Source organism: Oncorhynchus keta, chromosome 12 (assembly GCF_023373465.1).
Source record: "Oncorhynchus keta strain PuntledgeMale-10-30-2019 chromosome 12, Oket_V2, whole genome shotgun sequence".
Taxonomy (NCBI): Eukaryota; Metazoa; Chordata; class Actinopteri; order Salmoniformes; family Salmonidae; genus Oncorhynchus; species Oncorhynchus keta.
The window spans coordinates 37507402-37624289 of record NC_068432.1 but is presented as its reverse complement, the minus strand read 5'-3'; the positions used below and the strand labels follow the sequence as shown (position 1 = coordinate 37624289).

Here is a 116888-nt window from a genome sequence, read left to right as displayed (position 1 = left end):
GGGCAGGCAGGTAAGGTAGGAGAGGGTAGGTTAGGTAAGTAGTGGGCAGGCAGGTAAGGTAGGAGAGGGTAGGTTAGGTAAGTAGTGGGCAGGCAGGTAAGGTAGGAGAGGGTAGGTTAGGTAAGTAGTGGGCAGGCAGGTAAGGTAGGAGAGGGTAGGTTAGGTAAGTAGTGGGCAGGCAGGTAAGGTAGGAGAGGGTAGGTTAGGTAAGTAGTGGGCAGGCAGGTAAGGTAGGAGAGGGTAGGTTAGGTAAGTAGTGGGCAGGCAGGTAAGGTAGTAGAAGGTAGGTTAGGTAAGTAGGTAGGAGAAGGTAGGTTAGGTAAGTAGTGGGCAGGCAGGTAAGGTAGGAGAGAATGCTTTGAAATTTACTTTCTTTGCTTTGGTTCTGTTACAGCCCCTTTTCCCCAAATTTACCTTGTGAAGGAATAAATTATCTGCTTTTGTCATCCTTACTCACACCTACAATCCCATAGCTTTTTCACTCCACGGAGAGTTGAATTCTAGCAGGGTGTTGTGTTCCCTCTTCCTAGAGGCGTACGTAACATCATCATCAGTTCTCTTCTGGGTCTGGTTGGATTCTGGAGGCAGAGTCACAAAGTCAGTCAACTGGCCAAAATGACTCAGCACAACACAATGGAAACAAGATCAGTGGACAAGTATGCCACTGGGCATAGACATCAATTCAATGTCGATTCCATGTTGGTTCACTGTAATTTATTTGAAATGATGTGGAAACAATGTTGATTCAACCACTGTGTGCCCAGTGGGATTCAACTGTGAAAGTTACTCAAGGAAATAATTAATAGTAGGATATAAACAAAGACCTGGGTTTTGTGAAAGGGAAGGTGTGCTGTTTCTATGCTCTGAAGCAAGTACAGTGTGTCTCTAGAGCCTTATGTGCATTTTACTGGAAGGGACGGGCTCATGGTAATGGCTGGTGTGGAATGGTATCAAATACATCAAACATGGTTTCCATGGGTTTGATTCCATTCCATTAGCTCTGTTCTGGCCATTACTATGAGTCGTCCTCCCCTCAGCAGCCTCCTGTGATGTACTTCAATGCCAGTAGTGGTATTCTCAAATATCGTCCGGCTTTCACACGACTCTCCTCTGATTATCAGAGTCCGGCACTCACATGGCTTCTGGTGGTCGCGGGGGCAGGCTAGGGGCCATGGGGTGAGAGTGCAGGGGTGGGGCCATATGGTTACTGGAGTGAGAGGCAGGGGTTGGGGGAACAGATCCCTTCTTTAACCCAGCAGGACCTTCAGTGGAGACAATACAGGCCTTTAGATGACCTCCTCACGCATACAGTGAAGAAGGAAATTGCATGAACATGTTTATTTTCAAATCAGCTGTATATAGTGATTGAATACAAGCATGTTTCTACACCCGCAATAACATCTGCAAAACTGGTATGTGACAAATACAAATGATTTTATTTGAATCAAGTCTCAGTCCAACTTGTTCTGTGGAAGTTATTCTGTAGTTGAAAGGGAGAATAGCAGAGTTTGAGATGACCCTTGTACTCTTGGATACCTGGTTACTGAATATGTTGATTTTCAACCTGCATGTAGGCAACAATCATTACTCAAATCGATAAATAGTGTCTGTAACAGCTTTGGCCTACATTCTCACCAGGGGGAGTGTGGAATTCACATTGGATTCTTCTCTCTGCTGACTAACAGCAATGCATGCAAACCATGCTGAAATCTGTCTTTAGTCAAAACCATATCCCCATGTGGATCCAAACCAGAAACCTTTCACTTGAATATGTGCCAGTTTAAAGATGAACTTCCCAGTTAGGGTGTAAACATCAGCTGTAGAAAGGAGGAAGAAAAAAGAAAAACTAGAGGGAACTTATTTAGGGGAAGCATTCATTTCTGCATCTTTGGTTTTACATTTTGATATTAAATTACAGCACAGCTGTGTGTTTAACTTCACTTATTCTTTATGTAACAGGGCTTATATAAAGCAACGCACTGTGCTGTAAAGCAAATTCAACAGCTCTAATCTGTCTCTCAGTTGTCAGATTTTGGCCTCTTGTGACTTATTAGTTATGTTTGAGATAGAACACTTACCATCGGTACAAGCCTCTATGCCCTTCTTGAACTTTTCCAAGTTGAACCTAGGAGGCCGACTGGGTTTGGCTGAGCCAGTCCCAAATGCCAGGATATTGGGCAGGGGGTTGTTGGCACCTTAATTGTGAAGAATGGGCTTATGGTAATGACTAGAGTGGAATTAGTGGCATGGTATCAAATACATCAAAAACATTGTTTCCAGATGTTTGATGCCATTCCATTTGCTCCGTTCAGGACGTTATTATGAGCCGTTCTCCACAATTAAAGGTGCCTACAACATCCTGTGGTACAGTGGAATTCTAACCTTGAGAGAACTTTCCAACAATGCAATGATAATAATAACATAGATAATAACTTAGATAACATAGATAACATTTAAAAAAATAAGTCTGAATAAAAACTATACAAGAACAACGATGAGAGTTAAAGAAACATGAGAATGCAAGTATATGTAGGTCAGTGCCAGTGCCTGTACTCAATTTACAGGGATACTGGAGTGGTCTAGGTTCTCCCCTCAGCACCCTCCTGTTCACTGTACTGTTTTACACCTGTTGTATCCTGTGCACATGGCAAATAAACTTTGAAAGTTGGAGCTAGTTATACAGTAGCTAATAAAGATACAGTACCATTTACTTCTCAGGGTCCCAACTCACGATGATATGATTGCAAGTCTGGTACTCACCATAGTGGGTACAGTCAGCGCCCAGGGTATCTATCTAGTCTGTACGTGGGCTGGTGGCCCTTGGGTAGAGGAGTGTCTTTGTTTGTGCATGTGAATGAGTTCCTCTGTGTGTACTGAATGTGTGTGTGTGTGTGTGTGTGTGTGTGTGTGTGTGTGTGTGTGTGTGTGTGTGTGTGTGTGTGTGTGTGTGTGTGTGTGTGTGTGTGTGTGTGTGTGTGTGTGTGTGTGTGTGTGTGTGTGTGTGTGTGTTTCATCATAGCGCTTCATGGTTTTTGCCAATGCACTTGAAGAAACTTTCAAAGTTCTTGACATTTTCCGGATTGACTGACCTTCATGTCTGAAAGTAATGATGGACTGTTGTTTCCCTGCTTATTTGAGCTGTTCTCACCATAATATTATAATATGGACTTGGTATTTTATCAAATAGGGCTATCTTCTGTATACCCCCTACCTTATCACAAAACTACTGATTGGCTCAAACGCATTAAGAAGGAAAGAAATTCCACAAATGATCTTTTAACAAGCACACCTGTTAATTGAAATGCATTGCAGGTGACTACCTCATGAAGCTGGTTGAGAGAATACCAACAGTGTGCAAAGATGTCAAGGCAAAGCGTGGCTATTTGAAGAATCTCAAATGGAAAATATATGTATATTTGTTTAACAATTTTTTGGTTACTACATGATTCCATATGTGCTATTTCATAATTGTGATGTCTTCACTATTATTTACAATGTAGAAAATAGTACAAATAAAGAAAAACCCTTGAATGAGTAGATGTTCTTAAACTTTTGACTGGTAGTGTACTTCATGGACTAGTATACAAAACCCTGTAATACAATTGACTGTATTATGTGACAAGAGGATCAGAGACACAAAGACAGAAAGTCCACTGGCCAATGCAGTCAAACCTTAGGGCTCGCCAATATGTGAATGAAGGGTTGATGTTGTTGTTGTCATTGTTCTAAGAGACTGTGGAAATTAAATGAAAAGTGTCTGGATGAATGCTGTGTGAAATTTTAGATAGTACCTAGCCAAGATCTTTAATGAAATAGATTGATCTGAAATTAACAACTGATTTGTCCAAACTGAAATAATGGAAAGATGAAGGTCTGTCTTTGACAGTTATTACTGCAAATTTTTCCCGGCGTGCTGTAACTTTCTTTTTTACTATGTGCTGCACCTAGTTATCAGCGTCCATTTCAAAGCTGCTGAACACATGCTTTTTTCTCTCCACAAATCCTACTTTAATTGCTCCCAGCATAGCTGAAAAACAACAGCCCAAAATCCAGGTCAAATACTGTACAACCACATTTCTTAGACCCATCTTATTCCTATTATATGTTTACTGATGTAGGATCTTAATTTGAGCCAGTTTGCTACAGCAGGAAAATAATCCCGACGCAACAGGGTTATAACTAATGGACATTTTTGTAGGGGTTGATACATTTTTCACAAGGGAAAGTCAAGTCTGAAAGTGGAAATTACAAAAATCAGAAGCCTTTTTAATCCTTGAATACATTATACGTTTTGCATTTCCTGCATTGCAGAAAAGTTCACCTACAACAGGGTGATTAAATTAAGATCTTACATCTGTAGGCCACGATGAAACACAGATTACTATTAGCTTACAGCTAATGACCTGACCTTCTGTCGTCAAACCAATTCCTATCCTACTACCTAGATATTAGTCTATAACAAACTGTAAGATTTGTAGTTATTTTCCATGACAATGTAGACATGTGTGATTGATGTGGCCAAATAGGGGAGTTGTTGAAGCACACTTTCAGGCATAGTTTTTCATTACTTTCTTTTTTACAGCTTTCCACGTCTGTAATTTTGAAAGAAACAGATGTCAACATCACAATTATAAAAACAAACCTTTTTTTAATTTCAAGAAACATTAAGTATTTGAAGAGTTTATTTCCAAAACGTTACATCCATCAATTTTTTACATTTGTGTTTTTTTGATTGATACCATAATGTGTGTAAAATTTTGTTCTCTGATTTTTATTTTTTGTTAGATTATTTTATTGGGGGGTAAAACAGTATATGTCCATTGTTTAGCTGGAATGGAAAGTTTGTATCCTGTATATCTGACTGTGATATGTGGTTGTCTCACCTAGCTATTTTAAGATGAATGCACTAACTGTAAGTCACTCTGGATAAGAACATCTGCTAAATGACTAAAATGTCAAATGTAAATGTTTTCCATACAGATCTCATATTACTGTAGTGAATTATACATTTAAAAATGTCATATAAATATATAATTTGTACTGTTCTTTATTACAAATGTAGTTATTTGTAACATTTCACTGTGTAAAACCTGTGTATTTCTCTGAGAGTGAGACCGGTATATATATATTATTTGCCTCTGAAAGCATCAAAAGATAGATTTTAAAGAAATACATGTTTGTTATTGAACAATCCCATGTCATGATTTGATATTACATTAAACAATAAAAGCTAATTTACCAACATTTCTGAAAATGGATATACAGCGTTTTGGAATGCAACTCTTCAATTGTAGATCATTTTATGTAATGTCGGCCATTTCTAACTACAAATGCCACGCCTCTGATAAATGTTTGCAAAAACATTTAAAATAAAAAGCCTTTCATGGTTCAATCTGTTATTGTGTCAAACTTTTACCCACAACCATTCATTTGAGCTGGCTGCCATGGGGTCTTTGAGGCCTTTGGGCTGTTTACTGTCCTTTACTCCTCTGACCTGTGGTAATCTGCTTCCTCATTATAACCTTGGTAACTACCGCCAGTGTCCTCAGGGCAGCGAATACCTAAAGTCCTCTGCAGCTTCTCTTCTTGCTGCCGCAGCTCCATGGAGTCCACCAGGTCATAGATGTTGGCCAGAGACCACATGGGCGAGGGGAACCAGGCTTTCACGTCCCCGTCCTTCCCCACCACCAGCATACTGAAGTACTCCCGGTTGATCTTCAGCTGGTCCTGGAGACCAGTGACCACGTCCCGTGACAAAGGCTCGTTCTCCGTTTGGCTCTTTCCTGTCAAGGATAAAGGAAAGGTGTTTGTCATGCTATTTCCCCATTATTGCCATCACCATTTGACTGTTAATAAATCAAATCATAGTTGATTGGTCACGTACAAAGATTTGCAGCTGTTATAGCAGGTGCAGCTAAATGCTTATGCTACTAGCTCCAACAGTGAAGGAGAACGTCTATCAAATACAATACAAATAATAAATCAACCGAAACAAGAAATCAAGAAATGACAGAACTGGTCAAATTATCAATCCAGAGTCTGAGTATGAATTAGTGTGGGACATGACAGAAGAACATACTTCCCTACCAAATAAAAAGGCAGTAACTGCTCATAGCGTTGAACTGAAAAAAAAAGAAGCTTTTATTTACCCTGGTTTCACAGTAACTTTATGCAATTACTGCTAGCATAAACCAACATTTCTCCAGAACACAATACAATAGAGGCGGGATACTTGTCCACATGATTAAGCATGTATTTAATGTAGAAAAAATGACATTAACTCATTTTCGACCAAATGAGCAGTTACTGTCTTTTTGCTTGGAAGGGGAGCATAGACAGATTGTTTTTCTGTAGCATATCTCTTGGAAAAGGTCTGTGTATAGGAATGGTTAGATCATTCAAAGGGAGTTGGATTCCATTTCCTGCCCAACAACACAGAATGCATGACATGTTGACATTACCTGTTGACAGTCAGTACACAGTATCATCTTTAGAGAAAACAACTCACCATTGAGTGGAAACAGTTCCACAGTGCCTGAGGCGGTTGGTCCTGTTCCGATCAACTTCAACAAGGCAAAATGACGGACGCCTGTTGGAAAGACCAACAATGAAATGTAAGAATTTAGTCATTATTCTTCCATTACTTGTGACTGAGTACTATTGTGATAATAGCATAATGTTGCTGAGGTTAACCCACAATAACTTTTAGACTAGTCTGGTTGGAGATGTTTAACAGGGAGCCTAATACTAACCCATGGGACAGGCCTGTCCTCTCAGCCCCTGGAGCTGCTGTTGGAAGGAGTAGTCGTCCTCAGATGGAGTAGAGATGATCAGCAGTCTCCTTTTAGACATGAACCTGGTAGGGATAAATGGCTCTAGTATTATCTGTACGCTACACTTGAAGCATCATTATCTGTGCACTGCATTATAAAGCACTATAACCACTTCATTTACATTTGAGTTCATAATTTAATGCAGAACAATTAGAGTTAAGTGCCTTGCTCAAGGGAACATCGACAGATTTGTCACCTAGTCGGTAAGGGTATATGAACCAACAACCTTTTGTTTATTGGCCCAACACTCTTAACAACTAGGCTACATGCTGCCAAGTACTACAATGCTTTTTTGCAGCTTTAAAGTTTTTAAGTACTATGGTGTCATTACAGATACTGTGTAGTCTTAATCACATACCTCAACAATGCCCCGCCCTGTTCTTGGGATTTGGAGCAGGTCAGTGGAGTTTTTCTCTCTCTTTCCATTTCAGATCGTCGCGATGGAAAGGTGTCAACATATTCCATCAACGCAGATGAGGGTGGAGGTACATCAAATACTTTCTAAAAGGGATATAAATAATTAGGATACAAATACCACATACTGCATTTATAATTGGCACGTTAAGTACAAGAAAAATATATACACTTTTCTGAGGAAAGTGATCTGTGTTATCAAATAATCACTGGCAAGATAGAGATTATGCTTACATTGGGTTTCAGGTCATAGTCAGTCATAGTCATAGAGAAAACCTTAGAGGACATCCCATACTGCTTCATCAGTTGAGAGATGAGATCTGGGTCAGTGAACTTCTCTGGTAGTGAGGTGAATGGCGTCTCAGAATCTGGAATATAGAAATGAAGTTTTACTGTATGAAAGCCCAAAGAGGAACCTGATTTTTTGTTGAAGACATGATCTGCAACTTTGGCGGCTGCCAAGTATTTTTGAAACCTCCCACTTTGGGCTGAATGTGTCTATGTGTAGTTCATATATACATAATCTATGAGCACTATTACTGTCTTACCTCAACTATCTACGAAATCCCTAGTTTGAAAGCGACTTTTTTCTGGAAGCTGTGCTACGCCTTTTCCCCTACATTTTCCCCCACATGGGCCAACCCCCTAGAAATTCAAGTTCTAGTCAATGAGCTTCAGCCCCTCGCCATTTGAGTGACAGCTAGAAATATGCTCACACAGCAGAGCGAGAAAGAGAGAGCAATGAAATGGTGCACATATAGATATCTGCACATATGTGATGCATTATGCAATTTTCGGGTTCCACTTTTGGCTTGTGAGGGCTACTTTCAGAACTACTGGCTAAAAAGTATTTTTTAAAGTACAGGATAATCTCTTTAAGACAATAATGACACTATAGTTCTGAAGAGAATATGATATAGGATCAATGTAGGATCTATCTAAGGGAAATGGAGTCAGTAGACACAGACACACACATAGTAGTACCAAGTTGGTAGTGGTGCAGGATGAGGGTAGTGTCAGGCCCTGAGCTCAGGATGGTTGCCATAGTAACTTTTCTCAGGGCAAGGTCACAGAAATGAAGCTTGTTCTCCTCCCTCTGCTGGACATACTGAGGTGTGCTGGCACTGGGCGTGGCTATCACCTGTATCACAAATGGATGAACACATCTATCACAAACAAACAAATGATTTGATATACTTATAAGAGACCTATAAAAGCACGTACCATAAGTCTTTTCTTCCCCTTCAAATGCTCTACAAAGTCCATCAGTGCTTTCTTATTGTTCTCATTCACTTCTCTGTGGTTTTTCTTCACTCTCCCTCTCCCTTTCCCTTTCTTCCCATCTTTCTTTCCCTTGCCTTTTTTGGGGGAGTTGTTTTTCTCCAAGGATTCTTCTCCCCCACCAACGTTCTCTGGTTTATTATCTCTAGAGTTGGCTACAGTCTTTCTTTCTCTTTTCTCTACAGTAGAAGGATATGTGCTTATTTCTGTAAAAACATTTCCATTTTTCTTTTGGTTGTCCTTTCCCACAGCTTTGGAGTTTGCCTTCCCTGTGATGAATACTTGTGTTCCTTTTGAATCAGTGGTCGTCTTTCGAATGATGAACCTGGAGCGACCGCTGAGAATGTCCTGAATTTTGCTCTTCAGTGCAGCCTTCTTGGCCACAGTATTCCTCTGGGTGACAGAGGTAACGTTTCCCTGCATATGGGGACTGAACACCTTCTTTTTCACAGGAATCTTTTTCTTCATCAGCCTCTTCTTGGTGATTTTACATTTCAGAGGGGAGCCCTTCCTGGTGAGTTTTTCCAGCTTGCGCAAGGGGAACTGATCAATGACCTCTAGGATGGCCTCCACACGGACAGGGTAGGGGAACCGCTCACTCACCCTAAGGTTCTTCTTCATGACTAGCATGGCGAAGCCTTGATCCCCCAGCTCAAGGTAATGCAGCAGCTTGGTGACCATGTCTGAGTCAATGCTCTCCATGGTGGCCTCTCCTTGGAAGGTGGTCTTCTGGATCCTGCCTTCCATCATGGCATTCTGGATGATGGTGACGATGAAGGTGTCCCTCTCAGCCAGGCGACAGTTCAGCCCCTCCTGCTCCATGTCCTGAATCTGTTTCTCCATCATGCGGAGGTAGTTGTCACTGTGCGACGGGGCCGTGATTACCCACAAACGCTTCTTACCTGCAAAATCAGCCAGGAATTCCTGTTCTGGGTCAAGGACTGTCCTGGTCTCATGGTCTCCCTCTCCGCCATGATCATCCTCCGGAGCCAGGAGACCAGCAGGTTCTTTATACTGAGGTCTGGTCTTATGTCTTCCCTTCCCTGGCTGTGAGGCAGAAACCCCTAGGCTGTGACTACACAGAGACATAAGGACAAGCAGAGCACAGAGCAACCTCGACATCCTTGGTGGGGTGGTGGTCACTTTATAATCCACAGGGAAACTGCCTTGAAGCAGACGCAGCGCACAGCTGAAGTGATGATGTCTCTTCCAAGCAGATTGGCTTGACTGGGGATAAGGAGGAATACTCCACGGCTCCTGGTTCACATTATACTCCAACGTTGTTACAGGAAACTCCTGGAATTTTTTCAACTTCAAAGCATTACTCTCTTAAGCAGCATGCTTGGTGGGAGCTCCTCCTCAGACTGAGACTGCCTTCAATGTGTTCGATGCTGAGCTATAGAATAACAGAGTGGAGGAGAAGAAAGGGTGAGAGCGGAGGGGTACTGAAACCTGAGCTTTTACAAATTCCAACATAAAAACAGTGCAGGAACATAAACAAGCATTTATCTGTATTGTACATCTAAATTAAACACAGGATATATTTATTGAAATTAGAACATTAAATGTAAACATGCAGTGCACAGTAACACATACTTTCTTCCATTGTCGTGAACAAACATACTTGGGATCGTATTGCGATCCAGAGACGTTTGAGAGACAGACACGAGGCTTGTTTGGTCCTTCATGCCTTAAAGGCTGACACATCTGGGGCCCATTATTACACAATACACCCCACAGTGCCTGGACTCCATGAGTGGACAAGATCCCAGCACAGCAGACCCAAGCTGGGGGAGAGAGAATGCTATGAATAGAATATGATTCACATTATTGCTGAGATTTAGAGAATGGCTTTATTTGACAGTTTTGATCCCAGCATCTGACAGATATTCAAGTGCGGACTTTATAGGTGATAAATAGCAACAGGTAGCTTAATCCCATGTTTTCGTCTTGATCTATGTTTTTAAAGGTAAACTTGCTCTTTAATGTATTGTTTTTACTAATTCACCATCCCACTCACCATCCCACATGAGGTTTGAGGTTTGACACTCACACCACACACTAAAGCAGTTGTTTTCCAGATTATAGCTGGCAAAATCCTTTCCGTGCTCAATCTTTACAGGGGTGCTATCACTTCTACTTCACTGATGTTGAATTGGCTGGACTTTCAGATGTTGTATGTCAGTTTTAAGATCTGCTTTTTCCTCCTGAAAGAAAGAGAGACAGAGTAAGATCATCTGTTCAATGACATTCATGACCTCACATTCTTAGACAAAAGGGTTCCAAAACGGTTCTTCGACTGTCCATCTGTCCAGGAAAAACTTTTTTGGTTCCAGGTAGAACCATTTTTAGTTCCATGTGGAGGCCTCTTTGTAATTTCCACTTTGAAATTTCAGTCATGATTTTTCCTTATGGAAAATGTATTACCCTCTACATTAATTATAATCTGCATAATAATTCACATTTCCTGCTGCATAATAATTCACCTTCAGTAATGAATGTGTACATGTGTTTCATACTCATCTACCCATGGAGATTGAACCCACAACTCTGGCATTACAAGCATCATGCTCTACCAATTGATACTCCCTTGGTAGAGATGAGATTCAGCAACACCCATCTCTACCTTCGTTTGCTCCTCAATTCATGCACCTTGGTTGGAAAGTGAGGTAGCGGCAATGATCCCTTTGCATTGTATACTCCTTTGGGACACTTGGTGTAGGACAGAACAGGTCTGGAGTATGTCTTCACAGACATCTTATTTCGCACATTGCACCATGGAAATTAAGACTCCATGATAACATGGAGGATAGAAATCAGCCGAAAAGAGGAAGATGTCAGAATCTTGTGAAATGAGAGTAAGCACGCATCCTCTCAGTAACAGGGATATAGCACGTTAACTATTTTCACAATGTAAGAACACTGTACTGTATATAGCCATAACATGACATTTGAAATGTCTCCATTCCTTTGGAACTTTTGTGACTGCAATGTTTGCGGTTAATTTTTATTGTTTATTTCACTTTTGTTAATTATCTATTTCACTTGATTTGGCAATGTCAACATATGTTTCCCATTCCAATAAAGCCATTTGAATTGAATTCAATTGATATAGAGACAGACAGGTAATAATATAGGAGGTAATGAATACTAAGTTTGCATGAAAACACTTGTGCCCCTGGTACTGACGGAGAAAATAAAAATATAAGAGTATGTTTTGCATATTTTGTTCCTGATTTGAATCAATGATAAGAGCCAAGACAATTAAAGGCAGAATCCTTATAAAGTTGTAATCGCTAAAAGCCCTGGTCACCGCACATTCCTACAGTAATAAAGAGCCAGATAGTTAGAAACACATGATGAAACATCTCTCCACTATAAGAGATGATAAATAAAAACCAAAGATGCATACAGTAGTATTAATATAATCTTTGATGTGAGGCTCCTAGCTTTGTGTCAACCCCAGTCATGCTGAGTTTGACTATAGGCTATTTTAACTTCAAAGAAGCAGTAACTATCAGGTAATGTGTTATTATCTGTTTACACACTTATTTATACACACCCATTTTTCCAGTCATTACCTTATTGGGGAATTTGAAATTGTTGCACCAGACTTATGTCTGACCAACAACCAGTGTTGGGTAGCAGTGAAGTACGTAATAGTAATTTAAGTACATTTTGCAGTAGCTTGGTGGAAAGTTGAACTAAATTAAAATCTTGAGAGTGTTTTCAGTAGTTAATTCAAAAAAGTTTCTGCCATTTAGCAGTGTAGCAAACTACTGGAGCTACACACTACTTTTTCTGTTAAAAAAAAGAAAAATAATATGGGTGAAGTAGGCAAGAACTCCCTTTGTTTTTTGGGATTAGACCGGCCGAATTCTCACTTTAAACTTAGTTTTTGTGTTTAATATGCTAGATTACAGATTCTGTTAACATCTGACTCCAGAGTGATCTGATCCTTGAATTTGTAGTCTATGACATTTCATATTTAGATATGATAATTTATCATGAAGCAATTTAGAAAAAGTAACTGTCACGTCTGGTGCTTGTGGGCGCCAGGCTGCCCTGCATCACGCACCCCTGCCATCTATTACGCACACCTGCCTTCCCTTGTCATGCACATCAGCGATATTGGACTCACTCATCACCTGTTTATTTCCTCCCCTATATTTGTCAGATCCACAGCTGTGTTCCCTGCTGCTGCATTAATTGTTTTTTGTGTGTATAACTCGTTTGCTGACGCTGTTCCTGTCTTGTTCCATGTCCATTCTATATTAAATGATTGACTCCCCATACCTGCTTCGTCTCTCCAGTGTCATCCCATGTGACAGTAACTTACAAAAAACTCCTAGAGGAATCCTGCAGGAATTTGACCCTTTGTGAAGGAATTGTGCAGGTGTATGACTTGTCCTACAGACATTTTGAAAATCCTGCACAACCAAGTACATTCCTGCAGCCATCCTGCAGGACCAAAACCTGCAGATTATGGCAATTATTTTAGGACCAAGTACATTCCTGCAGGAATCATGCAGGACCGAAACCTTCAGGATTTTGATATTCGTGCAAGATATGACAATTCCTGCAGGACAAAGAACATACCTTCAGGAATCCAGCAAGATCAAAACTTGCAGGATGCTGAAATTCCTGTAGGATACAGCAATTTCAATTTAACTACAGGATTTGACATACTGAGAAAAGAGAATTTTGAAATGGAGTGCAATATCATACATTTAAACTCAGTGGATGTGAGAAAGGAAAGAAATGACAATCAATCAAATTTCAATCAATCAAGTTTATTTATAAAGCACTTTTTACATCAGATGTCACAAAGTGCTATACAGAAACCCAGACTAAAACCCCAAACAGCAAGCCATGCAGATGTAGAAGCACGGTGGCTAGGAAAAACTCCCTAGAAAGGCAGGAACCTAGGAAAAAACGTAGCGAGGAACCAGGCTGTGAGGGGAGGCCAGTCCTCTTCTGGTTGTGCCGGGTGGAGATTATAACAGTACATGGCCATTAAGGCCAGATGGCTCCTCAAGATGTTCAAACGTTCATAGATCACCAGTAAGGTCATTCAGAGGTCAAGACAGCAGGTGCGGTAGAGCAAGAGAGAGAGTCAAAAACAGCAGGTCCAGGACAAGGTAGCACGTCCGGTGAACAGGTCAGGGTTCCATAGCCGCAGGCAGAACAGTTGAAACTGGAGCAGCAGTATGACCAGGTGAACTGGGGATAGCCAGGAGTCATCAGGTCAGGTAGGCCTGAGGCTTGGTCCTAGAGCTCAGCCAACACCTCATTTGGCCGCCTTTCGTTCCAGTACTCTGCTGCCTGTGACTGGAACGAATTGCAAAAATCGCTGAAGTTGGAGACTTTTATCTCCCTCACGAACTTCAAACATCAGCTATCCGAGCAGCTAACCGATCGCTGCAGCTGTACATAGCCTATAGGTAAATAGCTCACCCATTTTCACCTACCTCATTCCCATACTGTTTTTATACTGTTTTTATTTATTTACTTTTCTGCTCTTTTGCACACCAATATCTCTACCTGTACATGCCCATCTGATCATTTATCACTCCAGTGTTAATCTGCAAAAATTGTATTATTCGCCTACCTCCTCATGCCTTTTGCACACATTGTATATAGACTGCCCATTTTTTCTACTGTGTTATTGACTTGCTAATTGTTTACTCTGTGTTGTCTGTTCACACTGCTATGCTTTATCTTGGCCAGGTCGCAGTTGCAAATGAGAACTTGTTCTCAACTAGCCTACCTGGTTAAATAAAGGTGAATAAAAAAATAAAATAAAAAAAAGATCCTCCGGGAGGGGAGGAAGGGAGAGAGAGAATTAGAGGGAGCATACTTAAATTCACATAGGACACCAGATAAGACAGGAGAATTACACCAGATATAACAGACTGACCCTAGCCCCCCAGCACATAAAAAATTGCAGCATAAATACTGGATAATGTCTACATGTAATAGATATAGTGTATGCTACTTTTATTTAATAGATACCAAAACAATTGATAACGGTTCAGTAGGCCCACTGTTCAGTCAATGTACTTATTTGAATTTATTAGGCATCCCCCTTAGCTGCTTCCAAGGCAGCAGTTATTCTTCTTGGGGTCCAAACACATTAAGGCACTTACATTACACATAACAACAAAGTACATTATTACATATCTACAATACAAAATGTATAATACCACCATACAACAATATTACTGTCACGTCTTGGTCTTAGTATTTTGTGTTTTCTTTATATATTTGGTGAGGCCAGGGTGTGGTATGGGTTATTGTGGTGTGTTTTTTGTCTTGGGGTTTTGTGGGGCGTCGACGGAGTCTATGGCTGCCTGAGGCGGTTCTCAATCAGAGTCAGGTGATTCTCGTTGTCTCTGATTGGGAACCATATTTAGGCAGCCATATTCTGTGAGTGTTTTTGTGGGTGATTGTTCATGTCTCTGTGTAGTTGTTCACCAGACAGGCTGTATACGTTTTCTCGTTCCGTTTGTTGTTTTTGTATATTATAAGTTATTTCATGTCTCGTTCACCTTTATTAAAGAACATGAGTAACCACCACGCTGCATTTTGGTCCGCTTCTCCTTCAACAGACGAATGCCGTTACAATTACAATGTATGTGTGTGTAGAGTGAGTATGCTAGTGTTTATGGGTGTATGCCTGTGTTTGTACCTCTGTGTGTGTCCATTCACAGTCACCACTGTTCCATAAGGTGTAGTCAGAGTTATACTTAAACAACACCTTTAATAATAAAAGCTTTGCAATAGCCTTTTGACTTAATGAACCATTGAAAGTGACTACAGAAAAATACAAAGATCTTTTATAGCCAATATACAATCCTCTCAAATAACATGACGAACCACAGATCTTAGGAACTGTTCATAAAGGAATAATTTTTCTTGAGAAAGGAGTATCCCGTAGCCAGATAACATTCTCTATTAATTCAAACGAAAACATTCGTTTTAATATACATCAATGTATATGTATGCTAAATTGAACATACCCTTAGATACAATTATCCTGGTATCATTACTATCTAAATGTTTTTTTTTCCTCTGTCGCAAATATAGTACATTTCTCAGCGTAAGGAATAAGTGATATTTAATCCCAGGAATTTAATAAAATGTTGTTTGAGACGTGTTCTCCCATGGCTCCTTTAACATACATACTTTAGGTTACTTCCCTCCGTCCCGGAAGAAAGAAACCTACTCAAACACATCAGATAATACAATGTTTAATTAAGTTAAATCAACACCTAAAATAAACAATAAACAGTAAACAAATAAACAAACCCATAACCCATTTCCACCAATCTAATCATTTCAACTTGTTGCATAAATTTAGTAAAAACTATCCTGATTCTTAACAAATCTAAAATCTTTCAAAAGTAGGCGCTGTCTCATCAGCGTAAAAATCAAAACTAACTTTTTTTTCCACTCATATCTACAATGTTTGCATTGGTCAATACTGTTCAGCTCGTACATTAATGATCTTCCTTCTGTCTGTACAGGGTCTGAAGTTCCAATGTATGCTGATGATGCAGTGATAAATGCATGCAAATAACAAACAACAACCTACACAAGAACTCACTACTGTAATGGTTCAGATGACAAAGTTGCACAGAGACTCATGTTTGCATCTCAATTTTAAAAAACAGTCTGCATGTTCCTCACAAAGAAAACAACTGATGCCCCTGAGACAGATGTCTATGTATCAGGGGAAAAGCTCCAGGTGGTATCGGAGTTTAAGTACCACGGCATCATAATTGATTCCAACCTCTCTTTTAAAAAGCAAATGAAAAAAAAAACTCTAAATAACCAAATTTAACCTAGCTAATTTCCAAAACATATGAAATTGTTTTGACTACAGAGGTAACAAAACTATATTTCAAATGTATGATACCCCCACTTAACATACTACTTGACTAGTTTGGCCCAAGCTTGCTGTTCAACATTAAAACCCATTCAGTCTGTCTGCAAACAGGCTCTCAAAGTACTTGATAGGAAACCCAATAGGTATAGAAAGCATAAGCTCCTGAGTTGCAAAAAGTCTTATGCAATATACTGACTATCTTGTATTGAAGATTCTAAATGTCCAGGCTCCCCCTCCACTCAGTACTTTTGTTAAACAGATAACCCAAATCTTATGGCAACAAATCCACAAGATCCACCATGAGAGATGACTGTATAGTTCCCTTAAGGAAAAGCACCTTTAGTCAATCTGCTTTCAGTGTGAGAGCTTCCCATGTCTGGAACACCCTGCCATTAGACACACACAACTGTGATTAATATGCACTGTCCCTGTAAAAATACAAATAAACTCAAACTGCAATCCACTTCAATTACATGACATTGTTCCACGTAATGGAAACAGATTATAATGTTAGAATACATTAACTTCCTGTTCAAATTCACTGGTGTTACCTCAACAATCAAACCAAAAATCAATAACTAGAAACCATCACAAAACTTTTACGATTCAACTATTCAGACCTGAATCACTTTCAGCCCAACATAACCCAACGCACACAACCCTCTTATTTTTTTTACCAGTGGGTAAAAACATAACCCCCTACTCAAACAACATTCTGCCTTACCTCTATGGTAAGATTAAAACCAAACTTTACAACTGTCTCTTCTCTTTCGGCTTCACACTTATGAAATGTTCAAGACTTTAAAAACAACATGTAAAGCGCCAAATGTATTCATTAGATTTAGGTAACTGAATCAAGGAAGAGACAGTTATTTAAATATGACTCCTATTTTTAATATGTTATTTAATATGTTATTTAGGCAACAGACGTATCACATCAAACTCGCCTCGCTATTTAAATTGAATGAATTCGTCTTTCAATTTGAACCAAACAAGCTATTAAAACTTTCAGTTTATATCTTAAACAAACACTAGCGACCGTATCTTTCCAGGCAAAACATACCAATAGTTGAATTACAATCAGAAACTCAGATTTTAGTCAGTGCATTGGCTGGGAACCGAAGTCAGGCTTCCTGTTTGGCAGGCAAGAATTCTACCACTACACCAGCGATGCTATTTGAATGACTAAGACTCCCCGCAAATAAACCAACTTTACAATTGTCTAATCGTATAATCAGACACGTACAACCGAGACAATTCCCAGAAAATAGCCCTAATTTAAAGGTCCAAGCGTTACTCCGGTGATGATTCTAACATGCCAAATGAATAGATTAGCAGTCAAAGAGTAAAATCGACATTCATTGACGAGGAAACAGATCTTGCGCATTTGAATAAAAGTAGATTGTTTTCTCATGCAATTTATTTCAATTACATTACTAAATAACATTAATCACGCAATGATAATTAGTTTGATGGATACCCTAGGCTTTGTACGACATTATAAATTGCGTTGAGATTCAATCTTCTCGCTAACTTTATGGAAAACGGTTTATTCAATAAATTCCGCAACTCCTCTCATACTGGGAAGAAAAAATAAAACATTTTCAGACCTTAAGGGCAGTTTTATTTCAAATGTTGTTCCCAGACGGAAATAATCCAATAAGCATTTATAGTTACATCGTTACAGTAAATTAACCAAAAGTGTACACACTCCGATCAGTTTCTAGAGCACAATTGCCCAGATTTTGTAGACAGTTTAATAGTGCTTAAAACCTCATCTTTATCAAATTATCCATTAAAGATACCAAAACCTACATACGTCTACGAAGGGGTGGTTTAAATTGTATCGAAATTATATTCTCAGCATGACTTTCATCGATATCACTAAGTAATCGATTATACACACATACAATTTATCATGTTTTCATATATTCACAGAATCCATATAAAACGTAAGAAATTCTTAGGTAATCACACATAACTTTAAGGATGACCCACACAGGATTGGTCAGATGTTCACACAGAACATAATTAAAAGGTTACCCACAAAGAGTCAACCTACCGGGCACAGGATTTCACACCCTGTCTATATGTACAGGGAAACCCATAATGTAATCAAAATATTACCTAGTGGTCACAAAACAAAATACTCACACATAGTAACCCAGGGCATACCTGGCTAGCACATTTAAAATAATTGGAATTCACCACCTCTGAGGGTCACTTAGACAGTCACACAGACACTTTCATAACGAGGTCCTTCTTCCAATAGGGCTTCACAAGTACTGTGTTTCACACAGAACACACAGCCACCCTGGCCCCACACCTCCACAGACCGCACCATTCCCCACTGTGATCAATTCAGTGTCAGGACGGCTCTAGGTCGCCCGCAACCGACCAACGATAGGTGTCTGAGTCGATTGACTCTCAGATCATCCCCCACTGATTCGGCCCTGCTTACGCCTCCAAGGTGCCCTCCTCACAAAGGAATACACACTCAGAGCCTACGTAACAGAGGCTCATCTAAAAACTCGACTTCAAGTGTGGTTCGCTCACCTCTTTCTTAAAAAAACTAAGTTTGAGATGTGGTATCCACTAAGTTCGAGATGTGGTATCCACTCGGCTCGCTGCCTCTCAGATCAAAGGTGGGTCCATCTGCTTCGTTCCCGAAGTGTTGTTTCCTTGAGATCCCAAGTTTGAGGGATCCCTCATGCACGATTTGCCCAGATCTTCAGGAGCGGTCACCGAGTGAAGATTCACATCCCATCCTCATCGCCAAATGTGGTGGCATTTTTCTGTTTTACCAAATGAGGAGAGTTACAAACTACACACCAGTCAGAGTTATGTAAACAACATATTTTATAATAATAAGCTTTGCAATAGCGCATCATTGAAAGTCAAAAAGGCTCTCTCTAACCATTGAAAGTGACTACAGAAAAATACAAAGATCTTTTATAGCCAAGATACACCCCTCTCAACTTACATGACGAACCACAGATCTTAGAAAATTTTTGAGAAAGGAGTATCCCTTAACCTGATAACATTCACTATTATTTATCGTTGAGTTTGGTCCCTCGGACGAGGTTCTAATCTCGTTCTTGGTACTTCATAGTACAAAACCATTACCTCATCCAATCTGGAATGCTCTTTAGGTTTTATCACCCAAAGACATCGTAAATCTCCTCTGTCAGTGCTCTCATAGAGGCCCATCCTCAGTGGAAGGCACACACAATACTCTATTCTGTAGAATAAAAAAACAATTACAATGCAATACAAACATTATAACATAATCAATTTTCCATGACAGTGTTCGTAGAGAGTGAACATTTCCACTATTTGTCCTGGTACACCTTTGTCACGAACCGGCTCAAAGCCCGTAACAAAAGTGAGACAACGTGGAGATAAGGAGTAATAAAATATATATTTATTAAATAAGTAACTAAGTATAATATACAATGGTGTCTGTAATCAGTAGTCAGTAGTGTAAGTGAGTGTTTTGCATGAATGTGATAATGCAGGGTGTTGAAAGGTTCCAAAGCAAACAACCAAAAAACCACCAAGAAAAACAACCAAATCTATAAAGGTGTCTGCATGGAGAGAGTCTCCTCCATGAATGGTGAAGTGGTGTATTTATCCTGGGAGTCACCGGGCCCAGGTGTTTCCCATGTAGCTGATGACCCTCCCAACTCCGCCCACCAGCATCCTAATTAGGAAATAACAGAAAGAATACGGCAGACAGAGTGAGAGGGTCGTCACACCTTGAGTGCAGTGAAGGCTTATAGCAATGGCTGGAATGGAGTCAATGGAGTGGAATCAACCACATGGAAACCACCACGTCTTTGATGTGTTTGATACCATTCCATTGACGCCATTCTAGCCATTATCATTAAGATGGTGCTGGAGAAGAAGGCTGACGTTTTATGTGTTCCAATCCAATTGTGTTTTTTTGTTAATTTCTTTGCCTTGTTTGCAACTTATTTTTTTACTTATTTTGTACAAAATGTTGCTCCTATCATCTCTTATGACTGAAAATAACTTCTGGACATCAGAACTGCGATTAATCACCACGAACTGGCAGAATCCTTTTTTCCTTTAACGAGTCTGACGAGCACGACGTAAATGACATTCTGCTTTCCCGGAACAGACCCAGATCCCTGACATTTGTGTGAAGAAAAGGTGGAGAGAAAGGTGCCGGAGGGTGAGCTGCCTTCTGAGAATTCGTAGGCTATCAAATAAACCCCCTCTGCCTTCCATTCTGGTAGCAAATATGCCCTTTTTGGAGAATAAAATCGACGAGCTATGCTGAAGATTAAACTACCAACTGGACATTAAAAACTGTAACATCTTATGCTTCACAGAGTTGTGGCTGAACGACGACATTATCAACATACAGCTGGCTGGTTATACACTCTATTGGCAGGATAGAACAGTGGCGTCTGGTAAGACATGGGTGGTGGACTATGTATTTTTGTAAATAATAGCTGGTGCACGATATTTAAGTCTCGAGGTTTTGCTTGCCTGAGGTAGAGTATCTCATGATAAGCTGTAGACCACACTATCTACCTAGAGAGTTTTCATTTGTATTTTTCGGAGCTGTCTACATACCACCACAGACTGAGGCTGGCACTAAGACCACACTCAATGAGCTGTATTCCGCCATAAGTAAACAGGAAAACACTCACCCAGAGGCTGCACTCTGAGTGGCCGGGGACTTTAATGCAGGGAAACTTAAATCGGTCTTACCAAATTTCTATCAGCATGTTAAATGTGCAACCAGAAGGAAAACAACTCTGGACCACCTCTACTCCACACACAGAGACGCATACAAAGCTCTCCCTCGCCCTCCATCTGGCAAATCTGACCATAATTCTATCCTCCTGATTCCTGCTAAAAACAAAAAATTAAACAGGAAGCACCAGTGACTCAATCAATAAAAAAGTGGTCAGATGAAGCAGATGCTTGTAGTATATGTAATCTATATCTGTTTATATGAGTTACTATGCTGTTACTAAGCAGTAATCTATTACGGCAGTGTTACGTTACTACACCTAATAGGAAATGCACATGCACACTATTGGGCCCAGGGGCTGTAGAGCACGAGAGGTTTTGACTAAACAAAACTAACTGTACTCCCGGCTCCTGCCTGGTCATTTCTCCACAACACAAGTATTACAGCGGCGACGAGATCATTAAGCTTCTTAAACATACCTTGCTTGAAGGGAAGAATGTTGCGTGAATAATGGAACTCAAAATGATTTTGTAAATTGTCAGTTATTTATGCATTTTTTACGCAGTAGAAAAGGCTAAGCACTGCTAGTTTAGAGCTGCCAAGTAGCAAGCCTATTGGAGTCCAGACTAGTGTCACTGCCCTCTGGTGATTCAATTAAAAACTGTCATTGAACCCATTGAAATTAGGCAATCTCAATGGAGAAATATTGTTTAAAAAAAGGAAGAAGAAACTTAACACAGTGTGTACATTATTACAAATGAGTGCAGTGAATTAAGTAATTGCAGAAACTTCTGAAATGAAGAAAGTGAAGAATTACATGAAAATTCTGAAAATTAAGGAATACAAGGAATGAGGATACTGAACAATTAATTGTGAAAATGGCAACCATTGGCCGAGTACCAGAGTTTGAGGCTACAAAATGCTGCAAATTAAATCAAAGATGAAAGGAAAGCAGACTTATTTCTCAGTGTTTTGGGTCCAACTGAGTATGGATTGCTGAAAGGCCGCATTGAACCAATAAAAGTAGTGGAGTTGACTGAAAAGCTTTCAAGGGATTTCAAGCATAAGCCAATTCTCATTGCAGAACATTTAAGATTTTACCAACGTCACCAGAGTCAAAGGGAAACTGTGGATGACTACATCCTTGCTTTAAAAAGGCTGGCAAGTACATGTGAGTTTGCATGATTTCTGGATGACGCTCTCCGAGACAAGTTTGTATGTGGTCTCACAGGTTAAGCATGTCACAGAAGGCTTCTGTCAGGATTTGGCCAGGGTTGTTCCGGTTTTTGGTCACTAGATGCCCCCATTGTGCCTTTTGACCTTTTGTTTTCCCTTGATCCCCATTATTATTTGCACCTGTGCCTCGTTTCCCCTGATTGTATTTAAACCCTTTGTTTTCCTCAGTTCTTTGCTCTGTGTTTGTATGTTAGCACCCAGCCCTAGTACTCTGTGAACTCTTGTTGATCCTGGTGGACTCTCTTGTGGAATTCTGTTTTTTGTTCTTGTTTGTTTGTTTTTGAGTATCTTTTGAGGCTTTTTGTGCTATACCTTCCACCTTGTGGATTTACCTTTTTTGTCTTGGAGGATTACCTTTGTTCTTGTGGAATTCCTTTTGAGGTTGTGGAGTTACATGTTTTCCTGAAGAACTTCACTTTTTACTTCATTAAATACAACGTCTCAAGTACTGCTGTGTCTGCCTCATCTTCTGGGTTCTGCCGACTATTCGTGGCTCAGTTGGTTAAGTGACTGTTTCTCACTCCGGAGACCCGGGTTCGCAACCGGGTCCTGACAGCTTCTGTCAGAGAAGGACCTTTAAGAAAGCCTGTGATATCGTATTTGGACTCGAGCTTGCCCACAGGGATACTATTGAGCTATTGGGACATGCAGAACGTCAGAAAGGTGTTCACAAGGTCAGTGATGCACGTGGTGGAAAAGGCTCACAAATGTCACACTTTTCTCAGTCCCGTCCTCAAGGTTACACAAGAACAAAGCAGCCCACATCACAAAGGTCTACGTAAGGGTTGTGGAACTGGTGGCAGTGAAGTCAGATGCAGTAGAGCAGAAATAGGTAATAGCCGGAGCAGTTTAATTTCAAAACCAACGGCAATAAAAAAATGACCTGAATGGGTAAAAAACCCGATGCGCCCCAGTAACATACTGCACAAGCACTTACAAACAAACAATTCCACACAAGGACATGGGGGGGGGGGACAAAGGGTTAAATACGCAACACTTAATGAAGAAAATGGAAACCTGGTGTGTAGGAAAACAAGACAAAACAAATGGAAAATGAAAAGTGGGTAGACAATGGCTAGAAGACCGGTGACGCCGACCGCCGAACACCGCCCGTACAAGGAGAGGAAACAACTTCGGTGGAAGAAGTGACAGTACCCCCTCCCCCCCTTGACGTGCGGCTCCAGCAGCATGCCGACACTGGCCTTGGGGACGACCCGGAGGGAGAGGTGCAGGGCGATCTGGACGGAGACGGTGGAACTCCCGCAGCATTGAAGGGTCCAACACGTCCTCCACCGGAACCCAGCATCTCTCCTCCGGACCGTACCCCTCCCAGTCCACAAGGTACTGAAGGACCCTCGCCCGACGCCTCGAATCCAGTATGGATCGAACGGAGTACGCCGGGGCCCCCTCGACGTCCAGAGGGGGCGGAGGAACCTCCCGCACCGGCCAGCACCGGCCTGAGGAGAGACACATGGAACGAGGGGTTAATTCGGTAATCCGGGGAAGTTGTAACCTGTAAAATCGCGGACCCAGCTTCTGGCAGGGCAGGCGGAGGGGCAGGTTTCGGGTCAAGAGCCAGACCCGGTCCCCCGGTGCAAACACCGGGGCCTCACTGGGGTGACAGTCTGCGCTGGCTTTCTGGCTCAGAACAGCGCGCTGAAGGTGAACATGGGTGGCATCCCATGTTTCCTTCACGCGCCGAAAACAGTCGTCCACCGCAGGAGCCTCGGTCTGACTGATGCCAAGGAGCCAGAACCGGCTGATACCCCAGTATGCACTGGAAGGGGCAGAGGTTAGTGGAGGAGTGGCGGAGCGAGTTCTGGGCCATCTCTGCTCAGGGCACGAACGTTGCCCACTCCCCTCGGCCGGTCCTGGCAATAAGACCTCAGAAACCTACCCACATCCTGGTTTACTCTCTCCACCTGCCCGTTACTCTCGGGGTGAAAACCCGAGGTAAGGCTGATCGAGACCCCCAGACGTTCCATGGACGCCCTCCAGACCCTCGAAGTGAACTGGGGACCCCGATCAGACACTATGCCCTCAGGCACCCCGTAGTGCCAGAAGATGTATGTAAACAAGGCCTCCGCAGTCTGTAGGGAGACCGGGCAGCGGGAGGAGACGGCAGGACTTAGAGAAACGATCCACAACGACCAGGATTGTGGTGTTTCCCTGTGATGGGGGAAGATCGGTCAGGAAATCGATCGACAGGTGTGATCATGGCCGCTGTGGAACGGGTAAGGGGTGTAGCTTACCTCTGGGCAGGTGTCTAGGAGCCTTACAATGGGCGCACACCGAGCAGGAGAAAACATAAACCCCCACGCCCTTAGCCAAAGTGGGCCACCAGTACTTCCCACTCAGACAGTGCACCCTTTGACTGATGCCTGGATGACCAGAGGAGGGTGACGTGTGGGCCGGTCACGAACAGTAGACGGAACGTACAGACGCCCAGCGGGACACTGGAGGGGAGCGGGATCTGCACGTAGCGCCTGCTCAATGTCCGCGTCCAGCTCCAACACTACCGGCGCCACCAGGCAGGAGGCCGGGAGTATGAGAGTGGGATCCATGGGCCGCTCCTCTGTGTCATACAGCCGGGACAGTGCGTCTGCCTTCGCGTTCTGGGAACCTGGTCTGTAAGAAAGGGTGAAAACAAAACAGGTGAAAAACATGGCCCACCTTGCCTGGCGAGGGTTCAGTCTCTTGGATGTACTCCAGATTGCGGTGGTCAGTCCAGATGAGAAAAGGGTGTTTAGCCCACTCAAACCAATGTCTCCACGCCTTCAAAGCCTTGACAACAGCCAACAGCTCCCGTTCCCCCACGTCATAGTTTCGCTCCGCCGGGCTGAGCTTCCTCGAGAAGAACGCCCAGGGGCGGAGCTTCGGTGGCGTACGGCTCCTATCCCAGCCTCGGACTCGTCCACCTCCACTATGACTGCAAAAGAGGGATCCGGATGGGCCAGCACAGGAGCCGAGGTAAACAGAGCCCTTAGGTGACCAAAAGCCCTGTCCGCCTCAGCCAACCACCGCAAACAAACCACTGCACCTCCTTTACTGTGGTGGGAGTCGGCCAATTACGCACGGCTGAGATGCGGTCACTCTCCATCTCCACATCTCCCTGAGGTGGAAATGCGGTACCATAGGAATGAGACAAACTTTTCTCAGCCTTGGCGTACAGGTCATGCTCCAACAGTCGACCAAGCACCTTGCGCAACAGGGACACATGATCGGTGCGTGTAGCGGAGTATATCAGAATGTCATCAATATACACCACTACACCCTGCCCGTGCAGGTCCCTGAAAATCTCATCTACAAAGGCATACTTTGTATAAGAATACTTATATTCTTATGCTTTACAGAATTTGGGCTCTGATATCTTTTCCTCTAGTTGATTTTTGACTGACAAGTTCATGAAAACTGATCCACTCTTCACAAGAGATGGCATATCCCCAGGGAGTCAACCACATTATGTGCAGTTGTTACGTTCCCCAGTTTATGTGTTGTAGTTTGTGTATTTGCATGTGTTTATTTCAGGAAATGGCTTCCTGAAATCCCTCAAGCAGCTGATTGGTCGACTCTATGGCTAATTGGAGAGCTGACCCCGCCCCCTCGTCAAGACACAGCTGTCTCCAATTACCCATTCATTCTGAAGCTATATAAATGCCAGTGTTCTGTTCAGGAGGGAGAGATTTGCTGGGAGGTCATTGCAGATATTTTGCTAGAGATTTGCTGGGAGGTCATTGCAGGGATTTTGCTGGAGGTAGATTTTGCTGGAGGTAGATTTTGCTAGAGGTAGATTTTGCTGGAGGTAGATTTTGCTAGAGGTAGATTTTGCTAGAGGTAGATTTTGCTAGAGGTAGATTTTGCTAGAGGTAGATTTTGCTAGAGGTAGATTTTGCTAGAGTTTTGCTGGGAGGTCATTGCAGAGATTTTGCTAGAGATTTTGCTGGGAGTTCATTGCTGAGAGTTGGTATGTTTTGTGAGTTTGTTGCTCAGATAGAGCTTATTTGATGTCCTTTGCTTCTTAGTTTGTGAAAATTGTTTAATATTCGGTTTCATTTGTTCCCAGGGGGGAAGGGGAAGGCACCTAGGGAGTGCTTAGGCAAGAGGCCCGCGGGCATACATATACCCGTAGCATATTCGCTGTCTAGGCACACTAGGTAAGACCTGGGCGGACCACCCCCTGTATTTTGGTTAGGGCACCAGGTGGTGCTAAATTAGGTAAGTAGTGGGTAGGCAGGTAAGATAGGAGAGGGGGGGCTTTGAGATTTACTTTCTTTGCTTTGGTTCCGTCCAGCCCCTTTTCCCCATATTACCGTGTAAATGAATAAAGTCCTTGTAAACGGTACCACATTCTGTCTGTTGTCATCCTTACTCGCACCTACAGTCCATACCTTTTTCACTTCACGGAGAGTTTAGTTGTAGCAGGGTGTTGTGTTCCCTCTTCATAGAGGTGTGCGTAACAGCAGTGATCGGGCATGCCACAACACCTGAGCTTTGTATTGTTGTCACAATGAGGCTATTTGCATGGTTTGGACCATTGTGTTGTGCTTTTTTTTCAATTTCAGCATAGAGAGAAAGATAATATCAATATTTAATAAAAGTAAAAAATAAGTTGTCTTCGGTGTTCTTTTGTATCATGTTTAATTGCATATAATTACATAGGTCAATCATTACCCATGTGACTGAGTTAACAACCTATTGGTAATACAACTTAATGGCCTTAAATCCAAGCCACTGTGCTTCTACACCTGCATTGCTTGCTGTTTGGGGTTTTAGGCTGGGTTTATAAAGGCCATCTTACAGGTGATGTAAGATGGTCTTTATAAATGATTTTGATTGTTGTTAAACATCGTCATCAATCAAGTTTGTTGCTGTTCCAAGATGACCCCTTTCATTGATGTAGATTTATTACAGTAAGTACTTTTCTGGTAAGTGACCTAACTGTTACTTGTTATTTCCTTTGTCACAATCCCTCATGACACACACACACACACACACACACACACACACACACACACACACACACACACACACACACACAGAGAGAGCATTTCTTCTGTTATATCCCATGAACTCCTATGACCCTCATCTCTCTCCTCTCCTCCCCAGGTATGACCGAGCCTATGAACAACAGTGAGACTCACAGGTTCGCAGCACTGGACACACTTGCAGGCGAAGGTAACAAAATACACTGTTTCAGCTGTTATACTGACATTTTCTGTTTGTGTGTATCAGATCAATGCTGTTGAGTTTGTGAGTGACTGATTGACTGTACAATCTGATTTATTGTACATGGGAGGAATCCATAACATTGCTCTGGGATCCGAAAGGAGTATGTCGGTTTCAAGGTCCCAGCTTTGAGAGAAGAAGCCATGTCAGTCACATGCAGAACAAAAATTAATAATGAGTAATGTAAATCATGTTTATATGACTTGTTTGCGTAGCAGTATATAAGGACCGAAAGGGAACACCTTTATTAGAGTTTTCATCAAGCTTGGATTGAGTTTGTGAACCTCTCCGGCCGTGATAATAAAGATGGATTAATTTACATTGAGTTTGAGTCATTAGTGGTGCAGTTCTATAACAACTGTTAAAACGGAGCCAAACATTCACACACAGTTTCTGCTGTTACATAATAATATAATAATAATATATGCCATTTAGCAGACGCTCTGCCCCTCTTATCTATCTCCTCTCCAACAACAGTGAGACTGACTAACAGAGAATGCAGCACTGGACAGCCATGCAGGTGATTTTCCTAGGAATCATCTTTTATACAACCCTGGAGCTGAAATGGACAATCAAAATCATCCTTTGTTGCTCCATTGAATAATACAATTGAAATTGAATATTATATATTGTGCTTTCTGTCCATTATTTTGAAAATGTGTTGTCTTACATGTGTTGTCTTACAGTACAGTTCTCTATGAAGGATGATGAGGGGACCCTGCAGGTTGTCCTACAGGAAAATGGCCCTGAAAAGCTTGTGGAATTATAATCAGGAATCTTACCTACAGCATATCCCACAAGATTTTGGGGCCATTTTGCTGTAGGACAATTCCTGCAGGAGTCCTGTATGTAGTTCTTCAGGAAACAATCCTGCAGGATTTATTTTAGGACTATCTGCAGGATTCATGCATGATTTTTCTCCTGAAGGGCTACCTTTAGGATTCCTGCTGGACCCTGCAGGATTCCTGCAGAAGTGGCCCACAAAATCCTTTGAGATATTTGTTTTCCTGCAGGATTTGTATTTCTGCATTCTGGATTCCAATATGACTTTTTTTTTGTAAGAGATTTAACAAGTGACATCAATCAAGGGATCATAGCTTTCACCTGAATACACCTGGTCAGTCTATGTCATGGAAAGATCAGGTGTCCTTAATGTTTTGTATTTCATGTCTCCCATTCAAATTGTAATTATCCACTGTTGCAGCCTCCACATGGGTAAATGACTGGCCCAGTTTGGAGGGCTTGGCCTACTTAAAAGTGTCCAACAGTACCATCTGCTGTAGACATTAACATCTTACGCCAAACATCCAGACGTCAGAAATACCAACGTCTATATTTTGTATTATTTTTTTAATTACTCACTCTCAAGATAAGAAAAGCCACATCTTATTTCATGTTATATGTTTATGCAACCATGATTTAATTTCTACATTATGTTCCCAATATGATCAAAAGATAAACCCACAATTCAACGTTTTATTATTGAGCACCACTTTGACAAATAAGTATGGAGTAAATCCTTCTATTGTTCATTATGGTGACCACCTCAAAAACGCTTAAATGTCTATTCAAAATTATCTATTTCAATACCCTGGTAGGTAATATGCTGTACTGTTGTTGACTGTATGAAGTGGGCGGTTCTGTCCAATTCATGTAATTTCTTCCGGTTGGAAAGAATTTTCGGCTGTGCTGTGGTTCACAAAATCAAGACAGTCTGCAAAGGTCAGTTGTGTTATTTAAACAAAGCGTATTTATTTTTTAGACCTGTTGGTTTATTTATTTTTTACACACAAACAGCTGTGTTGTGGAAAGTGAAAGCCTCGATGGCCTCCAGTTTGATGCAAAAAAGCTTAGTTTTTGTTTGTTAGCATTTAGCTAGTTTTGCTGCCGAGTCCTTTCATTCAATAAAAAAAGGGAAGTGATGTTCGGCATCTAAATCCGTTCTGAACAGATGGCTTGCTATCTGTCCAGCTAATGCACAGTATTTTGAGGCGAAAACTACAAATGTCATGCATTTTTACACAGCAAATAATCAGTATATGCTAACTATCATAACCCAAATGGCAAATTGGTGCTGTTGCAATGAATGAATGAATGAATTTGATTCTTTTCGTCATTCGCTTTTGTTGGCTCGTGAGATTGCTATGCACGTATGTTTGCATAATTATATTGGTAATATAAACAAATGCCGATTTAACGTATATGTCATAACACTTAAATTCACATCAAAAGCGACATAGGTAGTTAACGTTAAACCAAAGATATCTGGCTGGACTAGCTAGCTAGATAGCTGAACAACAATGGTCAGTAGACGGTTTTGGTTTATTAAGCCTGCCAGGCGAATCATATTGCTGACGTGGTATGTATTTCGGTAGCTAGCTAACGTTAGTTTTTAAATTAAGCCCGGTAATGTTGGTATTCTGAAGAAATGAGGTCACACACAAGTTGAAGTTTACAGTGTGGAAAGGAAACCCACTGTTTCTATGAAATCTGCTTGATCAGCATATAGTGCAATAAATTCAAGTTTAATCTGCAGGTAGCATGTCTGCCTTCATTCAGTAGCTAACTAGCTATGTCAGGACAGAATTTGTAGCATTAGCAAATGCATTCCTCCTTCTAGCACTGAAACTGGTTGGTAAACTAGGCCTAATTAATTGTAAGCCTATACAGTAAACGCACTCTCTCAAGTTCATGGTTTCACAATATCTGACATTTACAGTGCATTCTGAAAGTATTCAGACCCCTTCAATTTTGTAACATTGTTACAGCCTTATTCTAAAATTGATTAAGTAAAACATTTTCCTCAATCTGCACACAATACCCCATAATGACAAAGTGAAAAAAGTTTTTTTCGAATTAAAAAAAGTGTGTATCTATCTACCTTATAGTATTCAGACTCTTTGCTATGGGACTCGAAATTGAGCTCAACTGCATCCTGTTTCCATTGATCATCCTTGAGATGTTTCTACAACTTGATTAGTCCACCTGTGGTAAATTAAATTGATTGGACATAATTTGGAAAGGCACACACCTGTCTATATAAGGTTCCACAGTTGACAGTGCATGTCAGAGCAAAAACCAAGCCATGAAGTTGAAGGAATTGTCTGTAGACCTCTGAGACAGGGTTATGTCGAGGCAGAGATCTGGGGTAGGGTACCCAAACAGTTCTGCAGCATTGAAGGTCTCTAGGAACATAGTGGCCTCAATCATTCTTAAATGGAAGAAGTTTTGAACCACCAAGACTTCCTAGAACTGGCCGCCCGGCCAAACTGAGCAGTCGGGGAGAAGAGCCTTGGTCAAAAGGTTATCAAGAACCCGATGGTCACTCTGACAGAGCTCTAGAGTTCCTTTGTGGAGATGGGAGAACCTTCCAGAAGGACAACTGTCTCTGCAGCACTCCACCTATCAGGCCTTTATGGTCGTGGCCTGATGGAAGCCACTCCTCAGTAAAAGCCACATATGACTGTCCGTTTGCAGTTTGCCAAAATGCACCTAAAGACTCTCAGACCATGAGAAACAAAATTCTCTGGTCTGATGTAACCAAGATTGAAAACTCTGGCCTGAATGCCAAGCGTCACGTCTGGATTAAACCTGGCGCCATCCCTACGGTGAAGCATGGTGGTGGCAGCATCCTGCTGTGGGGATGTTTGTCAGCGGCAGGGACAGGGAGACTAGTCAGGATCGAGTTAAAGATGAACAGAGAAAGAGAAACTTTCCAAATACGGGTGTGCCAAGCTTGTAGCGTCATACCCAAGAAGACTTGATGCTGCCACGGGTGCTTCAACAAAGTACAGAGTAAAGTGTCTGATTACTCCATAATTCATTAAAAATAAATGTAAAAAATAACACATTCTAAACCTGTTTTTGCTTTGTCATTATGGGGCATTGTGTATAGATTGAGGGAAAAAATAAAGTTTTATTAATTTTAGAATAAGGCTTTAATGTAACTGGAAAAAGTCAAGGGGACTGAATACTTTCTGAAAGCACTGTATATAGGATAGAAAGGCACTAAATATCTGGGATCATTATTTTGAATGCTCAAACAACTCTTGCTGAACTGACCTTGTTTTCTGTAATGGTGTACTATCTAATCGATACTGCCTGGAACCCCCTAGGGCCTGAACCACACCAGAGTCTTCCAGTCAAGAGGTTCACTCTGGTAACAGCTCTTATCTCGACACATCAGGCCTCTGAAGTGACTAAGCCAAACATATTACACACATCTACACCGGGTCACCGGACGTTTGTGGACATTATATTTGGAGTGTCCTTGACTGCCTTTCCCCCCCCTTACTTTACAGCTGGATCCCTGTCAATATGAAAGCCTATTACTAGTTGAACTGATATGCTGAAAACAGTTAAACGGGGATATTTGTGACGCTAGCAATGATTTACTTGCAGTATAAGGACAAATATTTTCCTGTTGCTGCATGATTTTAGGTTAAATGGGCATGTCTGTGTATAGCACACTGGGGCACATTCTTATTGTATTAACTACAGAGTTGTGTGTAAAGATAGACCAGCTGAGGCAGTGGTATAGGGGCTTTTGTTTAGGAACAGAGTTGGGCATGCCACGATAGGTCAGTCGGTTTCTCTACTGTTCACAGTTCACTCTCACAGTCTTGCCCCCCTCTTCTCTTTCCCTTGTTGTGGTGTGTGTGTGTTTATAGGAGGAGGTCGATCCGGCTGCACTGCTCCTCCTTGTGTGTCTGCGATGGCGTCGAGCCTTCTGCGTGTGGTGGCTACCAGCTGCTCTGCTCCACTGTTCAGTGGGGTGGCCTGTGTTTCGCTGCAGGCTTGTGCCCGGTCAGTGAAGGCGCCATGCCTGCGCTTCTTCAGGACTCAGCAAGCTCTCAACCGCTGCGCCAGTCCAGGTAACTAGCATAACTACTCTCCCTCCGACAGCACCCAGCACTATGCTACAGTAACCCAGGTAACAGCTTGAGCACAATAGCAATTTCAATGCACATACACACCAATGTAAAACACAGGATTGCCTTCTCTTATGCTTAGTTGATCGTTGATCAAAATGTTATCCATAGATTTTGGACAAACATGTAGCCTATCATCCACAGTCGCCTGCTTACTCAGACAATGGCTGTCTTGGTAGTTGTCCGGAGAGGAAGCATGGCAGGGGCCATTTCTTTTGCCACCTCTTTTTTTGCTTTTGTTGCAACCAACCAAGGTCATATTATAGATACTACAGCGTACACTCACAGGTCTTCCTCTTCCCACCCCCTTCTCTCTTGACTGTGCGGACAGCAAAACCTGCAATTAGAGTCAGAAATGTGATGGGGTGTGTGTCTGTATAGCCAGAATTTGCTGGCTGTTTGCATGTTCCAGCTACTCCACACATTTATTGTTAACAACCTATAGTTTTGGCAAGTCGGTTAGGACATCTACTTTGTGCATGACACAAGTAACTTTTCCAACAATTTTTTTATAGACAGTGAATTTTTAGTGAAATAACATATCACAATTCCAGTGGGTCAGAAGTTTCCATACACTAAGTTGACTGCCGTTAGACAGCTTGGAATATTCCAGAAAATTATGTCATGGCTTTAGAAGCTTCGGATAGGCTAATTGACATCATTTGAGTCAATTGGAGGTTTACCTGTGGATGTATTGCAAGGCATACCTTCAAATTCTGTGTTTCTTTGCTAGACATCATGTGAAAATCAAAAGAAATCAGCCAAGATGTCAGAAAAAAAATGTTGGACCTCCACAAGTCTGATTAATCTTTGGAAGTAATTTCCAAAGGCCTGAAGGTACCACGTTCATCTGTACAAATAATAGTACGCAAGTATATACACCATGGGACCATGCAGCCGTCATATCTCTCAGGAAGTTCTGTCTCCTAGAGATGAACGTACATTGGTGCGAAAAGTGAAAATCAATCCCAGAACAACAGCAAAGGACCTTGTGAAGATGCTGGAGGAAACCGGTACAAAAGTATCTATATCCACAGTAAAACCAGTCCTATATAGATATAGGCTCCAAAACTGCCATTAAAAAGCCAGACTGCACATGGAGACAAAGATCGTACTTTTTGGAGAAATGTCCTCTGGTCTGATGAAACAAAAATATAACTGTTTGGCCATAATGACCATCGTTATGTTTGAAGGAAAAAGGGGGATGCTTGCAAGCTGAAGAACCACATCCCAACCGTGAAGCATGGGGGTGGCAGCTAAAGGTTGACCGATTTTATGATTTTTCAACGCCGATACCGATTATTGGAGAACCCAAAAAAAGCAGATTTCCGATTAATCGGCCGATAAAAAAAAAAAATGTTTTTAAAATCTATTTGTAATAATGACAATTACAACAATACTGAATGAACACTTATTTTAACTTATTATAATACTTCAATAAAATCAATTTAGCCTCAAATAAATAATGAAACATGTTCAATTTGGTTTAAATAATGCAAAAACAAAGTGTTGGAGAAGAAAATAAAAGTGCAATATGTGCTATGTAAGAAAGCTAACGTTTCAGTTCCTTGCTCAGAACATGAGAACATATGAAATCTGGTGGTTCCTTTTAACATGAGTCTTCAATATTCCCAGGGAAGAGGATGTAGTTATTATAGGAATTATAGGACTATTTCTCTCTATACGATTTGTATTTCATATACCTTTGACTATTGGATGTGCTTATTGGCACTTTAGTATTGCCAGTGTAACAGCATAGCTTCCGTCCCTCTCCTCGCTCCTCCTACCTGGGCTCGAACCAGGAACACATCGACAACAGCCACCCTCGAAGCAGCGTTACCCATGCAGAGCAAGGGGAACAACTACTCCAAGTATCAGAGCGAGTGACGTTTGAAACGCTATTTGCGCGCACCCCGGTTACATCGGTTACACCAGCCTCATCTCGGGAGTTGATAGGCTTGAAGTCATAAACAGCGCAATGCTTGAAGCACAGCGAAGAGCTGTTGGCAAAACGCACGAAAGTGCTGTTTGAATGAATGCGTACGAGCTGGTGCCTACCATCGCTCAGTCAGACTGCTCTATCAAATCATAGACTTAATTATAACATAATAACACACAAAAATACGAGCCTTGGGTCATTAATATGGTCAAATCCGGAAACTATCATTTCGAAAACAAAACGTTTATTTATTTCAGTGAAATACGGAACTGTTCAGTATTTTATCTATTTAGTCTAAATATTCCTGTTACATTGTACAACCTTCAATGTTATGTCATAATTACATAAAATCCTGGCAAATTAGTTCGCAACGAGCCAGGCTGCCCAAACTGTTGCATATACCCTGGTTCTGCGTGCACTGAATGCAAGACAAGTGACACAATTTCACCTGATTAATATTGCCTGCTAACCTGGATTTCTTTTAGCTAAATATACAGGTTTAAAAATATGTACTTCTGTGTATTGATGTTAATGGTTGGGTACACGTTGGAGCAACGACAGTCCTCTTTTGCGAATGCGCACGCCATCGATTATTATGCAACGCAGGACACACTAGATAAAACTATTAATATCGTCAACCATGTGTAGTTAACTAGTAATTATGATTGATTTGTTTTTTATAAGATAAGTTTAATGCTAGCTAGCAACTTACCGTGGCTTCTTACTGCATTCGCGTAACAGGCTCCTCGTGGAGTGCAATGAGAGGCAGGTGGTTAGAGTGTTGGACTAGTTAACTGTATAAGGTTGCAAGATTGAATCCCGGAGCTGACAAGGTAAAAATCTGTCGTTCTACCCCTGAACAGGCAGTTAACCCACTGTTCCTAGGCCGTCATTGAACATAAGAATGTTTTCTTAACTGACTTTCCTAGTTAAATAAAGGTGTAAAAAATAAATCGGCCAAAAATACCGATTTCCAATTGTTATGAAAACTTCAAATCGGCCCTAATTAATCGGCCATTCCAATGAACCGGTCAACCTCTAGTGGCAGCATCATGTTGTGGGGGTGCTTTGCAGCAGGAGGGACTGGTGCACTTCACAAAATAGATGGCATCATGAAGAAAATTACTTGCATATATTGAAGCAACATCTCAAGACATCAGTCAGGAAGTTAAAGCTTGGTAGCAAATGGGTCTTCCAAATGGTCAATGACCCCAAGCATACTTCCAAAGTTGTGGAAAAATGGCTTAAGGACAACAAAGGCTACTCAAAGCGTTTGACCCAAGTTAAACAATTTGAAGGCAATGCTACCAAATCTTAATTGAGTGTATGTAAACTTCTGACCCACTGGGAATGTGATGAAAGAAATAAAAGCTGAAATATATAATTCTCTACTATTATTCTGGCATTTCACATTCTTAAAATAAAGTGGTGATCTTAACTGGCCTAAGATGGGGGATTTTTACTAGGATTAAATGTCAGGAATTGTGAAACTGTGTTTAAATGTATTTGGCTAAGGTGTATGTAAACTTCCGACTTCAACTGTTCAATGGGTCTTTCTCCATTCTGATTGTTTTCTACTGTTCAATTCAACTTCAGCCTAAAATAATTTCCTGCATTTCATCAATTTCTTCATTTCCTACACTCATTTGAGATAATTTCAAAAATGTCATGTAGGGCTACTTGGGTGAACTGTCTGAATCATGGAAATATGTTTATTCTAATTCTATTGTTAGACTATAAATAATAGTGGGCACTTTGAATACTGTGTTATTTGACATGACAACTAGTGAAAATGCCAGGGAGGAGTTATTGTGACAGGGTTGGAACCAAAGTGATGGTCAGTGTTTCCTAGAGGACCATATAATCTTTGGCTACATTAAATGTTTCTTCATGTAGCCAACATATTCATGCTTAGCCTATTCCTCTTTGATTTAGAAGATACTGTTGCTCAAACAACATGCTGATTTCGGCCTACACCAACACTGGTATTAGCTAGCTACGTTTGCCCTGACTCAGTACATTTATTAGCTCGCTAGCTAACTAGCGATTCTCCTTAGCTAATGTACCTTATTTACTTAAGTATTCAGACCCTTTGCTATGGTATTTTATATTGAGTTAAGGTGCATCCTGTTAACATTGCAATTATTTGGAAGGGCAAACACCTGTTGAAATAAGGTCCCACAGTCTACGGTGCATGTCAGAGCAATAAACCAGCCATGAGGTTGAAGGAATTGTCCGTAGAGCTACGAGACAGGATTGTGTCGGCACAGATCTGGGGAAGGGTACCAACAAATGTCTGCAGCATTGAAGGTCCCAAAGGACACAGTGGCCTCCATCATTCTTAACCGGAAGAATCACCAAGACTCGTCCTAGAGCGGGCTGCTCTGCTAAACTGAGCAATCAGGGGAGAAGGGCCTCACTCTGACAGAGCTCCATAGTTACTTTGTTGAAATGGGTGAACCAGAAGGACAACTATCTCTGCAGCACCCCACCAATCAGGCCTTTATGGTAGAGTTGCCAGACGGAAGCCACTCCTCAGTAAAAGGCACATGACAGCCCACTTGGAGTTTGCATAAAGGCATCTAAAGGACTCAGACCATGAGATACAAGATTCTCTGGTCTGATGATATCAAAATTCAACTCTTTGGCCTGAATGCCAAGCGTCATGTCTGGAGGAGACCTGGCACCATCCCTACGGTGAAGCGTGGTGGCAGTATCATGCTGTGGGGATGTTTTTCAGCGTCAGGGACTGGGAGGCTAATCCTGATAGATGTATGGAGAGGTCCTTGATGAAAACCTGCTTCAGAGCACTCAGGACGTCAGACTGGGGAAAAGGTTCACCTCCCAACAGTACAACGACCCTAAGCACACAGCCGGGACAAGTCTCAATGTTCTTGAGTTTCCCAGCCAGAGCCCGGACTTTAACCCGATCGAACATCTCTAGAGATACCTGAAAATAGCTGCGCAGCGACGCTCCCCATCCAACCTAACAGAGCTTGAAACGATCTGTAGAGAAGAATGAGAGAAACTCCCCAAATACAGGTGTGCCAAGATTGTAGCATCATACCCAAGAAGACTTGAGGCTCTACCTGCTGCCAAAGGTGCTTCAACAAAGTACTGAGTAAAGGGTCTGAATACTTATGTAAATGTGATATTTCAGTTTTGATTTTAAAATAAATACATTTTCTAACATTTCTAAAATCCTGTTTTTGCTTTGTCATTATGGGGTATTGATGGGGGGGATTTAATCAATTTTTAGGATAAGGTTGTAACGTAACAAAATGTGGAAAAAGTAAAGGGGTCTGAATACTTTCCGAAAGCACTGTAGCTACTAGAACTAACATGTTAGTAACTCGCTACAATCACATGGTACAGTGTAGTCAGAAAGCAGTTTAGCAGTTATACCGGCAGGCCCCGGTGGCAATAAATTAATAAAACCAAAAGCTTACCTTGCCTTGAAATAGTTCCAGTGTTGGACAGCCATAGCCACCTAGCTAACATAGCATCCCTCTTTGTTTGAGCCGGGTGTTTGAGTAGGCTAAACTAGCTAGTTGCATTCAGCTAGCAGAGTGAATACAACCAAATCTAGCTAGCCAGCTCTTGCCCTCTCGCTTTCAGTACTAGATTCATTTTCTGATCCTTTGATTGGATTGACATGTAAATTCATGCTGCAAGAGCTCTGATAGGTTGGAGGACATCCTCCGGAAGTTGTCATAGTTACTGTGTAAGTCTGTGGAACGTACCCAGAGGAGGACGTTCCACACCATGGTGCTACCCAACAGAGTGCTGTTGAGGCTACTGTAGACCTTCATTGCAAAACGGTGTGTTTGAATCAATTATTTGGTGACGTGAATGTATATAGTTTTATCTAAAAATGCAAACTTTTTAAAATGTTTCAATTTTTATCAAATTCACCTAGGATGGTCCTCTTCCTCTTTGGAGGAGTCTCCATTGCATGCCTTAGTGATCTTGTATGTGTAATTGTGCGCTGATGTGTTCGTTTGGTGTGGTTGTAGCTGTACTCTGCAAGTCTTTTTGAGACAGGCCTGTCATGATTGACGTTCTTGGCACTCTGACTGCTGGCAGATGCTTTTCCTGGCAGAGTATCAACTGAAGGGGCCAGGGCGTAGCAGCTATCTGAGAAGACACGTCTGCTAAACACATCTTTACATTGTTGTCTCCATAACTGTCGCTTTCACCTATTGGTGAACCACATCAGCCTTATATCTCTGCCTCATTAACCAGTAGCAGCACTGCTTATCTGATACTTCAATGTCTGATTGATATCTATACTGGAATGCACATTACTGCCAGCAAATCGTCATTTGCTTTCAGAATAACAATTAGAGCTAAAACTCCTGTTCTTGGGGTCAGTCTTGTGGTTCACTCTGCTCTGAGTCAGTATAGGGTGGTGACAGCCAGACATTCCAATGCTGTTTATCTATAGACCAAGAGTGGAAATTTCCGAAGGGGGCATGTGATCTTTCTTACAATGAAGGCAGTAGACACCGTCACAGTAAACTCACTCTTGGTAGAATTGACAAATTGTAGCCTATAAAAAGGTGAAAATGTGATTTTGACCAATGCCCAATGAAGAGTATTATATATATATTTTTGTCGTAAGCAATGGGTCTTTCTTCTTAAGTCATCTATTTATGTTTTGCACTGATAGTAGAATGCATCTACCAGTATCCAAACATGGCCACACAGTTCAGATGGTAGAGGAGGAAGCTTATGTCTTATAAGGAGGATTTGTCACAGACAGTTGAGTGGTTTATTGAACACAGAAGTCTCAAAGGTCTCCAAAGTAGTGTAAAATGTCCCTCTGATTAGCAGCGATTGTTGTAAACTACTGTGCATCATATATCCTACCCCTCCCAATTCCACCTCATTCATGAGTGCAGAGTAACTGATAGGGCAGGGAATTGCCAGGGACCTCACTATGCAATATTATCGCAATGCTTAGGTGCCGATACGATATGTATCACGATTCTAAATGTATTGCTATTCGATATACCAAACATTTCTCACCGTATGTCTGCTACAGAGGGACAAGATGGAGCCACGAGAACAAGTTTTTTTTATCAATCGTGGAAATAAAAGTGCTCAAAACATATTGGCTCACTAATTAAAAAGAAAAATGGACAACAAGCTGAGTTTTGGTGCGACCTTGTGAAAACTATACGATTCGATATATCATTAAATAATATCCCAATATGTAACTATGTAATCCCCCCATCACTAGTAGTAGATATTTAGTTTTAAATTGGTCAACTGTTTTATGAATGTTGAATGCTGTACATAATACGTTTTGAAACCCAAGGCTCCAACTTGATATCATCTTCAGCAAATTGGTAAATTTATTACAATACATGTCAACATATGAAAATGGCAGCACAGCTTCATAATGTGGTATTTCTAGTTTTCTGAATGCGGATGTTTTTAAGATTTACCTAGTTTTCTTCAACATATCTTTACAGGTTACTCTTTGCTGAATGAATAAAACTTACCTTAGAATTGTGTTACTGTTCTTCCAGGTATTCCCTATAAGCAGCTGACAGTGGGTGTACCGAAGGAGATCTTCCAGAATGAGCGTCGTGTGGCTCTGTCCCCGGCCGGAGTGCAGGCCCTTATCAAACAGGGCTTCAACGTGGTGGTGGAGTCTGGGGCAGGAGAGCCCTCCAAGTTCCCCGATCAACACTACATCCAGGCTGGAGCCACCATCAAAGATGTCAAAGATGTCCTGGCCTCTAATGTGCTGGTCAAGGTAAGGGAAGAGGCTGTGTAAGTGATGAAAATAGGGTGGATAGTCATTCAACCCTCTTTTGCTGCCATGGTAACCATTGTATCGCGCAAGGGATTTTTACATCAAACGTCTCTATTGCTTGTCTCTGTCTGTGTTTGTCTGTCTCACTCAGGTGCGTGCTCCCGTCTTCAACCCTGAGCTGGGAGCCCATGAGGTGGAGCTGATGAAGGAGGCAGCCACTCTGTTCAGCTTCATCTACCCGGCCCAGAACCCTGAGCTGATGGACATGCTGTCCCAGAGGAAGGCCACTGTGCTGGCCATGGACCAGGTGCCCCGCGTCACCATCGCACAGGGCTACGACGCTCTCAGCTCCATGGCTAACATTGCAGGGTGAAGACGGTATGGGTGGTGTGAGGGAGGGGAGGGTGGACTCCCAGAGCTGTGCCACTGGCCTTTTTCTTGCTAATGTGCTTTATTTGTGTAGCTTACAATTACAAATGGCTAAATGGTGAGATGATGCTGGAAGACTAGAGAGCCAAGTAAAAGCTGAATCTTCAAAGGTACAAATTTATGTCCAAGACAAGTATTTTGAAATGCAACTAGAATGAACGAGCCTGTGTCTGAGGCAGTTTGTTTTAATGAGGGAGGTTGTCATGTCAGTAAATGGAAAACATTTGTGTTGAATGCACTTCTCTTGGTCAGCTCACTACTGTGTCTGTACAGCTGCATCATCTTGTGTGTGTGTCTCTGTGTGTGTGGTCCACTTGGCAGAGTAAATTGCTTGTGATGTGTTTTGAGGCTGGGTAGACGGGTCTGACAGTATTTGTAATTGGCCATTTTTCTGTCTCTGTGTTTCCAGATACAAAGCTGTGGTGCTGGCAGCCAACAGCTTCGGGCGCTTCTTCACTGGACAGATCACTGCTGCTGGGAAGGTCCCACCTGCTAAGGTGCTGATCATTGGAGGAGGAGTAGCAGGCCTGGCTGCTGCTGGTACTGCCAGATCCATGGGTGCTATTGTCAGGGGCTTTGACACTCGGTGAGTGGGACCACCCAACCCTGGACATTCAGTTATTACTTTACCAATGAAATCACTGGGAGTCAGTCATTGGTTGGTTCATTATCACATTATAGAGCTGCCCCCATATTTGTTTTGAGATTTAATTAATAATTTTTTTTGTCACATGCTTCGTAAACAACAGGTGTGGACTAACAGTGAAATGCTTACTGATGGGTCCATCCCAATAAAGCACAGAGAAAAAGAAAGAAATAATAGGAAAATAATAACAGGAAGAATAAATCCACAATGAGTCACGATAACTTGGTTACATACACGCGGTACCAGGACCGAGTGCAGGGGTACATGTAGGGATAAAGTGAATAGGCAACAGGATAGATGATAAACAGTAACAGCAGAGTCAAAAGAGTTGCTATTTGAAGGGTCATTGCAGGTAGTCCGGGTAGCGATTTGGTTAACTATTTATGGCTTGGGGGTACAAGCTGTTTTTTTAAAAACCCTGATAAAATGTTACAAAGGATTTCTGACCAGATTCCTTCTCCTTTGCTTTTATTTCAACTAACTCACCCCAGATTGGCTGCTGTCTAAGTCTCTTTAGTGGATTTGAAAGTGTGATGTTGCTAATTCTCCAGTTGGTGGTAGTAGCTCCATTACATATGACAACTTGCAGCTCATTGTCTTTAGAAAACTGCAGATTGCTTCCACTTACTTTAAAGGGTGGAATAATGGGATAAAACGCTGTTCTTTACTGTTTTTACTCTCCAGATTCAAAGATTTGAATCTCCCCACCCTGACCATTGTGTAACATTGTTTACTACTTGGAGATTTTACAACAATCATAGACATAGCCTAAGATCCTGCAGTGATGCTTTTGAATGTATCAGGGTCTTTCATTAAGCACACCGTTCCTCTTGCCAGTGCCTTCCATGACATTCCCTGTGTTCCCTCCCCAGAGCGGCAGCCTTAGAGCAGTTCAAGTCTCTGGGAGCTGAGACTCTGGAGGTGGACATTAAGGAGGCTGGCGACGGTCAGGGCGGCTATGCCAAGGAGATGTCCAAGGAGTTCATCGAGGCTGAGATGAAGCTATTTGCTAAGCAGTGTCTGGAAGTAGACATCCTCATCAGCACGGCACTCATCCCTGGTTTGTACAGTGATCTAAGCAACCACACCTCACTACCCCCATCTATCCCCTCCCACAGGGAGATGCCCCCCACTACCCCCATGTTTATGTATTTTTTATTTCACCTTTATTTAACCAGGTAGGCTAGTTGAGAACAAGTTCTCATTTACAACTGCGACCTGGCCAAGATAAAGCAAAGCAGTGCGACACAAACAACAACAGTGTAGTTACACATGGAATAAACAAGCGTACAGTCAATAACACAATAGAATAAGGAAAGTCTATATACAGTGTGTGCAAATGGCGTGAGGAGGTAAGGCAATAAATAGGCCATAGTAGCAAAGTAACTACAGTTTAGCAAATTAGATGATGATGATCAAGTAGAAATACTGGTGTGCAAAAGAGCAGAAAAGTAAATAAAAACAATATGGGGATGAGGTAGGTCGATTGGATGGGCTATTTACAGATGGGCTATGTACAGCTGCAGTGATCTGTTAGCTGCTCAGATAGCTGATGTTTAAAGTTAGTGGAGGGAAATATAAGTCTCCAGCTTCAGCGATTTTTGCAATTCGTTCCAGACGTTGGGAGCAGAGAACTGGAAGGAAAGGCGGCCAAAGGAGGTGTTGGCTTTGGGGATGACCAGTGAGATATACCTGCTGGAACGCATGCTACGGTTGGGTGTTGTTATTGTGAGTTGAGATAGTGAGCTTTACCTAGCAAAGACTTATAGATGACCTGGAGCCAGTGGGTCTGGCAATGAATATGTAGCGAGGGCCAGCCAACTAGAGCATACAGGTCGCAGTGGTGGGTGGTATATGGGGTTTTGGTGACAAAACGGATGGCACTGTGATAGACTGCATTCAATGTGCGGAGTAGAGTGTTAGAGGCTAATTTGTAAATGACATCGCCAAAATCGAGGATCTGTAGGATAGTCAGTTTTACGAGGGTATGTTTGGCGTGAAGTGAAGGAGGCTTTGTTGCGAAATAGGAATCCAACTCTAGATTTAATTTTGGATGGGAGATGCTTAATGTGAGCCTGGAAGGAGAGTTTACAGCCTAGCCAGACACCTAGGTGTTTGTAGTTGTCCACATATTCTAAGTCAGAACCGTGCAGAGTAGTGATGCTGGTCGAAGAAGCATGCATTTAGTTTTACTAGCATTTAAGAGAATTTGAAAGCCACGGAAGGAGTGTTGTATGGCATTGAAGCTCGTTAACAGTGTCCAAAGAAGGGCCAGGTGTATACAGAATGGTGTCATCTGTGTAGAGGTGGATCAGGGAGTCACAATCAGCAAGAGCGACATTGTTGATATATACAGAGAAAAGAGTCGGCCTGAGAATTGAACCCTGTCATACCCCCATAGAGACTGCCAGAGGTCCGGACAACAGGCCCGCCGATTTGACTCACTGAACTCTGTCTGAGAAATAGTTGGTGAGCCAGTCGAGGCAGTCATTTGAGAAACCAAGGCTGTTGAGTCTGCCGATAAGAATACGGCGATTGACGGTCGAAAGCCTTTGCCAGGTCGATGAAGACTGCTACACAGTACAATCTTTTATCGATGGCGGTTATGATATCGTTTAGTACCTTGAGCGTGGCTGAGGTGCACAATTGACCAGCTCGGAAACCGGGTTGCACAGAGAAGGTATGGTGGGATTCGAAATTGTCAGTGATCTGTTTATTAACTTGGCTTTCGAAGACTTTAGAAAGGCAGATTAGATATAGGTCTATAACAGTTTGGGTCTAGTGTCACCCCCTTTGAAGAGGGGGATGACCGCGTCAGCTTTGCAATCTTTAGGGATCTCGGACGATACGAAGGAGAGGTTGAACAGACGGGTAATAGGGGTTTTAACAATGGTGGCGGATAATTTTAGAAAGCAAGGGTCCTGGTTGTCTAGCCCAGCTTATTTGTACGGGTCTAGGTTTTCCAGCTCTTTCAGAACATCTGGTTTTTGGTGAAGGAGAAGCTGGGGAGGCTTGGGCAAGTAGCTGTGGGGGGTGCGGAGCTTTTGGCCGGATTTAAAAAAATATATATATATATATTTTTAACCTTTTTATTTAACCAAGCAAGTCAGTTAAGAACAAATTCTTATTTTCGATGACGGCCTAGGAACAGTGGGTTAACTGCCTGTTCAGGGGCAGAACGACAGATTTGAACTTGCAACCTTCCGGTTACTAGTGCAACGCTCTAACCACGAGGCTACCCTGCCACCCCAGTTGGGGTAGCCAGGAGGAAAGCATGGCCAGATGTAGAGAAATGCTTATTGTGGATTTATCGGTGGTGACAGTGTTACCTAGCCTTAGTGCAGTGGGAGCTGCTAAGAGGTGCTCTTGTTTTCCATGGACTTTAGTGTCCCAAAACTTTTTGGCGTTTGAGCTACAGGATGTAAATTTCTGTTTGAAAAAGTTAACCTTTGCTTTCCTGATTGACTGTGTGTATTGGTTCCTGACTTCCCTGAACAGTTGCATATCACGGGGACTATTCGATGCTATTGCAGTCCGCCACAGGATGTTTTTGTGCTGGTCGAGGGCAGTCAGGTCTGGAGTGAACCAAGGGCTACATCTGTTCTCCCGCAGGGAGACGCCCCTCACTACCCCGATCTATCCCCTCCCTCAGGGAAACGTCCCTCACTACCCCCATCTCTTTGTCCTCTTAATCTACTGGCTTTACTTTCCCTTTACATCTTAAGCTGCACTGCAGTCCTCCTGGTCTGATCTGTTTGTGTTCTGGCCTACTCACACCATTGTCATCAAACAGTTTGTCTTCAGAGCAGGAGATCTGGCAACCAGGCTATTGTCACCCCTGATTTCACCCATTTGTTTTGTTCTACCTCAATCATGTATGAAATGCATGTATTGCTATGGTCAGCTCTCATCTGTCCAATCCTCTGAGACACTAAGCTGCTTTAAGGCTCCATCAGCTCAGTTACCTATTGTAGTTAAGGTAGTGTTTAGGTCCTATCCATCTGGTTAACTCTGCCCCTCAAGGCTGAGTTGATATTATTCCGTTCCTGTAGCAGCCTATAACAGACCACAGAGGCACCATATAGATATTGCTATGATCAAATCAAGCTTTGTAAACAGCTCATTTCAGACATGGAATGCAACTCAATGTGATAAAAAAAAAAACATGATACAAAAGAATAGCAATAAAAACTGAACGACTAAATAGCACACAAGGAAAAGCAAAACTCTACATTCTCATCCCTTGTTTACATTGGTTGACGGCTGTGATAAGATATGCAGCCGTACAGTGCCTTGCAAAAGTATTCAACCAACTTGGCGTTTTTCCTATTTTTGTTGCATTACAACCTGTAATTTAAATGGATTATTATTTGGCGGAGATTGGAGTATCTGTCCATAGGACCACTTTAAGCCGTACACTCCACAGAGCTGGGCTTAGGCCACAGAGCTGTGGCCAGAAAAAAAGTATTCCAGAGATTTGAGACTGGGACGGAGGTTCACCTTCCAGCAGGACAATGACCCAAAGCATACTGCTAAATCATCACTCGAGTGGTTTAAGGGGAAACATTTAAATGGCACGGAATGGCCTAGTCAGAGCCCAGACCTCAATCCAATTGAGAATCTGTGGTATGACTTAAATATTGATGTACACCAGCGGAAGCCATCCAACATGAAGGAGCCGGAGCAGTTTTGCCTTGAAGAATGGGCAAAAATCCCAGTGGCTAGATGTGCCAAGCTTATGGAAACATACCCCAAGAGACTTGCAGCTGTCGTTGCAAAATGTGGCTCTACAAAGTATTGGCTTTGGGGGGAGTGAATAATGCTCAAGTTTTCCGTTTTTTTTCTTTGTTTCACAAGAAAAAATATTTTTGCATCTTCAAAGTGGTAGGCATATTGTGTAAATCAAATGATACAAACTCCCCCCCCCCCAAAAAAAAATCAATTTTAATTCCAGGTTTTAAGGCAACAAAATAAGAAAAATGCCAAGGGGGGTGAATACTTTCGCACGCCACTATAGTTATCAAATCAAATCAAATGTATTTATATAGCCCTTCGTACATCAGCTGATATCTCAAAGTGCTGTACAGAAACCCAGCCTAAAACCCCAAACAGCAAGCAATGCAGGTGTAGAAGCACGGTGGCTAGGAAAAACTCCCTAGAAAGGCCAAAACCTAGGAAGAAACCTAGAGAGGAACCAGGCTATGTGTGGTGGCCAGTCCTCTTCTGGCTGTGCCAGGTGGAGATTATAACAGAACATGGCCAAGATGTTCAAATGTTCATAAATGACCAGCATGGTCGAATAATAACAAGGCAGAACAGTTGAAACTGGAGCAGCAGCATGGCCAGGTGGACTGGGGACAGCAAGGAGTCATCATGTCAGGTAGTCCTGGGGCATGGTCCTAGGGCTCAGGTCAGTTGAAACTGGAGCAGCAGCATGGCCAGGTGGACTGGGGACAGCAAGGAGTCATCATGTCAGGTAGTCCTGGGACATGGTCCTAGGGCTCAGGTCCTCCGAGAGAGAGAGAAAGAAAGAAGGAGAGAATTAGAGAACGCACACTTAGATTCACACAGGACACCGAATTAGGACAGGAGGGGTACTCCAGATATAACAAACTGACCCTAGCCCCCCGACACAAACTACTGCAGCATAAATACTGGAGGCTGAGACAGGAGGGGACAGGAGACACTGTGGCCCCATCCGAGGACACCCCCGGACAGGGCCAAACAGGAAGGATATAACCCCACCCACTTTGCCAAAGCACAGCCCCCACACCACTAGAGGGATATCCTGAGACAAGGCTGAGTATAGCCCACAAAGATCTCCGCCACGGCACAGCCCAAGTGGGGGCGCCAACACAGACAGGATGACCACAACAGTGAATCAACCCACTCAGGTGACGCACCCCCTGCAGGGACGGCATGAGAGAGCCCCAGTAAGCCAGTGACTCAGCCCCTGTAATAGGGTTAGAGGCAGAGAATCCCAGTGGAAAGAGGGGAACCGGCCAGGCAGAGACAGCAAGGGCGGTTCGTTGCTCCAGAGCCTTTCCGTTCACCCTCCCACTCCTGGGCCAGACTACACTCAATCATATGACCCACTGAAGAGATGAGTCTTCAGTAAAGACTTAAAGGTTGAGACCGAGTTTGCTTCTCTGACATGGGTAGGCAGACCGTTCCATAAAAATGGAGCTCTATAGGAGAAAGCCCTGCCTCCAGCTGGTTGCTTAGAAATTCTAGGGACAATTAGGAGGCCTGCGTCTTGTGACCGTAGCGTACGTGTAGGTATGTACGGCAGGACCAAATCAGAGAGATAGGTAGGAGCAAGCCCATGTAATGCTTTGTAGGTTAGCAGTAAAACCTTAAAATCAGCCCTTGCTTTGACAGGAAGCCAGTGTAGAGAGGCTAGCACTGGAGTAATATGATCAAATTTTTTGGTTCTAGTCAGGATTCTAGCAGCCGTATTTAGCACTAACTGAAGTTTATTTAGTGCTTTATCCGGGTAGCCGGAAAGTAGAGCATTGCAGTAGTCTAACCTAGAAGTGACAAAAGCATGGATTAATTTTTCTGCATCATTTTGGACAGAAAGTTTCTGATTTTTGCAATATTACGTAGATGGAAAAAAAGCTGTCCTCGAAATGGTCTTGATATGTTCTTCAAAAGAGAGATCAGGGTCTAGAGTAACGCCGAGGTCCTTCACAGTTTTATTTGAGACGACTGTACAACCATTAAGATTAATTGTCAGATTCAACAGAAGATCTCTTTGTTTCTTGGGACCTAGAACAAGCATCTCTGTTTTGTCCGAGTTTAATAGTAGAAAGTTTGCAGCCATCCACTTCCTTATGTCTGAAACACATGCTTCTAGCGAGGGCAATTTTGGGGCTTCACCATGTTTCATTGAAATGTACAGCTGTGTGTCATCCGCATAGCAGTGAAAGTTAACATTATGTTTTCGAATAACATCCCCAAGAGGTAAAATGTATAGTGAAAACAATAGTGGTTCAAAACGGAACCTTGAGGAACACCGAAATTTACAGTTGATTTGTCAGAGGACAAACCATTCACAGAGACAAACTGATATCTTTCCGACAGATAAGATCTGAACCAGGCCAGAACATGTCCGTGTAGACCAATTTGGGTTTCCAATCTCTCCAAAAGAATGTGGTGATCGATGGTATCAAAAGCAGCACTAAGGTCTAGGAGCACGAGGACAGATGCAGAGCCTCGGTCCGATGCCATTAAAATGTCATTTACCACCTTCACAAGTGCCGTCTCAGTGCTATGATGGGGTCTAAAACCAGACTGAAGCATTTCGTATACATTGTTTGTCTTCAGGAAAGCAGTGAGTTGCTGCGCAACAGCCTTCTCTAAAATGTTTGAGAGGAATGGAAGATTCGATATAGGCCGATAGTTTTTTATATTTTCTGGGTCAACGTTTGGCTTTTTCAAGAGAGGCTTTATTACTGCCACTTTTAGTGAGTTTGGTACACATCCAGTGGATAGAGCGCCATTTATTATGTTCAACATAGGAGGGCCAAGCACAGGAAGCAGCTCTTTCAGTAATTTAGTTGGAATAGGGTCCAGTATGCAGCTTGAAGGTTTAGAGGCCATGATTATTTTCATCATTGTGTCAAGAGATATAGTACTAAAACACTTGAGTGTCTCTCTTGATCCTAGGTCCTGGCAGAGTTGTGCAGACTCAGGACAACTGAGGTTTGGAGGAATACGCAGGTTTAAAGAGGAGTCCGTAATTTGCTTTCTAATAATCATAATCTTTTCCTCAAAGAAGTTCATGAATTTATCACTGCTAAAGTGAAAGTCATCCTCTCTTGGGGAGTGCTGCTTTTTAGTTAGCTTTGCGACAGTATCAAAAAGGAATTTCGGATTGTTCTTATTTTCCTCAATTAAGTTAGAAAAATAGGATGATCGAGCAGCAGTAAGGGCTCTTCGGTACTGCACGGTACCATCTTTCTAAGCTAGTCGGAAGACTTCCAGTTTGGTGTGGCGCCATTTCCGTTCCAATTTTCTGGAAGCTTGCTTCAGAGCTCGGGTATTTTCTGTGTAACAGGGAGCTAGTTTCTTATGAGAAATGTTTTTAGTTTTTAGGGGTGCAACTGCATCTAGGGTATTGCGCAAGATTAAATTGAGATCCTCAGTTAGGTGGTTAACTGATTTTTGTCCTCTGGCGTCCTTGGGTAGGCAGAGGGAGTCTGGAAGGGCATCAAGGAATCTTTGTGTTGTCTGTGAATTTATAGCACGAGCTTTGATGGTCCTTGGTTGGGGTCTGAGCAGATTATTTGTTGCAATTGCAAACGTAATAAAATGGTGGTCCGATAGTCCAGGATTATGAGGAAAAACATTAAGATCCACAACATTTATTCCATGGGACAAAACTAGGTCCAGCGTATGACTGTGACAGTGAGTGGGTCCAGAAACATGTTGGACAAAACCGATGAGTCGATGATGGCTCCGAAAGCCTTTTGGAGTGGGTCTGTGGACTTTTCCATGTGAATATTAAAGTCACCAAAGATTAGAATATTATCTGCTATGACTACAAGGTCCGATAGGAATTCAGGGAACTCAGTGAGAAACGCTGTATATGGCCCAGGAGGCCTGTAAACAGTAGCTATAAAAAGTGATTGAGTAGGCTGCATAGATTTCATGACTAGAAGCTCAAAAGATGAAAACGTCATTTTCTTTTGTAAATTGAAATTTGCTATCGTAAATGTTAGCAACACCTCCGCCTTTGCGGGATGCACGAGGGATTCTTTCAGTAATGACTGGAATGGAGGTGGTCTTTATCCTAGTGAGATTGCTAAGCCGAACACCGCCATGTTTAGTTTTGCCCAACCTAGGTCGAGGCACAGACACGGTCTCAATGGTGATAGCTGAGCTGACTACACTGACTGTGCTAGTGGCAGACTCCACTATGCTGGCAGGCTGGCTAACAGCCTGCTGCCTGGCCTGCACCCTATTTCATTGTGGAGCTAGAGGAGTTAGAGCCCTGTCTATGTTGGTAGATAAGATGAGAGCACCCCTCCAGCTAGGATGGAGTCCGTCACTCCTCAGCAGGCCAGGCTTGGTCCTGTTTGTGGGTGAGTCCCAGAAAGAGGGCCAATTATCTACAAATTCTATCTTTTGGGAGGGGCAGAAAACAGTTTTCAACCAGCGATTGAGTTGTGAGACTGCTGTAGAGCTCATCACTCCCCCTAACTGGGAGGGGGCCAGAGACAATTACTCGATGCCGACATCTTTCTAGCTGATATACACGCAGAAGCTATGTTGCGCTTGGTGATCTCTGACTGTTTCATCCTAACATCGTTGGTGCCGACGTGGATAACAATATCTCTATACTCTCTACACTCGCCAGTTTTAGCTTTAGCCAGCACCATCTTCAGATTAGCCTTAACGTTGGTAGCCCTGCCCCCTGGTAAACAGTGTATGATCGCTGGATGATTAGTTTTAAGTCTAATACTGCGGGTAATGGAGTCGCCAATGACTAGAGTTTTCAATTGGTCAGAGCTAATGGTGGGAAGCTTCGGCGTCTCAGACCCCGTAACGGGAGGAGTAGAGACCAGAGAAGACTCGGCCTCTGACTCCGACCCGCTGCTTAATGGGGAAAACCGGTTGAAAGTTTCTGTCTGCTGAATGAGCGACACCGGTTGAGCTTTCCTACAGCATTTCCTTCCAGAAACCGTGAGAAAGTTGTCCAGCTGCGGGGACTGTGCCAGGGGATTTATACTACTATCTGTACTTACTGGTGGCACAGACGCGGTTTCATCCTTTCCTACACTGAAATTACCCTTGCCTAACGATTGCGTCTGAAGCTGGGCTTGTAGCACAGCTATCCTCGCCGTAAGGCGAGTACAGCGACTACAAATAGTAGGCATCATGTTAATGTTACTACTTAGCTTTGGCTGTTGGAGGTCCTGACGAATCGTGTCCAGATAAAGCGTCCGGAGTGAAAAAGTTGAGGAAAAAATAAATAAATATATGAACGGTAATTAAAAAGTGAAAACCGTAAAGTTGTCAGGTAGCAAAATACGTTGGCAACAAAACGCACAGCAACTCGAAAAACAAGCCTGCAAGTTGTGAGGTTATGAATGACATTCTCCTCTCCACTGACTTCATGTGCCCTAGGGCATGTTGTCCTGTCCCCTATACTAATGCTACTGTCCTGTTGCTTGGAGAGACCGACTCCTTTTGTCTGGTTGACACCAGCCCACCCTAGCTTGATCAGTACTGATGTCTTCTGTTCTGACCAGTTCGACATGATTTTGAGAGTTTCTCTGTGTTCTCATGAGATCTGTTGACTTGAAAGCTAGTGTAAAGATCAGAAGAGACCTGAACATTGCCTAGAGTAAACCGAGAACAACAAACTGCAATTTGTTTATTTGCCAGGGTTAGATTCATTGTCATTTAAATCCATATTTGAAGACTTTATTGTACAGAAGGCTGAATAGAGGTCAGCTGCTGATAGAGCACCCTGTTGGTACTGCAGACAAGACCCCTTTGTCACCATGGTGATGTGTCCTGTCGCCAGGTCGCAAGGCTCCCATCCTGATCACCAAGGATATGGTGGAGAGCATGAAGGATGGCTCTGTGGTGGTGGACCTGGCTGCTGAGGCTGGAGGAAACATTGAGACCACGGTGCCTGGAGAACTGTCTGTACACAAGGTCAGATGGGCCTGTCCACAGTTGCTTATCATTATTACCTTCAATTTCATTATCACTGTTTTCCCTTGTGATGTTGTGGTGAACCGGCTCCTTATTGTCAGTCATTTTGTGTTTGGTTTCCCTAGCACTGAAATCATACCACCAGGTCACCTTGTTGCAGTATTGTAATTCAGTCCCATTTTAACCGGTCAAAGTGAGAGTGCACAATTTTGGTCTTCAATAAAATAATGGCTTATGTGATTTGTTCTTAGGGTGTGACCCACATTGGCTTCACCGACCTTCCCAGCCGCCTGCCCACCCAATCCAGCACCCTGTACTCAAACAACCTGACCAAACTCATCCGTGCCATCAGCCCTTCTACTGAGAACTTCAACTATGAGGTCAAGGAGAAGTTTAACTACGGAACCATGGACCATGTCATCAGAGGATCTGTTGTCATGCAGGTGAATCATCTGGGTTAAATGGGTTTGGTTTCCTTGGTTATCTGTTTTTAAATGTTAAATGTTAAATGTTAGATAAGACTGGTTAATTAGATAATGTTGACACTATACTCTAGTTCTACAGTTGACAAATTAAAATAGTCTTTGTTGGTTTGTTTGGTGATAATGAAGTGTTTTGATAGTGTTTGGTGAAAATTAAACTTTGATCTCAAATGTACATCCATGCATGGTTGACTTTTGTTTGTTTGGCGTTCTCTATGATTTCCACCTTTCTATCTGGTGCAGAATGGAACCAACCTCTTCCCAGCTCCTCTGCCCGATAACATCCCAGTGGCAGCCCCTCCCAAACCCAAGAGCAAGCAGGAGTTGGCTAAGGAGAAGGCTGCTGCCGTGTCCCCCTTCAAGGCTACCCTAACCACCGCTGGCATGTACACTGGAGGTGAGACACATCATTACTGACTGCCTAGACACTTCATTCATTTATACTTACAGTGCCTTTAGAAAGTATTCACACCCCTTGAATTGTTCCACATTTTGTTGTGTTACAGCCTGCATTTAAAATGGATTACATTGAGATGTTTTGGTCACTGGCCTACACACAACACCCAATAATGTCAAAGTGGGATTATGTTTTTCAAAATGTTTACAAATGAAAGGCTGATATGTCTTGAGTCAGTAACTATTCAATACCTTTGTTAGGGCAAGCCTAAATAAGTTCAGGAGTTAACATTTGCTTAACAAGTCACATAATAAGTTACATGGACTCAATAGTGTTGAACACATATTTTAGAATGACTACCTATTCTCTGTACCCCACACATACAATTATCTGTAAGGTCTCTGTCGTGCAGTGAATTTCAAACACAGATTCAACCACGAACATCAGGGAGGTTTACTAATGCCTCGCAAAGGGCACCTATTGGTAGATGGGTAAAAATAAAAAGCAGACATTGAATATCTGTTTGAGCATGTTGAAGTTATTAATTAAATTATGGATGGGGTATCAATATACCCAGTCACTACAAAGATGCAAGCATCCTTACTAACTTGGTTGCCGGAGAGGAAGGAAACAGCTTAGGGATTTAACCATTAGGCCAATGCAATGGTGACTTTAAAGCCGTTAGTTTAATGGCTGTGATAGTAAACTGTAGTTACTCCACAATACTAAGCTAACTGACAGAGTGAAAAGAAGGAAGCCTGTACAGAATACAAATATATTCCAAAACATGCATCCTGTTTGGCACTAAAGCCACTAAAGTAATACTGCAAAAATGTGGCAAAGCAATTTAACTTTTCATCCTGAATACAAAGTGTTATGTTTGGGGAAAATCCAATACAACACATTTACTGAGTTCCACACTCCATATTTAAGCATAGTGGTGGCTGCATCATGTTATGGATAAGGACTGCTTGTAATCATTAAGGTCTGGGGAGTTTTTCAGGATAAAAATAAACGTAATGGAGCAAAGAACAGGAAAGATGCTTTCCACCAGACACCGGGAGATTAATTCACCTTTAAAGCAGGACAATAACTTTAGCACAAGGCCAATTCTATACTGGAATTGCTTACCAAGACGACAGTGAATGTTCCTTAGTGGCCGAGTTACAGATTTGACTTAAATCTGCTTGAACATCTATGGCAAAACTTGAAAATGGTTGTCTAGCATTGATCAATAACCAATTTGACAGAGCTTGAAGAATTTTGAAAATAATAATGGGAAAATATTGTGCAATCCAAGGGTGCAAAGCTCTTAGAGACTTACCCAGAAAGACTCACAGCTGCCAACAATGTATTGACTCGGGGATGTGAATACTTACGTAAATTAAGTCAGTTGTTTACTTAATTATAATGTAAGGGGATTAAAATGGCTGACATCGCAGAAAGCAGAGGATGCAGAACAACCCTGGCTGTCAGGATAATGGCCCCTAAACTGAGCGGTGTCACGAGTCTCTCTGAGCTCCTATGGTGGTCTCGCTCTCCTCACAACGACCTGGGTTAACAGGACTATGGCGGGTGGGTTAAAAGCAGCCCGTTAATGTTTTATTACCACATTCATTACATTGTTACGTTCTCTACTAACACACGCACAAGTCTTTCTGCATATCTGACTTATGTGGGAAAGGTGAGCTGTGACCCCATTCTGAGAGCAGCAACAGTCGTGATCAGACATAAAAGCTACTCTGAACAGAAATGTTTCTATTGGTTACAGACAAGGCAGGCAGGAACTGTCGTCTCTGTTCTGTTCTAAAATCACATCAAAGAGATCCAGAGAACACGTCCTCCTTCCCCAACAGTCAGATAAATGAGCCACAAACTGTGTTTACACCCTGAGATTAACAAACGGGCACATTCATCTTCCTGTTCTTTCTTGAGTGAGTTTGCTCCGTATCTCCCTGCTGAAGCCAAGGAAGGTGCTGCTTGACCATCGTGATGTCCTGACCACCGGATCAGCCATGCGAGAAGCCAGAGAGGAGGAGATCCCCTTTGAAATTAGGATTGGTCACCTAATTAGAGCTCAACCTAACCTAACATGCCCCCTCCCTCCCTGTCTCTCAGCTCAAACCACCACCAGCAGCCCCTTAGTGCCAGGAAACTGGGACTAATAAAATGTGGGATGTCGAGCCCTCCCTCCGCCTGCTGTGTCTGTCTGAAGTAGTGCTGTAGCTGTTTCCCACAGACACTTGCTCTGGTAGTGGCGACTGGAGACAGCAGGCCTGTAAACCCCGTTCACACGTTCCTCCAAGCAGCTCGTTTTAGGTTGGCTGTGGTCGGCGCGTCGTGTACCACCACCATACTTGGGTTGCTGTCTAATTGCGCCTAGATAAATTGCTAACGGCAACGTCTGTCTCTTGTCCTCACTTAAGAAAATTAGTAGACATCAGAAAGAGTCAGCATTTCTACTCTATAATGTCTAGTGTGCCTCTTAGGACATGGCCTAATTCAATACCTTATGACGATCAATGATTATAATTGTATTTGTTTTGCATTTGAATTGGTAAAAAGCCCTTATCTATATTACATATGGACATTAGATATGTAGCATGGGTTAGTGTAAAGTTATTTATTAACCCTTTGCCCCTCTCAGGTCTTGGCACCATGTTAGGCCTGGGCCTAGCTGCGCCCAATGCAGCCTTCACTCAGATGGTGACCATCTTTGGCCTGGCTACCATTGTGGGCTACCACACGGTGTGGGGGGTGAGCCCAGCCCTTCACTCCCCACTCATGTCCGTCACCAACGCCATCTCTGGTGAGTGTTTATGAAGACTTCTATTAATGAAATGGACACAGTGCAAAGAAGATTACATTTTACATTTCGATTTTAGTAATTTAGCCAGAGCGACTTAGTTAGGGCATTCATCTTAAGATGGCTCGGTGGGACAACAACACATCTGTCATAGAACACATTTTTCCTCCAAGTAGCTATCAGCAAAGTCAGTGCTAGTAGAAAAGAAGTATAAATAAATATGCAAGTTGGGTGTGAGTGTTAGTTCACCAATGGCAAGACTAAACATAGGCAAGTCATTATTTTAGTATATTTAGTGATGTATTTATAGATATGAAGGGAGGTAAACCAACTGATAAAAATGCATATATGCCTATATTACGTCACTTGGGATTTGGCTTCAAATGAGAATAAATCCAGTTTTTAAACTCAGATGTTTTTAATTTGATTTACGTCCATAAAAAGCATGCTGTCCAGAGGAGATTCCCTTACAGACGTGGAGATTAAAATCTCCTTCTACCTCCACACCTGCAGGTCCTCTCTTCTCGGTGATGAGTAAGACCTGGAGGGAACAGGAAATGATTTAAAATGCTTCTACTCCAGAGTTGAGATCCGCTTCAAGCAACTAAAAGCATAGGTCTCAGGTTCCACTCTGAAATATAGGCTAATAGATTATAGTAGATTAATCTGTAATTGAATATTTCTTTGTCTGTGAATAAAATAGAAACAGATTATTAGGCTGATAAAATGGTAACTCAATGCTTTGATAATGCTGACAAGACATTTGATCATTACTCTGTTCTAGATGAAGAAGACATTAATTTGCGCACTGATGTCTGTGGCGTTATTCAGGGATGCATACTAGTCACCTTTCGGCGATATTCGCCGTTTTGAATCCAAAATGTGTGACCTACGTGATTCGTGTAGATCGGATGAGAAATTTTTTTGTGAGCAAATGAGTGATGTGCGTTTGGCGCAATACTAGCTGCTGTATCCAAGGCTCAGCCAATTGTTTACATAACAGAATGCAGCGCAGCACACGATTGAAGAAGAGACAACCAACTTACTAGTTACAGCATCAGCGAACACTCTGGAAAGGCAGCTTGCCAGTTAACGAAGAGGTAGCGTTAGGTGAGAAGCCTGACCATGGAGACAGGGGTGAGAAGGTGATGAAGAATACTTCATGAGCTGTAACGGAAAAACTACTGGCATTTGTAAAGTTTGAGGTGACGGAGAAAGTGTGGTGGAACAAATATTAGCATTGTTAAACTTCTTATGGATAGGCCCCTTTTTATTTTTATTTTATTTTTAAATTTCGCCGAAATGACATTCCCAAAATCTAACTACCTGTAGCTCAGGCTCTGAAGCATGGATATGCATATTCTTGGTACCATTTGAAAGGAAACACTGAGGTTTGTGGACATGTGAATTGAATGTAGGAGAATATAACAATAGATTTGATAGAAGAAAATACCAACCTGTCTTTTTCTACCACCATCTTTGAAATGCAAGAGAAAGGTCCCAGTTCTAGCCATCACTATGGATGTAATTATGATAGTGTCCACAGGATGGCAGGAGTGTATGTGCAAAGTTTCAGATGGATAACTTGAAAAATTAGTGAACAAGACTTTTAGTATGAAGTCCCCAGGTACATTTGTGCAAATCGTGAAGGAGACATCCATATTCCGTTTTTCTGCAAGAATATTGTCAAATCTGTATACTTGGACTTTGATTTAGCTTTCAACCAGTCTTCATAACTCTGAATATCCTTATTATTTACAAAATGAAAAGGCATGCTGTTGTACAAGGTTAGTAGCTACATTTGACTACTCCCGTAAAGCCCAGCTCATCTAGCTAGCGTTGTTTGACCCCGATTTGGTGCTTATTTGACAAAGATTCCGTCATTTGAGTGATGACCGCCCGCGTCATCGGCGTGCCATGGAGGCGTAGCTCTCTGACCAAATAAGTCTTGTTACCTTCTAGGTTCTCTGAGGAATAGATATGAACATGATTTGACTCGTTGAAACAAAGTTTTGGGTGAGATTTTCAGATTCCTTTCTTTGTAAATTGAATGAGTACAAAATCGGTCGTGCATGCTCTCTGGATCTTTTTAGGACATGAAAAAAGGATTTTATCTAAAAAAAACATGTATCTAACACTTCATGTTATCTCTGGACCCCTTTGGATGATAAATCAGAGCAAAATTTCAGAATGTAAGTACACATTTGACCTTCAGAGGTGGATTTATCAAACCTATCACGAAGAAAGTGTTTTGTTGTTAGGCGCTTTCAAACAATAGCATGGCATTTTTTCGCAGTAATAGCTAGCCAGAGAAATGTTGTGCAACATTAGCCAAATCTGATCAAATATTTGAGTTATTGATGTGAAAATTAGTCAGACAGCTAATGTTAGCTAGCTAATGTTAGCTAGCTAATGTTAGACAGCTAATGTTACAACATCAGATGAGCTAACATTAGTAACCTAACCACAACAAAAACAACATCTTTGGGCTACACTGCACATTATTACATTGTACACTTTCTGCCTGTGAACATCCGGTTCTACAATGTGCCAGCAAAAGTGAGAAAGAGGGAAGTGTGTTGTGTTCCTTACACCTCTATAGTGGCATCCAGTTCAGCCAGGCCCAGCTCCAGCCACACTTGATCCCTGAATCCACTTTTTTAACAAGCAACGCCTCATTTTCACCTAATTCATTCTGTAACTGAACCACATACGGTAGAGGAAAAACATTAGTTCGTAAGCTAGTTAACATTTCACACACATTGCCAGGGTCCAGTAAGAAACTAACGCGTTATAACTTGAGGAACGGTAAGGAGTCATATACCAGTTAATACTATAGCAAATTGTTGAACTTGACAGCAACACATGTTTTTTTACTCAGTGAAAGTTATTTTTGTGCACTTGTTCGATGTCTGTAGTGGCCACTATATAATAGTGCAAAAATAGAATGCCTGTTTGTTTCATTCTATTTCTACTTTAAGATGTTTTCCCCCCAAGTGCAATATTTATGTGTGTGGTCACAAGCTTTCTATTATGAAGGCTATCATGGCTAACTGCAATATTAGTGTATTGTTTTTCCTCAAGACTTGAGTGTCATTTTGCAGTAAATTCTAGGCTACAAATAACATTGGATTGCTTTCTTTATATGTTTTAGCTGTGAGTTAGGTTCACATGAAGCACTTATTTTACACAGAGACTGATCATGTAGATCCTATTCTTTGTTTAATTAGTTAACCTGCATTTCCCCCTAGCAGGAATTTCAGTGCAAGCCAAAAAATAAGTGTCACCTTTTTGGGCCTTCCCCAGTTTGCATCCCTGGTTATGAGTTGCCCCTTAACCTCTTTCTCACCCTCCACAACTACTTCATTAACATGTGTCCGTTCGCAGCATGTTGATTATTCTTGACAAGGGTTGAAATGACAAGCTGGCTGTGGTATCTGGTACTCCGTTAAGCATTTCCTCGTTCTTCCCTTCGGCGGTAGGACAGTCGGTCACGACCAGGGTCTGGGTCCAGGAACCAGGAAAGACTTGGTTGTTAATGAGCCCATGGTGGCCCGACATTAAAGCCCCCTTCATGTCGCCACAGATGCCAACTTCAGAGAAGGCGTGATGGCGGCATCCAATGTAGCAATTATCTCCCTGGACCTACTGCACAGTTCCTGTCGACTGCTTTATTATGCCACACTCTGCATGTTATTGCTGGGAATTACCAGGGATCTCACGATAAGATAGTATTTTAACATTTTTATTTCACCTTTTATTTAACCAGGTAGTCCAGTTGAACAAGTTCTCATTTACAACTGCGACCTGGCCAAGATAATGCAAAGCAGTGCGACCAAAAACAAAAACAGAATTACACATAAACAAACGTACAGTCAATAACACAATAGAAAAATCTATGTACAGTGTGTGCAAATGTAGGGAGGTAGGCAATAAATAGTCTATAGAGGCAAAATAATGACAATTTTGCATTAACACTGGAGTGATGTGTAGATGATGTGCAAGTAGAGATACTGAGGTGCAAAAGAGCAAGAGGTTAAGTAACAATATGGGGGTGAGGTAGTTGGATGTGCTATTTACAGATTGGCTGTGTACAGGTACAGTGATCGGAAGCTGCTCTGACAGCTGATGCTTAAAGTTAGAGTTAGATAAGGCTTCAGTGATTTGTGCAATCAATTCGTTCCAGTCATTGGCAGTAGAGAACTGGAAGGACATGCGGCCAAAGGAAGTTTTGGCTTTGGGGATGACCAGTGAAATATACCTGCTGGAGCGCGTGCTATGGGAGGGTGTTGCTATGGTCACTAGTGAGCTGAGATAAGGCGTGGCTTTACCTAGCAAAGACTTATAGATGAGCTGGAGCCAATGGGCTTGGTGATGAATATGAAGCGAGGGCCAGCCAACGAGAGCCTACAGGTCGCAGTGGTGGGTAGTATATGGGGCTTTGGTGACAAAATGGATGGCACTGTGATAGACTACTTCCAGTTTGCCGAGTAGAGTGTTGGAGGCTATTTTGTAAATGACATTGTCGAAGTCAAGGATCGGTAGGATAGTCAGTTTTACGAGGGTATGTTTGGCATGAGTGAATGAGGCTTTTTTGCGAAATAGGAAGCTGATTCTAGATTTAATTTTGGATTGGAGATGCTTAATGTGAGTCTGGAAGGGGAGATTACAGTCTAACCAGACACCGAGGTATTTGTAGTTGTTCACATATTCTAAGACAGAACCATCCAGAGTAGTGATGCTGGTCGGGCGGGAGGGTGCGGGCAGCAATCGGTTGAAGAGCATGCACTTAGTTTTACAAGCATTTAAAAGCAGTTGGAGGCCACAGAAGAAGTGTTGTATGGCATTGATTCTCACAATACTATATGTATTACTGCAATTGTATTGCGATTTGATGTTCCAAAGATATTGCTCACGGTGTCTGCCAGTGTTGTATTGCTCTAAACTGGTCAGTGAGAACTGGTAATTTCTTCCCGATACCAGCGGAGTAAAAAAATCATACAGTAATTATCAGCTTCCATTCAGTCAGTGCATAAAACCGCTGCGCCAGGCCAAATATATACACTCCTTTCATGAAACATCTTATCGCCTATTGAATCTTGGGCCTCCTACTTTACTCGTAACATTACTATAGCATTTCCTTGATTCCCTGGTAGGGAAGAGTGGGGGGGAATTGTTTGAAAGTTGCATGCTCACTATTAGTAAGGGGAGACCGGGAGGAATTGTAACTGTATTTATATTTATTATAGACTTGTTTTGTGCAGTGGTGAACTGTGGCTATTGGACCTAGGCCTTCAGTGGGGAAAACAATTTGTCCAACACATTGTAGCAAACAGAAACATAGCATCACTTAATGCCCCCTACTGAATCAAACAGCCCTGAGGCTGATTCGAGCTTCAGGCTGCCACTAACACAGAGAAAACACCCACACCGATAATGCTGCCAACAACTTCAATTGTACCGCTTACGCAACTTATAACGAACGCCCTCACTATCACCAACAGTGACACGTCAGAGGATGCTGAAAGGACAGTGACCTTAATACCAGCGCGCTCAATGTAGGAGAGTGCACTTTTAGTGAGACACATAGGGCTGCTAGAAAGACATCAGTCACACACAGCATGAGGTTTAAGGATAAGCAGTCATTCACTCACATAAAAGGCCAGTAGGTCCCAATCATAAGAATACAAAAATACAACCATTAGGCTAAGCATTTCCCAATCAAAATGGACAACTATTACTTCCCCTTGCAAAAAACATATTAATGTTCAGCACGCAAAGTAACCGGTGATCTAAAGTTTAATTTAAATGCAACAATGTTTCACACACAAGTTATTTTCAAAGAGATGGCAAACAACAGCAACCAAGCTGCAATAAATACAGTTTTCCTCATCAGACGATGATCATTTGAAACTGCAAACTAAGCTAAAACAAAAGCTAGCTAGACCGTGAGAACTACAGCTCACTATTGTGCAGTGACCTGTTGGCCTTGGAGAAGGCAGGAGGTTTTTGTAAAAACGGTGCCACCCATTACAAGTCAAAATGGGATTGGTTGATTCTGCTGTCACTCTAAAATTTGGCCCAAATACAGTTCAATGGCAGATGGCCTAGTCAATGGCTGATTTAGCTAGCTTGATTTATCTCCCCAGAGACCACCAAAACAAATCCTGATTTGGATATTTTTTTCTCCAGTGTTAGTTATCCCTTTCCAACAAAAACTGAAGGGATTAAAGCAGAACATCATTGAAATTATTATTATTATTATTGTATTATTTTATAAATCCTTAGGTCTTCCCTGATGGGCTAGAAGGCCCTTGTTGTTCCCCACTGTGTTTGGGTTAGTAACAACTTGTAAAGTGGCTCTATTTGCCCTCAGCATGCATTTTTTTCACCATTCTGAATGTCTAAAGAATCTATATGTTCTCCTGAAATATGAACACAGAAATACTGGACATTTTGAACTCTTATGGTGGTGACTTGACAATTACAATCATGGTCTTGAATTGGACTCGCAATTTTCTGGTCTTGACTCTGTCTCAGACTCCTCGTCCCCCTCTCAGTCTTGACTCTGACTCGATTCGGTCTTGGTCTTGAATCGGTTTAGGTGGTCTCAAACACAACACTGATGTCTGCTGCAGAGAGACGAGAGAGCATGAGAACTAGTTTTGATAAGTCGGGGAAATAAAAGTGCTGAAAACATGTTGGCTAACTATTTTAAAAAGGAGAACAAGCTATACGATGAAAAATATCAGAATTTTGGCACAGCCGACTACCGCTAGGTAAGCTACCTACATTAGGGATGACTAAAAGGAGTCAAATACGCTATATTGTCGAAAAAGAATATTGAAATATGTAGCTATGATTTTTTTCTTCCTCCCTTCACTACTACACACACACCATCCCCACCCTAGTCAGTCTCTATCCTAACACACTCTTGGGTGTGTTCCCCGCATATTTGGCATTACCTAAACAATGCCTTTTATTTTGGTCATGCAAAGAAGTGGAAACTTTGAAGCCATTGGAATTATTATTGTTGTGCCAAATTTAAAAAACTTAAAAGAGCCCGAGACGTTAGTGAAGCATAATGGAATTTGGAATTTCGTATTCTCATGAGGGAAAGAGAAGTGGGTGTCACTCCGTGTAGAGCATTGGGTTACTTTTGATAGGGAACCTTTGGTTTTGCCCAATGGCAGTTATGGCGCCATCCTCCAGTCTCTTGACAGTCTCTTTAATCTACCTGAAACTATTGACTCACAATTGGAAAAAATCTGTCCTTTCTGAAGTCTGCTCTAGGTGAGATGTTATGCACCTCCCATGGGACCTCATCTCTATTGTGTGTGGGTTTATGTGATCAACATAAATATCACTGGCTGACTATCTAAGAGCTGTCTTGATAAGTCAGCAGGAGGTAGGTGGTATTGGTGTCTATTTGGTCAGGTAGCCTATGTCTGTGATCTCAATGGCCTGATTATGACACCCCTTCCAAATGTAACCTCACATTGAGGGTGGAGTAAATCACCCTCTTTTTCGAGGGGGGGGGGACTTTAGGTGGGTATCTGATGGCATAAAGGTTTCAAAGTTCACCTTGTAGGCGACGTGTCTAGGATAGTGTGAGTGAACAGCATGTCTCGCTTTTTGAGTGTGTAAATAGGTTAGAAAATTCTAATTGCCTGCTGTATGCATTTCCTGTGACACTGAGGTAGTGTGCAATGCACCTTTTAATTCAATCCCTGGTCTGTCTGTCTGTGACTAATTGTTACTGTGTAGTTCCAGAAAGGGACAGTCAGGAAAATCTCACCCAGTCATACAGAAACACAAAACGCATGACTGTGAACCTGTTGCTCGGTCTGACGAACCTGTTGCTCGGTCTCTGACGAACCTGCTGGCTCGGTCTCTGACGAACTTGCTGGCTCGGTCTCTGACGAACCTGCTGGCTCGGTCTCTGACAAACCTGCTGGCTCGGTCTCTGACACAAAATTTCAGTTAATCGTTCAGCACTATCAGAGAGACAGACCCCAGAGCGCCTCCACCTCCTTGACAAATTAAAACAAAACAAACATGGACAACACATAATCATCTCTTCACTACAGTATAGCAGGCAGCATTTGTAAGTCAATATAGGGCTGATAGTGATCAGGATTCTCTCCGTGCTCTGACAATTTCCACATTAAGCTGTACAGCTGTGCTCTAATGTGTAAAACATACCTCTCTTCACAGCACTTCAAATGTTATTAAGCTGTTTTTGTCTGACAAGGCAATTGGGTACATACAGTTGAAGTCGGAATACACTTAGGTTGGAGTCATGAACTCGTTTTTCAACCATGCCACAAATTGCTTGTTAAACAACCTATAGTTTTGGCAAGTCAGTTAGGACATCTACTTTGTGCATGACACAAGTAATTATTCCAACAATTGTTTACAGACAGTGAATTATAATGTTTGTTAGATTATAAATAATCTATCACAATTCCAGTGGGTCAGAAGTTTACATAAACTAAGTTGACTGTGCCTTTAAACAGCTTTGAAAATTCCAGCAAATAATGTCATGGCTTTAGAAGCTTCTGATAGGCTAATTGACATAATTTGAGTCAATTGGAGGTGTACCTGTGGATGTATTTCAAGGCCTACCTTCAATCTCAGTGCCTCTTTGCTTGACATCATGGGAAAATAAAACATTTCAGCCAAGACCCCAGACATTTTTTTGTAGACGTCCACAAGTCTGGTTCATCCTTGGGAGCCATTTCCAAACGCCTGAAGGTATCACGTTCATCTGTACAAATAATAGTATGCAAGTATAAACACCATGGGACCACGCAGCCATCATACTGCTCAGGAAGGAGACGCTTTCTGTCTCTTAGAGATGAGCATACTTTGGTACGAAAAGTGCAAATCAGTCCCAGAACAACGAAGGACCTTGTGAAGATGCTAGAGGAAATGGGTACAAAAGTATCTATATCCACAGTAAAACAAGTCCTATATCGACATAACCTGAGGCCGATCAGCAAGGAAGAAGTCACTGCTCCAAAACCGCCATAAAAAAGCCAGACTACAATTTGCAACTGCACATGGGGACAAAGATTGTACTTTTTGGAGAAATGTCCTCTCGTCTGATGAAACAAAAATAGAATTGTTTGGTCATAATGACCATCGTTATATTTGGAGGAAAAGGGGGAGGCTTGCAAGCCAAAGAACACCATCCCAACCGTGAAGCACGGGGGTGGAAGCATGATGTTGTGGGGGTGCTTTGCTGCAGTAGGGAATGGTGCACTTCACAAAATAAATGGCATCATGAGGAGGAAAATGATGTGGATATATTGAAGCAACATCTCAAGACATCAGTCAGGAAGTTAAAGCTTGGTCGTAAATGGGTCTTCCAAATGGACAATGTCTCCAAGCATACTTCCAAAGTTGTGGCAAAATGGCTTAAGGACAACAAAGTCAAGGTATTAGAGTAGCCATCACAAAGCTCTGACCTCAATCCTATAGACAATTTGTGGGTATAACTGAAAAAGCGTGTGCGAGCAAGGAGGCCTACAAACCTGACTCAGTTACACCAGCTCTGTCAGGAGGAATGGGCCAAAATTCATCCAAAATTCATGGAAGGCTACCAGGAAAGTTTGACCCAAGTTAAACAATTTAAAGGCAATACACTCAATTAGTATTTGGTAGCATGTCTGACCCACTGGGAATGTGATGAAATATATAAAAGCTTAAATGAATCATTTACTATTATTCTGACATTTTCACATTCTTAAAATAAAGTGGTGATCCTAACTGGCCTAAGACAGGGAATTTTTACTTGAATTAAATGTCAGGCATTGTGAAACTCAAATTGTTTAAATGTATTTGTCTATGTAAACTGTAATCAATAATTGTTTGTTTTGTACTGTTATTTTGTCATCAGTTCAACACATGTGGGTCTAAGGCTGTTTACACAGAGCCTAATTCTGATCCTCCATTTGTTTTGTCAATTGTGCAAAAGATCAGAATGGAAAGGGTTGCCATGTGATCTAAGATTTTTTTCTTCTTTTTTTCCCCAGGTCTGACAGCTGTGGGCGGTCTGTCTCTCATGGGGGGAGGCTACGCCCCCTCCTCCTCTGCCGAGACCCTGGCTGTCGCGGCTGCCTTCATCTCCTCAGTCAACATCGCTGGTGAGTGACTCTTTGGACTAAACCAGACAGTAACTGTGAAAAAAGACAGTGAATGGAGCACACAAACTGAGCTTCAATTACCTCAACATTGTATCCCCTTCGTCCCCATATATAAGATCTTCGAATACGTTAGAGACAAGGATATCAGACCCTTTAGGGACATTTTATTTCATTTGACTATCTATTAAAAAAACTGGTAGAGCATCGTGGCAGGTGAAGTAAGGCTATTGCTCCACTGTGCCCTCTTCCTAACTTGTGACCGTTAACCTCTCTGGGATCGTTCGGGATGCTAGCGTCCCACCTCGCCAACAGCCAGTGAAATTGCAGGATGCCAAATTCTAATTTTTTACACCATTTTAAAGATACACTTCTCGTTAATCCAACCACAGTGTCCGATTTCAAAAAGGCTTTTTGGCAAAAGCAGAATATATCAATCATTATGTTAGGTCAGCAACTATTCACAGAAAGCATTCAGCCATTTTCCAACCAAAGAGAGGTCACAAAAAGCAGAAATATAGATAAAATGAATCACTAACCTTTGACGATCTTCATCAGATGACACTCCCAGGACTCAATGTTACACAATACATGTATGTTTTGTTCGATCAAGTTCATATTTATATCCAAAAACCGCTGTTCAGAAAAGCCTACAAAACATCCAGAGAAATTGCAGAGTGCCACATCAAATAACAGAAATAATCATCATAAACTTTGATGAAAGATACATGTTTTAACGTAGAATTAAAGATAAACTTGTTCTTAATGCAACTGCTGTGTCAGATTTCAAAAAAGCTTTATGGCAAAAGCACAATATTCAATAATCTGAGAACCGGTTCCGCCACAAAAGCAAGCCATACAGTTACCCGCCAAATGTGGAGTCAACAAAAGTCATAAATAGCATTATAAATCTTCACTTACCTTTGCTGATCTTCGTCGGAATGCACTCCCAGGACTCCCACAAGAAATGTTTTTGTTTGATTATGTCCAAATACCTCTGTTTTGTTTGTGCTTTTAGTTTACTTTTCCAAAGACACAATGCGCGAGCGCAAAATCCAGACGAAAATTCAAGAGTTCCATTACAGTGTGTAGAAACATGTCAAACGATGTTAACAATCAATCCTTAGGGCATTTTTGTAGTATATCTTCAATAAGCGTATTCATTACAGAGGAAAAAGAAGGAACGGCACGTCCGCTCTTATTCGACAACCTTCCACAATGGAAGCCACAAACAACTTTCTAAAGACTGTTGACATCTGCTGGAAGCCTTGGGAAGTGCAATCTGGCCCCATAGACACAGCATATTGGATAGGCAATCACTTAAATGAAAGTACAAACCGCAGATTTCCAACTTCCTGGTTGGATTTGTCTCAGGTTTTCACCTGCCATATGAGTTCTGTTATACTCACAGACATCATTCAAACTGTTTTTAGAAACTTCAGAGTGTTTTCTATCCAATACTACTAATAACATGCATAAATTAGCATCTGGGATAGGGTAGCAGGTAGTTTACTCTGGGCACCTTATTCATCCAAGCTGCTCAATACTGCCCCCCTGTCACCAAGAAGTTAATTAGTCCATGGTTCAGGTGAGAGCACACGTTCCCTGACTCACTTCTGGTGGGAAATAAGGAATTCCACACCTGAACTGGAAATTACGGAGTTATCTTCAAAAGAGCACCGGACATGCTATAAACCAGGCTTAGTCTGGCTCTGTTGAGAAGAAATTAGGGGATGTCACTTAACGGTAGTTTCAGAAAAGTTGCATGATTCTAGACAGCCACTAAGGCAAAAGCTGCAGAGGTCCAAAGGTCTCAGTGTGTGCGAGGGCCCTCTGATAGGTCAGATTACTTAGCAGGGTCAAAGATCATGGCAGGGATTTAAAGCCCTGTTACTGGGGCATTATGGCAGATTTTTGCCATTTGCTGTAATAACCAGTTAATAATTCTCAGATCTCTTTTGTGCATGTGTTCCAGCGTGCTTGAAGTCCACCTCTTTGTATGTATGGTATGTATGTATGTATGGTATGTATGTATGTATGTATGTATGTATGTATGTATGTATGTATGTATGTATGTATGTATGTATGTATGTATGTATGTATGTATGTATGTATTTTATTTAAAGAGCAGATGTTTAATTTCAGTTTAATGGTCCAGTTGGTTTCCATTCCACACGCAACATTTCTTAGTGGTCTACCGCGCCACCCATAAACCCTAACTAACATCAAAACTGACATTCCACCGTCTGTTTTCCTACCCCTTCTTCTACAAGTTTTATATTGTCGAGTGAATACACAAAAAATGACCCTCCAATATTAGTTTCCATAAACTAGCTCTGAAATTTATAGACTACCTGGTCCTTATACGACAGGGGTCGAGGAATAGTTTTTTCTTTCTCTGGCTCAAGCCAGAGTCTTTAGTATTTCCATGTGTTTTTATAGTGGGAGCATGGAAAAATCCTGCGCTTGCTTTTCTTAAATACCTGCCCTTTTCATTCTTGAATCTGAATGTATTGACTCTAAGCCTTAGTCTGAATTTATTTTATTTTATTATTCGTGTGTTTAAGTGATTGAGGTCTGGGCTGGGCTAAAATTAGCCCATACAGCTGAAGTGGACAGATGTTAGCCAGTGTATAACCTGTCTGGGTGTAGTGGGGTTGAAGAGAACTCAGAGGAACGTAACGTGATCCGCCCCAACAGAATGAAGTGTTCCGTTTGGTCGTTTATATCGGGAGAGACCCCACCAAGAAAACCCCTGACCACTATATTAACCTTTTGTGTGCAGTTTTAATGACTTACACAAATAAGAGTGCAATAAATAATATTTGAAATATTATGGTCTTCACCCTGTTATGCCTAAAGAATTCAAGTCAAATTTTATTTGTCACGTTCTTCGTAAACAACAGGTGTCGACTAACAGTGAAATGCTTATTAACGAGCCCTTCCCAAAAATAGAGAGAAAAAAATTGAGAAATAATAAAAAAGTAGAACACGTAGTAGTACAATGAGCACAATGAGTACCGATAACTTGGTTATATACACAGGTTATTGTGCAGGGGTACGAGGTATTTGAGGTAGATATGTATGTTCACTGAGTGGACAAAACATGAACACCTGCCCTTTCCATGAGACTGACCCGAGATGAAAGATATGATCCCTTATTGATGTCTATTGTTAAATCCACTTCAATCAATGTAGATGAAGGGGAGGAGACAAGTTAATTAAGTATTTTCAAGCCTTGAGACAATTGACGCATGGATTGTGTGTGTGCCAGAGGGTGAATGGGCAAGACAAAATATTTAACTACCTTTTGAATGGGGTATGGTAGTGGGTTCCAGGTGCACCGGTTTGAATTTGTCAAGTACTGCAACGCTGCTGGGTTTTTCACACAACAGTTTTCTGTGTCAATCAAGAATGGTCCACCATCCAATCGACATCCAGCTAACTTGACACGACTGTGGGAAGCATTGGGAGTCAACATGGGCCAGCATCCCTGTGGAACACTTTCGACACCTTGTAGAGTCCATGCCCCGATGAATTGAGGCTGTTCTGAGGGCAAAAGGAGGGTGCGCAACTTAATATTAGGAAGGTGTTCTTAATATTTTGTACACTGTGTATAGTTAGGAATATAATAACCGATAATAAATTGGAGCAGCAGCATATGTGATAAGTCAATAGAAAAGAGTCAATGCAGATAGTCCGGGTAGCTATTTGGTTAACTAACCATTTGGAAGTCTTATGGCTTGGGGTAGTGCTGTTAAGGGTCCTGCTTGTTCTAGACTTGGTGCATCGGTGCCGTGCGGCAGCAGATTACAGTCTATGACTCGGGTAGCTGGAGTCTATGAACATTTTTAGGGCCTTCCTCTGACACTGCGTGGTATAGAGGTCCTGGATGGCAGGGAGTTCGTACCCACTACCCGCTGTAATGCCTTGTGGTCAGATGCCAAGCGGTTGCAAAGAGCGCATGTGCAGACCGTTGTCTACCAGGTTGAGTTTGACAGGGTTTGTTCTCTTTCTCTCTCAGGTGGTTTCCTGGTCACCAAGAAGATGTTGGACATGTTCAAGCGTCCCACTGACCCTCCAGAATACAACTATCTCTACTTACTGCCCACCGGGGTGTTCGTTGGGGGTTATGGAGTTGCCATGCAGGCTGGCTACAACATTGAACAGGTGAGCATCACCTAACCCCCAAACCAGTGGCGGGGTTAGTAGTTGTGTTCACTAGGTTGTTAAAGCTGCAATATGTAACTTTCTGGGCGACCTGACCAAATAAACATAGAAATGTGTGTTATAGATCTGTCATTTTTATTGAAAGCAAGTCTAAGAAGCAGTATATCTGTTCTTTGTGAGCTATTTCTAAGCTTCCGGTTCTAACATTTCTGCATAGTACACCTTTAAGTAGGCAGAAAACTAATAATAATAATATAATAATAATAATAATATAATAATAATAATAGTAGGCAGAAAACTAGAGGTAAACAGGCATGCATTACCTAGACTTGGCCAATTTAGAATTGCAAAATACTTTTTTGCCCTCCTGAACATGCAGCTGTGTGTTTATCCCTTTCTCTGTAGATGATGTACCTGGGCTCTGGTATGTGCTGTGTGGGAGCCCTGGCTGGTCTGTCTAACCAGTCCACTGCCCGTCTGGGTAATGCCCTGGGTATGATGGGTGTGGCGGGGGGCATCGCTGCCACCCTGGGCTTCCTGAAGCCCACCCCGGAACTCCTGGCACAGATGAGTGCCGCCATGGCTGTGGGTGGCACCGCTGGTAAGTGTGTGGCAGTAAATGAAATGTGTCTGCCATTTGTATGTTCTGTCTGAACATATTGTCTAACAGCAGGTGGTGGTCTGTAGTCCTCATGTGGTGGTCTGCTTCCAACTGCTGTACTACAGTGGTGCCAAGGTAATGGTCACCATTATGTCTGAATCACCAGTATTACCCAGCAGACCTCTGGAGCTCTGCGTCCATCTTCATGGTAAATTTTTCCTGGAATCAAGCTGGAACCTAGACTAAACCATTGATTCAGACCCTAGCCCTGTTCCAGATGCTCTTGTTAACCCCTCCCATGTCTACAGGGCTTTAAGAAGAACACACACACACACACACACACACACACACACTGAGGTGCACTCACAAACAAGGAATTTCCCCCAAACAACCCTCATCAGCAACACCTGTGCTTCAGGATGACCCATTTCCCAGCAATCATTTAGTGTGTGTTGGCTCATGTGATTGCATGTGTTCAGGGTTTCCTTTAGCCGATAAATAAAATTGTTGCCGGCCAAATTGTCCGGGAGAAGAAAAATGCATTGCAAAATAACGCTTTTTATTCATTGATGGAAATACCAGTCGATTTTCTCCAACTTCAAAAGCAAATATGCTTCATAGGATAATAAATCCTCAAGATGCTTAGGTTTGGGTGTTTCTATTTTTACTCCCCATAAAGGACAGCAAAGATTGAGTTTATTATCCACATTTCTAATGTGCCTGCTGAGAGGGGATTCTTTCTCTAAAACAGAGTAAAGATGACCTCCAGATTGTGCCTTATTGAGGGACAACGTAATGAGGCTGATGTGCATCGCAAGTTGATCCAGGGAGTTGGACAGTTTTGACTTAAATTTGAGCAGGTCAAGCAAGGTCTGCCGCAAATGCAAGTAAATTAGAGGCAAATTATTGTGTTCATCAGGCCCGGTCCTAACGATTTGCTGCTGCCTGAGGCAAGATCAACATAAGCTGCCCCCGTGTCAAATATAGTATAAAGATTTGTAATGGATTGATAGAGTAGAGTAATGATGTGTATCTTGCAGTGGTGATTTTAGCATGTAAATCTTGGTCGGGCAATCTCAACAATACATTAATTGCATTCGAACTGTGACAAATGGTGCCCACAAACTGTTAGGGCCTACATAAATCTGTCCGAACAGCAGAGCTTTCTTTTCAGCACCTTGGAGTGAATCCTTACCACTAGTAGTCCTGGCTATCAGCAGAGCCTTGTCTGGCAGCGAAACACTTCATTCAGCCTAATTTACTGCCTTTAAAAAAAAAACATAGCTGATATGGCTGACTTGCTTAAACACATGTGGTTTCTACTGACAATTGAGACATACCTGTACAAACCTTTTGGCATAAGGGAACAATGAGCGGATAAGAGGCAATCCGTACTTTCGATGAAGACAATGAGTGAGTTAAGACGGACGTAGTCAATATAACTATTTAGTCAGCACTTTTGAAATGAACTACTACAATATTCTCCATGCACACCAAGTCAGAACTATAGGATAAATAAAGGTGGCATATACAGTGGCTGCGAAGTATTCACCCCCTTTGGCATTTTTCCTATTTTGTTGCCTTACAACCTGGAATTGAAATGTATTTTTTGGGGGGCGTTTGTATCATTTGATTTACACAACATGCCTACCACTTTTGAAGATGCAAAATATTTTTTGTTGTGAAGCACACACAAAAATCTGCATGGACCTGCCTTAGAAAGTAACAAAGAGACCATGTTTGTGTGTGGATTTATTAACTCAACAATTATTATTTTTATTTTTTTTCCATTGTTTGCAAACTGATATGTGACAGGTATTAATGCCAAAATAACAGGCAAAAAAGCTATTTTTATTTATTTATTTTAGCTAAACAGGTGGGGCTCAAAACAGATGGGGCTCTGACCCACCAGCCTTGAATGACGGATCGCCACTGGTATCATGTGCAATTGGTTCATATCAGTTGAGCTTATTCAGTTGTTCTTGGAAATTAAACATTGTTGTTAACTATTCAAATCGGAAAGTTACAATGTTGTAATCACTAGGCAGCCAACTGCCTATTAGTAGGGAAGTTATCAATAAGCCACGTAAATCAGACATGACATGAGCCACGACCCCACGATAGTTCAAATTCCTATCAAAATAAACATCACATTTATTAATATCATCCAGTAGAACTGTAAAAAGAATAAGCTATAATTTGAGCTTTGGAAACGTGCTTTCATAAATGCATGGTGGCGGGCCTCGTTTCACAGGAGCATTGTAAAATAAGCTTTCGCTCAATGAACCAGCCTTAACTAATTTTGTTTATTTACATATCGAATTTGATTGTCCAACATCAGTTTTATAATTTCTTAATTTTGTGGTTGCCAAGTGTCCCCTTCCACTGCTGTGATTTTGATCACAGCAGGAATGGGGAGTGAAGCGAGCCGGCCCAGTCATGACTAGATGGGATCCAGCTTTTGTCAAATTAATGTCAAAAGTAAAAACATTTTGCATTTTAGTTAACCCTTAACCGAATTCTCCTAACCTGCTACGAAAAGTTAAATCTGACAAAAGTTCTGTCCTTCCCTTCTATAACTTTTATTTCAGGGATGAAGACGCAACGGGCACAATGTTGTGCTTTTCAATAAATCCTGTCATGTTGGTATAAGAACATCGTTCTACTTTATTTTATTACAACTTTACAGGCTAATTTCTATGAATGAATTACAATAATCTATATGTGATTTTGAGCACTGTGGTGGACCGCCCTAATGTGTTACCCACCCAATGATTATGAATATCTGGTAAATTCACATTGTCCACTGCCAAATTTTCCTAGTGGAAACCCTGCTGCGTGCGTGTGTTGACTGGTTGTCATCCTCTCTGCTCCCCAGGGTTGGGTATTGCTAGGAAGATCCAGATCACTGACCTCCCCCAACTGGTAGCTGCCTTCCACAGCCTGGTGGGTCTGGCTGCAGTGCTCACCTGCGTGGCAGAGTACATGATCGAGTACCCTCACTTTGCTACTGACCCGTCTGCCAACCTCACCAAGATCATCGCCTACCTGGGCACCTTCATCGGAGGGGTCACATTTAGTGGATCCCTGGTAGCTTATGGGAAACTGCAAGGTGAGTAAGGGCGATTTGGGAAGATGCATTACATTTAAAATTCTATGCTACTGGGGTGGTGGAAGCGGGATGGTGTTTTTGTTGGGAGCTGCTAGTGAAAAAGGGTAGGAATTTAGGCAGTCCTAGGCCAAGCACGCCATGAGTTAAGGTTCCAATTTTACCTAAGTTTCCTGTCAGCAAATGAGGCACTTAAAATCATACTTATATTTCTCATACATATTCAACATCATGGTTCATTGGTTTGATTCATTTGTCCATAATGTTATTATTAATATATATCACACACAGACATTTTCCTGAAGTTTTAGGAATTTGCTGCTCTTGGGCACCACATCTTATTCCAGGCAGCTGGGGTTTGATCCAGTACTACTAGTAGTAGACCAATAGTGGTCTGGGTCCTTCTGGTTGATACCTGAGGACCTGTAACCCACTCTGCATCAGTCCCCTGGCCCAGTTGTGCCACCCAGGCCCTCTTGCTCAAAGCTAGGCCAGGCGGAACCTCTCTGTTTGGCACTAATTAGCCCCTCCACCCACAGTCATTTTCCACTTGTTCCCGAAAGCTGGAACGCATTATCCCAGGGAGCGTTCCCACTCCAGTCTCACTGGAACCTGGAAAACCTGCTCTGATAAGATTAAAAGTGGCCATTTCATGCTATACTTTTTTTCCTTTTTTTTCTGGGTGGTGCTTTTGAAAGGCATTCAAAACAAGAAGTAAATGAAACATTAAAATGTGGCCTGTATCACAGATGGCGGAATCCAGGTGCAAGCTTTGTTAATTTGATTGTCAACATGCATTGTTTTAAATTAGCATGAAAGCCTCAGCTGCACACATTTTAGTCTCTGAAATCAAAATCTATTTAAAAAAGGTAACTTTATTTCTCTGCTATATTTGTACCTGAATCATATCATGGATAAAAAAAAGCTACTCCCTTTTTAGTCCATACAGTATGTGTCTTGTGGTTGGGGGCTGAATATTAAACAAAGTACATCATAAATTAAATGGACAGCACATAGAGCTAAATGCATGTCAGGATTTCACTATCTCCATGCCTACTGTGTTCCTCTCTCCAGGTGTGCTGAGCTCCACCCCCCTCCATCTTCCCGGGCGCCATGCTATGAATGCTGGGCTAATGGCCTCCAGTGTGGGCCTGATGATCCCCTACATGCTGGACCCCAGCTACACCACAGGCATCACCTGTCTGGGCTCTGTGTCCGCACTCTCTGCCGTCATGGTATGATCTACACGCCTTCTCTGCTCTAAACATAGAAATAGAACGACTGGAATGGACATCCCCCATTCAAATCAATGTTTGAAGTCATGATGGTACAGTGAAATTGTTGTGGTGTGAGGGCATTTCCTGTTCTACTAATTCTATATCTATGGCCCGGCTAATATCCACCAACCTGGATTGACTAGTGCTAAACAAAGGCCTTTGAACGGAACCTTTAGAAATAGGATGGAAGTCTTACCTATTTGTGCCATTGGGATCCTGTGCTTTAGCCCATTTTAAGGTAGGCTTAGGTTCATCCAGCTATCCTTCAATAAAACATGCTCTCCTCTCGATCCTGCTCAACTGTTGGCCCTGAAAGAGAGTTCATTGGAAGCATTACACACAGCCTTCCATCTATCATCATATTATGGATTGATCCTAACTAAGATGATTAGGTTTTGAAGCAGCGCTGCGAGAAGGTGGTTCTGGTTAAAACTGTTGTGAATGTTGGCTGCTCAGTCCTCCATGTGGTTTGTCAGTAACAAGGACATTTTGATGTTGAGTAAATCAGTGGATATTCATTTTTACGTATACAATATCGCATCACTCTGACTGATATTAAGGTGTAGCTAAACAATCACCTGTGCCTGAGCATGAATGTCTTTAAAAGGAAATCTGATACTGTTCAAGTCTTCTTTTTTTTTTTGATGGAGTGGATCATTACATAATGTTAGGTAGCTGGCTCTGGTTATAACTGTTCCCTTAGGTCAGTATCTTTGAGAGTAACACTAGGATGATATCATAGAGAGCCCTTGAAATGAAAACTCCATGTTTTGACAAATGCCTTATGAGTAGACTGAGGCCCACTGCAATCTGATAGGGGTTAAATACACAACATTTCTACTACCTGATCAGATTTCACTATTTTCCGCTCAATAATACAGGGTGTTGTCTGTTTATGCCAAAATGATTCAGGAAAATGCTTACATGTGCGTTTATATATGGCCAGGCCTACTACGCACATGTGGAACATTATCTTTGTATACCTTCTTTTGAATGGGCAATATATTCAATTTAGCAACATATGAAGGAAAGTACGAATTGATGTCTTGCTTTATTAACCCCAATGCCATATGAACCTTTAGTCTAACGGTGGTCTTGTTCTCATAGGGCCTGACTCTGACAGCAGCCATCGGGGGTGCAGACATGCCGGTGGTCATCACGGTGCTTAACAGCTACTCTGGCTGGGCCCTATGTGCCGAGGGCTTCCTGCTCAACAACAACCTGCTCACCATCGTAGGCGCCCTCATCGGCTCCTCAGGGGCCATTCTCTCGTACATAATGTGTGTGGTAAGTAAGCATCTTCTGTAAGTTCTTCTGTATTTTAGAAGTATCACACAGACTCTATACTTTCATCATTCTATAGGATATCATCCTTCTGTCTGTATGTAGGATGTGTCACACATCAGATAGTATGAGGTGAATAGGGAGCATCAGGCCATGACTATACAGGTAAACCTGGAAAATGCTGAAATATGCAAGTGGCATTTTCTGTGCTTCCACCATTTTCCACTAGGAGGAACTCTAACTGTACTTAAATGCCTTTCTGGCTGCATTGACTGCCTGAAGGAAACTGGGTTCATTGAAACTGCAGTTGACTCAAAAGAAATGAGCAGCTTTTTATTCTTTCCACCCCCTCTTCTCCTCTCTCCCACTGGCTAGGCCATGAACCGTTCCCTGGCCAATGTGATCCTGGGTGGGTACGGTACGTCATCCACTGGGTCAGGAAAGCCCATGGAGATCGTAGGAACACACACAGAGGTCAACGTGGACCAAACTGTTGAAATGATCAAAGACGCCCAAAACATCATCATCACTCCAGGTTAGAGGTCGACCAATTTATAATTTTTAAATGCAGACACCGATTATTGGAGGACCAAAAAAGCCAATACCGATTAATCGGCCGATTAAAAAAAATAAAATAATAATATATATAATAATAATATATATATATTTGTAATAATGACAATTACAACAATACTGAATGAACACTTATTTTAACTTAATATAATACATCAATAAAATCAATTTAGCCTCAAGTAAATAATGAAACATGTTCAATTTGGTTTAAATAATTAAAAAACAAAGTGTTGGCGCACGCTAACTAGCTAGCCATTTCACTTCGGTTACACCAGCCTCATCTCGGGAGTTGATAGGCTTGAAGTCATAAACAGCGCAATGCTTGACGCACAACGAAGAGCTGCTGGCAAAATGCACGAAAGTGCTGTTTGAATGAATGTTTACACGCCTGCTTCTGCCTACCACCGCTCAGTCAGATGCTTGTATGCTCAGTCAGATTATATGCAACGCAGGACATGCTAGATAATATCTAGTAATATCATCAAACATGTGTAGTTAACTAGTGATTATGATTGACTGTTTTTTATAAGATAAGTTTAATGCTAGCTAGCAACTTACCTTGGCTTACTGCATTCACTCCTTGTGGAGTGCAACGAGAGAGAGGCAGGTCGTTATTGCGTTGGACTAGTTAACTGTAAGGTTGCAAGACTGGATCCCGCGAGCTGACATAGTGAGAATCTGTCATTTTGCCCCTGAACAAGGCAGTTAACCCACCGTTCCTAGGCCGTCATTGAAAATGAGAATGTGTTCTAACTGACTTGCCTAGTTAAATAAAGGTATAAAAAAAATTGGCAAATCGGCGCCCAAAAATACAGACTTCCGATTGTTATGAAAGCTTGAAATCGGCCCTAATTAATCGCCCATTCCGATTGATCGGTCGACCTCTACTCCAGGTAGTCAAAACCTAAGCACCACACACATGTACACGTACACACAGCATGAACACGGTGATACACAAAAATATGTGGACAAATGAGTGGATTCGGCTATTTCAGCCACACCCGTTGCTGACAGGTGTACACAATTGAGCACACAGCCATACAATCTCCATAGACAAACATTGGCAGTAGAATTGCACGTACTGAAGAGCTCCATGACTTTCAATGTGGCACCGTTATAGGATGCCACCTTTAAAACAAGTCAATTTGTCACATTTCTGCCCTGCTTGAGCTGCCCGGTCAACTGTTGTTGTGAAGAGGAAATGTCTAGGAGCAACAATGGCTCAGCCGTGAAGTGGTAGGCCACACAAGCTCACAGTACGGGACCGCCAAGGGCTGAAGCGGGTAGCGTGTAAAAATAGTCTGTCCTCGGTTGCAACACTCACTATCGAGTTCCAAACTGCCTCTTGGAAGCAACGTCAGCACAAGAACTGTTTGTCGGGAGCTTCATGAAATGGAAGCAAGTCACTGCAGCAATTTTACATCTAGTGGGAAAGCCTTCCCAGAATAGTGGAGGCTGTTATAGCAATAAAAGGGGGGGAAGCTCCATTTTTAATGACCATGATTTTGGAATGAGATACTTGCGAGCACAGTAGGTTAATGTAAACTAAACCACTCGCGTACACAGGGTTCAACTTGCAAACGTTTTTATGACCTAGAGAGTAAGTGGGTTGTGGCCAAAGGTCTTGTGCAGAAAGTATAAAACATGTCCTTTGCCATCCACATTTTTCAGATATTACAGAACTTTTTTCTTTATTTATCTTACCTCTGTTGACCTTGTTACATCACCAGCTAATTTGCTAACCTTCACTGGGGCACCTCTCCTGTAGGGCTCATCATCCATGCAGGCCCACTCCATCCCAAGGTGGTCCAAGAGCCTGGGTAATGTTTTGGAATGGGACTTGAATCACCCTGAATGTAGTGGGTGACTCACTCTCAATGTTCATCCCAATTATTGATTTCCGCTAGATGGGCTAGCTACAAAGTCAAAATTGGCTAAAGTCCATTGTAAAAATGAGCTTTTTGTTCTTAATTTAAGGTTAGGCCTTAGGGTTAGCAGTGTGGTTAAGGTGATCGTTAGGCTTAAAATCTAATTTCATGACTTCGTGGCAGTGCCAACTATTAACCTGCACCTCTTAAGGAGATAATCCGATTACATTTGTGTTATTCAAGGGTTAAGTTACTGATTACATTTTGGACAGGTAACTAACGGATTATATTAATAAATTAACCTACCCAACCCTGGTCCCAATTAGGGTTGCAAATGGAGGGTATATTACTGGAAACTTTCAAAGTTTACCAGTAAACTACCAGAATTTTGGTGTCTTTAATTATCTCTGGCCTTATCACATGTAAAATATATGAAATAATTAAAGATGAGGCCGGACAAAGTTGCATTACTGTTTAACTGATGCCCGACTCAGTTTTCTCCAGACATCCCAAAAATATTTTAAAGGTCTGATATTTTTTTGCCAATATATGCGACTCTTTGTTTATAAAGCGCTGTCCACTCTCCCTTAAGGCTTTCCCAAGTTGATCCCCAAGAGACCAAACAGCCTCAGGCCACGCGCTCAGATCATTTTCGGGCCTCGGATTGGACAGTGAAACACGCTCGCACCTGCAGGCGACGTGCATATAATTAATTTTCGTGGCAGCCAGACGAGAGTATCAAAGCAGGATGCTGCGAGCGAAGTTACTGGGCAAAGTCACGCTTGCTCTATATATATATGTTGATGCTTCTAATTGTGCATGTTATAACCCTTTTTTGATGAAAGGTTATACTTTGGCTGGATTGAAAGTTGTTTCCAATGATACATTAATTTGGCAGACCTAACATGATTAACCATCTTTCTACAAGGCCTAGTCTATGAGGCCAAATCATATTTGTATGAATATTTTGTTGACGCCTAGGCTATAGAGATGCATTCAGGTAATGAACTTATTATTATAATAGGATGACAAAGCTGTAAAACATTATCCTTTTTTCATTAATTAGGATATTCTCTTGAACTATGGTCTATCTACTAGAAACTCATGGACTATATGGATATAGATATAAAACATGAAGAATATATGTGAATACATCTTCAAAAGTTATTCAAGTATAAATTACCAAAGTTATGATAGATTGCCATAGATGTTTTATTTTACTGAAGAGTCTGTTAATTTTGTTATATTACCAGTAGCTTTGCAACCATTGTCCTGATGGCACCCTATTCCCTTTATTATATTCATGCCATTAGTATACAGATAATTGTCCGTCATGAAACAATGGTTTGGTTGTTATTAGTGAGCTGTTTTCAGATTTGATAAGCCACTGAATGTGGTTTTGTTTTGATAATCTAGGTAGCTTGCCAGCAGTTGTAGCTAACTAGCTAAGCATCAAAACGTTATACCAGGGGTGTATTCATTACGCCAATTCTGTTGCAAAACCTGAATTTGTCCAATAGAAACCCTTGTTTTAGTTGCAACTGTTTGGACTATTGATTACACTCCAGCCTGGCCAGTCAGATGAGGGCTAATGTTGGCTAGCTAACTATATTTGGTTATGGAAGGTTTTTACGCAGATTACTTCGGTCATTAGCTAGCTAGCGACAAGAGCCAGACAACAGCTGACCTAGCTCGCGAGCTACTTCACACAGCTAACTTTAGCTAGCTACTTCACACATGTCCTAATGCCAGTTAGCTAACTAGCTAACATTAGCCAAGGATACCCAAACAGTGGTGTTGGCATTCGTGCACCCCAACTCAATGTTGAATATATCCCGCATTCTTCAACAAAACAATTAGTTCAACACGGAACTTTGGGAAAATGCCATGCTAGTTCTGACCTTGATGCAAATTTCCCATCATCGTCAAACTCTTCCATCTCCTCTTGACATTTAATCCCAAAGATCTCTGGCCAACAACTTTGCCATGTTACTTGATTGCACTTGACAACTCTGAGCTGGCTGCTTGACACCTAGCCCATGTGTACTATCTAACTCTATTTGCAGTGTTTCCCCTTGTTGGAAGGGGGGAGGGGGGGGTGCAGTGGTTGGCAACCTCTCCCAAACCCTGATAACCAGTGTTTAAAGATGCATAACTCTGCAACGCTTTAGGCTAGAAACAAACTGTAAAAGTCTGACCATCAGAGTCTGAGCTAAGACTTTCAGAAGTCAATCAGTTAAAAAACAGTTTTGCTTTGAGTTAAAACTTTAATATGAATGGAAGTCCTACTTTACAATGTAAGACTCTGTTGCAGTCTAGTTTATTTAGAGGCAGCTTACCAGGGTTTAAACCAGCAACCCTTGCAGTTATGCAAGCACACCACCTGTGCCATTAAGGCCCAGACCTTTTCTCAGAGGCCGGATTGTAGGTTACAATAGCACTGCAAATGACAGTCATTTGGTTAGTCAAAGAATGTGGAAATGTATAATGCACCTTTAACCAAAATCACCTGTAAACTTTTTTAAAAGTGAGAAGTAGGCAATGGTCTGAAGCTGAAAAATAACGGAAATTCACATGAGCACCACAATACCTTTTTTATTTTTATTTTATTTCACCTTTATTTAATCAGGTAGGCTAGTTGAGAACAAGTTCTTATTTGCAACTGCGACCTGGCCAAGATAAAGCATAGCAGTGTGAGCAGACAACACAGAGTTACACATGGAGTAAACCAATAACAAGTCAATAACACAATAGGAAAAAAAAGTGGAGTCTATATACATTGTGTGCAAAAGGCATGAGGTATGCGAATAATTAAAATTTTGCAGATTAACACTGGAGTGATAAATGATCAGATGGTCATGTACAGGTAGAGATATTGGTGTGCAAAAGAGCATAAAAGTAAATAAATAAAAACAGTATGGGGATGAGGTAGGTAAAAATGGGTGGGCTATTTGCCGATAGACTGTACAGCTGCAGCGATCGGTTAGCTGCTCAGATAGCAGATGTTTGAAGTTGGTCAGGGAGATAAAAGTCTCCAACTTCAGCGATTTTTGCAATTCGTTCCAGTCACAGGCAGCAGAGAACTGGAACGAAAGGCGGCCAAATGAGGTGTTGGCTTTAGGGATGATCAGTGAGATACACCTGCTGGAGCGGGTGTTGCCATCGTGACCAGTGAACTGAGATAAGGCGGAGCTTTACCTAGCATGGACATGTAGATGACCTGGAGCCAGTGGGTCTGGCGACGAATATGTAGCGAGGGCCAGCCGACTAGAGCATACAAGTCGCAGTGGTGGGTGGTATAAGGTGCTTTAGTGACAAAACGGATGGCACAGTGATAAACTGCATCCAGTTTGCTGAGTAGAGTGTTGGAAGCAATTTTGTAGATGACATCGCCGAAGTCGAGAATAGGTAGGATAGTCAGTTTTACTAGGGTAAGTTTGGCGGCGTGAGTGAAGGAGGCTTTGTTGCGGAATAGAAAGCCGACTCTTGATTTGATTTTCGATTGGAGATGTTTGATATGAGTCTGGAAGGAGAGTTTACAGTCTAGCCAGACACCTAGGTACTTATAGATGTCCACATATTCAAGGTTGGAACCATCCAGGGTGGTGATGCTGGTCAGGCGTGCGGGTGCAGGCAGCGAACGGTTGAAAAGCATGCATTTGGTTTTTACAAGCGTTTAAGAGCAGTTGGAGGCCACGGAAGGAGTGTTGTATGGCATTGAAGCTCGTTTGGAGGTTAGATAGCACAGTGTCCAAGGACGGGCCGGAAGTATATAGAATGGTGTTGTCTGCGTAGAGGTGGATCAGGGAATCGCCCGTAGCAAGAGCAACATCATTGATATATACAGAAAAAAGAGTCGGCCCGAGGATTGAACCCTGTGGCACCCCCATAGAGACTTCCAGAGGACCGGACAGCATGCCCTCCGATTTGACACACTGAACTCTGTCTGCAAAGTAATTGGTGAACCAGGCAAGGCAGTCATCCGAAAAACCGAGGCTACTGAGTCTGCCGATAAGAATATGGTGATTGACCGAGTCGAAAGCCTTGGCAAGGTCGATGAAGATGGCTGCACAGTACTGTCTTTTATCGATGGCGGTTATGATATCGTTTAGTACCTTGAGCGTGGCTGAGGTGCACCCGTGACCGGCTCGGAAACCAGATTGCACAGCGGAGAAGGTACGGTGGGATTCGAGATGGTCAGTGACCTGTTTGTTGACTTGGCTTTCGAAGACCTTAGATAGGCAGGGCAGGATGGATATAGGTCTGTAACAGTTTGGGTCCAGGGTGTCTCCCCCTTTGAAGAGGGGGATGACTGCGGCAGCTTTCCAGTCCTTGGGGATCTCAGACGATATGAAAGAGAGGTTGAACAGGCTGGTAATAGGGGTTGCGACAATGGCGGCGGATAGTTTCAGAAATAGAGGGTCCAGATTGTCAAGCCCAGCTGATTTGTACGGGTCCAGGTTTTGCAACTCTTTCAGAACATCTGCTGTCTGGATTTGGGTAAAGGAGAACCTGGAGAGGCTTGGGCGAGTAGCTGCGGGGGGGGGCGGAGCTGTTGGCCAAGGTTTGAGTAGCCAGGCGGAAGGCATGGCCAGCCGTTGAGAAATGCTTGTTGAAGTTTTCGATAATCATGGATTTATCGGTGGTGACCGTGTTACCTAGCCTCAGTGCAGTGGGCAGCTGGGAGGAGGTGCTCTTGTTCTCCATGGACTTCACAGTGTCCCAGAACTTTTTGGAGTTGGAGCTACAGGATGCAAACTTCTGCCTGAAGAAGCTGGCCTTAGCTTTCCTGACTGACTGCGTGTATTGGTTCCTGACTTCCCTGAACAGTTGCATATCGTGGGGACTATTCGATGCTATTGCAGTCCCCCACAGGATGTTTTTGTGCTGGTCGAGGGCAGTCAGGTCTGGAGTGAACCAAGGGCTATATCTGTTACTTTTAAAGAATGACCAGGCATCCTCAACTGACGGGATGAGGTCAATGTCCTTCCAGGATACCCGGGCCAGGTGGATTAGAAAGGCCTGCTCACAGAAGTGTTTTAGGGAGCGTTTGACAGTGATGAGGGGTGGTCGTTTGACTGCGGCTCCGTAGCGGATACAGGCAATGAGGCAGTGATCGCTGAGATCCTGGTTGAAGACAGCGGAGGTGTATTTGGAGGGCCAGTTGGTTAGGATGACGTCTATGAGGGTGCCCTTGTTTACAGATTTAGGGTTGTACCTGGTGGGTTCCTTCATGATTTGTGTGAGATTGAGGGCATCTAGCTTAGATTGTAGGACTGCCGGGGTGTTAAGCATATCCCAGTTTAGGTCACCTAACAGAACAAACTCTGAAGCCAGATGGGGGGCAATCAATTCACAAATGGTGTCCAGGGCACAGCTGGGTGCTGAGGGGGGTCGGTAGCAGGCGGCAACAGTGAGAGACTTATTTCTGGAGAGAGTAATTTTCAGAATTAGTAGTTCGAACTGTTTGGGTATGGACCTGGAAAGTATGACATTACTTTGCAGGCTATCTCTGCAGTAGACTGCAACTCCTCCCCCTTTGGCAGTTATATCTTGACGGAAGATGTTCACAGCAACTTTGTCAATGTGACTTGAATTTTCAAGATTAGTAGTTCGAACTGTTTGGGTATGGACCTGGAGAGTATGATATATATATATATATATATATATATATATATATAGATATATAGATTTTTTTATACAATGTAGAAAACTTATGTATATTTTTTAAAACTTGAATGGGTGGGTGTGTCCAAACTTCCTTCATGCATATATATATATATATTAGTACCAGTCAAAAGTTGGACACACCACCACCTTCATGCTTCACGGTGGGAACCACACACGTGGAGATCATCCGTTCACCTACTCTGCGTCTCTCAAAGACTTGGCGGATGATAACAAAAATCTCAAATTTGGACTCCTCGCTGCTTCGAGGGTGGCTGTTGTCTTCGTGTTCCTGGTTCGAGCCCAGGTAGGAGCGAGGTCAGGGACGGAAGCTATACTGTTACACTGGCAATACTAAAGTGCCTATAAGAACATCCAATAGTGAAAGGTTAATGAAATACAAATGGTATAGAGAGAAATAGTCCTATAATTCCTATAATAACTACAACCTAAAACTTCTTACCTGGGAATATTGAAGACTCATGTTAAAAGGTACTACCAGTTGCGTGTGCGTGTGTGTGTGTGTGTGTGTGTGTGCGTGCGTGCGTGCACGGTTGGAAGTCGGCCGTTTACATACACCTTAGCCAAATACATTTAAACTCAGTTTTTCACTATTTCTGACATTTAATCTGTGTAGAAATTGCCTGTTTTAGGTCAGTTAGGATCACCACTTTATTTTTAAGAATGTGAAATGTCAGAATAATAGTAGAGAATTATTTCAGCTTTTATTTCTGTCATCACATTCCCATTGGGTCAGAAGTTTACATGCACTCAGTTGGTATTTGGTAGCATTGCCTTTAAATTGTTTAACTTGGGTCAAACGTTCCCACAATAAGTTGAGTGAATTTTGGCCCATTCCTTCTGACAGAGCTGGTGTAACGGAGTCAGGTTTGTAGGCCTCCTTGCTCGCACACACTTTTTCAGTTCTGCCCACAAATTTTCTATGGGACTGAGGTCAGGGCTTTGTGATGGCCACTCCAATACCTTGACTTTGTTGTCCTTAAGCCATTTTGCCACAACTTTGGAAGTATGCTTGGGATCATTGTCTATTTAGAAGACCTGTTTGCGACCAAGCTTTAACTTTCTGACTGATGTCTTGAGATGTTGCTTCAAAATATTCACAAAATTTTCCTGCCTCATGATGCCATCTATTTTGTGAAGTGCACCAGACCCTCCTGCAGCAAAGCACCCCCACAACATGATGCTGCCACCCGTGTGCTTCGCGGTTGGGATGGTGTTCTTCGGCTTGCAAGCCCCCTATTTCCTCCAAACATAATGATGGTCATTATGGCCAAACAGTTCTATTTTTGTTTCATCAGACCAGAGGACATTTCTCCAAAAAATGTACGATCTTTGTCCCCATGTGCAGTTGCAAACCGTAGTCTGGCTTTTTAATGATGGTTTTGGAGCAGTGGCTTCTTCCTTGCTGAGTGGCCTTTCAGGTTATGTCGACATAGGACTCGTTTTATTGTGGATATAGATACTTTCGTACCTGTTTCCTCTAGCATCTTCACAAGTTCCTTTGCTGTTGTTCTGGGATTGATTTGCACTTTTCGTACCAAAGTACGCTCATCTCTAGGAGACAGAACGCGTCTCCTTCCTGAGCGATATGACGGCTGCGTAGTCCCATGGTGTTCATACTTGCATACTATTGTTTGTACAGATGAACGTGGTACCTTCAGGCGTTTGGAAATTGCTCCCAAGGATGAACCAGACTTGTGGAGGTCTACAAAAAATGGTCTTTGCTGATTTCTTTTGATTTTCCCATGTCAAGCAAAGAGGCACTGAGTTTCAAGATGGGCCTTGAAATGCATCCACAGGTACACCTCCAATTGACTCGAATGATGTCAATTAGCCTATCGGAAGCTTCTAAAGTCATGACATAATTTTCTGGAATTTTCCAAGCTGTTTAAAGGCAGAGCCAACTTATTTTATGTAAACTTCAGACCAACTGGAATTGTGATACAGTGAAATAATATGTCTGTAAACAATTGTTGGAAAAATTACTTGTCATGCACACAGTAGATGTCCTAGCCGACTTGCCAAAACTATAGTTTCTTAACAAGAAATTTGTGGAGTGGTTGAACAATGAGTTTTAATGACTCCAACCTAAGTGTTTGTTAACTTCCTACTTCCACACACACACACAGTTCCAGTCAAAAGTTTACAGACCTACGCATTCAAGGGTTTTTCACTATTTTCTACATTGTAGAATGATAGTGAAGACATCAGAAATGATTTAAAGAAACAATAAATGTCCTCCTTTAGACTAGTTGAATATCTGCATTTGCTGGTTCGATTACAGGCTCAAAATGTCCAGAAACAAATACCTTCTGTAACTCGTCAGTCTATTCTTGTTCTGATAATTGAAGGCTATTCCATGTGAGAAATTGCCAGGAATCTGTGGTACTTTCCTTTATTTTTAAGCTTCAGAACAATGCCTACTTCTCACTTAATATGCAAAAATTGCCTTGCCATATTCAGGTTGCAAAATGTGTAATAGTTAGCCTAATTCCACTGTATGTAACAAAGTTATTGTCGTGTAGAGAGTCATTGTACCACCTAAACCGCTGTGAAATATATTTTCAATATCCAAGAATATTGTATTTTCAGCTGTTTGAAGCTGGTGTGCAAAACTGAAATTTAAAGACTCAAAAACTAAACTTAAGAATGGGAAGCATAGAACTAGTGCACAAAGAACATATCTACCAGACTTACTTTCAATGAGTGACAAATTTTCACTCGTTTTATTCATCACCCCAGGACAGATGGAGTGGCGATGAGATGTGGGAGGATAAATGTAGAGAAAGTAAATATAAACATGTGGCCACTCCAGAGTAAACAAGCATGTGGGGCCAAGCACAACACAATACCCCTGGTCTTCTAGCCGTCCAGCAAGGCTCAACCGTAGGGTGTCCTGACCCAGACGTTAGACCCTGTCTATCTAACATTGATCTAAACCACGGGCATCTGTAGACAGTGGTGGAGACTTAGGATCTATGTATCTATTGTGGAGGATGTTCTGAATCCTCAAAGTACACAGTGGTCTAACTGACTCCTGGAAACCCAGACTTTTTTTGTACCTGAACAATATTTTCAAGCATCTTCTCCTAATTTCTCCAATTTACCTGGTGTTTACGTGCCAGCTAGTCCTGCCAGACTGAAAGGTGATCCTCAGCTTCTGAGGCCTGGTGTTATGGTGCACTGTTCCACTGTTGCTTGCTGTGTTGTGGTCTGTCAGTGGGTCCCAGGTTCTCCATCTGACTCCAGTGCACAAAACTACACCAGGCCCGAGCTGGAACCGGGGCAGTCTTGTTTTCCTGTTCACATTTCCTATAATTGGACCAGTCGCAGTCACTTTTCTTGATTGACATCTGTGGAAACGTTTAAGACTTTTTTTTATTTTTATAAACATGGGTCTTGTCTGGACGGACTTGTTTTCGTTTGGAGAAAACCTTGTGTTTGAGTCCGTATTATTATTATTATTTTTTAATATATATATATATATATATCATTAAGAAGCTAGAATAGACCGTAGACAGACATGTTCAGTGCAACATGCTATGTTTAAAGCTGAGTATTTGACAGCTGTTGTGACAGGCCAATCAAACATTGTTAACAGCAATTGAGGCTTTAAATTGTCCATTTGCTTTGAATTATTGTTTCTCTCTTGGATGGTGCTAATTTCAGTGAGGGGTTTCTGAACTCTGCACGGGCCATATGACAGATGAGTGTTGATGGTCCGTATCATGTTTGACAGGCCTAGGTTGGCTTTGGAATGGTGACGAACAGTAAGTAAAGACTTACCTGGTAAGTTAGAAATGTTCAGCCAACCACACTTACTGGAGCAATGCATGTGCTCTTACAGCTTATAATGTACACATTCTGACGATATACAGTGCCTTCCGAAGGTATTCACGCCCCTTGACTTTTTCCACATTTTGTTGTTACAGCCTGAATTTAAAATGGATTACATTGAGATTTTGTGTCACTGGCCTACACACACCTCAATGTCAAAGTGGAATCATTTTTATTGACATTTTTACAAATTCATTAAAAATTAGACTCTTAATATGTCTTGACTACCTCATCTCAAACACTGATTCAACCATCAAGACCAGGGAGGTTTTCCAATGCCTTGCAAAGACCGCCACCTATTGGTAGATGTGTACAAATAGAAAACGCAAACATGAAATATCCATTTGAGCATGGTGAAGTTATTCATTACTCTTTGGATGGTGTATCGATACACCCAGTCACTACAAAGATACAGGTGTCCTTTTTAACTCAGTTGCCGGAGCTAAAGGAAACCGCTCAGGGGCTTCACCATAAGGCCAATGGTGTCTTTAAATCAGAGTTGAATTGCTGTGATCGGAGACCTGAGGATGGATCATCAACATTTTAGTTACTCCACAATACTAACCTAAATGACAGCGTGAAGAGAAGGAAGCCTGTACAGAAGACAAATATGAAAAAACATGCATCCTGTTTGCAATAAAGTAAAAATACAATAAATGTGGCAAAGAACTTAACTTTGTCCAGAATACAGTGTTTGGGAAGAATCCAACACATCACTGACCACCACTTTTCATATTTTCAAGTATGGTGGTGGCTGCATCATGTTATATGTATGCTTGTCATCCGCAAATACGTTTTTGTGGGATAAAAACTGGAATGGAGCTAAGTACAGGCAAAATCCTAGAGGAAAACCTGGTTCAGTCTGCTTTCCACCAGACACTGGGAGCAAATACACCTTTCAGCAGGACAATAACCTAAAACACTAGGAGTTGGTTACCAAGATGACATTGAATGTTCCTGAGTGGCCTAGTTAGTTTTAACTTAAATCGTCTAGAAAATATATTGCAAGACTTGAAAATGGCTGTCAAGCAATGATCAGTAACCAACTTGACAAAGCTTGAAGAATTTTTTTAACTATAATGGGCAAACATTGTACAATCCAGGTCTTCTAGACTTAAGGGAAATACTCACAGCTGTAATCACTGCCAAAGGTGATTCTAACATGTATTGACTCCGGTGTGTGAATACTTAGTGCCTTGCAAAAATATTCATTCCCCTTGGCGTTTTTCCTATTTTGTTGCATTACAACCTGTAATTTAAATGGATTTTTATTTGGATTTCATGTAATGGACATACACAAAATAGTCCAAATTGGTGAATGGAAATTAAAAAAACAACTTAAAAAAATATAAAAAAATAAAAATGTAATGGGAAAGTGGTGCGTGCATATGTATTCACTCCCTTTGCTATGAAGCCCATAAATAAGATATGGTGCAACCAATTACCTTCAGAAGTCACGTAATTAGTTAGATTGCACAAAGGTGGACTTGATTTAATTGTCATATGATCTCAGTGTATATATACACCTGTTCCGAAAGGCCTCAGTCTGCAACACCACAAAGCAAGGGGCACCACCAAGCAAGCGGTACCATGAAGACCAAGGAGCTCTTCAAACAGGTCAGGGACAAAGTTGTGGAGATTTACAGATCAGGGTTGGGTTATAAAAAATATCAGAATCTTTGAACATCCCACTGAGCACCACTTAAATCCATTATTAAAACATGGAAAGAATATGGCCATCCACCAAAACTCATGGACCAGGCAAGGAGGGAATTAATCAGAGATCCAACAAAGAGACCAAAGATAACCCTGAAGGAGCTGCGTAGCTCCACAGCGGAGATTGGAACATCTGTCCATAGGACCACTTTAAGCCGTAGACTCCACAGAACTGGGCTTTACGGAAGAGTGGCCAGCAAAAAGCATTGCTCAAAGAAAGAAATAAGCGAACACATTTGTTGTTCGCCAAAAGGCATGTGGGAGACACCCCAAACATATTGAAGAAGGTACTCAGGTCAGGTGAGACAAAAATGTAGCTTTTTGGCCATCAAGGAAAATGCTATGTCTGGCGCAAATCCAACACCTCCATCACCCCGAGAACACCATCCCCACAGGGGAAGCATGGTGGTGGCAGCATCATGCTGTGGGGATGTTTTTCATTGATGGATGCTGCTAAATACAGGGAAATTCGGGGGGTGAACAGTAATGCACTCAAGTTTTCTGTTTTTTTTGTCTTATTTCTTGTTTGTTTCACAATAAATAAATAAATATTTTGCATCTTCAAAGTGGTAGGCATGTTGTGTAAATCAAATGATACAAACCACCAAATTGTCCATTTTTAATTCCAGGTTGTAAGGCAACAAAATAAGAAAAATGCTAAGGGATGTGAACACTGTATGTAAATGAAAGATTTCGGTATTTAATTTTAAATAAATTTGCCCAGAAAATACATTTTCACTTTTTCATTATGGGGTATTGTGTGTAGATAGGTGATCATTTGTTTTTATTAAATCTATTTTGACTGCAGGCTGTAGCACAACAAAATGTGGAATAAGTGCAGGGGTATTAATACTTTCTGAACGCACTGTACCTCTATGAAAATCCCACTATCTTTGTTTTGCAGAATAAGTAATTTTCCATCAGTACTTTGATACCATCATCCTTACATGGGCAATCTGCAGTTGGAAACTCATGTGGCATTTTATAAATTATATTCTTGAAGAATCAATGGCCATGTATCATCAATTGTAAAGTCCAAAATGGACATAGCAATCACAGATTGCTCCTTTAACAGTAACATAATTGATTTCTGTTTGCCCTCCTCCAGAATCCTGCACATGCTCCCACTGAACGTCTTCAGATAAAGGGATTTGAAATCATTTCACAACTGATTTTTATTTTCAGCCTTGATGTCCTTTCTGTTTATTTTACAGCGTTTGTTTATTGTTTTATAAAATAAAAGGCTCTGTTATTTTACCTCCGGTCTTGTTGAAATGAGAGGAAAGAGCTCCCCTTGTATGCAGGATTATTATCAAAACCATATTCTGCAATTTAAACCCAACCATGCAGATAAAGTAGGTTAGTAGACTTGTTTATGCCTGAGCCCTCAGACATCCTCCGTTCCTCTGGGTATCCGCTGGTCCTCTAAAATTATACTCAACAGAAAAACTCCCTAATTCCCTATTGCTGGGATATGTTGGTTTGAATAACTTTCTTGTTATCACTGTTCTGGTTTGATCAGTTTCACGGTGCCCAAATACCTGTTGTCTAAACCAAAAACGGAGAAATAACATTTATTTCCGAAATGTTCAAACTGTTTATATTAGGATTCTTTTGAAGCAAGTTCGATAAGGATTTATGCCAGTGTGTTTTAATCATCTACGATATCAATATCCGGGTCAGAATCTCTGGGATTGCCTGAATATGTTTGATATTTCTACAAGCATTTTTTAAAATCACAATTCAGAGGTGGAAGTCAGTTTTTTTTTTTTTGCATTAAGACGTGCCAGTCAGTCAATGTAGACAGTTTCTCCCAGTTTATTTTATTGTGTTCCTTCTGTTTTTCTAACAGCAGTTCACAGGTTTTCAAAGCAAATGTGAAAATGTTATTTTGAAAGCTGCTAGTTTTTACGGAAGACTGGGTTCCCTCACTGTCTGTGTTCCTGTCCTTCAGGTTATGGTCTGTGTGCTGCCAAGGCCCAGTACCCCATCGCTGAACTGGTCAAGATGCTGCAGGAGCAGGGCAAGAAAGTCAGGTGAGGGTCCCGGTAAAAGGATAATCAAAGCTATGGCCCTAACCCCTTCAGTACCCTGGTAAACAGATAACCAACCCTACGCTTGTTTTGAGATCTTAGTGAGAGCTGCATTTAGCCACCTGTGCACATTTGTTCATATTCTTTGCTAGTTAGTGCATTATTAGCACAGTTATAACTCATTTCTAGTCAACAGTGGTGGAGTGACTGCTTCCAACAAGAGCACAAAATGTGTGCATCTTTGAAAAGCGAGTCAGGTAAAGTGTTGTATTTTGAGACGGTCTTGAATAAGCTAAGTAGCCAATAGGCAGAGCATAGCATCATTTGTCTGATTCTCTGTAATAATGGTATGGGAATAATAACTCATTTTACTTTGTAAAGTGGTTACTTGCATCAAACATTTTCAGTCACCTTGTCTGAAAGACAAGTAGATTAGCAGGTTAATGTCAAGCCCTGCATGTATTATTATTATTTGTAAGTCTCATGGAATGTAAGCATTGAACACCACACATTGGCTGCTACTGTAGGCTGAATGATGGAACAACTATTTCCATGTTAAAATGATGCATTTTTTTGATGATAGGCTACTCTGGTAGGCATACATTATGAGCCACTGTTAAAACTGTCAACTTAAAGCGGGTACAGCCTCAGTGTACTCAGTAAATGCGCCGGAAGATGCAAAGAATTTTCACAACGTTCAAGTTTACGCTCAGCAGACCTGAAATGTGCTCAGTGGTGGAAGAAAATGGAGGGAAATTGGCCCGAACACCTTCATTACCCTGGTGAAAGTATTGAGACCCTTGACTTTTTCCACATTTTATGTTACAACCTTATTCTAAAATGTATTTGTTTTTTTCTCATCAATCTACACACACTACCCCATGATGACAAAGCAAAAAACAGTTTTTGAAATATCACATTTATACATAAGTATTCAGACCCTTTACTCAGTACTTTGTGGAAGCACCTTTAGCATAGATTACAGCCACGAGTCTTTCGTATGACGCTACAAGCTTGGCACACCTGTATTTGGGGAGTTTCTCCTATTCTCTGCAGATCCTCTCTAGCTCTGTCAGGTTGGATGGGAAGTGTCGCTGCACAGCTATTTTTAGGTCTCTTCTATCAGGTTCAAGTCCGCCACTTCTGCGTTCTCTTGGCTTTGTGCATAGGGTCGTTGTCCTGTTGGAAGGTGAACCTTCACCCCAGTCTGAGGTCCTGAGTTCTCTGGAACAGGTTTTTATCAAGGATCTCTCTGTACTTTTCTCCGTTCATCTTTCCTCGATACTGACTAGTCTCACAGTCCCTGCTGCTGAAAAGCATCCCCACAGCTTGATGCTGCCACCACCGTGGTTCACCGTAGGGATGGTGCCAGGTTTCCTCCAGACGTGACTCTTGGCATTCAGGCCAAAGAGTTCAATCTTGGGTTCATCAGACCAGAGAATATTGTTTCTTGTAGGTGCATTTTGGCAAACTCCAAGCGGGCCTTCATGTGCCTTTTACTGAGGAGTGGCTTCCGTCTGGCCACTCTACTATAAAGGCCTGATTGGTGGTGCTGCAGAGATGGTTGTCCTTCTGGAAGGTTCTCCCATCCCCACAGAATAATTCTGGAGCTCTGTCAGAGTGACCATCTGGTTCTTGGTCACCTCCCTGACCTAGGCTCTTCTCCCCTGTTTGCTCATTCTGGCCAGGGGCAAGCTCTAGGAAGAGTCTTGGTGGTTCCAAACTTCTTCCATTTTAATAATGATGAAGGCCACTGTTCTTGTGAACCTTCATTGCTTCAGAAATGTTTTGGTACCCTACCTACCCCAGACCTCTGCCTCAACTCAATCCTGTCTCGTTGCTCTACAGACAATTCATTCAACCTACTGGCTTGGTTTTTGCTCTGACGTGCACTGTCATCTGTGGGCCTTTATATAGACAGGTGTGTGCATTTCCAAATCATGTCCAATCAATTGGATTTACCACAGGTTGTAGAAACATCTCATGGATGATCAATGGAAACAGGATTCTCCTGAGCTTTATATTGAATCTCATAGCAATGGGTCTTAATACTTATGTAAATAAGGGGGGTTTGTTTATTTTTAATACATCTGCAAAAATGTCTAAACCTGTTCACTTTGTCATTATGGGGAATTGTGTGTAGATTGATGAGGAAAACAAATAATATTAATTTTAGAAAATGCTGGATTGTAACAAAATGTGGAAAATTGTAGGGTGTCTGAATAAATTCAGAATACACTGTAACCAAAGCTATCGCCTTAACCCCTTCATTAGATATTTTGTGTGTACAGAGCCTTCGGAAAGTATTCAGACCCCTTGACTTTTTCCACATTTTGTTACATTATAGACTTCTAAACTTGATTAAATAAAAACAATTCCTCAGGAGAGGAAAGGACAGGGTTGGGGCTTACTGTAGAGAGGAGAGGAAGGTGAAAGGGGGGAGAGAGAAGGAGAGCAGCGCAAAAGGAGGAATGTGTACACCGGAGAGAGGAGAGGAGGGAAGGGGTAAGGCACACCGGAGAGAGGAGAGGAGGGAAGGGGTAAGGCACACCGGAGAGAGGAGAGGAGGGAAGGGGTAAGGCACACCGGAGAGAGGAGAGGAGGGAAGGGGTAAGGCACACCGGAGAGAGGAGAGGAGGGAAGGGGTAAGGCACACCGGAGAGAGGAGAGGAGGGAAGGGGTAAGGCACACCGGAGAGAGGAGAGGAGGGGTAAGGCACACCGAGGAGAGGAGGGAAGGGGTAAGGCACACCGAGGAGAGGAGGGAAGGGGTAAGGCACACCGAGGAGAGGAGGGAAGGGGTAAGGCACACCGAGGAGAGGAGGGAAGGGGTAAGGCACACCGAGGAGAGGAGGGAAGGGGTAAGGCACACCGAGGAGAGGAGGGAAGGGGTAAGGCACACCGGAGAGAGGAGAGAAGGGAAGGGGTAAGGCACACCGGAAGCTTTTGTAATTTTCTTTCATTCGTTTGATCTGAGGTTCCAGCAGCTGCTGCTACTTAGAGCATTTGCAGTTGATTAGAGGAGGAAGTGGGTGGCCAGAGTGGCCAGATTCTGTAGTCCCGTTCCTCCTCCCCTTCTCTCTCGGCTGGATAATTGGGTGGGGATGTTGGGCTGCTATGAGGGCGGGCCATGGGGCTGCCACTGTTTGGAGCTCAAGAGATGGATATTCTTCCTAATGTATCAGTAATATAATGTAATTCACACAGTCTGATGTTGCTCTGATTAGCATTTCTTGTGAAAGCCAAGCCCCCTCCCATTTCAACACTGTAACATGTGCATTGCATTATGTAGCTAACCGGTTACTTAACTCCGCACACTGAATACCCTTGTGTGTAGCAAAGTTCCCTGTGTGTGTGTGTGTGTGTGTGTGTGTGTGTGTGTGTGTGTGTGTGTGTGTGTGTGTGTGTGTGTGTGTGTGTGTGTGTGTGTGTGTGTGTGTGTGTAAATCGGGGACTGATTGATAATGGCTGGAGAGATGAGTGTCTGGATAGAGCAGGAGAGGGGGAACGAGACGACTCAGGCAATAGGCCCTAAAATTGTCAGACTCCAGCCACCCTAGTCCGTTGACTGTTCTTTGCTACCGCATGGCAAGCGGTACCGGGGCGCCAAGTATAGGTTCAAGAGGCTCCTAAACAGCTTCTACCTCCAAGCCATAAGACTCCTGAGCATCTAATGAAATGGCTACCCAGACCATCCCTCCCCCTCTTTTACACCGCTGCTACTCTGTTGTCATCTTCTATGCATAGTCTCTTGAATAACTCTACCTACATGTACATATTACCTCGACTAACCGCTACCCCCGCACATTGACTCTGTACCGGTACCCCCCCTGTATATAGTCTCGTTATTGTTATTTTACTGCTGCTCTTTAATTACTTGTTACTTTTTAGTTCTTATTCATATATTTTTTTTTTTTACTGCATTGTTAGTTAGGGTGTCGTAAGTAAGCGTTTCACTGTAAGTTCTGTTGTATTTGGCGCATGTGACTACTAAGATTTGATTTGATTTAAGTGAGTGGGTTGCAGCTGCTCTGATCTCTGCTTTTAATCTCTGGTCATAAACCTGCTGCTCCAGTGTCTATCCGTAGGGCCCTCTTATCCTCCATCCTCAACCCATTTCCCCTGCTTCTCAGGCCCTTAATGACCTCTGACATTAAAACAGGCCCTCAAACTCAAACCACCCCTCTACTAACATCATGGCCCCTCCATCCTGTACTTTGGGATTTTGGCACTGAAGCCCTTTATCTACTTCTCCAAAGTCAGATGACATCGTGGATTCCATTTTATGTGTCTGGGTGCAGTTTGAAGGAAGTTGCTAACTAGTGTTAGCACAGTGACTGGAAGCATGATAGCTGTTACCATAGACTTCCAGCCAGTGTGCTAATGCTACGTAGCAATGGCTCGCGGAACTGCCTCTAACATCTTTCATACTGGATGCTGAGACATCAAAATTAATCTGACTCTGATAAAGGGCTTCATTGCCAAAATCCCGAAGTATCTCGAACTTTTGTCAATAGCCAAACTATTATAATACTTTCAGCTACAAGGGTTTCCTAACCCTTGTCCTTGCATTGCCACAAGCCGTGGAGGTGAATAAGATGGCGATCCTTCTCTCTTGCAGGTTTGGTATCCACCCCGTGGCTGGTCGTATGCCTGGGCAGCTCAACGTGCTATTGGCTGAGGCGGGCGTACCCTATGACATCGTGCTGGAGATGGAGGAGATCAACGAGGACTTTGCTGGTATGTTTGCTTTCACCCTCATCTATCTCTTCACGCGTTCATGTTTGAAATTACCCCATTGTCTCTGTGGTTTACTGTGAACTAATATGATTCTCTTTCCCTGTGTCTCAGAAACGGACCTGGTTCTGGTGATCGGCGCCAACGACACGGTGAACTCTGCAGCCCTGGAGGATCCCAACTCCATCATTGCTGGCATGCCTGTCCTGGAAGTGTGGAAGTCCAAACAGGTGAGAGGGAGGAGCCTGCATGGTCTAGAAAGAAGATCTACCATATTTTCTACACTAGTCCATTGGTTTCACACTTCAAAATGGAAAAAGGGGTAGAGAATGGTACTGCAGCCCCGTCATATTCTGACAGTTACAGAATGGCTTGAGTGGATTTAATCTGTCTCTCTCCATGGTGAAAGTTTAGTTTTGGAGGTTCGCCAACTTCTCCTGGAGCGACTAACATTGGTTCAGAAAGCGGCTGTTCTTATTTTCTGTTCCAGTCTGTCCCAGACTTGGATGCACCCTTAGAGAGAAAGACAGGCCTCTTTTCACATGCAAACACACACATGCATCTCGTACTCTTTGTCACAGAGGCAATAGGTCCCTACCTAGGTGTAGCTCAAGCAGGCACAGATCTCACACGGCTTCCATTAGTGGTGACTCGCTCCCTCTGGAATTATGACATTTTTGGAGCGTCCGAGTGAAACGTTCCCTAAAAGTGGGATTCATATGCCTCATCACCCTACTTTAAAACCCCTAATTTCCAAAGGTTCCCTTGGGAAATCATAGAACTTTAAGACTACCAGCATCCCACCCCTCTACTCTGAGCTGGAGTGACCTGTGTGTTTACATCCCCTGGACTCACTGCACTACTGTTGAAAATATTATTTTCATTGTTCTTCAGTGACTCAGACACTTGAATTAATAACCTTCCACTTGTGGCTCATGTTTATGTGATACTGTGTGGGGTCGGTCAGACTGTAGAGTGGGTGGGTGTGCTGGTCTGGGCTCTATGTGCAGTCTGGCTGTAGATATAAACAAACTGGGCGGGGCTCCTCTATGCCACCATAGCCAAGCTTGGCAGAGCAGGCAGAGGGCATTCCTTTGGTACTGTACCCTCGCTGGCCTGGGAGTTAGGACTGGGAGAGGCCCTGCCTAGAGGCTGGCTAGGGTAGGCCTGCCTGGGTGTCCCAGATCCTTACTGTAATCCTGGCCTGAACCACTACCATAGTGGGATCCATTTTTAGTCTTCTCTCACAGGAGGGTTTTAGAGTGGGAGTGGGTGTTTGTGATTCAGTACATGCTTACTTGTGTTTTTGTATGAATGTGTGTGTAACTTAGAATGTTTAAGTTTTTGTTTTAGAGTAGGTTTTGTGGGTGGGACTGTGGCATGGGAACACTTCACTGTGTCTTGAGTCACCTGGCCACCACTGATCCTCCCCTGCCTCTGAGGGGTTTCCGACGTTCCTCCTGTTGATTTTTGTGTCTTGATATGCGGCGCTTCTGTTCCAAGTATCATTCAGCGTGTCAAATAGCAGGGAGTAAAAGGCTGAGAGTGTTGCTCTGGTTTTACTTATTCAATTATAACGGGATTATAACGGCATCACGGGATGCTCCAATCCATTTCCCAAGACCTGCTCTCTCTCTCTCTGCCTAGACTGCAAATTCAGACACTAATGATGCTTCATTTTGTAAATGGCCTCAACTTAAGTACCCCTTAGTTGTGAGACAAACACTCTTCTCCCCATTCTCCTCCAAATGGAACCCTTCCCCATCCATCTCCAACTTACAGGACATGCAGGTGCAACATTTGTACCCCTGTTAAGGGTTTGTTCTTAGATAAGTGTTTAACATCTGAAGTCTTTACCAAACTAGACAAGAGGTGGTATAGCAGTAATGACATTTGGAGCTCTAGCTAATTTGCCACATCATGATTTTGAGTTTGAAGAGGGAAAACAACTGGGTGATTGCATTGCTTTTGATTATTTGTAAATGTAGGATAGAACAACTTATCAGGTGTTTTTTTTCCTCAGTTGTGTAAATGTCTTAGCTGAGGCCGTGTGTGTGTCCCTGTCTCTTAGGTGGTTGTAATGAAGCGTTCTCTGGGAGTGGGCTATGCTGCCGTGGACAACCCCATCTTCTACAAGCCCAACACAGCCATGTTACTTGGAGATGCCAAGAAGACCTGCGACGCACTGCAGGCTAAAGTCCGTGAGGCCAGCCAGTGAGTCGTGGCTGGTGCAGTAGGACCCGGGCCCGTCAGACCGAAGTCCAGGGCATCACACGTCCAGAGGGGAGAGGAGTGGGCACAAACAAGCTAATAGTTAGACGTAGCATTAATGTTGTCGTCTCCTCTCCTGGCAACAAGTTTTCCTCCCTTTTTTTCTGAACAGTTTTTTTGCGATGATGAGTAGCTGTTCTCTTTCTCACCAGGAGCATTTTCTTCTCACCCTCTTTTTCAAAGCAAGGAAAAAAGCACAAGTGTCACCTTTTTTTACATTTTATTTTTTAGATTTTTCAATGTTCGTTCATTTTCCAGTTTTATACTGTAGTTAGATTTTTTGTATTTGACCTGACCGAATCGTACCACAAGTGTCAAATTGATTTGCATTTAGCTCCTTGGCCTAGCAGCAACTGTTAACTTCAATGTAAAGCCATTGTCAGTAATAGTTACTCTAATTACTCTAGTTACTCTAATCACTAACTGTATGTTTTTTTTTCTTTCTTGAATGCGTTTGGTTGACTGTGCTTAGTGTAATGACCAGCTTTGTGATGTAGTGGTAATGTGTTACATGTGATTAGAGGCTTCAAGAAGAAGGATTTAGTGAATGTAGCTTCAGTTGGCCCTCCGCCACGCAGCTAAGTTTCCCCTCAAAAACACTACAGAGATGTTGAAGGAACCATGTAGATTTAAGTTTAATAAAAGATGAGTATCATAATATGACTCTTAGAATTTATCATAAATTGTGAGATTATGGCTTAATTTAGCATGGATACATTTATGAATTGCTGATTTGTCAAATGGTTAGTTAGAGTCCTGCCATGTCTGTGCCAAGCTCTTTCCTTATGCCTTCATCTAGACAGAATCACTGTCTGTTTCCTTACCGGGACCTTATACAATGCAACTCTAGAGAAACTGACCATGACAACATCCTACCTCTGCATAGCTTCCTAAAGAGACCAAATTCACCTTCCATTCTCTTCTTCGTAAACCATTCTCTTCTTCCACTAATACCGTCTTTCCAGACTTGTATCTGTCTTGCTATATTTAGCTTTGCGTAGAAAGGTTAACATATGAAGGGTTGTTATTCAGGTACACGTGGTGCCATAGCAGACCTAGTTGGTGTTAAATTGTCATTTTCCCCATTTCTGTCCAGTTTTCAGTCATGCGGTAAAGTAAAGAACAACTCGAGGGAAACAATTATTTTAGAAAATAATAGTTGTGAAGAAATGTCAAAAAAAATTCCCACAGGTATTTTTGTATAGAGAAGAACCTATTTGTATAATTGTTAAGGCTTACGCAGGCTTTGCTGCACAACATTTTTCTAATGTTCTAATTTTCTAATGTTGGGGAGATGAATGAAATACTGTGAATGTTTTTCTCTCTGGTTTATCATCCCTAAATAAACATGGATTTAATGGCACTTGGAAAGTCAAGTCTCCACATTTTTGTTGATTTTTACCAATTTTATAGCTAGTTTCTAATGTATGGAGTAACAAGTTCTTAAAGCTGTAATAGACACTTAGAGAAATGGATGGTGGCAGTGGTGTGGCTGAGAGTGTGTGACCAAAACATGGGGTGTAGTTTCTGGCATGTAAGTGAAGATTTGACATGACTAGGATTGCATGCGTTTGCCATGAGGGTTACTTCATCATGTAACAAGTAGCACTCAGACACCCTGCTCTCTGCTGATCCTCTTGACAGGCATGTGAGGGCGTTCGGGGAAAACCGCCTCTTGTTTGGGGAGAGGTGCCGTAACTGAAATAAGGGTTAGGTGGCGGGCGTACTGTACCTTCTACTTAAAGCAGTCTTTTGTTCAGCCAGCAGCATTTTTCCAGGGCCTAAGGATAGGAGGATAGCCAACATTAACATTTTCTGTAGTGACAATCAACCCTTATCCTCAAAATCCACTTGGGATTGCCTTTCGTTTCTGTTTCATTGAAAGCCAATTGATTTGTTTTCCTTGGCCTTGCATGCAATTTCTCCAGAGGGTATTGCTGCGTTAGTATGTTTTCACTGTATGATAAGCAAATGTTTATTTATATAATATTTTTTTTTTTATCTGGATATGTGCATTGCTATTTGGGACCTTCAATTTCAAGTCCAGTTCAATGATAGCCCTTTCTACCCAACATGCGCACACACTATAAGTCACACTCTGTTATGGCATGATTTCTCTCCTTCTCCCCAAAGCCAAGGATTCCTTCATCAGCACAAAGTAGCTCTCTGGTTCATTCTGCAATGACTCTTGCCAGCAGTCTACCTAAATTACTTCTCTCATATGCATTTGATTCCACTGAAAGCTACAGATGTAGGATCTTAATTTGATCAGCCTGTTGATCAGCCTGTTGATCAGAACTGTCCTGCAATGCAGGGTATTTGAGGGTTAAAAGGTTTCTGAAGTTAGTTATTTCCACTTTGACATTTCAGACTGGATTTTCCCTTACAACAAAATGTATCAGCCCCTACAAAAATGTTCGTTATAATCCACATAATTCAAATTTCCTGTTGCTGCTGTAATAAATTGGCTCAAATTAAGATCCTGCATCTATAACAGCCCCCAGCCTTGTATAGTTCCTAGTAAAATAATGAGACAACACCAGATGAAACTATGTGCGATTGGAGTGAAGCGTACATGGTTCCCTCACCACAAATGTGACTAGATTGCGCTGTGGTTTGTCTCCGTGGACACAAAGGATGTGGCTTCTCTCTGTTGGACCATGTTCCTCGACCAACCAGGGGCGGACTGGGACCAGAAATGGTCTCTGGCATTTCTAACATACTAGACCATGTTTTTCATTGAGGCCCCCACACCAGCCCATTTTATTCCTCGTAGCCCCCAATTTTTGCCAGAAAAATATAATTTTGCTTAAACAATAGTAGTGTTAGGTCCAATAGGCAAAAAATGGAACAGCCCATCTGGCATTTGCTAGAAATGCCCTTGCAATCAACCATCAAACTGTGGGTGTATCATCATCCTTAGAACAGCTATTTTCATATCATACAATGATCATACAACCTGCCATTAGTCCAAAGGATACATGGAATAGGTATTTGTATTCATTTGGCCTTAAATGCTACTGCCTCAAAGCTAGTTTTACTTCAGCATATCATAAAATCATCCCTTCAGGCCAAAGGATGAATTTAAATAAATTGGCCTACTTGTATACATTTGACCTCAAATGCTACTTCTACCAAGGTAAATTGTACTAAAGTATTTAATCTGTGTATTGGTCGCACTATACCTCCTCTCCTGGACGTACTTTAAATGATATTATTGAGCCAACGTAAGCATGTAAAGCTCTACCGCTGGAGAAATTCCTTTCATAATTGTTCTTATTTTCCTCCTCTTGATGCCCAGCTATAATGATCTTGGACAGTATCTGATCTGAAAACGGCTTGTTTAAAGAATCTGTGTATTCAGGACTCTCTTAAAAGCCCCAGCCAAAGCGGTTTCACTGTGAAGATAAAGATAAATGAAGGCACGCTACAGATGTAGGATTTTAATTTGAGCCAGTTTACTAGCAGGAAAATAATGCTGCAGCAACAGGAACTGTGAATTATGTGGATTATAATCAATGGGCATTTTTTGTAGGGGTTGATGTATTTTTCGTTAGGGCAAATCAAGTCTGACATTTTAAAGTGGAAATTACAAACTTTAGAAGCCTTTCTAATTTTGAACACGACAAGTTTCCATTTCAAATTCTGAGCAACAAAAGTGCTCAAATTAAGATTCTACGTCTGTAGACCCCTGCTTTCACTGTTCAAATTCCTTAAGCTTGAAGTTTAGTAACCAACATGTTTGAGTGTCCTTTTTAAAATACTTTTATTGAACACCTGCTCTGAATGTAAATGTTGTGCTGGGGGAATTAAGGGTGGTTAATGTATGAGATAAGAGGCGGTTCTCTCTGAAGTATTGCAGGATGTAGTGGCTGCATACAGATGTAGGATCTTCATTTGATCACGCCGTTGCAGACAAACTTTCCTGCCATGCAAAACTTGAAGTGTATTTGAGTGTGCTTCTGAAGTTTAATTTCCACTTGATTTTTCCTCATAAATGTATTAAGCACTACAAAACTGTCCTTTTAATTATAATCCAATAATTCACATTTCATGTTGCTGCTGGATTATTTTCCTGCTGTAGAAAACTGGCTCAAATGAAGATCCTACATCTCTTGAGACTTAATGGCTGTAGTTGCTGCATAGATGCCTCAGGAAAGAGGCTGCCTTTAGTCATGTTAGAATCAAGGCAGTGTGATTACAGAGCTGAGTGAATGAGATACATAGACCACACCATCATTGATCGGTCTCCTTCCCCTGTGAGAGAACAGATACCACCTTTTATGAGCTTCAAAAGACTGGCAGAACATTGGCTTGTGGCAGAATGTCTCCAGCTAAGAGAGACTGGTGAACGGTGATGTGGCTAAGGAATGGTCTGACAAACACAATCCTTACCATGCCCGTAGGGCTCAGTATACATTGCATTCGGAAAATATTCAGACCCCTTGACTTTTTCCACATTTTGTTATGTTACAGCCTTATTCTAAAATTGATTAAATATTTTTTTCCTCAAATCTACAAACAATACCCCATCTGACAAAGCAAAAACAGGTTTTGAGAAATGTTTGCACATGTATTAAAAGTAAAACTATCACATTCACGTAAGTATTCAGTCCCTTTGCTCAGAACTTTGTTGAAGCACCTTTGGCAGCAGTCTCAAGTCTTCATATGGTATGACGCTACAAACTTTCCACACCTGTATTTTGGCAGTTTCTCCCATTCCTCTCTTCAGATCCTTTCAAGCTCTGTCAGGTTGGATGGGGAGCGTTGCTGCACAGCTATTTTCAGGTATTTCCAGAGATGTTCGATCGGGTTCAAGTCCGGGTTCTTGGCCACCTCCCTAAGCCTTTCTCTCCCGATTTCTCAGTTTGGAGACCGGCTCTAGGAGTCTTGGTGGTTCCAAACTTCTTCCATTTAAGAATAATGGAGGCCACTGTTTTTGAGGACCTTCAATGCTGCAGACATGTTTTTGGCACCCTTCCCCAGATCTGTGCCTCGACACAATCCTGTCTCGGGGGCTCTATGGACAAGTCATTCCACCTCGTGGCTTGGTTTTTGCTGTGGGACCTTGTATAGACAGGTGTGTGCCTTTCCAAATCATGTCCAATCAATTGAATTTACTACAGGTGGACTCCAATGAAGTTGTAGAAACATTTCAAGGATGATCAATGGAAACAGGATGCGCCTAAACTCAATTGCGGGTCTTGTAGCAAAGGGTTTTATACATTTTGCTTAAAACATGTAAACCTGTTTTTATTTTGTCATTATGGGTATGTTTGTAGATTGATGAGGACATTTTTTTATTTAATACATTCTAGAATAAGGCTGTAACATAACAAAATGTGGAAAAAGGGAAGGGCTCTGAATCCTTTCCGAATGCACTGTAGGTGGTATAGCTTTAATGGTTTCTTTAATACCAAAGAAGAAATGCCAGTGCTTTACGGGTATATTTAAACTAATAAAGACAACAAAATAAGCATCTGGATCATTTATTGGCATTTATAATTTAGGGTTAAAGGGGTAATGCCATGAGTGGTGGCCTGGCTTTTCATGTTAAGCGTTCCCAACCACTCTTAGCTGTTGCATTCTTTGAGGTTGACCCAGGCAGGAACACAGGTGCATAACCCTAAGCCACAGTTTATGGGTCATGCATCAGATATCCAGCTGAAGATGTGGACCCCTGCAGCAACCAAATGAATGACTCAGTTCAGTACATTGAGTCTGATTCATAGTCTGAACATGGAGGACTTGCTTTCTAGGAAGTGAGAAGGCTGGTGTACTCAACTAAAGGCTGCTGTCGTCAACTAAAGACTGGTGTCCTCAACCCAGTGTTAACCCGGACTCTACATTAAGGTCTCAGAGCTTTCCCATCAAACCAAAAACAAACGTCAAATATGATAAGCCCTTCAAATATAAGACCATGTGACTGGACAGCAAACCGAATGTTAGATGTGCTTCCTGTCAGGTATTTTCATTATCTGTATTGTCTACTTGTTGAATGTTTGTGATGTCTTGATTGTGGTTGTTTGTAGTATGTTGTTAATTGGTGTTGGACCCCAGGAAGATTAGCTAGCGTTACAGTGTTTTTATCCTAATAATATCATAAAATGACAAATTAAATTCCACATCTCAGTGGGAATGGCCAGAGTGGTCATTTTTCGACACAATTTACTTGCTCCCTGCAAACTAACACATGACTCAATGGTGGAGAAACCTCAGGCTTGATGAATTGTAAGTGTTCAACAGTGCTCAGCTCTCTGTGAGGTGGTAGTTATGATTAGTCGTTAACTATAGGATAGCTAGGCTCATGTCCAGATCTCTCCCCTCCCTTGGACTGCCTATGTATGTCTCTTCTGGGTGTGGATGGAACTGATGACATGAGGTTTCTCCTCAGACATCAGAGGGATTTAGACCTGTACTGGACAGTACTGAGGCAAAGTTCATGCCTGACTGTTGACTAGCATTGCACGGCCACAGAGGTCAAGGGTTTAGCATCGATCTCAGAACCAAGCCCCCAGCATTCTGAGCGAGCTCCAGGAGGAGTAAAATGCCTAATCTCAAAACATGTTTAGAGAATTAATGATGCTGAATGGTCTGACGTCGCTCTGTTCCTCCATAGTGGAAACAATAACATTCTTAGCTGCCTGTGGTATTATTTCATTGCTGGACCATAGCAAGAAGCCTGGTTGTTCTGAATGTGGATCGTTTGCAGATTTTTTGCATGCTCTAGGCCTATTGTCCATATTGAGGTCATCCTTAGTTATCTATTCAGTAGGTAAGAATAAAGTATAATCAGATTAATTGCCTTACACAGCTAGTCACTGTTGAGAACGTTTACACATTTACACATAATCCACAGGATTGTGGACTTCATTAAGAGAAAATCCATATATATTATTGTGGTTGATCTCCTGTGAGAAATATTGAAACTACTGTATGACAAGTACAGTGGGGCAAAAAAGTATTTAGGCAGCCACCAATTTTGCAAGTTCTCCCCCTTAAAAAGATGAGAGGCCTGTCATTTTCATCACAGGTACACTTCAACTATGACAGACAAAATGAGGGGGAAAAAATCCAGAAAATCACTAGGATTTTTTATGGATTTATTTGCAAATTATGGTGGAAAATAAGTATTTTGTGAATAACAAAAGTTTATCTCAATACTTTGTTATATACCTTTTGTTTGGCAATGACAGAGGTAAAACGTTTTCTGTAAGTCTTCACCAGGTTTTCACACACTGTTGCTGGTATTTTGGCCCATTTCTCCATGCAGATCTCCTCTAGAGCAGTGATGTTTTGGGGCTGTTGCTGGGCAGCACGGACTTTCAACTCCCTCCAAAGATTTTCTATGGTGTTGAGATCTGGAGACTGGCTAGGCCACTCCAGGACCTTGAAATGCTTCTTACGAAGCCACTCCTTTGTTGCCCGGGCAGTGTGTTTGGGATCATTGTCATGCTGAAAGACCCAGCCACGTTTCATCTTCAATGCCGTTGCTGATGGATGGAGGTTTCCACTCAAAATCTCATGATACATGACCCCATTCATTCTTTCCTTTACAGAATGTTTCCCTTTGCAGAAAAACAGCCCCAAAGCATGATTTTTCCACCCCCATGCTTCACAGTAGGTATGGCGTTCTTTGGATGCAACTCAGCATTCTTTGTCCTCCAAACACGACGAGTTGAGTTTTTACCAAAAAGTTATATTTTGGTTTCATCTGACCATATGACATTCTCCCAATCTTCTTCTGGATCATCCAAATGCTCTCTAGTAAACTTCAGATAGGCCTGGACATGTACTGGCTTAAGCAGGGGGACACGTCTGGAACTGCAGGATTTGAGTCCCTGGCAGGCGTAGTGTCTTACTGATGGTAGGCTTTGTTACTTTGGTCCCAGCTCTCTGCAGGTCATTCACTAGGTCCCCCCGTGTGGTTCTGGGATTTTTGCTCACCGTTCTTGTGATCATTTTGACCCCACGGGGTGAGATCTTGCGTGGAGCCCCAGATCGAAGGAGATTATCAGTGGTCTTGTATGTCTTCCATTTCCTAACAATTGCTCCCACAGTTGATTTCTTCAAACCAAGCTGCGCACCTATTGCAGATTCAGTCTTCCCAGCCTGGTGCAGGTCTACAATTTTGTTTCTGGTGTCCTTTGACAGCTCTTTGGTCTTGGCCATAGTGGAGTTTGGAGTGTGACTGTTTGAGGTTGTGGACAGGTGTTTTTTATACTAATGACAAGTTCAAACAGGTGCCATTAATACAGGTAACGAGTGGAGGACAGAGGAGCCTCTTAACCTCTTGCGACAAGCAATCCGGGATCGTAACCATAGCCTCAAACGAATTAGCATAACACAGCGGACATAAATACCCCTAGAAACTTTTCCTATTCATGAAAATCGCAAATGAAATGAAATAAATATATTCAAACACAAGCTTAGCCTTTTGTTAACAACACTGTCATCTCAGACTTTCAAAATATGCGTTACAGCCAACGCTAGACAAGCATTTGTGTAAGTTTATCATGGCATAATGCTATGCTAGGCTCTGCTGGCAGCAGGCAACATTTTCACGAAAATAAGAAAAGCAACCAAATTAAATCATTTACCTTTGAAGAACTTCTGATGCGTTCACTCAGGAGACTCCCAGTTAGATAGCAAATGTTCCTTTTTTCCCAAAATATTATTTTTGTAGGCGAAATAGCTCCCGTTTGTTCATCATGCTTGGCTGAGAAATCGACCGGAAAATGCTACCTATACAACGCCAAACTTTTTTCAAAATTAACTTCATAATATCGACAGAAACACGGCAAACGTTGTTTAGGATCCATCCTGAAGGTGTTTTTAACATATATATTCGATAATATATCCGTCGAGGCAATTGGTTTCTCATAAGAAGCGATTGGAAAAATGGCTACCTCAGTATTTTACGCAAGATTTTCTGCTGGAGACACCATGTGACCACTTGCTATATATGGTCCCTTATGGCTATTCTTCAATGGAAATGCGTAAAAAGACGTCACAATGCTGTAGACACCTTGGGGAATACGTGGAAAACGTAAGCCCATTCGTAGCTCATTCACAGCAATATAAGGAATCATTGGCATGAGGCGGTTTCAAAAAATGCGGCACTTCCTGGTTGGATTTTTTTCTGGGTTTCGCCTGTAACATCAGTTCTGTGGCACTCACAGACAATATCTTTGCAGTTTTGGAAACGTCAGTGTTTTCATTCCAAAGCTGTCAATTATATGCATAGTCGAGCATCTTTTCGTGACAAAATATCTTGTTTAAAACGGGAACGTTTTTCATCCAAAAATGTTAATAACGCCCGCTAATGCATAACTGAAGAAGTTACAGTCTGTGAGAGCCAGAAATCTTTCTTGTTTGTAGGTGACCAAATACTTATTTTCCACCATCATTTGCAAATAAATTCATAAAAAATCCTACGATGTGATTTTCTGGATTTTTTTTCTAATTTTGTCTGTCATAGTTGAAGTGTACCTATGATGAAAATTACAGGCCTCTCTCGTCTTTTTAAGTGGGAGTACTTTTGAAGACTAAATTGGTGGCTGACTAAATACTTTTTTGCACCACTGTATTTTTACACTTACTCTGTGTCTTCACAATTGTATTTACATTGCAGATGACAGAATTTACTGACAGTGCAAACTTTTATCAATTAATGCTGGGATGATATGTGAGGGGCATGACAGCTTCTGCTGCATATTCTTTAAACATTACTATTTAGATTAAGATAATACATTATTTGAACACCACCTATTTTCATTCTCTGAACTTGTGTACATTTTTTCCCCCTGACATGGTCAAATAACTCAAGCATAGATTGTCAACTTTTTTTCTAATTTGGCACACTGGAGGCCATGAGTAATAAATAATGGCCCGGATTGGCCTATAGGGGGCACTGTTATAAGCAGTCTTACTTAAACCTTCACATTTGGATGTAGATGTCTTTCCTAATGCTGAACACATGTGACTTAAGTTAACCTCTTAAGCCCACCCGACACGCAGGCGTCCCATCTAGCCATCAGGAAATGCAAATGCGCCACGCCAAATGCTAATAGCACTCGTTAAAACTCAAACGTTCATTAAAACACACATGCAGGGTACTGAATTAAAGCTACACTCGTTGTGAATCTAGCCAACAAGTCAGATTTTTAAAATGCTTTTCGGCGAAAGCATGAGAAGCTATTATCTGATAGCATGCAACACCCCAAAATACCTGAAGGGGACGTAAACAAAATAATTAGCATCGCCGGCGCTACACAAAACGCAGAAATAAAATATAAAACATTCATTACCTTTGACGTGCTTCTTTGTTGGCACTCCTATATGTCCCATAAACATCACTATTGGGTCTTTTTTTATTTATTAAATCGGTCCATATATACCCAAAATATCGATCTATGAAAAGTGTGTGATCCAGAAAAGAACACAGTTTTAAAACGCAACGTCATTTTTTTTAATTAAAAAAGTCGACGATAAACTTTCACAAAACACTTCGAAATACTTTTGTAATCCAACTTTAGGTATTAGTAAACGTTAATAATCTATCAAATTGATCACGGGGCGATGTGTATTCAATAGCTCCACGTCTTCAAATCATGGTCGGAAATCTCTCTTCCAAAACATCCTGTCGGAGACCGGAAGGAATGGGGTCTCTCTTCCTCGTTTGACCAAGGAACAACTCCCAGGCAATTGCCAAGACTGGCGACATCGTGTGGAAGCTGTAGGACTTGCAATCTCGGCCCCATCTAATTTGCTGTGCCATAGACAATACATGCAAGTGGCGCATTGATATTTTTTCCACTTTTTGGTGATCAGTTTTCCTTGGGCTTTTCGACCAAACACAAGTTCTGTTATAGTCACAGCCGTGATTTAACCAGTTTTAGAAACGTCAGAGTGTCTTCTATCCACACATACTAATCATATGCATATACTATATTCCTGGCATGAGTAGCAGGGCGCTGAAATGTTGCGCGATTTTTAACAGAATGTTCGAAAAAGTAAGGGATAGGCTTAAGAGTTTTTAAGGATCATCAGGATAGATTTTCCTCCATCTTGGACATTTTGGAAAAACATATTCTCATGAACAACATTTCCAAATAACACCATTCAGTATGTAGGCCCATGGTACATCTCTTAACTTAGTTTGAGAAAAGTTAAGGGATAGGCTGAAGTATTAATCAATTAGGAAATCAGATTTTATGTGTCCCTTTAAATCCTTTGTAAATTCACTTCATATTGGCCTATCAACTTAACTTTTTGGGGTCATCAAACACATTCCCATGATGAACCATGTTAAGTTTGGCATTGATATACAAATAAGAAAACTATGAACAATTCAATTTTTTGACAAATATTAATACTTAAAATAATCATAACATAAAGTCAATTTCACTCTAAATTTGGTCTGTGCACTCAATACAACAGTCCCTAAAGAGTTTGAGAAAATAACAATGATGCATTCAAAGATGGTACACTCTACCAGTAGATGCATATTAGCACATATGGTGGTGTTTAAATATGCTAATATGCCAAAAGATGCCAAAAATACTTTATAAATTGTTTTTATTAACATTTTCTCAAACTAAGGGTTTGGTAAGGGATTTTACATGTCCATTTAAACCCATGTAAATCCAGTCCACAGTGGCTTATCAACTTGAAACTTGGCATTGCTATCACTGACATCCCTGAGATGAACAGCATTGCATTTTGTATTGATATCTCAAAAAACAAGGAAACTATTAATAACAAATTATTTGCGTATATAACGCTAACATGCTGATCAGACCGCACACGCAGTTGCGTCCACATGCGCCATCGCGTGCACATTGATTTTGTCCACCCACACCAGACGCGATCAGGACACACATGTTGAAATATCAAAACAAACTCTGAACCAATTCTATTAATTTGGGGACAGGTCGAACAGCATTAAACATTTATGGCAATTTAGCTAGCTAGCTTGCTGTTGCCAGCTCATTTGTCCTCGGATATAAACATTGGGTTGTTATTTTACCTGAAATGCACAAGGTCCTCTACTCCAACAATTAATCGACAGATAAAACAGTAAACCAAATTAATTTCTAGTCATCTGTACGCCTTCCTTCAGGCTTCTTATTATTATTTTGGACTTTATATGGCCGTTGGCAACCAACTTTAGGTGCATTAACCCAACCGACAGGAGTGTGGACCTAAGTTCATCTTTCAATCACCCACCTGTGTATATGCTCCTATAAACCAATGAGGAGATGGGAGAGGCTCGACAGGTAGCGCGTTGAGTGTCACAAATATAACCAATTTCTATTTTAGTGCCTGGCCAGGCAGACACTCTGACGCGTGCAATGGTTGAATAACATGTATGTGTACATTTATTTTGCAATGCTTGCGCATATGACGTGTCTGGTCTGGTCAGCATGTAATGCTCTAAACCTTACCAAATTCACACTATAATACAGATTACTAACTACACAATGGTCATGCTCAAAGGGATAAAAAATATGAATGCTGAAAATATTTCACAAATCTTAACATAAATCAGTAGTAAAATTCACCTCAGAATTAGTATCTAAACTCAATACGTTAAGTAATGAATTTAAGAATGATTACCTGCTGCATTCAAAGATAACAAAACTACAGGACTAGACAAAACTTAACTTGCGTCATCGTGTTATTGAGAGTTAAACATGGTAATGCTTTCACTGATTACACAGGAAGATAGTTCCTACATGATAGTGTGCTTGTTTTGTTATCCAACCGATCTTGGGTCCTTTCTGTCATCCTGTGAACCCCGTTCATTGCTGCTCTCAGTTATATTTAATAGTCTAATCTCTTGTGAGACTCGACTCATAAAATAATGATGGAAAATACCTGCAACCATTACCGTAAAACATTAAATAATATTACAAAGTCTTACACTACTTTGAATCTTTGACCTTTTAAATAAGGGAGAGAATGTTACTCCAGGTCAATACATAACACTGCAAATTCCATTTTAGTGACATTTATTAGACTCCATTAAAAAAGTGAAGTTGTAGTGGTGTAAAACATCTGTGATCTGTTTAGGTCTTACCATAATGTTGCTTAACTACCCCCCGGCCGTTATCTCCCCCATGACATTGCAGCCACTTTGAGTTGTCAGAAGAGGTGCCTCTTATCTGGGAGTTCTGACGATTTTCGTGATAATCTGCTAAGAACTTTCTCAAAGGAAGCTTTGGAATGGAGTTGAAATCCCACAGGAATGATTTGACAGTGGTATCCTGTATCTGGAGAGGCCTTTGTGTTGCCCACTGAGGTATGTGTGTGTGTGTGTGTCTGTCTGTCTGTCTAGAGTGTGGGTATGTGCGTGTGTGTCTGTGTGTTTGAGAGAGCCAGAGACACACAGAGAGACTATTCATAAAAAAATCTGAGAGTAAGAGTTAAGAACACACACTATGATCAGACTATCCACAGTTGTACCTGTCCAGAATGCCGTATGGCCTTTATGAAAATTCTACCTGAGAGCTTGTTTTGCTGTGGTGGGGGCCTGGGACTTTGTATGGTGTTACCAGTTTGCTCTCTCCTCTCTCTGTCTCCGTCAGGGTAGGTAGCACATTGGCGACGAGCGAACAAAGGAGTGAGAGAGCACAGCTTCAATGGGAGTCGGGTATCAAGAGGATAACCACCACAGTGTCAAATGGTCCCGCCACTGCCATACACAAAAGAACGACTGACACCATGAAAGAGGGATGCGGTTTCAGAGCCTGGGCATAAAAAGGAAAACATATTATTTCACTCACTTTCTTTCTCCTTTGTGTTTGAAAGTTGCAAAAACAACTCAGCCACTCATGTGGGCAACAATTGTGTCACCGCTGAAGTAATTTTAACTTCTGAAGATTCACAGGAGCAGCATACCTTTGCTGTACATTTCTTTGAACACTTTTCTCCTCCTAGAATGGCTCACTCAGTGATTAGATGCTCTTGCGAAGCAGCTTTTGATCATAGAAGTGGGGTTTCGATGAAGCACGGGGGTCAAAGCTGAGTAAATGAAGAGAGATTAGTAAAAATTCAAATAAAAACACCTGTCCTGCTCTTATCGTGGTGGTATTCCCTTTGTGATTTGTGTACAGTGGAGGAATCCTCAAGGCCTGCTTGAAATCATGCCGGTCTTGTGTTGCCCTCATCGTCTTTGTGCGCAATGAGGTTATCTGTCGGGGCGTTTCAAAGGTGGGGGACAGACAATACCTTTTCGTGCCATGGGGAGAGGGTGTAGGGTTCTACAGTACTCCCTGAGCGTGCGACGATAGGGTCAGGAACACGGGACAAAGAGACAGATTCTCCAACTCCTGCAAACAGGATTAACACTCACAGTCAGACAGAGACTCATACAGACTGTGTTTGTTTATTATGTGTTTTCCCATGTTACCAGGGGAAGAAAATACCCTCCGCCGTCCCTGGACCCAAACCACAACCAAAACATAAATGCCAATCAGCTTTTTACACTGCAGAAGAGGCACACTCTGTTGTTTGATTTCTGTGGCTGCTTTATCAGTTCTCTCATAAAAAAAGTTTAAATGTTTTACCTTTATCTGAGCATCTTAAGATGGTTTTGTTGAATATAGCATCTAACTACTGAGCTATCAGGGAAAGGGACGATAGTCTGATGCAACCAAGGTGATGAAGGCCTATGATACAAATACAGCCCAGTCTAATCTCATTCCCCACTTGATGACTTATCTTCCCACTTTACGGTTAGAGAAGGCACAGCCAGAAGAGGACTGGCCACCCCTCAGAGCCTGGTTCTTCTCTAGGTTTTTTCCTAGGTTCCTGCCTATCTAGGGAGTTTTCCCTAGCCACTGTTCTTCTAAATATGTATTGCTTGCTATTTGGGGTTTTAGGCTGAGTTTCTGTATAGCACTTTGTGACATCTGCTGGTGTAAAAAAGGCTTTTGAAATACATTTTGTTTGATTTGGAAATTGAGTTTATCTCTGGAATTTCTTAAAGATGAATCCCTTAGAATGGATGTTCTTTTCTGTAGGCCTAGTGACCATAGTGTTAAGGAAATAAAATTCTGTCCATCTGTCTCTGTCTTGCACTGGATTCAATAGGCATTTCCATTTCCGGGACCTTAGGATAGGTTGAGCACTCCAACAAAAATACTGTACATTTCAACTGTAAACATTGACTTGCATGAGACCATTTTTATTGACTGCATACCCAAAGCCGCCAAAGTATTATAAAAACCTAACATCATATTGGACAAATGAGAGAGATCCTTCTCCATCTTAGTATAACAGACCAGCCCTAAAAACACAATCTGCCTATCTACAGTAAAAGACAGCTCAAGAAAAGGGAAATCCTCATTAGTTTGATTAACTAATGGCTTACCCCTGCTGGAACTGCAGTGTAAACCCAATTTAGTGGTTTGAGTAAAACATAGCATATGTCCAGCTCATACACTAGAGAAGGCAATGCCAAGAGCCCAATCCAGATTGAAAATCGAATTAATTACAGGTCATGACCTGATTTGTTCCTGTCATTCCCGGCCAGGCCTAGATGCAACTCAGCTGTTTGGTGGAGTTACTGGAGTATGGGAACTGTGTTTATTTGCAATGGAGAACTTTACAAGGGATTACAGCCAGAGCTGCATTTTGTCTTGGTTGTTGTTGTAGAGGTCACAATTTCCAAAATATAGTTGAGTAGGAGGATGGAAACTTGCAGAGAAATAGAAACTTGCAGAGAGAACACCAATCAGCCTTAAATCGCACTGTCAATCATTCAATACATAGTTCACTGTCGGGAAGAAAATGTGTCATGATGTATTAGGATTTTTATGTCAAAGACTAATTGGTAGATATATTTAATCAAAGTATGCATATTCTAGTATGTTCAATTATAAAAATGGCACACAACCTCACAAAGGTAGCCATAACAGCAACAAGAAACAAGAGCAAAAAATAAACAGAAACTAGCCAAGATGGAACAGTCACATAAAATTGGATCAACACAGCAATCTCCAAAAACCAACCAACTCTGGGGCCTTTCTGATGCCAATATAATGTGTAAAGATTTGGAATATATTACATAGCAATAGTTTGAGTGTGGTATATTACCCCTATAGAGAAGTTACAAGCAGAGTATGCACTCACAAGATATACCACAATGACCATATCCTTCATTACTACAATATTTATTATATCTGGATATTTTATGAATAAAAACTGTCCTGACATAGAAATGTAAGTGTAAAACAATCTGTTTTCTGTACAATTATCTTTGTTATATCTCATTTTTTTGCTTGTGAGAATCGTGGTATTACAAAGCATTTGTAGGCCTTAGTAGCCATTTTGAGGTATTTATGAACCAAATAACAGTTTTAAACTCTTTATAAATCCTTCATAGCCTTAGCTTGATATAAAGTTATAAAGTTATAAGATATAAAGTATTGCACTGACTATTTATGTAATATGGATGTAAAATGATTAAATTACTTTGTGATAGACTCCAGCTCTCATCGGGGAGTATGATAGGTCTAATCTAGAGTTATTGGACGGGCCATTGAGCCAGAATGTACCCCATGAAGTCAAAATCATGTCAAACCAAAATGTATTTGTCACATGCACTGAATACAACCGGTGTAGACCTTACAGTGAAATGCTTACTTACTACAAGCCCTTAAACTTCTTATGGCTAGGGGTTCCGCTGAAAAAGGCAGCGCGCGAAATTCAAAAATATTTTTTAGAAATATGTAACATTCATACATTAACAAGTGCAATACATCGAATGGAAGATAAACTTCTTGTTAACCTTTTTGGGATAGGGAGCAGCATTTTCACTTTTGGATGAATAGCGTGCCGAGTGAACTGCCTCCTACTCTGTCCCAGAAGCTAATATATGCATATTATTATTAGTATTGGATAGAAAACACTCTGAAGTTTCTAAAACAGTTCTGTGAGTATAACAGAACTCATATGGCAGGCGAAAACCTGTGAAAAATCCAACCAGGAAGTGGGAAATCTGCGGTTTGTAGTTTTTCAACTCGGCCCCCATTGAAGATACAGGGTGATTGATATAAGTTATGTTTCACTTCCCAAGGCTTCCACTTGATGTCAACAGTATTTAGAACCTGTTTTGAGGATTCTACTCCAAAGGAGGGGCTCATAAGGGTTCTTTGAGTGAGTGGTCTGGCAGAGTGCCACAGCCTCTGTCTGGCGCGCTCACGTGAAAGGTAGCTACGTTCCACGTAATTTGTACAGACAAAGGAATTGTCCGGTTTGAACATTAATGAAGTTTTATGTTAAAAACATCCTAAAGATTGATTCCATACTTAGGTTGGCATGTTTCTACGGGCTGTAACGGAACTTTTTGAACTTTTTGTTGAACGTTGGGCGCGACCTGAATGCGCTTTTGGATTTGTTTACCAAACGCCCTAACAAAAGAAGATATTTGGACATAACTGATGGACATTATGGAACAAATCAAAACATTTATGGTGGAACTGGGATTCCTGGGTGTGCATTCTGATGAAGATCATCTAAGCTAAGTGAAAATGTAAAATGCTATTTTTGAGTAATGTTGACTACCCAATATGGCAGGTATCTTTTTGGCTGCTTTGTTGTCTAAAGGCTATACTCAGATTATTGCATGGTTTGCTTTCTCTGTAACGTTTAAAAAAAAGTCTGACACAGCGGTTGCATTAAGGAGAAGTTTATCTAAAGTTGCATGTATAATAGTCGTATCTTTATCAATGTTTATTATGAGTATTTCTGTAAATAGATGTGGCTCTCTGCAATATCACCGCATGTTTTAGAACTACTGAACGTAACGCGCCAATGTAAACTCAGATTTTTTTATATAAATATGAACTTTATCAAGCAAAACATACATGTATTTGGTAACATGAAGTCC

At 41.8% G+C, this 116888-nt stretch overlaps 2 protein-coding genes across 3 annotated transcripts; one reads left to right on the top strand and one right to left on the bottom strand.

Annotated features, from left to right (window-relative positions):
• Nucleotides 1–4802: 4802 nt before the first annotated feature.
• LOC118391448 (coiled-coil domain-containing protein 80) lies at nt 4803–9881 on the bottom strand. The gene is made up of 7 exons (XM_035782858.2): nt 8472–9881; nt 8232–8388; nt 7482–7615; nt 7192–7334; nt 6753–6856; nt 6509–6589; nt 4803–5783 (listed from the first exon to the last, which is right to left on the bottom strand). The coding sequence occupies exons 1-7, from the start codon at nt 9648–9650 to the stop codon at nt 5482–5484; spliced, it is 2100 nt and encodes a 699-aa protein (XP_035638751.1). The 5' UTR covers nt 9651–9881; the 3' UTR covers nt 4803–5481.
• A 19305-nt stretch (nt 9882–29186) lies between these two features.
• Nucleotides 29187–100352, top strand: LOC118391447 (NAD(P) transhydrogenase, mitochondrial-like). 2 transcript variants are annotated; one of them, XM_035782856.2, is made up of 21 exons: nt 29187–29332; nt 32281–32484; nt 40018–40247; nt 40399–40616; nt 41086–41262; nt 42195–42382; nt 51860–51993; nt 52245–52436; nt 52719–52872; nt 55520–55681; nt 65719–65829; nt 69851–69996; nt 70402–70597; nt 73476–73709; nt 74781–74941; nt 76091–76270; nt 76643–76802; nt 91904–91985; nt 96603–96721; nt 96833–96948; nt 98790–100352. In XM_035782856.2, exons 1-21 carry the CDS (start codon nt 29236–29238, stop codon nt 98934–98936), a joined length of 3408 nt encoding a protein of 1135 aa, XP_035638749.1. In that variant the 5' UTR covers nt 29187–29235; the 3' UTR covers nt 98937–100352. The 2 variants fall into 2 exon arrangements, with proteins under 2 accessions (XP_035638749.1, XP_035638750.1); XM_035782857.2 differs by lacking the exon at nt 29187–29332 and adding an exon at nt 31733–31769.
• The last annotated feature ends 16536 nt before the right edge of the window (nt 100353–116888 follow it).

Coding starts and splice junctions, on each gene's coding strand:
- LOC118391448 (XM_035782858.2), bottom strand. CDS start 9,650: ATGTCGAGGTTGCTCTGTGCTCTGCTTGTCCTTATGTCTCTGTGTAGT. Junction 7,335..7,481: donor ACTATGACCTGAAACCCAAT/GTAAGCATAATC, acceptor TATCCCTTTTAG/AAAGTATTTGATGTACCTCC. Junction 6,590..6,752: donor AGGACAGGCCTGTCCCATGG/GTTAGTATTAGG, acceptor TCTTTCCAACAG/GCGTCCGTCATTTTGCCTTG.
- LOC118391447 (XM_035782856.2), top strand. CDS start 29,236: ATGAAGTGGGCGGTTCTGTCCAATTCATGTAATTTCTTCCGGTTGGAA. Junction 29,333..32,280: donor AATCAAGACAGTCTGCAAAG/GTCAGTTGTGTT, acceptor GTGTGTTTATAG/GAGGAGGTCGATCCGGCTGC. Junction 96,722..96,832: donor GATCAACGAGGACTTTGCTG/GTATGTTTGCTT, acceptor CCTGTGTCTCAG/AAACGGACCTGGTTCTGGTG.